General features: G+C 48.0%; 3 protein-coding genes across 4 annotated transcripts; 2 read left to right on the top strand and 1 right to left on the bottom strand.

Moving 5' to 3' along the window:
- The first annotated feature begins 32,733 nt into the window (after positions 1-32,733).
- On the top strand, positions 32,734-47,969 carry LOC133343780 (zinc finger and BTB domain-containing protein 7A-like). Of its 2 annotated transcripts, XM_061553604.1 has the most exons (4): positions 32,734-32,807; positions 40,924-41,191; positions 43,208-44,119; positions 46,609-47,969. In XM_061553604.1, exons 2-4 carry the CDS (start codon positions 40,950-40,952, stop codon positions 46,700-46,702), a joined length of 1,248 nt encoding a protein of 415 aa, XP_061409588.1. In that variant the 5' UTR covers positions 32,734-32,807; positions 40,924-40,949; the 3' UTR covers positions 46,703-47,969. The 2 variants fall into 2 exon arrangements, with proteins under 2 accessions (XP_061409588.1, XP_061409587.1); XM_061553603.1 differs by lacking the exon at positions 32,734-32,807 and having other exon boundaries at positions 40,918-41,191.
- A 25,968-nt stretch (positions 47,970-73,937) lies between these two features.
- LOC133343779 (mothers against decapentaplegic homolog 3-like) lies at positions 73,938-102,478 on the top strand. Its single transcript, XM_061553602.1, has 8 exons — positions 73,938-75,163; positions 91,034-91,227; positions 91,996-92,118; positions 94,332-94,406; positions 94,726-94,782; positions 94,926-95,141; positions 96,117-96,399; positions 98,327-102,478. The coding sequence occupies exons 1-8, from the start codon at positions 74,955-74,957 to the stop codon at positions 98,448-98,450; spliced, it is 1,281 nt and encodes a 426-aa protein (XP_061409586.1). The 5' UTR covers positions 73,938-74,954; the 3' UTR covers positions 98,451-102,478.
- A 742-nt stretch (positions 102,479-103,220) lies between these two features.
- Positions 103,221-111,019, bottom strand: LOC133343778 (mucin-5AC-like). The gene is made up of 4 exons (XM_061553601.1): positions 110,621-111,019; positions 109,763-110,071; positions 105,999-106,358; positions 103,221-104,367 (listed from the first exon to the last, which is right to left on the bottom strand). Exons 2-4 carry the CDS (start codon positions 110,069-110,071, stop codon positions 103,375-103,377), a joined length of 1,662 nt encoding a protein of 553 aa, XP_061409585.1. The 5' UTR covers positions 110,621-111,019; the 3' UTR covers positions 103,221-103,374.
- Positions 111,020-117,187: the final 6,168 nt, after the last annotated feature.

Raw genomic sequence — 117,187 nt, 5'->3', positions numbered from 1 at the left:
CCACCCCCTACCCCCCTACCCCCCACCCCTACCCCCCCACCCCTACCCCCCCTACCCCCACCCCCCACCCCCTACCCCCCCTGGTGTGTGATTGACAGCTCGGGGCAGACGCCTCAAGTCGCAATAAATTGTAATGGCGGCGCAGAACGCGGTGGCTTTGATGTCTCCCCCACCCCCCCGCCCCGACACTTTACGGTTTGCGTCAAATCTTGATTTGAAGCTTTCGTGAATGCAGGAATCCATACTCGCTGGTTCTTTCGGTAAAGTCACGTAGATATAAATAAAAATAATAATAAAAAAGAAGAAGAACACGACGTTTTGGTCGCCACACAAGCACCAGCAGATAGATCACTCTTCCTCACCTGGTGACGGACGCTTGTGTTGCAACCGAAACGTCGTGTTCTTTTATTATTATTATTATGTTCTACCTACGTGACTTTAGCGAAAGAACCAGAGGGGTTTGCGTCAAGACGAGGCACGCGGGCGGCTCTGCCGAAATTCAGGTGTGGCGTTGTTGCAGACTATTTTTCTTGTTACTTGTTTTTTATACATATAAATCAAGGCGAGATGAGAAGCCGTCTCGTTTAACCGTCCATATGCGAGGCGCAGCACTGCAACTGTGTATGTATTTGGATTGTCAACCAACAACATGTGCACCTATTCATCTTCTTGGTTCTTTAGGTAAAGTCACGTAGAAGGGAAATAATAAAATAAATGAACATTTATTTATTATATTAAATATTATTATATTATATAATTTTATTATGTTGTATTTTTTATTATTTTATTATTTCCCTTCTACGTGATTTAACCGAAAGAACCAAGAAGATGAATCCCTGCAGTCACGAAAGCTTTAAATCGAAATGTGCACCTATTGTTCTCTTTTAGCCCCGCCCCCCCAACACCCCCCCAACACCCCCCAACACGTGCCATTCATTGGCTGCCACATTCAGATAAGCCCCTCCCCCCTCCTCCCCCCTAACTTGTATTTAAGAGCTTGTCTCTTGGAATGTTGCCTCACTTGATACAGTAAATTTAGCTGTGACGGTCCCACCTGATGACGGAGACTTGTGTTGCCTCCGAAACGTCGTGATTTATAATTTTATTTCTATTATTATTTCTTTTCTTTTCTTTTTATTATTTATTTTTTACCTACGTGACTTTACCGAAAAAACCTAAGAGTATGTGTATGCCACTTTGGTGATGTGCTTGTTCAATGGTTACGCTGCAATGATCCGAGGCATATATTATTACCCTTTGGCAAAAAATAAAACGGGCTCGAAATGAAATGTCAAGAATCGGATTTGAAATGTTTAGAAATGTATGAATCTTATTTATTGAAAATATATTTGCAAGGCATTTGTCAAGCCACTGCTGGATGGCCTCCCCCATTGTGCGTCAGTCATGGAGTTGTTTTCACCATACTTCACCACGCTGGTTCAGGAGAGATTCAGGTCTCTCGCCATTGATTTAATCCATGACTGAGAATCCAACTCATTTCGGCGACAAGGTGCCACCCAACCTTTCAAGGGGCTCACAGATGCAAACGTGTGATTCGAATACGTCACTCGCGATGCCTGCATAACATCGAATTGTATACTGCAGTTACTCGATGCGACACAATGCTCCACCGAGTAAGAATCATTATAATTTGTCCGGTTTGCCTGATACCGTCGATGCCCCTTGGCAATGCCGTCCAGAGCGTCAGGATGATGTTGCGATGTATGATGTGAGATAGGATGTCGAATAATGTTTTTTTTATTTAAAAAAACCGTCACCGATATGTTTATGGAATCACGACTGCAAGTCGTGGCAATTCATCGAATATTTAGGGGGCAGTGGGGGCGGCAAGGGGGGAGGGGGATGCGAATCGTTACTGGCCTCAACTTGTTCACACGCATTGTAGTTGAACTTGAACCTGACCGAGGCTGATTACGTGCTTCCTATGGGGACCTGATTTGCCAGTAAAAATATGATAATTGGTTCTTTACCCTTCTATCTGGCAACAAAACTGACACCTTTTTGCAAGGAGTCATGTTTGCATAGACCGCAATACCTGCAGTCATAATACAAACAAAATAACATAACTCTGATAATGTGCACTGTCCTTGAAGTTGATTGTTGCCAGATAGAAGGGTAAAGAACCAATTATCATACGTGCTTCCTATTAACGCTTCAGTTGACGGGGTGGGTATGGGGGGGGGGGGTAGAGAGGACGTCTCCTTCACAGCCGCCGAGTTGAAGGCGTGAGCCGGGTTGCCACGCCACCACAGGTGTCCCGCTTGGCCACAAAGAGGAGAAACCCCGTTCTGCCACAGCAAGCCCATGTTGAAAGTGCACCACGGGCGCGCACTGTGTGTGCGGGACCCACAAACACACGGGGTAACCCGAGATGCTTTAAGTTGAGGGAGCAAAAGAGCATCGGAGCTTTGTAACCCTGAACGGGCTGTATAATACCGCTTCAATTCAGAGAGGGCTTTGTGAAACGAGCCAGCCTCTATGTTTCATCACAGGCCTTTATGTATTTATGTGTGTGTACGTACTGAGTGTATGTGTGAGTGTGTATGCACTCATGGTGACACTCCACCCTCTCAACTCCCTACGAGTGATGGGGCAGTTGCGGAGAGAGTTGAGGAATTCCCATACCTGAGCAGTGTGCTTATAGCCAGCGCCGGTTTGGCAGCAGAGGTCTTACTCCGAATAAGTCGAGCGGCGTTATTGTTTTCATCGTCAGCGTAACGCTGTGGAAGCGACCTGGCCTATCGCTCCATGTCTCGTCGACCACAGTTATGCTCCCTCTTCTGTATATGCTTGCGAAACGTGGACCCCTCTGAAATAACATCTGCGTAGGTTTTAAAAAGGACGCTACTGGGCTGTCGGAGGCAGTTTGCCCTCCGGCAACAGGGCAGAGGAGCGATGCTCACAAGCATAAATAGCAAGTTAGCCCATGAACGGTTCCGATTATCATTCGCCACCGATGTTAGCCCTGGCCAAGAAGCCAACTCATGTCATAGGGAGTTCATAACACGGTGCGCTAACCATTGTCCCACCAGTCCCCTCCACACACACCCCCGCCCCCTCACCATATACCATATAAACACAGCCATGCTGTGTATAATGCAGTCTACACAACACGACACAACAACATTATTAAAAAGCTTTTGGCATAAAAACAAAGCGTTTGGAGTAATCAGATACACATGGCAAGTGTGCGCACGCGCGCGCGCGTGTGTGTGTGTGTGTACCGGGGGTGCCGCTGTGTCCGGCGTGCGAGGACGCTGTAACATCAGAGCCGTTCGTGCTGCACGCACGCCAACGAACGGGGGGCTCGTTTGGACACGCAGCACCCATTCGTGTTCAAACTGCAACTGCATTTCCACGCAGTGAAACGTGCAATTATCAGCTGTCAGTTTGATGTGCAGTAATGATATAATTTTACTCTATTTGTTTACCCGGGGACAGTCACGCTGAGTTTCGATGCTTTCGGGACACAGGTGGCAGTCACTGTGGTTTCGTGGGTGTGTGGTTACCCCCAGCATGTTTAGATATGGCTAAGATACCCCCCTCCCCCCCACACGCCATGGGCCCCCTCCACCCGCCCCCCACAAATATTCTCGTAAATTTTTTTTGGCATTTTTTAAGTCTACGAGATTATTTTTTCAGACCAACAAGGCGACAATTGTCGATTATGCTGATGGCGGACAATAGGGTCATGGGTGATGGAGCCATGGATAAGAGGAGATATCTACGTCTCTACTGGCTACCAACTCGGTACTGAACCCTGCTGCTTGCGCACGCTGCTGCTGCTGCTGCGTATTTAAGAGGCTCCATCGTCAGTACAACGAGAATATTTACGTCCCCTTGCTGAAAGGGAAAAAAACAAGGACTCAAAAATTCCTGGACATTTTTGTCCACAAAACCAAACATTATCGGGGTGTCTGGAGTAGAGTTTTCGCCAGTCCTGGTTTTCCCCAAGACGCCCTCTTTTTGAAGGTAGCTTTTCTTGGAAGTCTTCCCGGCACATTAGAAGTCCAATTTCTCTTTGTCAGCTTGCATAATAACAATAATAATACGTGACTCATGTCGACGAATTTGCATGTAGTTTCCCCTTGTATTTGGTATTGTGAGATATTCTTCTTGTACCTCAGAGGTGGCAGCCAACCCGAGTCTGGACAACCACAGTGGCCGTGCCCTTGGTTTCAACTCAAGTGGAGCTGCGCATTGAGCCCACATTCAGCTGCAAACATATTTGGATTGTGCGCGGCGCTAACGCTGGGTTTCTGTCTCGCACGCCTTAGCTTCTGTCTGGTCGCGGGCGACTTGCAGGCGTCGTAATTACCGGGTCCAAAGCATTTCCTCCTCGCCTGATTTTCTCGGGAAAGTGCTGAAACCGTTCACATCAAGCCAAATCAGAACCTTCGCCTTCCCCCAGCCTTCTTTCAACCTCTCCCCCCCCCCCCCCGCCACCACCGCCGCCACCACCACCACCGCCCCCACCACCTTCCCACCGCACTTCTCCCACTCGGTATCCTTCTCTGTTCTCTGCATGAAAAAAAACGCACGCGTGGCTTCTTGTTGCCAGAAAGGCCCCCCCGGGCAAAAGCGAGGAGCGTGCATGCGGAGACCTGCGCCAAGACAGCGCACCGCAGTCGTTGCGAGCGAGAGAGAGAGAGGCCCTGGGGCCGGAACGTTAATGGCCATAATTACGGGAGGTATGACGTTCCTGCCGTCAACAAAAGTCACCAGGGCCCATCATCACACGGGCTCCCCTTGCGTTTCCTGCGAAAGATCCGACCGAGCATCGTAGCGAAAAGCAAATAAATAAATAAGCCAAGCAGAGAATGAGTGATTAAATAAATAAACAACGCATCAAGACCTTCCTCAGAATTACAGTATTTTAACAGCAGTGGCCGTTTCTCTCTCTCACTCTCTCTCTCTCACAAAACTTGTACACACAGACATTTGCAACTATTAAATCAAGTGGTTTCTGCCTGGGGTGCTAACTTGATACGGAGCCTTTTAAAGGAAGAACTCTTTGAAAAGTATGCATGTTGAGGCCGTTTCGGGTGAATTATATGTTACAGATAAAAGTGTGGCTATCAGCATCTGGTAAAACAACAGCTGTAATCAAAGTCAAGATACATAAAATGGAAACAGCACAAGCTGGGTTTCTTGCCCATAAAAAAAAACTACAAGCTTTGAACAAGCAACTTGAAATGGATCTAAAGGTCTCATTCGCCCGTGATAAATCCTCGCAACTCCACTTCTGAAAAGCAAGAAAAAAAGCAATAAACATCTTCCCCATGTCCACCTATGAGGATTGTCATCCAATATTCATGTCTGCTGTCAGTATAGATAGTCTAAATTAGTGTTTTTTTAAATCCTTTATATTAAGTTCGCTTGCTTGCTTGCTTGCGTGCTTGCGTGCTTGCGTGCTTGCTTGCTTGCTTGCGACCGTGCAAATCTTCCGGTCGTTTTTTAACCCACTTCCCGTGATCCAATCGAGCTGACATTTTGCACACAGACTCGTTGTGCGAGACAATTAATGTTCGTGAAAAAATTTCCAAATTTTTACACTGTTTAGGGAAAACAAATTAAATATTTAATTACCAATTGCTTAATACTGGCAGACAATCATCTGACCCATAGGTGGCAGCCATCTCAAGCCAGAGGACGAGAGGACTCTAGCCGCCACGCATATAAAGGATTTATAGGTGAAAAACTTTGTTTTTACGGGTTATACTTATTTCCCCTTTATATCTGCCTGACTGGCTGTGTGTGCGTTTTATGTAGGCAATGGTGGTTAGCGCGCTGCCACCTGAGTTTGACTCCCGGCCATTGTCACTGACCAGCATGGGAAAGTGTGGTCAACCAACCCGCACGACCAGCACACCATGTGGTGGCCTTCATCCAGCTGGGGATTAACAAAGTGATTTCGTTTTGTTTTTGTAAATGAAACTCAGCTCAGTCAAATTTCGATTTAACGCTTTCGTGATTGCAGGGATTCGAATTCTTGGTTCTTTCGGTAAAGTCCCGTAGAAGGGAAATAATAAAATAATAAAAATAAAACATAACAAAATAAATTCTCACGACGTAGGAATGGCTGCTTGCAGTTGTGGCCGAAACGTCGTGAGAATTGTATTTTATTATGTTTTATTTGTATTACTTTTATTATTTCCCTTCTACATGACTTTACCGAAAGAACCAAGAATATCATCTCAGTCACTCACTGCCAGTCAGTCGCTCCATTAACACTCTTCCATTGCTACTTGTTCACGCGCACTGTTGCTGTTCCTATGAATGAACTCGTTGCTTCCTCCACGCGTGTTGAGGACTCGGTCTGCGAGACCGTTGGGTCTCATCCACAGTGCAAGACACTCGCTCGGACTCCTCCGCTCTAGAATTCCCTCCCGTTGTGCTCTTGCGTCAAGTTCCCATAAACCAGGTTCCAATGCAAGACGCGTATTGACTTGTATTCATCACACTTTCACGAGCTGCTGTATATTGCTGGCCCACTTGGCACCGACGTTGGTTTCGTTGGGGCCTGTGCTCGGCGAACCGTGATGAAAACTAAAAAAAAACTGACAGAGGAGTTGAGTTATCTTCAGAGAAATGTCAGTTCGCATCAACACGACAGATCATCCTCCTCCACATGATCATCCCTCCACTAAGACGCAGCCCTTATCCCAGTGCCCCACAACAGCTGACACGCGCCAACAGCACAAACATCCTGTTCATTGCGCAATTTGTACTGACATATCGGTCGCATACTACAGGTTATAGAAATTATATTTTTGGGAGAAATATCTTTGCTTATCAAAACACAAACACAACCCCCCTCCTCCAGATATATCAAGCGGGCAAAGGAAGGGACAGTAGAATTCATCTTAAACACGCAGACTTTCGCGACCAATATCATCCATATTACAGATTTTTTTGTGGTTACATCGCGTAAATATATAAATGTGTCGTTAAACGAAGCCAACACAACCTGGTGTGCTGCACTAGTGACGAATTGGCATGTTCTGTTTACGTGACAAACCTCGCTAATTGGCTGTGTCGGGTGGTGGCGGGTTTAACGACACATTTATATATATTACGCGATCTGACCCCAAAAAAAATCCTGTATTGTGGAGAATTCATCTTGGCCGCGGTTTTGGGCACTTCCTCGCAAAGCAGGTCTAAATCTGTAATTGAAGATTGTGCGCTTTCGTTTTGTTGTAACAACGGAGAACGCGCACGCTTCAATCGCCTTGCTTTGGCCACACCTGTAGAGGGAGATGTGAAAACCCCGTCGTGGAATAGCCCGCACACTCCCCCCTCCCCACACCCGCAAAGGTACTTGCTCATATGTCCAGATGTCACGGTGTCATCGTTATCATCATAATCATAACATTACTTTCGTACACTTGTATTTGTGTCATTCTTATCGCGCAAGGCTATTGACAACGGCGCAATGTTTGCTGACGGATATTTTCTGCTAACGGGAGGTGTTGTTGCTATGCCGGTTTTATCCAGCCATGTGATTCGTCTTGTGCGGTAATTGATCACATTTGGCGAATTGAGACTGTGATGCTGCCATACATTAACATCTGTGTTTCTTCATATGTGTAATTATATTTATTTATTGCATTGGCTATCCGCGCCGTTCTTAGAGCACACGACTGTCGTCAACGCTTTGTTTCACAAACGGCTTCACTATGCCAGAATGAGGCGATGCTCCTCTTGTTTTGCCCAATTCGGTAATTTGCATATAATCTTTCTAATTAAACAAATGTTGACAATGACGCTGGCATAGACACGGCCTACTCTATTGTTTTAAATAACGTTTTTTTTTTCATAACGTCTGGATCTTTAACGTCTGTTGTCAATCACACGGCGCGTATTTTTGGCTAATACACCGACAGTATTAACCAGGGCAGTCTCTGGGATCGAACCGCGAACCTCTGAAAACAAGCGCACTATTACGCTCGGTCACGTCGCCATGTGAATGCAGAACGCCCCCCCACCCCCCCCCCCCCCCCACCCTGCTCTCTGTGAACAGGGATCGGCGCTGCGTGTATGTCCGCCTGCCATGTGTGACTTCAGACGGCCGCCTTTGCAACCCGCACAGAGCGGCGGATACCGTCCCGCGGACTTGCGGTCACCGTGATGAAAACGCACGCATCACGGAAGACATAACGACACTCTTTAGACTCATTGGCAGTTGGCAGGGGTGATGTTCATGTTGTTTGTTAGATAACAGTCGATTTGCAATACATTCTTATTCTGTGCACACAGTCTGGATCCGGAGAACAGAGGGCTCTCTGTGAGTCGCTCCCCTTAAATTCATTAGGTTACTGATACGACGGAAGATTTGGGCTCAGTCGGAGCAGCGGTGTTTGGCTCCTTGCCAGAGTCACAGCGGGGGGGGGAGCGGGGGGCTTGCAGCCAAGTGGTTTTAGCAATCGCGCCTGGGAGAAGCGACGCGCGTCCTCAGCACCACCTGTGCCTCTGGAGAAACCAGTTTTTGGGGTGCAAATCCACCGACCGGCGAGCTGACGCCAAACAGCCCCAAACTTGTCGCTTGGCGCCCTCCGAAAGAGGCTGCTCTGAAACATTCGGTGAAGTGCCCCTTTATTCTGTGGCCATGTGCCGGGGCTAGTCTGTGTTTATCTGCAGGAGTTCCACTATATATCTCTCTCTGGCCTCTCTATGTATGTGCGATGAAGAAGGGTCATTGCCCGAAACGTCGCCTATTATATATCATTTTTTTCCCTTTGAAGGTGACAGTGTTATTGACGAATGTGTCGAGTTGCTGTTTTGTGTGCTTGTGCTCCAGTGCCGATGCAGGATCACCACGTGATTTTCTCGTGCATCTCTCTGTGGATAAGCGTGCATAATACAGGATAAATGTCGGGCTTCCGCGAGGCACCTTCTGGGTGACTCCTATCTGTGAATGAATTAATATCATTGGATTGACTTGGTCACTTTCGCATGACTCATGAAGGATAACAATGAATGTTACACTTCCGGTAGGCAATTTATGAAATTACTCATTTCAGGTAAAATGCGGACATGTAATTTATTTGGCAACACTCGGAATTGACTCCTCTCGTCCGTGAAATCGCTGCGAACAAACGGGAAACACCGACGACGACTGGAGTTTACATCCACCCTCCAGCGTCACCCAAGAGGGTCCCGCCTGGCGAAGCCCCAAGTGAGCTCCCTTCCTCTCACAAGTCTCAAACCGCAACGGACACTGGGTCTGTGGTGGCGAGATGTTAACTCCCTCGCCTGGTATACAGGAGCGCGTGGGTTCGATCCCGACCCTGACGCCTGTACGTTTGGAAATTGCATGTTCTTTCTCTCCCCGTGGTCGTGTGATTTTTCTCCAGGGCCTCCAGGTTTTCGGCCCACATTTAGAAATATGCGTTTAGAGTATTTGGCTGATAAGCCACTTTGTTGGACTATCATTTGTGGCCAGGTCGCTTCTGAAAAGGAGCTATATATCTCAGTGGGGCTTACCTGGTAAAACATTTAATACAAATTGTTTATCGTAATAGATGAATAGTTTAGTCTTCCTCCTCCTCCTGTAGCCGTGAGATTATGTACCGCAGAGGACCCGATGGGTAGGGTCAGATTATGGCCAGACACAAAGTCATTCCATTTGTACTTTAGCGTTCTGAGAAGAGCCTTGGTCACAGAGGAGTCCAGTCGTGCCCTGAATGATCCCTTGAGCTTCCACGTCTCAGACAGGAACCACAAGAACCCTTGACCACACGGAGCTTTGTCCTTCCGCTAAGATAACGGCAGTGCCAATCACTGTGATCGATTGGGATGTGGATTATAGGAGTGGCGTGTAATGAGACTGGAGCTGCCCTGTGGGGTAATGTATTTGCTTAACCGCAGGCAGTCTGGGATCAAAATTATGAAATAGAGGCAACGCAAGAGCAGGTTGGCGTGCTTTTAGAAAGCTGAATTTGATCATGAAAAGCAATATACACCGAGTTGCCTCAAATGAAAACAATTTATGCAGTGCATATTTCTGGCTATGAAAAATAAATCAGAAATGAGGACGCGGACAAAGAAAATGGAACCTGAAGCTGAAAAGTGTGCAAAGAAGCACGGATCAGAACACAAATGCCAATCAGGGACATCGTGACCGATATAGGGTGATGGCCGATGAATGACACTGGTGCAGGAATGGCCACCAAAGGAAGGAACACATTCGAGAAGATTACCACCCCACGCACTTCAAGAGATGGCGGCGTCACGGGGAGGCTTTCATCCATCAGTGCACAGATAATGGCTGATGATGATGATAATGGTCTTTGTGGATGAAGGGAATTTTTGGACAGAGGAGTTTGCGTAAACCCCCTCTGCACCAGCAATATTTTATATCCACAAACAAGACCCCTCACATCAGCAAATAGACGTAAATGGAGCTGTGGTGTACAGGACTACAATTTGATGAAACATAATTGCAGTTTCCATACGCGTGCATACAAAAATAACAGAATATTCTGCAATTGACAAAATGTGGTCTCGATGGAACCAGACCGACCCTGGCAATGTTACAGAACGATGGGACTGGCTGGTTTCACCGTAGACCATCGGCGATTACAGATGTTTGCGAGAGAATCCACAGAGTTAACAACTTCAAAGATTACAACAAAGATGATTGGACCGACCCAGCATTGAACTTTTTTGGGAAGTTTTAGGTCATGGAATTGATCGCTTTCTAGTAAAGTAAAAAAAATAAGGTAAAGGTTCAGCCCTGCAATGTATTGGTCATGCCAGCCGACAGAAAGGTTTTAGAGAGTCCCCGCAGAGTGTGGAGGGTATTTTGGTCGAAGATTCCACACTGGTCAGTCGTCCTGGAAGAGGAACATTTAAGAAACGCGCACGATCGGCTTCCAACTGCCGCGCGATGGAAGTCAAATCGAACGCGCGACCTCCGGATTGCAAGTCCAGGGTGCTGACCACGACACCACTGCGGCAGCGCGCCCCCCCTCTCTCCCCGCCCGTGGTGGATCGAGGAGCGTTGACGCGAGCGCAGTGGCAACAGGCGTGGGGAGCGGGGAGAATGTGGACGTGTCGAGGCGACGCCTGCCACGGCTATAAGGCGGTCGTCGCTCGACTGCGAGGCATAGCTGCGTAATTGGCGGGGGCCACAGACAGACCGGCTTTTGAAACCTTACAACTTCTGCCGTGGTCCCTGTTGCCCCAGACATAATTAAGGCGCCCCGTTGTGTGTTTTTTTTTACTCTTTCTTTTCCACGGTAAGTTTCAAACAACAAAGAGAAACGCGTGCAAGAAGCGCTCGGCCCTCTGCGCTCTATGTAGAAAGAAGCCACCAAATAAAACTGCATTGTGGTCCTTTCATAGTCTCCGGTTACCGTCGCAATAAATGCGAGCCAAAGTGACCGACTGAGAGAGGCAGCAGTGAGACGGAGACAATCTTCTTCCCCCCGGCTTTCGTCTTCATCAAGACTCGTCGGTCGAGCGCATAGTCACCAAAGCTCACTGCAGTATGTTGCCAATTTTTTCGACGGGGTTTTTTTTTTCCGTCTACAGACGTGATTCTTCACCCGCAACGCCACGAGTTCTTGAACCAAACGTGGCACATAATTCGTCGTCACCTCGACGCTCTGCACCTCCCCCACACCCCCCCACGGCCGCCGAGTAGAGGGCGCTCGGGAACTGTGGCCGCTTAACTGACCTCATTCGCTGGCGTTCCTGGAATTGTATTTGCCGGGGGGGAAAACTGAGAGCCATTCGATCAAAGCTGCAAACCGGCGGCGCTGCCAACCAGCCGGGGCGATTCGCGCGACGTTGCTCCGCAAAAATGTTCACGTCGAGTCGCGCAGCTTCTCGGCAAGAGTTTGAGAGAGCGCTGGAGTTTTAAGAACCAATTGGCAGCGGCGGCAGATGCCGAAACTTTGGCAGAATCTAAGATCCTCGTGCATTTACCGTGAAGTTACGGTTTCAACGAGAGGCATCTTCAACGCTTCAATTGGTTCACAATTTGTCTGCTTTTCTAAAATGTCTTAGCTTTATTTAAGTTTGCGAACTTGTTATTTATTTATCGGGCTCTTGTTAGCTAGGTATGGAACTTAGGGAAAGAAAAAAAATATATATACCCCACCAACTCCGGGAATCTGAAACACATGTGGAAATGTGGCGGTGTGCTACCCCCACCACAAACCGCACCCTCTGTATCCCCCCCCACGCACTCACTTCCCCCCACCTCCTCCCCCACTCTCACCGTACACCTCCCCACGCAATCCCCCCCTCACTGCACCTCCTCCACTCTCACCGTACACCCACTACCAGCCCAGAACCTTCATCTCCTCCCACCCCGACTCCCCACCTTCTACTTCTACCCCCAGTATCCCCCACCTCCCTACCTTCTCCACCTCGTTCACCCCTTCCCCCCCCCCCCCCTCCATGGAGATAAAGCTAAAGCTGTGTGAGCAACTCACGGCAAGTTTCACCTAGGGCACGCACGGCACTGGTCCCACTTTCGAGTGTCGGAATGCTGTCCGGCGGAAACTCATTAGTGTAATTGCGCTCCTCCGCGATGGGGGCGGCTGATCGCCGAGTCCCTTTTGAAAATAAATTCTTACGAAAATGGGGTCAGCGTCACGACGTGAGACGCCGCACTCGCCTTGACCCCCCCGAGGAGAGAACGAGCGAAATTAATAAGCGAGCGTTCTGGGAGGTCATCAGGCTGATAGGATAAAATAATAATAATACCGAAAGACCCATAGAATAAGATAATAGTAACAATAAAACACACGCATCAGGGTGAGGCCTGGTGAGAACTTGGATGGGAGACTGTGAATAACGGGTTGTTGTCGGTGTGGGCCACAAGCTGGCGATGAGAGGGCAGAACAACAATTGAATTCTTGAATCTATCTGTGTGGTGATTTCAGTGTTGTCTCCCTCCAAATGCATGGTGGATTTTCTCCGGGTACGAAGGTTTCGTGATGCAAAACCACTGATTAATGGAATCGGCCAAACAAGCAGATGCAATCCATAATAGAGGTTTTTTGGGTTAGATCGCGTAAATATATGAACGTGTCGTTAAATCCGCCACCAACCGACACAGCCAACTAGTAAGGGTTGTCACACGTAAACTTAACATGCCAATTCGTGCTGTACTAGTGCTATACGTACTTCTTAAAGAGCCATTGGCATATCACTAGTTGACTACAAGATGTAATTCGTGTACTAACAGGTGTGTCGTCCTCCCTTGTTTGTTAACTGCATCGGCTATGAATGAGCAACGCATCAGTTAATTCCCGACTGAGAACCTCTGCGCAATGAACAGGGACATCGAGAAAATAACATGGCGAAGAGTAAAGACCAAGAAAGAATTGGAGAGCCGGGATCGACGGTGATATTCGAAGGTAATTGGATTATTCATGGGGTGACCGGGTGGCTCAGCTTGACTGAAGAGCGCTAATTGTGGTGAAGCTGTGTTTACGCGAAGTGCCACTGGTACGCAGCAGGGCTTGATCTCTCACTCGATATTTATAGGAACTCTGCTGTAGCCTGCATGGCTTGGGGGTAGGGATTATTGGCGCAAGGCACGACTGCCACAAGAGTTTCAGGTACGCCTATCCAACACAACCCTATGTTATTGTACCTTAGGTTTATATAATCCTATAACCAGGTTAATGGGAATATAGAGTACAAATCGGGAAGTGGCGTTAACAAAAGCAATTGACCGGAACAGCGTTCCGGATTGTATCCAGTGGATGAGATTGAGCACACGAAGCGCCGATGTCCAAGGCAAGGTACAACATCGCGCATGAGTCACACTGGAGTAATTATGTAACAAATGTAACGCAACTTTCTGTAATGTTCGAGCGTGCGTAAAAAGCGCACGTGAAATGTTTTCCCTGGACCCGCTCACAACTCGAGCAGGGATTCGAAGCCAACTTTCAGAATGTCCTGAAAAACACGGTTGTGTGTTTTGTTTTGCCCGCAGTTTTGTATGACAAATCTTCCAAATATACGACGGCAATTGAGCAAAGCAAGATGCATGACCGAAGACGACACATCGGCACTTGTTTTGCAATTGTCACGTGTATTTGTATTTACTCACGAGCCTATAGCCCGTCCAAGGACGGGCGTATTGCAGTAAATCTGAAACTTGCAAGCGAAAAGCAGAGCGCGACGTGATATCCATTGCATCAATGCGTGTGCAGTTTGTAAGGCCGCGGTGACACAGACTTATTTCATTTTAAGGTTATAATCCCTTGTTCATCATGACGTCCTTTTTACTTCTATGTCTCAATACCGTTACGGAGATCACGTGACGTGAGGGTTCTGCCTTTGTAGTGAGGGTTGTGAGTTGACGCCGATGAGGGGGGAGGAGGCGCCTCGCCCCCCACCCCCATGTAGAGTGACGTCACCCGCTCATGATTATTAATGAAGGAGGGGGGGGGTCCATTTGCAAAACGTCACCTAATCATGATTATCAATGAGGGGGGGGGGGGGTTGCTCCATGTGGAGTGACGTAAAACGCTCATGATTATTAATGAGGGGGAGGGGCATGTGGAGGACGTCACCTGTTCATGATTATTAATGAGAGGGGGCTGGTCGAGGTGGAGTGACGTCACCCTCGTTACACACAGACACTCTTGGCTCATTGTAGTAGTTAATATTTAACGCATATCACGGCTGCTCACCCCGAGCTATCAATGCCCTGATAGTGGCATTGTCTTTGTGCTGTTCGCCTTTTGGCGTCCTCTGGTCTGACACTGGCGAGACGAGGCCGTGAAGACGGCTGTCTCTGGTGTCGACAAATCAGTTTCAAAGACAATGCATACTGTATATTATCAGAACATGTGTGCATGTTCACCCCAAGTGCGTGTGATTAATGCAGGCTTGATTCCTTGCCTTGTATAAAGGTGTCAGTTTTTGTACGAGTTGAAAGGGTAAAAACCTACTACTATATTTTGCCACTGGTAAAGGAGATGTCTCAGTGTAAATGCTTACCCCGAGCTCTCAATACTCTGATAGTGCGCTGTGTTTGAGTTGTACGCCTTTTGGCGTCATCTGGTCCAACACCAATTGAGACTAGGCTCTAAGAAAAGCTGTCTCGGGTGTGGACCAATCAACTTCAAGGACAGTGCATATCATTATCAGAGTTGTTTCTTTTTGTTTGCATTTTGACTGCTTGTGTTGTGGTTATTGCAGACATGATGCCTTGTATAAAGGTGTCATTTTTTGTAGCAGTTGAAAGGGTAAAAACCTACTACTATTCCTTGCAAAAGGTTGATATTTGTTGTTTGAACATCTTAACACTAGTCTTATTGCCAGAAAGGGTAAAACTTATTCTTATTTTTTTAATGTATTTAACGCATATATATGGTCATGTTTGTATGTGATCAAATCGTAAAGAATGTACCCGATCCTTTCAGATCTCGAAAGCTAAGCAGAATTTGGCCTGGATTAGTGCTTGGATTGGAGATTAGTGCTTGGATGTGGGCAGCAGAGTGCAGCTAAATCCACTGTTGTACTGTACTCTGCTGTGTTTATGCTTCTCACCTTCACAAATACGCACTGGCCAGCGTGGTGAAGTATGGTAAAACAAAACCTCCATGATCTGCACGATGTGGGGAGGGAGCTTCCAGTGGAACATGCTGGCTCCCCCCAGAACAGCACGCGCCGGCACGTCGAGCGAAACGTCAGACATCACGCTGAACAACAACAACCCCATAGCACATCAGAGAGCTTGCTGGACAGCACAACCCCGCAAACGCCTCGTATTCTTCCCAAGCGCTCTCACGATCAGCCAAATGCTTGTTGACCCACGTTGACCCAACCCCCAGAACCTTCGCATTTATTTGCGAGCTCCAGACACCGACCTCACCACCAACGGACCGGAGGCACCTTTCCTTCGTAAGGACTTGGGGGGAGGGGGGGGGGCATTTCAGGCCATCGTCAATCAAGGCTCCCGATAGCTCCGCACGTAGGCGAACGTAGAGTCTTAATCACGGCCAGGGCGTGCGGGCTGAGGCAGGGCGAGAAAGCAGGTTGTCCTCGGCTGCCACGGGCGATGTCGGCTTCAACTCAGCGGTGCTTCTCCCCAGACTGACGGCTGCCAGCCGCCATCACCACATCTAAACATCCGCAGCACGATGCCTGCGGGTGTCTATGCCAACTTTTCGCGTGTGTTTTTCCTTACAGCACTTACGTGTTTTCGAGGAACAATTATGAGATGACTCGATGTTTTGTGGCCGCCCTGGCTCCTGACAGCCTCTTGGCTCAGCGTCAGTGCCCGTAAGCTCGCGGTCGCGCATCATAAACTGCCGGGCCATGAACATCTCCACCGCTGGATGAAAGACTCCACCAAGCCATCTCCATCATTCACGGTCAGGCAACAATCCATCCATCTCCTGCACACGAGTCAATCTCATTTGTTCCATCTCTGCGGTGGACGTCCTCTTGGGCGTGTGCACTCGGCTGTTAGCTGGCGACCACCAACTTTCCATCGCCCGACGTGCCCTGCCCCGGTACGCGTCGTACTATGTTTTAGCGGGTCATACAACGTCGTCTCTGACTTGCAATTTGCTCTCGGCTCCACGGGCTCAATTTTTCTGTTTAATTCCTAATAACGTGGGGCCTCTCCGCGCCTCTCTTTTGAGAACAAATGAGGGTCTCGACGTTGCAGCCCACTGGCTGGGTGGTGGGTGGCCGAGATGTTGACGTCTTCCTTTTCCTCTCGGTGACAGTTAAAAACAAACCAGTTCATTATATATATATTTCTATCGCCCTGTTGCTTTACGGATAAGTTCACTGAAGCAACGGCAGTTGTAGACATATAATAAAGAGTTCATTTAATGTGCGTAACTTTTAATGTCAAGAGCTTCCTTCCCGATGAGAAAACATTGAAAGTTGCTCAACGCCAGATGCAGAAAATGAAATGACCTTTTAAAAACGGTGTCCCGACTGCCACATTAGGGCCAGGAATGGGCTCATGATATAATAAAAATAGATTTGAATCACTTAATAGCAGCAACGACATGTTTTTTCACAATTACATTTAGAGGTTTCTGTAATTAAAGTCGTCCGCTTCTACACCATGGCCAAATGTGAGCCGTAGAAATTTACTTTCTAAAAATTAAATGAACATAAAAATCGCGGTGAAAGAAATATGTGAATTAAAAAGGCACCAAAACTGGGGGGCTTTCTGAATGAACCAATTGTTTGTGCGGGTTGCCGTTTGTACAGCTCGCGGAACAGCAAGAAGAGAAGCCGTGTTCTAGAAACGAATTCACAGGCTAACAATTTACAGCCGCCCTGGTGAAACCCACACTGTGCCTCCCGGCGTGTTAACTTTCACAGGAAGCGATTTCAGCTCTCATGTTACCCGGCCGCTCCTTCTCCTAAACTCTCCTCCAAATCGTGCCCTTTCTGGGCAGACGGGAAGTGCCAGCAATCACACACAGTATTGTGGGAGGAAGTTGTTATAAATTCACTCCGATCAAAGGTATTTCCCCTTGTGGAGTAAGAGCCAGTACCCCCCCGCCCGCTTGCTAGCACCCAAAACAACTCTCGTCTCTCTCCCCAGCCAGAGCTTTCTGCTCAGGAAACAGCAGAGCAGCAATCTGCAAGAGCAGAGTCCAGAGCAGCACAGGACCTATAGTTTATTGATACAGCAAATCTGGCTGTGACGGTCCCACCTGATGACGGAGACTTGTGTTGCCTCCGAAACGTCGTGATTTTTATTATTTTATTTTTATTAATTTTAATTTAATTTTTACCTACGTGACTTTACGGGAAAAACTAAGAGTATGAATCCTTGCAGTCACGAAAGCTTCAAATCTAGAATGTATTTATTTACCCGCATTCAACACACAGGACGGCGATGCGCTACAGACTGACACTGATGATTCAGCGGTGTGCTCTGGCAGTTGGGGCAGTGCCGGATTATCCCAGTAGCACAAGTAGCTACATATGTATGTAGCTACATATGTACATATGTATATATGTAGCTACATATGTACATATGTATGTAGCTACGGGCCCCGCACTTTCAAGGCCGCCGCGCTAAACGCTTTCAAGCTATCAATTCCGGTTCAATGATTCTGCACTTGCTCTGTTACTATACTACTATACTGCCTTCAATTTTTATGAACGACTGGGTGTTTAAGGTTAGCGATTGGTTGTATTATCTGGCTGTATAGCAAATGAAGAACTATAAGGACTTTACTATGCGAGTCAAAAAATGTGTGTTTTAATATTACGTGTGTTTTTTATTTAGGGACCCTTTATAACATAATATGCTACAGGCCCCGCACTAGCGTAATCCGGCACTGAGTTGGGGGCGATGTTTTGCGTTTAATGAAGAGCCCTGAACTGTTAACGAATGCCAGCGATGCGCCCCGTCTGTCCCTGTGTCAATTATTTGCTTGCAAAATAACGCGCTCAGCTGTAAAAAGATTGGCGGCGCTCGCTGTCTATCGCATGACCGGTTGTCTGGTGAAATTGGCATCGTGGGAGGACGGGCATGTTCCAATCTTCTCGGCATAAAACCTCACCCACCCACCCACCTACGCCCCGCCCGCCCTCAGCCTCCGCTCCGCATATCGGGATGGCAGTTTCTCTTTAAGCCGCTGTTAAGTTTTATAAACGAGCCATCATCCAAACCACATGGTTCCATTCCCATGGCAATGGTGAACGGTACGATGCATATAAAGCAGGGCTCTCGGGCAGAGGTCGCAACCGGGTACCCGATACCCGTACCCTACCCGATACCCGGCTACCCGTACCTGGCCGGGTACGGGTACCCGTTTGCGACCCTAGTGCGGCCGGGTACGGGTAGGCCGTGAGTCACTGGTGAGTAACTGTTTGTCACTAATTTCCCAACGTCTTGTCTCTTATCACAATTCAAGTTCCTAGAATCAACCCACCCGCGCCTGCAACATGGCTTCATCCCAGAGGTCGCAATCAGGTACCCGATACCCTTCCCCTCCCCGTACCCGGCCGGGTACGGGTAGGGTACGGGTACCCGTTTGCGACCCTGGTGCGGCCGGGTACGGGTACGGGTAAGGAATCAAACCCCGTTTGCGACCTCTGCTCTCGGGCACGGAGCGATCTTCTATGTGGCAATGACGAAGCCTGTCTTAGGATCGAACATATTTGGCCCAAAGAGACCGTTTCGATTTTTTTTTAAATAACTCCTTTCCCTTTATGTGGCACTGCATTAACAAAGCAAACAGCTTCGTTATATTTTGTGTACATCGGTGCAGACCTGCACTGGCGAAGGCTGCTTGGCTTCTCAAAACAGAAAAAAACCATGATCACACGGGGGGGGGGTGGGGGGGGGCCGTACACCTCCTCCCCCTGAGCATGGCGCTGCCTCACTTCTTCGCTAATTCCTCTTCGGGCGTAATGCAATGAGACACTAATAGCTCACTCGGATCATTCCTGCAGCTCGGGTGGACGGGTCGAGGGTCAGAAGTTTTCACTCAAATGGTGGCTTTATTTTGGCTGGGCCTTTGAGTTTTTGAGCCACGGTTTACAATTGCTGTCAAAACAGCCCACGCCTTGAAGCATGCCATGTCACAGCCTGCTCGCTCGCTCGCTTGCTCACTCGCTCGCTTGCTCGCATTACACACCGTCTCTCGCTAACATATGTTATAGCTGCTCCATATGGCCATGGGTCACTTATAGCCGTAACATTTCTGAAGTGAAAAAACTGGCGGTTTACTGTGTTTAATCCGTCCTAAGTCAAGTGGTTTTTGGTGTGGCACAGAAGGGCATGCATCTGAAGCGCTCTCTGAAACACGGAAGATGATGTGATTGTCCCGCACTGAAATTATGTGATTGCCTCGCCGAATCAAGTCAAGCCATTGATGATACCGCGAAGTGGGTCCCACATGCACACAACCTTGTAAACTGGGGGGGGGGGGGGGGGGGAGGACTATAATGTCTGAAGAAAATAAAAACAATATGGAAAAATATACTTTAGGTCGTAAAAATGTACAGCGAAAAAAAACCTCAAACTGGACGTATTGATTAGCCCGGAAATTAAGTGTGTTATCATTTAGGTTGTGTATAAAATAAATAAATTTAGCTGCCAGAAGTATTGCTCCTCTACAGCTCTGCCACGTGGGATTATAAAACATTATTAGGATTCAGGTGACATGGACTCGTAGAGCCATGCTAAGGCATTCCTCGTAAAAACGTTTACTGATAAATGTGGGTCGTTGCCGTTGACAATAGGCTCGACAGAACAGCATCTGTGAAGCAATATTAAAATAACATTCACAAATGACATTTCCAGTTAACGTAATTTCTGTATAATAAGTTTGTATAAACAGCATACATGCCTACCACCATTTGCAATGCATAGTCTATGCATACACAATGTATATTTAAATTATCCTTCTGCTTCTTGATGGTTTGAAAGTTTATTTTATATGCCTTAGAAGGTGCCCTTCAGTGTTATTGTACCAATTTTTTTCCACCAGACATGACGAGTGTGGACGTGTCTGCAGAGAACAACGACGAAACATAATAAACACAAATAATGTGTTTTTCCTCCTTTGATCTTAGGGTGGGAATATTCCCGTAACGGTTATGAAAATGTCGGAACTTTTTTTTCTACAGAAGTCGATGGGGAAGTCCTGGAGATTTGGCCAAGATTTGTGGAGTGGGAAGGGGCCGTTTTGCTCAGAGGTCACAGTGCAGAGCTGGCACCAATGAGATCCTGGGTTCGAATCCAGGTTTCAGCCACTGGCTGTGAATAAACTGGGTTTTGAAGTGTCGTGAGATGAGTAAAGAAAAGAAAAGCTGGACAAATCATTTAATTTGGAATTGCAGTCCGAATTTGTTGACGTTGCCAAGACAAGAATAAATAAACAACACTTCACGATATCCCCCTTTGTAAATTAACCCATTGTTATGTCAAATAATAGTCAATAATATGGGTCCCGACCCAGCTAATCGGTGGCTCGGTAGGACGCTGAACACCATGGAGATGTATATAGGTGCACATTCATAGAACGGCCGACTCGGCCAGTCAAGGGCTGTGGGAAGTGTGTTTCGTTTGGCTGTGGCAGCCAATGTTTTGGCGAACGTTCGGACACATCAAAGGTGAATGAATACCGGCCCCACTGTGCTCCGCACTGGGCCCCCTCCAATTAGACAGGATGAAGTCATAATGCGAATACTGCCCGCCAAATAGTCTGTGTGCGGTGCGGAGAGGACGGAAGAGGAGATGAAGGAAAGAGCCCTGAAAACAAAAAGAGTGGCCAGATATTGTAAGTACGGGATGCAGCCACGGTGTAATGGTTAGGACACTGCAATTGGAATTCAAAGGTCGCCGCCGGCTTTTCTACGATCTCCCGGCACAGCAGTTGAGGCAACGGGAAAGTCCCACCCCCCCGCCTCTGTGGTGGGGTAAAGTGTGGGTACTCTACAACTAATCGGTGTCATGGTGGCGATCGGGGGTTCGATCCCGACCGAGACGCCTGACTATTTTAGTTTGCATGTACTCCCCCTGGTTGTGTCCATTTTCCTCCGGGTCCTCTGGTTTTTCCCTCCAGATCTAGAATCATGTACATAAAGTATTTGGTTGATATACATTTCCACATGATAAGCCATTTCGTTGAGCTTTCATTTGTGGCCAGGTGGCTTCTGAAAAAGAGCTATACAGGCTCAGTGAGCCTTACCTGGTAAAATAAAAGATAGCGTAAACATAGCAATCTTCCAAGGTGTCTGGCTGACATGGAAGAGTTTGACAAACACCTTGTACAGGGTATGTGGAGAGCTCCCTCTAAATGACTGCTCATCTGTCAGCAGTGGCGTGAGCAAGTAATTGCACGGCTGCACCTTTAATAAACAATTGCAGCCATGCCATATGCTGAGAAGGAGCATCGAAACGTATTTCCAATGACTAGCTGGGAATAGGTCTGCATGTTCTGCAAAATAGCATCGTGAGTTCATTATATCTGGCATAACAATTCACACTGGACCAGTTGGAAAAGACAACTTCCATTATATATATTTAAAAAAAACGTTTAATGGTTAGCCTTTTGTCAACTAACTTTAGCTACAATTAAACTAAAACTAAATTATTATTTTATTTTGCCAGGTAAGGCTCACTGAGCTATATAGCTCTTTTTCAGAAGCGACCTGGCCACAAATGATCGCCCAATAAAGTGGCTTACGTGGAAATTTATAGAAGCCAAATACTCTAAACGCATGTTTTTTTAATGAAGAGAGAAAACCCGAAGGTCCCGGAGAAAAATCTACCACGGGGAGAGAGACACGCAAACTCCCAAATATACAGCAGGCGTCAGGGTCGGAGATCGAACCAACGACCTCCTGTATACCAGGCGAGGTAGTTAACATCTCACCACCACGGTGGGAGTGTGCAAGCTTATGCTGCCCGCGTTCCTACTCCTACCTGCGCCGTGGCCAACCCCACATCTAATCTTTATGACGGCTATACATCGCTTGTAAACCGCGTAGGGCTGGAAATTTCACCGATGCAACAAGGAGGGGGGGGGGGGGGCTTTACAACACAGGGAAAGGAAAAAAACCGAGAGCTTGCATTAACCCCTTGCTCAAATATTAGCACCTACAATTTATCGGCGTTGTGTTTTCAGACAATAAACTAAAACTGCAATTACACAAACAGAACAAAGTTAAAAAGTAACAGCTGTTTTATCTTTTTATCCGTTATCCCGCAGCAGCATTAAGCCTGATACAGATAACAAAAACAATATATGGATTTTAATGCCTCCCCAACCACCTTTTTTTACAACTGACTTTGCGCCTTTCCCACTGATTTCACGGGAGCGAGTGACGGAGATTATCTGGGTAACCCGGCAATTATACAGCTGCAGCCCAGCGCATTATGGCCACAATAAAAATTTGTAGCGGGGGCAAATAAATACACAAAGTAGCACAAAAATAATTAAATAAACACAACAAACCCCCCCCCCCCCGTCACTCGCTCACCACCAATGGCTCAATTGCTTCTCTCCTATCCCTGATACTACCACCGCTCTCCCCGTAAACTTCACTCGTCGATTCCTCGACCCATATCAGAATATTTATTTTGCTATGAGCTATGGAGTGCTTTTTTTCCCACAGATATGTGCAGTATGGGCGGGTCAGCACGTTGAGGACTTTGTCAACCGAAACTGCACGGTTCGTCTAGTCCACACTGTCCAACCTCCACACCGCAGGACAAAACACTTCTCTTCATCTCATCATTTACCCTTGCGACGCTCCACTTTGCAATTTCTGCCAACCGCCTCTTTTCCCAAAGTTCCAATAACCTTGTTGTTCAATTCAGTAGGCGGATGAACCCTGGCCAATTACAATTGTGACGGTGCTGTTTGTTGCTGACCGCCTGACGTTTTGGGGGGGGGGGGGTGGGTGGGAGGTCTGTGCTCAGCAACTGTGCCAAAAAAAAACCGATAAATCAATCCCCTCGGTTGCATGCTCTTTTATTGTGCGAAACCTGGAGACACTCCTGCCAGGAACCGTGAGTGGTTTTTGGCAGACCGGTGGAATATTTAATGCGAGATGCACAATAATGCCTGGCCACTCAGGGTTGATAATGGCCAGTTTTTACAGCCAAGCGATTGAATGCGTCTGCTCGAGAGAAGAGAGAGGGGAGATGGGGGGGGGGGGCTGGGTGTTCGTGGTGGTGCTGCTGGTGGTGGTGGAAAAAAATAGTTCACGATGTGCAGACAGACGTCTGTGCCAGCGTTAACGATCCGCGGCATTTTTACAACAACCCCCAAATACAAACAAGGGGCCCCTTTCGCTCATTTCCTTTGCTTGACCGTTTGGCACGTTGACGTCAGACTATAGTGGAATATTAATAGCCTAAACATCCTTTGTGTAGCAGGGAGGGTGATGGGGGTGAGGGGTGTTGGGAGAGAGACAGGCAGACAGAAAATGTAAGCGACGTGAACCTTTCATGAGAGGGCTGCTGTTGACATTTCATTCTGCTCATTACGCCCATGGACGAAGGATAGTAGAACGATGCACGCTCTCACACACGCACACACACAAGCACGACTGACGTGTCCATGGACAAAAGCGGCGTATCAGTTGCATCGGGCAGTCTGGCTTTGCGTGCGAGACAATCGTGGTTGTTGTTGTTGTTGTTCCAAAAACTGTAATGATGAAACATTTGTAATGCTGCAGCAGCAGCAACAGTAGCCTGAGAGCTGAGACAGGAATAGAAACGCTTCGACTCCTGTTCGTAATGCGGCTGAAGATGCCTTGACAATGTCCATGGTGAGGCTGCCATCTAGTGGCTGTAAACTTCGTGCTTTTCAGCGCTCATCAAGTTCACGGGGATTTGAGGATGGCAGGGGAACACGGGGATAACCCAAACAAACATCGCACCCAGTGCCGGATTAAGCTAGTGCGGGGACTGTAGCACATGTTGTAAAGGAGCCCTAAATAAATAAAAACACGTAAATATTAAAACACATACATTTTTAACTTGCATAGTAAAGTAATTGTATTTTTTTATTTGCTATTCAGCCAGGTAATACGACAAATCGCTCACCTTAAACACCCAGTCGTTCATAAAAGTTAAAGGCGGTATAGTACTATAGCAATAGAGCAAGTGCAGAATCACTGAACCGGAATCGATAGCTTGAAAGCATTTAGCGCGGGGCCCTTGAAAGTGCGGGGCCCGTAGCTACATCCGTAGCTACCAGAGGTCGCAAACGGGTTTTGATTCCTTACCCGTACCCGGCCGCACCAGGGTCGCAAACGGGTACCCGTACCCGGCCGGGTACGGGTAGCCGGGTATCGGGTAGGGTACGGGTATCGGGTACCCGGTTGCGACCTCTGGTAGCTGCTACTCTTGCTATCGGGATCATCCGGCACTGAGCGCACGCCCTAGCTTTGTCATTCCCCTGCGAAGACACTGACGGTGTAACCATCAACGGCATGACACACATCGACAGGCCGATGCGCACGTCTCCTTCATGAATGGGAAATTAGAAAACAAGCCACAGTCGTATGATTGTAGCCATGCAACTCAAAGCGTGCGCCATATACGATGGCAGACGCAGCCGTCGTCTGCGCTCCTTCAACGCAAGAATAGTAAAACAAGAAGAACTCCAGAAGCCACCGCGTGGATAACGACCTCGCCTGGTACGCAGGAGCTTGTGGGTTCGATCCCAAACCCCTGACGCCTGTTGTGTATTTCGAGTGTGCGCGTCTCTCTCCCCGTGGTCGCGTGGATTTATTTTTATTTTTTTACGGGTCCTCCGATCTTTCCCTCCACATTTAGAAGCAACACGCGTTTAGAGTATTTTTTGTTCTGCTATAAATGTAACACGTGATAAGCCACCTGAAAAATATCGCTGTGGGCCTTACCTGGTTAAACAAAATTAAAAAAAAAGATTTAGCTCGTGAACACAGTGCCGTATTTTAAGAATAGAATTGCGATAACGGGCTTATGACTGTGTGTTTCATCTTCAAGGCGAATGTCAACATTAGGCTGGCATATCTGGAGTGAAGCCTGCGCCCTTCCACGCGTCTTTGTCCTGTAACAGGGAATAACTGGTAAGAACCTCCTGGTTACACCAGCCCACAGGGGATTATTGTGTCCGTCCGTCGTGCAGGGAGGGGCTGGGTGGGGAGGGTGGGGCTGGGTGGGGAGGGGCTGGTCACCCCGTGGTGCCCTTATAAAACTCAACGTTTAACCTACTCACGCCGGCTTGTGCCCGCCCTCACAGTCGGGCATATTTGCGGAATACACCACGCCGCCGTTGACCCTGGCCATTGACCGAGCAACCCAACGTTCCTACCAGCTCCCTCCGCAGGAATGTGTTGAATGCGCGACAGAATGAACGATAAATTATGTCAATGTACAGGGAAGCCCAAATTAACATAATCTATCATTCATTCCGTCGCACGTTCATGATAGCCTGTTAAAGCGCACTTTTCAGCGTGTGCTCAATATTCTCTGTTAAAATGTATATGTGTTGCTGATCCGTGTCTTAGGAGCCGTCCATAAATGACGTCACGCGATTTTGGACGATTTTTGACCCCCCCCCCTCTTCACACGGCGTCCCCCTCAATTATGACGTCACAAAGCTCTGCCCCCCCCAAAACCATATATCCATTTTGAAAATAAAACATGCTTCAAATCGCTTTAAACTATTGTCATTGTAGTGCGTATTTAATGTGGCGCTGCAATCTGATGTTGTTGTAGGAGTGTTGTTAAAACAATGAGTGTTGTTATAACAATTCTATATTTATTTAAAGTTGCGCATTTTGATGTGACGTCACATTTCTCAAACCCCCCCCCCCTCGTCACACGTCACAAATGTCTGACCCCCCCCCCCCCTAGGTGCGTGACGTCATTTATGGACGGCCCCTTACGTAGAGAGAGAGAGTAATTGAACCTGCGTCAGAGAAAGAGAGAATTGGGTAGGGACATAGTCGTTCGAAGCTGGGGGGGGGGGGGGGGTGTGGGTTGATGGTCACGATTCGTGACATTGGGGCAGCAGCCCAAGATGTGGAGACGCCAGCGAGCAACGTCCATCGCGGAGATGGAGCTGCTGGGAGAAGCATTGTCGCACAGGTGCCCGTGATGAACGGCGACACGTGGGCGAGGTGGATTAAACATGGCCCAGGATGAGCATAAGCACGGCCCTCTGCAGCGGAGAAAACGGTTCAGTGATGAACTCAAAGGTGAAAGTTTTACGAGAAGCACCGAGACACCGTGGGCTATGCGGTCGTTGAGAAGGGGAGGCCTGATCGTGTGTCACGGTGAAGAAGGTTTAAGCCTTTGGACGTATTTACTGGTGTGCGTGCACTTTTGTAAGCGTTAATGAAAAATGTCGAATCGGCAGGTGCAGTGCCGGATTGTCCCAGGAGCAAGAGTAGCTACATATGTAGTAGCTACACATGTGTAGCTACTACATATGTGTAGCTACATATGTAGTAGCTACTACGGACCCCGCACTTTCAAGGGCCCCGCGCTAAATGCTTTCAAGTTCTCAATTCCGGTTCAGTGATTCTGCACTTGCTTTATTACTATAGTACTATACCGCCTTCAACTATCATGAACGCCTGGGTGTTTAAGGTTAGCGATTTGTCGCTTTATCTGGCTGTATAGCGAATGAAAAAAATACAAAAACTTTACTATGCAAGTTAAAAATTTATGTTTTAATATTTGTGTGCTTTTTTATGTATTTTAGGGCCCCTTTATCACATATGCTACAGGCCCCGCACTAGCTTCGCTGTGCGTGTTGAGTGTGTGTGTGTGAGACGTGGATTGAACGCGGGGCCCCATTACATTGCTTGAGCCAGGGGGTAGGGGGGGGCATGCCAAAAACCACGCCGTGCCACGCCACCGCTGCGTGACTCTTTTGCTACTTGGGATTGTTGTCTTTGTTTTTCTCGCTTGCCCCCAGAGTGAGTCATTTCGTCCTCTATTGCTCAGCACAAGTTGTTTATCGGTGGCCGCAAGGTCCCGAGATAAACAGGGCTCCAACAACGTTGGGTTCCCTCTAGCGGACGAAACGGGGTGGTGGGTTTGGGGGGGGGTGGTGGTGAGAGACCAGAATGTCAAGTGGGGTAGGTGGACAGCTCCGGTTATCCGGCACGGGGCGGTTGGACACGATGGTGGTGGTGAGTTTTCCAGTTCTCCTTTTTGTTTAAATAAGTGCGGTTTAGTCAAATTTATTTGACCACCAGCAGCAGCAGCAGCAGCAAAAATCCGGATCTTACTAACGAAAACTATTTTACCAGGTAAAAGCCCACTGAGCTATATGGCTCTTATTCAGAAGCCACAAATGATAGTTAAACGAAGCGGCTTATCATCATGTGGACATTTATAGCAGCCAATATTACACTACTCTAAACGCATGATGCTGATTCTAAATGTGGACCCGGAGAAGATAAAAATCCACGCGACCACGTGGAGAACATGCACACTTCCAAATATACAGCAGCAGGTCTCTGGGTCGGGATCGGAATCGAACCTCCCACTACCTCCTGTATACCTGGCGAGGGTAGTTTAACATCTCTCCGCCGTGGCACATACGAGGTGATCTCCATGGTGGCCCTCCAGTCGGGCGTGTTTCACTCCTTGGGCTGCCACTCCGTTCTTAGTCTCAATCCCAACGCGGCCACAATTACATTCCAGCGACTGTGTGTTGCTTTAACAAGCCTCCTTACATTTCTGCACGGGCAATGCAGGCAGAGAGAGTAGCCCCAGTAAACGTCAAACGTTCGATCAACGCTGCGTCGCGGTGAGTGTTTTTGGCCACACGTGGTGGAACAATGTTGGTTCAAGCGTTCCTTGTTGACTGGGACGATGTCTCTCCTCTAACTTGGGTTGTTGACATTTCGTCTACGCGATCGAGTACAGTGCAATTAAGTAGTTCAGCAAATGTCTATGGAAGATACATATTTACAGTCATTACAAAGCCACGTGTAGTATTGTACTCGTCAACGTAGTGAAAAAGTTTTGTATTATGTCGAAAAAAAAGCATTTTGCACGGAAATTAATAGATTAAACAAATCTAGATTAACCTATGCGTCACGTGTTGCATCCAGTAAGTTATAATCGGGACAAAGTACAAACACGCAAATCACAGCACGCGACGCTAATAGCAGAGAAACAATTCCGTTTTTTGAAATACATTAAGGTAGTCAAGTTATGTTTGAACAGAAACACAACTTTCGTTCAAGTAAGTTATAGCTCCTTATTGATGGTAACTGGTCCGCCTTTTCCACTGGCCACATCCAAGCCGAGCCAAGCACTGGGGCTCACAATCTCCCACTGGCTTTTCGTTGTGCTGAGTCGGAACGAACCCGTGGCACGCTGGCCTCTGGAGATTGCGCCACGGTGGCTAGGAGATGCTAACTAGCTCGTCTGGTATACAGGAGGTCGTGGGTTCCATCTCGACCCTGACGACGCCTGCTGTATATTTGGAGTTTGCGCGTCTCTCTCCCCGTGGTCGCGCGGATTTCTTTTCTCCTGGTCCTCCAATCTTTACATCCACATTTAGAAGCGACATGCGTTTTAGAGTATTTCGCTGCTATAAATGTACACGTGATAAGCCACTTTGTTGAGCTATCATTTGTGATATCCAGGTCGCTTCTGAAAAGAGAGCTATATAGCTGAGTGGGGGCCTTACTTAGTTAAATAAAACAAGTTTTAGGGAAAAAATGTTTTGCAGAATCTCGATCAGCTCAGGGCCAAGCGAGGCCAGGGGCAGGGCTAATGACATGTTCATTGCATATGACAAGGAGTCAGGACTGTGAGGAGACAGCGTCACCAAGTCCTCTACGGGCATCTCGACTCGATCATTGCGGCAAGCAGGATGGCTCGGCTTCTGCAGTGGAAATAAAAATTAACCCGTAAAAACAAAGTTTTTCACTATAAATCCTTTATATGCGTGGCGGCTAGAGTCCTCTCGTCCTCTGGCTTGAGATGGCTGCCACCTATGGGTCAGATGATTGTCTGCCAGCATTAAGCAATTGGTAATTAAATATTTAAAAAAAAATTCCTAAAAAGTGTAAAATTTTGGGAAAAAAAATTCACGAAAATTAATTGTCACGCACAACGAGTCTGTGTGGAAAATGTCAGCTCGATTGGATCACGGGAAGTGGGTTAAAAAACGACCGAAAGATTTGCACGGTCTTAAGCAAGCAAGCAAGCACGCAAGCACGCAAGCAAGCAAGCGAACTTAATATAAAGGATTTAAAAACAGCCTGGCGCCTCCTGAACCGCGGCCAGGCGAGCTCGGCAACGGCCCCGGTGCATCTTTGATTGTGCCAGTGGAAAAAAAGATGTGAAATTGACGGGTAAAGCACGCTGACATTTGTTCGCACTCATTTACACACAAAGTGCTCGTGACAAATCAACCACAATACCTTGCTGATCTCGTCAAGGAGCATAAACCATCACTTGAACTCCGGTCATCCTCGCAGTGGCATTTGGTTGCTGGCCAAAGACGGTCACTGCATCGTGTGCTTTCTGATACACTTCTGTGGCCGTCTGGAATGCTCGTCCTTCCAATATTAGGAAGCCACTGAAGCTATTCACTTCTTAGTCTAGATTGAACATTCATTTCTCTAGAACTGCTTTTTGTGTTTGGTTTATTGTCCTTCCCCTGCACATCCAATCAGTACTGTTGGCAATGTACGGTGCAAAAGAAGTTCAACACACATACATTTGCTTTTGTAGATAAACGTGCCTTGCTTTCACTTACATCAAACAGCCTGCACCTGGGTGTCGACAACTCCATGGCAATGAAGAAGCTTCAACATATATGTACATAAAGAACAAAAATGTGCGGACAAATACACACTTGGGTGTTTGCACCACACCAGAGTTCTAAGTGCATATTTCAGAACTTTCGGGAAAACATTTGGCCGGGGTTTTAAAGGCTCCTCACACGCCAGGTTGTGGACAAAGGAGATCGGTGAAGGGTGGCGGCCTTGTGTGAGAGCAGTCACAAAGCCACTGCTGGCCACACCTGGTGTAAAGAGTTAAATAAATAAGGCACGTGAATACCTGTGGTGGATCACTCCACTGGCTTTAAATGGAGCCTGGGACAAGCCCTCGTGGCTTACCTAGCAGCATCCATGGAATGTTGACAGGACTCGCAGCCCTTTAATTAGCCAGCGGTCTAACAAAAAAATCAGCGGCCGTGCCAAACATATTTGGCGGCGTGGGCCACGGTGGGGGCGTGGGTGTTAGGAGAGGGGCGACTGCCGTAAAGTTGCATCTTCGTGTAACAGCAATGCATCAAATAGCATGCTGGCCACGTGTTGTTTTCTGAGCTCGTTGAGAAGCATATATCTGCCCTTCCCTATTTCTGGCAGATCCATGCGCGGCCGGATTAATTCAGGGGCTTTACAGGCTGCAACCTGAGGCCTCAGATATTGAGGTGCCTCAAAAAAATATGTAGGGTGTCATAATTAGAGCCATAGCATCACTTTGTGTATCACTAGCAGCTATGTGTCAAATTGAAATGCTTCATTTTAACTTTGATAGCTTTCCAATTCGCATATCAGATTTAAAAACCATGAACTGAATTAACTGCTGTAAATAACAGTGGAGTGCTTGGCATCGGGCACGAGTGATGGTAAAACAGTACAGGCAAGGAATTGAATATATATGAAGAGGGCCCTCCCCCAAACTATAAGATCCCTGGGCCACCATCAAACATAATCCATCCCGAGGTGCATCAAGAGGTGCAAGGCTGCACAATACAAACTTGATTTTGTGTTTCTATGAATATTTGTGTTCTGTGACTGTAACGGGGTCACGTCGAGCTCTTTAGACGATGCACACTGGTCAAGGAGTAGTCGGCATTTAAAGTTTCAAAACTGTCCCCCCCCACCTCTCCTCGCAATTCAATAAATGTTTGTTCATGATTTTGGATCACGTTTTGATTCAAGGACAAATTATGTGCTTCGTTTGTACTATATTGGTTTTTATTTGTTTCATTTTCTTCTCTGTCATCCTGTCCTGTTCTGTTAGCCAAATGTCATATTCGTTTAATCATTCTCATATGATTGGCCTAACTGTAAATGATGAGTTATCACACATACGATTCGATGCATGAATCGTGAGTGTAATAATTTATTTAAATTGGAGAATCGCTGAAATTGTTACATGCCTAGTAACGGCAAAATCACGTACGACTTATGTAAGTAAGCCTACATAACCAGTGGGTTTCCTGTGCTGATATGAGTGTTCGCCAGATCTCATCTCTACAGTGCTGGCCGTCCTGAGTCAGTGTTGGCAATTCCACATTTGCATGGCATGGGTCAGCATCTCTACATGACAAACTACCACCGTTGGTGCTCCTGTGCAAGCGCTACTCTCTGTCACGAAAACGCCGCGCTGTCTTTCTACGACAATTCAGAGCGGATTCCTTCATCTCGTGGGACGATGCTGATGGCACAATTGGGACACAATTAGGGAAAAGGGATACGAAATTAAATTTTAAAAAAGTTTTTAAGTGTAAACCGAATGAGAAACGTGGATAGCTTGAGCGACGGCCACCCCACGCTGCAGCAGAGGAGAATGAGCAACGGGGGCAGGAAAACATTAATACCACGGCTTTTTATCTGCGACCCTTCCAGCACTTCCATAACATTATCAGCAGACTCCTTACCATTCCGAAAATGTATATGGTCGGTTACGAATATATTTGCAATCAATTTAACCATGAACTAAATATAATACAACTTTTCCGATCATTTTTAAATATATATTATTGACACGTACACAACTGCGTTTTACTCTGTGGTAACTTTGACATTTGATGTCTTCATGCCCTATTTAAAATGTGTTATTTCCCATTAAAAAAAGGAATGCATGGCCTATTGCAGAACCGCAGACCCTCCGTTTGCACAACGACCATACGGCATAAAGCGCGAGATCGCGTGCATAGCGTTATCTGATGTCGAGTGCATATTCTTGCGCTAAGGAAAGAATCTTTTGCAAAGACCTCTTGAAAAGGCCGCACGGTTCATGCTTACAATTTAAAGCATAGCCACAACTTTATCAACAATCAAAGATATGGGGATGATGTTTTGTACCCCCCCACGCCTATGACTTGATTTTAAGTTGTTTTTGTACTTTCCCATTTTTTCCCCCAGGTCGCCATTGAGAAAGAGACTGCATTCTCAACGGGTTCATCTGCTTTTCAAATAAAGAACAATTTACAAATTGCAGGTGGAACATTGGCGTGCAGCGGTTTTGGCGCAGCGGTTTTGGCGCAGCGTGATATGAAGCCCGGCAACCCGAGTTCGACACCTGGCCACGCTAACATCGTTTGGTGAGTGGCATCTGAATGGGTCTTGGGCTTGAACCCCTTCAAACAACCTGATGACTGACACAGCGTGGGAAGGCCTTCGTCCAGCAGTGGATTATTAACAAAAGGCCCTCGTAAATTGTTACGCATCCGGTAATTATTACAAATAATATCCGACAAAGCAACCGCCGCTATTGTTTTTGTCGTCAGCGTTAAACGAAAACCCGATTGGCCAAAAGCATAAAAATTTGCTTTCGTTAATTTAAAATGGTGGGTCGAGAAACCACACGCGCATTGATGCACGGTGCGTTTACAATGAACCGCCAACAATGTGCGTTATATTCCAATCGAGCTTGAGCGGGAGTGTATTTATTTTAAGACGGCATCAAACCAGGTGTCTGCGCCACACCGACCCGTCACGCATGTTGTCGATGACGTACTTTTTTCCAATCGGGGTAAGAAAGTGGTAGTCTGCTCAGCTTGAATTTTCCGATTGTACCAGGGTAGGACCCGCAGAGAAGCGGAGAGAGGGTGTTTGAGACTTTCCAATTACTCCGTTTAGGTCTATTTCGAATGGGTCCTTCAAAGTACCACGGTAGGACCCGCAAGGAAGCAGAGAGAGGGTGTTTTAGACTTTCCAATTACTCCGTTTAGGTCTATTTGGAATGGGTCCTTCAAAATGTGCATCATAGCTTTGACCTGTTGATACAAACTTGCAACTCTGCATGCTGCCCCAACACGTACTGCACGGGGAGGCGTGGTGTAAGTAACATATGAACATGATCGTAATGGACACGACACGGTTTTGAGTGCGTGCACAAATAGCAAAACGTTGCCTAAAAATGATGGACAACTGTGACGGAGTGACTGATGGAAATTCTAACGTTATTCTCCCGGGGCTATATAGTTGACATTTGGTCAACAATATAGTCTTTAATTACAACTAGATAAAATCCAAAAAACTGGTTTTCCTTAGCCTGTAATAATAGTTCTGCATTGCTGCTCAAAGTCTCATGGTAAACAAGTAGAAACTATACTTTCCCCATCATCGGCAAACCGATAAAATTGCCTCTCGTGGAACGTGACGCTACAGTCAATGGAAACTGGGCAAAGCTTGCTACCAATTATCGTGTGTGAGATGCCATTTAATCAGACAAAACTGTTTATCAGTAAGAACACCACGCTTCAGAGTAGAGTTGTTAAAGGAGCTGGTGCAACGTGTAATGGATGACGTGTTGTCTTTAATCCAGAGCCTCTATTGAACTCGGACGCCTTCCCCCAGACTCCAGAACTCTCTCCCCACGAGATATCGGGATCTCTGAATCTGCGAACGTTTGGTTAATTATTTTTTCCATTTTCTTAGCTGTTAGTGATGTGTCTTATGATGAAAAGACGCTTCATAAATAAAATTAGAATTATTATCTTCTTTCTCAGCTGAAATTTCGATTTAAAGCTTTCGTGACTGCAGGGATTCATCTTCTTGGTTCTTTCGGTAAAGTCACGTAGAAGGGAAATAATGAACTAATAAAAATAAACATAATAAACGTCGTGAGAATTATTTTATTATGTTTTATTTTTATTAGTTTATTATTTCCATTCTACGTGACTTTACCGAAAGAACCAAGAAGACTTTCTCAGCTTCTCGTGTATATCTACGTGATGGGAGGTTATGCTACAATGTCTGCTCCTCGTAACGTCCACTGTCCAGTCGGCTGCATTTCCCTGGTCCATTCGATGGAGAAGTTTCTGGGCAGCTGCGGAAATTGTGCTCACTCCCTTGGTGGCAAATGAACTGACCACGAAGCTACCCGGCTGTGTGCACTGTATAAAAGGCATGCGAAAATATTACTATGCGTCACATTTATTTCATTTCTTTATTTTGTTACACTTTGATCTCTTGCGGAATCATCGTAAATCGTTAACCTGTGTCGTAACTATGTCTGGAGATACCGATGCGACGTGATGCGAAGCAAAACTTAGTTTTATGACACCCTGTAAAAAAATATATCGAAGATTGAATTCAATGTGGCTTCCAACTCAAACGAGTTGCTCATCTCCTCCTTGCAGTCCTTCACAAGTGGTGTAAATTACACAGTCCTATGCCAGAGAAAATTCTATCCGTAGAGCTGCCAGAGTAAGAATGATATTATACGATGATTAAAATCGATAATAGGCCGGGGGGGGGGGGGGGCACATTGTCGACACACTTTGCTATTCACCACGCCGCTTGAGTTTGATTCACAAGCCTCTGCTGACATCAGTGGAGACTGGTATTTGAAACCGGTCCTGGCCACCTCCTTCACCAACCCGCACTGAGCGGTGTGGTGAAGTATGGTCAAATGAACACAATGTTTGATATGCAACGTGTCACAGTTCACGGTTCGAATCCAGCGGTCGCCCTGATTAATACTGCGGGTGTATTAACCATAAAAACACATGCTGTCTGCTTCGCAAGAATAGGCTTTGTGCTCTGGTGTCATTGGCAAAATTTGCTAAATTTAAGGAAATTACACCACAATTTTTTCACTACATTTTAAATATACATAGCAAACATTCCCCCATGCTGTAAAACTTGGTAGAACCCTCCTCAATGAGGGTCATGAGACTCAGTGAGGCTTTCCTGTGTTAACAAGCATAACAGTAAAAATAATAGTGGTAACGTAAATGCTATATTTTAGATTTTTCTTGTAACTATAATACAGGATATGTATTCTCTACTCTCAGGCAGTTGACCATTATAATTGCGATGCGTCACATAATTTGTGGGAAATAACAGTTTTTATGTAATTCTAGTCATATGAAAATTATTCTATTTTCAGAGCAGAGGCAATTCCTCTTCTAAGCAACGGAGTCCAGCACGTGTATGACACAAACACATCTTTACACACACGCACACGTATGTATGTATCTTGAACTTTTGCACCGTACGTAGCTAACCATGCTAATTGGAGGTGTGTGGAGTGACACCAAACTAAACATGAAAAGCAGCTCTAAAGAAATGAATTTTCAATCTAGATTTAAAAGTGCATATAGCGCCATGATTAGATATGGCAAGAGGACAAAAACACGTCACATCTTGTGGCTCCACCAAACTGCGCAACAAATGGCACATGTCTCAAATTTCTTTTCGTTAGCCATAAAAACTTAAGTACTGAATAAAGAATAAAAATCGCGAGGTACAAAAATATCAATCCAAAACATGTACCCCACACCCTGTAATTTCTGTAAGACAAAAAAAATATTCTGATATTGTGTTGGCAGAGGTGCACGAGCGATACACCGGCACAAATAATCAAAACCCAACACATTTATCAGCAACACTGTCCTAAAGAGTTAAATATATTATTCAATGGGTCGTCTTCATTGCAGAGAGATCTTCAGAGCATTGCCTGAAATGTAACCTACTATATATTACTTTTAGGACAGTGTTATTAATGAATGTGTTAAGTTTTCATCATTGGTGTAAGAGTTTTGTTAAAAGTCCATGTATGCTCAGCAGCTTTGCATAAACTTAGAGCACGCGCACTGAAGATTTTATTTTCAAATGTGGCAAAATAATTGGCGAAGCTTGAGTTTCTGTTTGCACTTTGACAAACCCACTATTAGATTTTTCACTTCAAACTAATTTCAAACTTTTGCATCGCTTTCTGCCCTTATCACCCTAGCACAAACGTGTTTGCAAGTTGTGCATTGCTTTGTTTTCAAACATAACGCCCATTTCTAACGGCCTGTGCATTTGCACGAACGCATTGCAATTGACGAATGCTAAATTAATAATTTCCGGTGCAGGACAAAACCGCACGATACAGTACATTTCCCCTTGACAACGTGGGGTCTCTGCTTAGTCAGAATACGGAGTGATACTTCCTGCCGCCACCACCGCCACACAGAAAGGCCACTCTCCGCCAAATAATGGCCGAGCTCCAGGCCGGGGCCACAGAGTGTGCCGCGCTGAGTGCTCGGCAGCAGCAACCGAGATTTGACGACGCGTGGTCTCCGATCCCCAAAAAATTAAAAAGAAAGAGTGATTTCTTTGGGATAAGTGAGAGGTTGTGTGTGAGAATTTTGGAATGGGTTTCGCCCATTCAGCCGGCAGCATGCTGATTCACAGTAAAGGCTGAGTCACATCTGTGCAGATGACACATCGAATTCCGACAAATAACACTGGCCATGTCAAAATATGATCACCCCCCACCCCACCATTAGACCACTCACCACGCTGGGAAATTTGTCACTAGAACTCATGAATGCATCAGAATTGAACCTACTGTAGTTTGAATTGTTGAAATGTATTTAATATAATGCAGGGCTTACCCATTCTGTAGTCTGATATGGTACCAAAATATTAATGTCAAATCATCAATTGGGGTTATTTAATGGTAAGAATTCTCTGAATTATTTCCTTTAAACGTTGTTGTTTTGTTATTATTACCATGGACATTAACATCGGTTTACTTTTCTTAGAATGACCTTGTTGCCACCCCGTGGCGTATTGTGGTCAGCATGGCCCTGGTGGGAGGAATGAAAAGGGGCCTCCAGTCCAGTTCCCCCCCCCCCCCCGCTACATATCCCATCGCCTTGGACTGCCTCCTGCAGGTGGGCCCTGGCGCAGTTGCACCGCCTGCACGCTCGACAGCTACACCCATTGTTGCCGACAGCTCTACAAGTGTGGACGTTTCACATATCTGTCGCAGTGCATTGCCACAGTGCGAATTGCCCGCAGATCTCTGTGGTTCACTACGCACTCTCCTTATCGACCCGGCGTTTGTGTGTGTGTCCCATTGCTCTTTTCCATCCGGCGACTTGCAGAATTCATCGTTACCATTCTGCTGCTGGCACCTTATCCCATCATCGCTCTCCAAGAGTTTCCATCACTGAACACGCCGGGGGGGGGGGGGGGGAGATTTGGTCTGTTTTGGGTTTTGTTTCTGCCCTTATATGGATCGGATGGCGTGAATGGGAGTGTGGAAAACATTGAGTCTTTTTTTTCTTGGCCGTTTGGTGAGGTGGCAAGGCTCGATGAGATAGCAGCATTCGCATGTTTTTTTTCGCCTTAATTTTTTATTTCCAGCAAACCCCCCCTCGGCACCCCCTTTGTGGTGCCGTTTCGTGCCTCGGCAAGCAGTTTCCAGTCACCAGCCTCGGCCCCCGCTTTCCCGACAGACGCGAATAGGACCCCGTGACGTTGGACTGATCGCTGGCGAGGTCCAGCTTCTTGCTCGTCTCTTCGTTTATTTCACGATCCTCGCATCCTCAGACAAGAGCCCCCCCCCCCCTCCTCCGCCTCTCATATTTGTCTCGTTGTTTATTTATTTTTTCATCATATAAATATAAGTTTCACTTTGAATTCAGACATTTGAATTCAGACATTTGGGGTTTACGATCGACTCCCACTGGAGCGAAAGAAGGGATCTTGGTGGCCATCTTAAGGTACATTTGTAAGTGTGTGTATATATATGTGTGTATATATGTGTGTATGTGTGGGGAGCAGTAGTGTAGTGGTTGGCGCACTGCGCTACGAACCCGGCGACCCGAGTTTGATTCCCGCTCACGGCCAACACCAGTGACGATTATCAGAATTCGGTTCTGGGCCTCCCCCTAGGTCGACTGAGCCTCAAATTAGTTCCTGGTATGGTGTGTAAACATCGCCACTAGGGAGACAAAGGCGGTCGGACGTGGTGCTGGCCACCCACCCCCTCGTGTGCCGTGCCGGCCTTCATAGGTGCTCGCTAACAGCACTTGCCCCTACAGTCTGTTAAGGCTATACGGGGGATCTTTGTGTATGTGCACGCGTGGCCTTGTAAGTTATGTATTTCCTGGTAAACGCTTACTTAATAACTTCAAATTCACTTTTGGTGCAGTATTGACAACGCTACAGTGCTGTTCAATGTGTATGGCATTATAGGGCCTTCGATAATAATTTCTTGAAATATTGTAATTCACATTTTATTCTTATTATCGCATAGATTTTAGCACAGTTTACCTACTAAAACCCTTTAACCATGTCTACAGTAGTTTTAATCACTGGTCATAGCTGATTGAATATGAAACAGAACTATACCCTTTTTAGCATATATTTTGCGGTATCACAAAGCAGCAGCAGTTATATTTATTACTATTATAAACATATATGTAACATTGCCTCTTTAAAATGTTGTTCTTTCGTCCACTTATTGCGAGGTACTTATATAATATACAAAATCGATTTGTCGCTATTTTTCTTTTCTTGTTACAAACTTTGTTCAAATGAGCAATCACAAACATTTACTTAAAACCGCCCATTTGGCTGATCAATTATTTTACTTTAACTTGCCTGCGAATTTGACGCAATTAATGTTACCGTATTATCTAAAGATAATTATTAAATTAACAAAAAATTACCACTTTCCCCAAGCCTAAACGGGCATTGGCGAGTCCTCATTTCCATCGGCAGGTCCTAATCCAGCTGTGGGTAACTCCACATCCCTGTGGTGTGAATCAGCCTCTCCATAAGAACAACAAAATGACAACTTCCCATCAAATATTGTTCACCTTAACGGTATATATTTTATTGGCCCCAAAAGCGATGATGGGCTGTGTCTACCGCGGCGAAGAATTATAGCTCACAATATCGCACGCGAGCGCTCTGCCTTTCTACCAACTGCACTCTATGCCGCTCAATAATAACCAACTAATTCAACGAATTCTCACCAGCCCCCACTGCCCAGTGCGGTGAAATATGGTCAAACAAGGCTCAAGGTGGACGTAAAAGTAACTTAACAAAAGGCATGTAAAATATTCGATGATTTTAAGAGTTAATTGAATACAATGTTAATCAATGCCAATGCATTATAGGCAATAGCATTTTACCATGGTTGTATTGTTCACAGTGAAAGGTAGTTTTCTATTTGTGTGCTTAAGGCCATGATACACTTGGGCACGTTTAGAACAACTGGTCAGCAACAGTCACCACATTATTGCCGAAACTAGTTTTCCATTGGCTCAACTGCACTCTGTCTCTCTACACCACTGCTCTGTCAGGTTTGCAACAGTTGCTCAAACTTAAAGTGTTTCCCGCGACCGTTACAGCAACGATTGCCCAAAAATTGCGCCTCAGTCATGGCCAGGGCTGGATTAACAGAGGGACTGCACAGCCCAGGCCTCGGATTTTGAGGCGCTGCAAGCAATGTTAAGGGGCTTTGTAAAGGTTGATACACAATCCTGCAGCGCTACAATAATTATATTTGTTAATCTGGGAAGGAAAGCCAAAGCATCACTGTACACATTAACACCAGTTATGTACAGAAATAGAATTTTGTACGTAGATTTAGTTTTACAATTGTATATCACATTACAAATATAAAAAGACCTGAAATAAGCAAGGAAAATAGCAATGGAGTGTTTGGCATTGGGCATGAGTGGTCGCCAAAGGGCAAACAAGGAACTTAAAATACAAATAGGGAACGCAACACTACAACAGCCTCGTACTCAAACCCATTCTCTGTTAATACACGTAAAAATAAACATGTTGTTGGTTCTTTCGGTAAAGTCACGTAGAAGGGAAATAATAAAATAATACAAATAAAACTATTAAATTCTCACGACGTTTCAATTGCAACGCAAGCAATCATCATCAGCTGTAAAAAAAATGTAATTGTTTTTTATTATTTCCCTTCTACGTGACTTTACCGAAAGAACCAAGAATATGAATCCCTGCAGTCACGAAAGCTTTAAATCGAAATATAAACATGTTTTGTGTCATCAGCCTATTGGCTTTCCAGCCCGATATTATCAAGCAGCCTTTTTTTAAACGTGCAAATTATGGACTGGTTTTGACCTTCTGGGTCTCATCAGCAGAGTGAGACGTGCTAAACAAATGCTGCCATAGTCGCCCACCAAACTTAATCGAGCCCTGAAAATGAGATTTCCCACTGAAATAAGCATTGCTCTTCTCCTGTTCACAGCCCTTGGAGCCAATGGCGGAAATTCCATTTTCACGTGGTTGGGGCGAGTCTCTAATACAGTCACTGTTGGCTTCCCCACAAAATAGTTCTCGTTTTATCGACCGTGCACGGATGCTGAGCTGAGTCAATCCTATTGTGAAACACTTGCTGTACCGCGAGTCGTTCATTCGGTGTTTGTGTGTGTTGGGGAGGACTAGGCCCGACTTGCTGAGCCGGCACCGCAATGATGGCTTGCGGCGCGAGCCGAGGCCACGGAATGGGAGGAGGAGGAGGAGGAGGAGAAGGAGGGTGGCAGGGCATGGGGCTGATGGCGGTGCCGTTCCCCGAGCACGCACGCGACGTGCTGGCCTCACTAGACGAGCTCCGCCGGGCCGCCCGGCTCTGCGACACGCAGGTGAACGTATCGGGGCAGCTCTTCCCAGCTCACCGTGCCGTCCTGGCCGCGAGCAGTGGCTACTTCCGCAAGTAAGCGAGCGAGGGAGCGAGCGAGCGCCTGAGCCGCCTCCGACGCGTCGGCACGAACCCGGCGCGAACAGAAGAGGACTTTTGGATATTAGGGCAAAAGTAGTGGCCGGGTGGCTTAAGGCTCGCGGCTAAGGTTGCTGCGTCTGATATAGAAACACTGGGATGGTATGTGGGGAGATAAGTATCTTGCCATCCCCGTAATGGGGAGAACTACAAGTAAAAGCATTGTCTTGAGCAGTGTATTATTACGCAACTGTCAAAAACCAGATGTAAGTAAATTGTTCGGCGATGTGTTGGCAGTGGTGTACAACCATATATGACTAAACACTAATAAAAACAGAACACTTTCGTTCATAACACTGGCTTTAAAAGAAAAATATAATAGGTGTCGTTTCGAATGACCCTTCTTAGCATATACAATTTTCTATTTTATATCTTTTTTTATTTTAACACCACAGAGTTTTTGACGAATGTGTTTGTCTTTTTTTACCAAAAAAAACTGGATTATTTTAATGTCCCAGGAAGAGTTACAGATTTCTCAGTACACTTATCTCAAAAAGAGGACAACGGCCAAGGAAAACCTAGTCAGAGCATTCAGCTGGTATGAATTAATATTGGTTCCTCTGCATATTTTTACCACTGGGAACAAATACTTGATGAATATGTATTCCTCCAAGGGGAACGGATATTCGTTCCTTCCTCCACATGAGGGTTAAGCTTTTGGTCGGGTCTTCCTTCGTAAAATACCAACTTCCCAAGAAAAATAAATAAATAAAACCACATTGGTTAGAATGATGTTAAGTAAAATTATACCAAAAGCAAAATGAGCAACTATTTCAGGGGGAACTATGGAATGTGATCTTATTTTTTTTACTGTACGGATAGAGACTTATATTCAAAGAAGCTCACTTTGTTCCAAAAAATGAAGGAGGTACAAATATTTTGAAGGGGAACCAATATTTCTGAGTTTTGGTCCCTGGCAAGAAAGAATATTGGAATATTCCAACAAACATTTCTGGAGGAATTAATATTTCTCGGGAATATTTATTCTCCGACACAGTCGCTGCAAATAGCCTGCGTTTTAATCCAGGATTCAGCTGACTGATTAAACAAGGTTCTTCTGAAGCATTGTGAGATGATGGTCCCAGCCGTGTCACCAATGACAATAAAAAGACGATCACATTTAACACAGGTATCCCTCGATTTACGAATGGTCAATTTACGAAATTTCGCGTGAACGCAATTCACAAATTATGGCCACTCATCGATTAACAAAATCGAATTTCCACGTTTGCGAAATTTCACTACGGCACGCACCATGAGATCAAACAAGAAGCACCCAGGAGGCTGCATCATCCGTCCGCGACAGCGTCACGGTATCCCTGCAGCCAAACAGAAACACTTCCACAATACCTTTCCGGCCATTCTAACACGAAAATCTTTTGGTGAGTTCCCTGAAAACGTGAATTATTTTGGTTTAAAAAATCATTATTATTGGAATGACTATTATAAACACACCCCTAATTTAGCGCATTAAATTCATGTTTTTTGAAGAACGCATCCCTTTCATAAATCGAGGGATGCCTGTATTTCCTTTTCAATTCATTTGACTAAATTACAGCCCTGGGAATTAAAATGTCAGTTTGACTCGAATGTGATGATCAATTCTCTGCAGCAAGATGTGTGAAAATGTGCAGCACCCCTAATTGTGTGGTTAAAATAGGTAATTTGAAGGGATTTCACACGTAGTTCTGTCAAGCCTCCTTCCGTAGGCTGTTCTCTAATGTAGAAGGTCGCACTGCTGTGCGAAAGTTCCAAAGGCACTTGGTTGAATTACATAACACCAAGAGCACAACCTGAATAAAACTGAGGGAAACCACCGCCAACCGCCTATCCACCAACCTCCCAAACGGCAAAAATCAAATGTGCTAACGCTTTGCTTAGCCATGAGCATCACGCACGACGAGAGCATCGCTGCGCTTGCCGACTGTGGTCGCGTGTGTTCGTGGTGGCCAGGCTCTTTGAGAACGAGGATCGTCACGGGGTGGTGCGGCTGGATTTCGTGGAGGCCGAGGCTTTCTCGCGCCTGCTCGAGTTTGCGTACACGGCCACGCTGACGGTCGATCCCGCGCGCATAACGAGCCTCCTCGAGGCGACGCACCTCCTGGAGTTTGGCCAGGTGGCCAGCGTCTGCTCGGACCTCCTGGGCGCCTCCGCAGAGCTCGGCAATGGCGCGAGCGACGTCGCGGTGCCGAGGCGGGAAGACGACGACGACGGCGAAGTCGCCGACGACGCCTCTCCTGCCGCCAGGCCCAGGGAGGAGTGGCTCACGAGCCACGCGGTAGAACGCGCGGGGGAACGCTCGCTCCGCGACGATCGTCCTCTCGACGCGCGGGCAGCGCCACCGCCGTCGACGGGGCCGCACGCACGGGAATCCGAGGCAACGGTTCAGAAGGACTGCGTCCGCGGGACCATGCTGAGCCAGCAAAGGACAAAGAAATCGAGAGGGAAAACAAAACTCGCGGCAGGCGGCGCCGACGCATCGATGGACGGTGGCGTTCGTGACAACGGCGAGGATTTGGCCTTAGACCTGAGCTCACGGCCAGAGGACAAGAAGAGGCAGGCACGCAAGCCGAAACCGGCGCTCATCCCGTCATCGCAGGATCTCCTGAGTCCGGCGATTCTGCGTCAGAAGAGTGGGGATGTGATGGATGACGCTGCTGGGGCGATCCTGGAAACCGGACTGCAGATGAGCTGGGGGTATGGGCCCGAGGGGTCCTACGATGCTCCGAGGGCCCCCAAAGTGTGTCAACCGTGCCCCATCTGTAACAAGATGATCAGGGGTGCTGGGAAGTTGCCGCGTCACATTCGCACCCATACGGGAGAGCGTCCCTACCCGTGCCATCTCTGCGGAGTGCGCTTCACCAGGTGAATGATTTATTTTAACGATATAGTACACTCCCACAGCGGTGCATCTCCGATTAGGATGATGGTTAGCTCTGTTAGATTTGAAGCTTTCGTGACTGCAAAGATTCATACTCTTAGGTTTTTTCGATAAAGTCACGTAGGTAAAAATAAATAATAAAAATAATAGAAATAATAATAGAAAAAAAATATTAGATTTATTATTTTATTTCTATTATTTGTATTTCTATTATTATTTCTTTTATTTTTATTATTTATTTTTACCTATGTGACTTTACCGAAAAAACCTATAAGTATAGCTCTGTAATGGTGCGAAAGAAGTCAGTATGCATACGTGGGTACATGCCTGTCAGTTGATGGGCAGGACGTGTGTGGTTGGTTCAAATGAAGGTACTCCCACATATTCAAAATGTTTTGGCCAGCGTGGAAGAGTAGGCCAAATACCCCTAGAGGAGTTGTTTGGAGCTCTCCCTAGTGGAGGTCCTTACGCCAGCAGTGAGGTGAGTAAGAAATTGCACGGCTGCACTTTTACCGCCCTTCGCAAAGCATTGTCTTCAGTCTGTAGGTTCGCACCACGTACACGTACGACCTTTTAGTCGATCCACTGCTGGATGAGAACCTCCCAAGGTCATGCAAGGTTGCGGGGGATTATCGGGTCCGTACTTCACCGCGCTGGTCAGTGCGGCTTGGTGAAGGCGTGGAGCGTGATCTACGTGCGCTTCCTTCTCTTGCCCTTGCTCGTAGGCCCGCAGCAGCCTACAGCAACCCTCGCTGTCTAAGGTGGTCGCGTGTTAAAGCACTATCCAAGCTCAACCCCCCCCCCCCCCCGCCTAGATTCTGGGATATGACGATATCGGGCGCATTCTGAGTAATTTGGTTCAAGGTACGCACATACGGATGGTTTGGAATAAAAAAAAAACTTGAAAAAATGCCGCTTTAAAACTAAATTAAAATATGTGGTTAATAGTTTGGGATATTCATTGTTTTGCAATGGTAGTAAAGTATGTCATGACTGAAATTATATATATGTAAATATGCTGTCTAGTAAATGTAGAAAAACTGACGTTTGTTTTCATTGTAAATATTCCTACATTATGCATGCACTGCATGCATGTATGTCTACATTCTTCCATTGTGCATATTTCGATATTTAAGAAAAGCAACAGAAGAACTGTACTCGTTAGCGCTGTTAGCATCACAGGACCGGGAGAAGTGAGAGTGAACATGGGGAGGCCTTCATGCAGCCTAGTGGGTTGACCATGCCCGATGATGATGATCATGATTATGTTTTTAATACACGTATGCAATGTATTTCTTTTAGCATAACAGACGCTTTTAGCACGACTTTTTTGCTTCTTAAATGACAACTGTATTTACATTCACGGTACATTTGGAAACATATTTCTCATTCATTTACTTCATTATTCGTTCATTTGGCTCTTTTTAAACACACTTCACAATTCCCAGCCGGTGCAAGAAGATCCTTTGTGCATCATATTTATTCTCATCATCATATTTGATGTACTTTGTTTATTTGAGCATTAACGCAACTGATCACAGCATCGCAATCACCCATGGTCAATCCACTGCTGTATTAAGGCCTCCCCAATCTGCCAAAAGCTTTGACGACCCAGCGATGCAACAATCCAGCTAGCCCGCCTGCACGCGAACTGACGTCATCGCTGCATCCCGTCGGTGGACCTCCTCTCTCGAACTTGTTCCATTCCCTGGGCTGCTACCACTCCGCTATTATTCTTGACCATCGTCCCTTCTAGCGACGTCTCTGTGCTCCCGCCTGTAGTCCCAACGTTAGTAGGCGTAGCGAGGAATTTTCACACTTAAATTCTAACTTAACAATCTTTGAAATACGTATTCCACCAGGCTATGCGTTAATTGTGTGTTGACCGACTCTCTGTGTTGCATTACATTACATTTCGATATTTTGCTAGGTTATTTAATTTAATGTGTCTATCTCCCGTTCTCCTAATTTTCAAGCTTGCGTACTTTACCACCCGTCTTCCTACCCATTGACATGCTATTTTTTTCTCTAACCCCCTCCCTCTCTCCGCCCCCGCCCCCTCTCTCTATTTAAGGCCTCGTCACAGAGATGTTCTCTCTCTCTGTGCCTATGTGTTGCTCTCTCTCTATGTATCTTGGTGATATCTGTCTGCTTTTATATCTGTCTATAGTTTTCTGGTTAGATTTTTGTTGCTATTTCATTTATACCTGATGATGATTGCTTATGTTGCAATCGAAACGTCGTATGCTATTATTTAATTTATTATTTTATCTTTATACGTGACTTTACCGAAATAATCAAAGAGTAGGCGTAGCGAGCTCAACTTTCTCCCTTTCCCCTGCCCCGAGAGCACCGCGCCTCGGGGAATTTCTGTGCCCCCTTCCATTTGTATCGCTCGCGCTCTTGTCACGCAAGACTCTGGTGAACCGTCGAGTAACGTGGACTCGTGCCTTGTTGTTTCTGCGTTTGCCAGGCAAGACAAACTCAAGCTGCACCTGCAGAAACACGAGCGGCTCGGCAGCTGTCGCGCCGGCCGCGTGAAGCCCACGCACTACGGAACTCTGTAGTCATCGTCGGCGCCGCTTCTTGGTCTTTTGTTAAAGTCACCACCGCTTTCGGTGGTTGGGTAGAAGAGGAGCCGTTTATTTACGGTCAACCGAGCGGCAGCAATGCGAATGCACTGCTGCAGATGCAATGCGACCGTGAAATGTGGGGTTTGCGACCTCTACCGCTACCTGGTGTCAAGTATTACAAATCAAACGCTGTTATAATGACCACGGCTATGAAAATGTTTGTTTCTGTATCATATGTAGATGTGATATACAGTCGTTGACTTTTGATTGCATTAATGGATTGCCTGTTTGAATATTTTTTCAAGCTCTGTACCAAAGCAGTATTTATATGTATCAGAATGCAATTATCCTGTGGAACACATAACGCATTTCTTCGTGATGCTTTTAAGGGAGTGAATAATTTATGATAGCTCTGGCTGTGAACACTGTATTTGCCTATATTGTTCTTACAAGTATTTCACTGAGCAACACAGGAATGATAACAATGACCAATAATAATACACAGCCTCACTGACTCTCAAGGCTATTTTTCAGTAGGGTCCTGCAATGCATTGGGATGTTTGGCAACGTCTACTCATGATTGTCTGGAATTATTATGTTTATAATTTAACATTGCTGGAGGGGGGGGGGGCAAATGGGCGCCACGGTGACGAGATGTTAACTACCTCGCCTGGTATGCAGGAGGTTGTGGGTTTGATCCCGACTCTGACGCCTGCTGCTGTATATTTGGAGTTTGCATGTTCTGCCCGGGGCGGTGTGGATTTTTCTCGGGGTGCCCCGGTTTTTCCCTCCACATTTAGAAACATGTGCTTCAAGTATTTGGTTGATATACATTTCCACGCGATAAGCCACTTCGTTGAGCTATCATTTGTGGCCAGGTTGCTTCTGAGTGGACCTTACCTGGTAAAATAAAATAGCAATTGTTAAAATAGTTTAAACTTAAAGTCCAGTGGAATGGCGGCTCAGTGGTCCACGCACTAAGCTGTCACTATGAATGGTGACCTCAGTTTGAGTCCTGATCTTGGCCAACATCGGTGGCGAGCTATAATGGAACGAGCTGTCTCTGTCTTCACCCCTTCTCCAACCCCACACTCGCCAGCGTTGTACATCAATGACTGTCAAGGCATTGGGGGAGCCCCTCGTCCAGCAGTGGATTGATAAATGGCTGTAAATTATATTTGTGTATATATCTAGAAAAAATAAAGTTTGTGTTCTGTTACATTCGGTAGACCTCCTTGTGCTGTCGTCAAACTCCTGTGTTACTCTCACAGAATTATCTTAAATACTTTGACAACCCCGATCGTGCAATTAATCTGTAAATCTTCGCATACGAAGCTTTTCATAGTATTCTACAGAGACTGTAACGTCGTGTTAAACAAATGCATATGAAAGGGTGACCACCGCGCGTGTCTTCTCTGGATTAAGGCACTTTCTTCTTGCCCACACCACAAACAAGCACTCCAGAAGGATCTGTCTGCTCCTCTTCTCCTCCACCAATCACCTCTCTTCATTAGCTGCCCCAAAGCGTCTTTCAACTCGTCATCCCATTTCCCCGTCTTCTTCCCAATGGAACCTCTCGGGCCATCCCACGTCCCGCTTCCCAGCAACTGCCTTACTCTACCCCGATAGTACTGGTAGGAACCTCCTGGTTACAGCAGCCCACAGGGGATTATTGTGTCCGTCCATCGTGCATCAAAAATGGGAGGGGTCGGGCTGGGTGGAGAGGGGAGGGTGGGGAGGGGAGGGGCTGGCTGGGGAGGGTGGGGCTGGGTGGGAGGAGTGGGGCTGGGTGGAGAGGGGAGAGTGGGGACGGGCTGGGTGGGGAGGGGAGGGGCTGGCTGGGGAGGGTGGGGCTGGGTGGGAGGGGTGGGGCTGGGTGGGGAGGGGCTGGCCACCCCGTGGTGCCCTTATAAAACTCAACGTTTAACCTACTCACGCCGGCTTTTGCCCGCCCTCACAGTCGGGCATATTTGCGGAATACACCACGCCGCCGTTGACCGAGCAACCCAACGTTCCTACCAGCTCCCTCCGCAGGAATTCGTTTTTTTTATTAGAAGCATCCTCCTTTGACCCTTACACATGTATCATGTTCGCACTGCATTTACAGTCACTGCGAATGACTGATGATTGGGGCATAATCGTAAGGAACGATAAAGGTTTGATATTGGTGATACAATGATACTCAAGTCCTTTGACTATGATGTAAATGTAAATACAGGATAACTTTTATCCTTGACCCTATTTCCCGCTACTCCTATTATCTCCAGGAGCTATAAGGTCAGTGCCCAATTTTTCCTATTTGTAATTATCCACATTTTTTTCCAATGGCTAAATGGAGTAAATTCGCAGATAATAGGATGCACAACTTTCGTCCCCCACATCACTGGATAAGAGGAGCGCTATTTTTAAATCTTTTATATTAAGTTCACTTGCGTGCTTGCTTGCGCGCTTACGACCGTGCAAATCTTTCGGTCGTTTTTTAACCCACTTCCCGTGATCCAATCGAGCTGACATTTTGCACACAGACTCGTTGTGCGTGACAATTTATTTTCGTGAAAATTTTTTTCCTACATTTTACACTTTTTAGGAAAAAATAAATTATATTTAATTACCAATTGCTTAATGGTGGCAGGCAATCATCTGACCCATAGGTGGCAGCCATCTCAAGCCAGAGGACGAGAGGACTCTAGCCGCCACGCATATAAAGGATTTATAGTGAAAAACTTTGTTTTTACGGGTTAATTTTTAAGTCCTGTATATCGAAATCATCTGCGATGTATATGTAAAGGAGAGCCGACACAAAGTTTCAGGGGTTTCCTCTTTTACTCCTTCAGTCCACACTCGTCCCCAGCCTTCTCAATCTCGTTCTCGCCAAGATCTCTTTTCTTCCCGCCCGTTCTCTCTCTCTCTCTTATATCTTATTTTTGGGTTTTTTCGGTAAAGTCACGTAGGTGCACCAACCTTACCATAATAATAAAAAAAACTCCTATCTAGGGGCCTGCCCTGGCTCCTCCCCCCTCAACCAGTATATATACGGGGTCGGATCTCTTGGAATTTCTCATTTACTTGATACAGCTGTCGTGGCTGTGACGGTTCCACCTGAAGACGGAGGCTTGTGTTGCCTCCGAAACGTCGTGATTTTTATTTTATTTTTACTTTTATTAAATTTAATTTTTACCTACGTGACTTTACCGAAAAAACCCAAAAATATGAATCCTTGCAGTCACGAAAGCTTCAAATCTAGAACTCTTTTATCTTCTCACTTTCTCCTCCCCCTTCCCCTGTCACCGTCTCACTCCCCCTCCTTTCGGTGGGAATCCGTCCCCTGACATCCCTTAGGTATATATATCAGCTCAAGACTCTCCTGTTAGTCGCGTGACATCTGCGTGGCCACACCCGCACCAAATCTGCCCCCTCTGCCCGCCCCCTGTGAAAACAGACGCTGCTCCATGCAGCTTCAGTTTCTGTTTGCTTCTTTCATTCCTCTCGACCCCCCTCTCGTATAATCATCCTCTCATCCCCGACGTGTACCTCATATCCTCGGCTCTGTGCCCTTCGCCGTGGTGTGCCACCAGTGAACAGTTTTATTACAATAAATTGAAATGGGGTGGAAGATTCCTACAGTTGAGATAGGGGAGAAGAGAGTGAGAGTTTAAAATAAATAAACAATGACTCCGAGGTTATTCACGCTCTCCGTCAGCGTAATGTCAGAGTTTGTGTGGTACACCATCGTTACTGGGTGTGGACTATTTGTTTTCCCCGAAGAGGATGATTTCATTTTTGGAAACGATTCGCTTGGAGACCGACAGAATGAATCCAAGATGAGAACCACGTGTCGACGAGGCAGGAGGCGGGGAGGAGACGTACAAGAACGCCGTCCCGTCGTCGAGCGAGCGCGTTCGGTGTAATATTGCGTAGAAGTATTGCAATCGTGAAGTAGTATTGCATATCGCTAGAGGGGGTATTTACAAATGTTGGGAGCAGACCTGAATTTTTGGTTTGTTTTTGCCCACGCCACTGATGACGGCACGCTGCCCCGACTAGAGGAAGCTGCAGAGAGCAGCAACTTGACCAGGGTCATTTGGCCTACTCTTCCACGTTGGCCGCACGTGTTTGGACGACCCTGCCTGCCGATCGACTTAACAGCGGTGAACCAAGTGTTACAGTGAGTGCACTTGCGGACAGATAGACAAGGAGCGGAATGTCAGGAACGTGGACCGCTGTTAAGGGGCCGTCCATAAATGACGTCACGCACCTAGGGGCAGGGGGGGTCAGACATTTGTGACGATGTGTGACGAGGGGGGGGGGGTGAGAAATGTGACGTCACATCAAAATGCGCAACTTTAAATAAATATAGACAACACGTTCTACTTAATTAAATAGACTTTTTAATAAATGTTTTCTCCTACAACATCAGAGTGCAGCGCCACATTAAATACGCACTACAATGACAATAGTTTAAAGTGATTTGAAGCATGTTTTATTTTCGAAATGGAAATATGGTTTTGGGGGGGGGGGGGGCAGAGCTTTGTGACGTCATATTTAAGGGGGGGGGGTCTGACTTTTTGTGACGCCGTGTGACGAGGAGGGGGGGTCAAAAATCTTCCAAAAATGCGTGACGTCATTTATGGACGGCCCCTATCGCAATTAAAGATAAATCTACTGTCTACAACGTGCTGAATGCAAAAGTGAGTGATGACAAACCTCACATTTTGGAGACAGGCCAAGTTAATTTCCGTCTGGTGCAATGTCAAATGCATGCAACGTGTTCATAGAAAGCAGAATATTTCAACAGAGGTCCGTGCGATAAAGACCAGTGTGTGTGTGTGTGTAAGGCTATAAATATGCTTTGGCGTTAGATGTGAGATATGTAAAATACGGCTCGCGAGCAAGCTGCGTGAACTGTATTGAGCACTTTGTGGCTAAAGCCACAAGCAGAGGGCGCTATCTTGTGACTTACTGCTGCGTTGCGTTGGGCCTTCCAAATGTTGTCTCGTTAGATAATCTTCCCTTGGGCTTGACTCATTAGCCACAGTCACGTAGGCAGGCCTGGCGGTGGTGGGGGGAGATGGGAGAACAACTACCAGAGCCACAAATGCACAAGATGTTGTTTGTTGTACATTTGCATAAAATGTGAGTAAACATAGCGTCGATCCAGTATTGGTAATATCCTGAAATTCCGACTTAAAGCTTTCGTGACTGCAGGGATTCATCTTCTTGGTTCTTTCGGTAAAGTCACGTAGAAGGGAGATAATAAAATAATAAAAATAAAACATAATAACATACAATGTCTTTCCGACAGACCTGTTCTTCACCGGAGGACGGCTGCTTGCGTTGTGGCCAAAACGTCGTGAGAATTGTATTTTATTATGTTTTATGTTTATTATTTTATTATCTCCCTTCTACGTGACTTTACCGAAAGAACCAAGAAGATGAATCCTGAAATTCGTTGTAAAATGTGAAATTTTACTGATAAAAAAAAACAGATTTATTTAAAATCACGGTTGATGACAACAGGCACCCAAAGGCCCAAAGAAACGCGAAGCGGACAGCAACAAACAGCACTAACTGTCGGTGCAATAGATACGAGTCGGTGCGTTTCTTGAATTAAGATAGGTTATTATTAGACTAAACTTGAGGAAGGGCGATGCGGAGAGAATTACAAAGTGGAGCAGTGCGAGGGAGTGACAGGGAATCGTTTGACCTGCAGTGCGGTGGGTGAACAAAATGTTTACGAGCTTTTAATGCAAGCGAAGTGTGATGCTTTCCCGGCTACACAAGTGTAAATACAAACAAAAGTGAGCAAATATCAAATTTGCGTGATAAAGAGTGAATACTACACTGATGAGTACACGCTAAACACGATACATGGCGGAATGCATAGCTGCTTAACACACAACTTACTGGGCTCAGTACAGTGTTACTGGTAGGAACCTCCTGGTTACACCAGCCCAAAGGGGAATATTGTGTCCGTCGTGCAGGGAGGGGCTGGGTGGGGAGAGAGGGGCTGGGTGGGGAGGGGCTGGGTGGGGAGGGTGAGGAGGGGCTGGGTGGGGAGGGTGGGGAGGGGCTGGGTGGGGAGGGTGGGGAGGGGCTGGGTGGGGAGGGGCTGGGTGGGGGGTGGGAGGTGTGGGGCTGGGTGGGGAGGGTGGGGCTGGGTCGGGGGTGGGAGGGGTGGGGCTGGGTGGGGAGGGGCTGGTCACCCCGTGGTGCCCTTATAAAACTCAACGTTTAACCTACTCACGCCGGCTTGTGCCCGCCCTCACAGTCGGGCATATTTGCGGAATACACCACGCCGCCGTTGACCCTGGCCATTGACCCTGGCCATTGACTGAGCAACCCAACGTTCCTACCAGCTCCCTCCGCAAGAATGTGTTATAAATGCAAATGTCTGTCAAACATCGTTCCTGATTATGACACTGACATGTGAATGGGAGGTAACGCAACGAGTTGATGATTGTCCGCGTTTCTGACCCATAAATTAGAATCATCAGCAGCAGCAGCCAAATGGAGTGGAGAAATCGGCTGGTGTGCGGATGCAATTGGGAGGCCTTCATCCAGTGGTGGATAGAGCATGGCTGATGTGGGTGATGATAAACACATCTGTATAACACGTAGGCTCTCGCGACCAATATGATCCATAGTAGAGGGTTTTTTGGGTTAGATCGCGTAAATATATAAATGTGTCGTTAAACCCGCCACCACCTGACAGCCAATTAGTAAGGTTTTCACGTAAATAAAACATGGTAATTCGTTACTCGTACAGCACACCGGTGTGTTGGAGAGTAAATCCACAACATTTGCAATTCGAGTACGACGTTTCGCCAGTAATTAATACCAACATCATCAGGCGACAGCCAGATTTAAACATATCTCACGTTCGCTTTATTTCCCCCCTATCCCTTCTGAGAATCTCATTCGCGGAACAAGTAACGATTTCAATAATTCCCTTCTTTTTGAGTTATCTTTTGACTCAATACTTTCGTGACTGCATGAATTCAAATTATTTGGCTCTTTCGGTAAAGTCACGTAGATAGAAACATAAAATGAAATCTAAAATAAAAATAATAAAAACAAAAAACCCACTAATGTAGACTGTAGCCTGGTTCTTAATCGGAGTGAGTGTACTGGCAATCTCTAATGTGGACTGTAGCCTGGTTATTAAGTTTGGTGAGCGTACTGGCAGTCTATAATGTAGATTGTAGCCTGGTTTTTAACCTTGGTGAGTGTACTGGTAGTCTATAATGTAGACTGTTGCCTGGTTTTTAAGCTGGTGAGCGTATTGACAATCTATAATGTAGACCGTAGCAATGGTTACCAAACTGAGTGAGCGCACTGACAGTCTATAATGTAGACTGTAGCAATAGTTATTAACCTGAGTGAGCGCACTGGCAGTCGATAATGTTGACTTATTCTGGTTCTTTCAGTAATAACACTGCTGACGGTGGAGGTTGACAAGAACACACAAATCAAGTCATGACCCAAAGTGGTTGATGACATTTTTACCGAAAGAACAAAATAATATGAATTCTTGAGTTATCGTCCAATGAACGGGACTTGTCATCCTCCCAGTCTCCATCTCTCTCATTATAATACTGTGGTGGAGGTTTAGAGGGGGTGGTGGGGGTTGAGAGGGGGTGGTGGGGGGTGAGAGGGGGTGGTGGGGGTGAATGGGGTGGTGGGGGTGAGTGGGGGTGGTAGGGTTGAGAGGGGGTGGTGGGGGTTGAGCGGGGGTGGTGGGGTTGAGGGGGGTGGTGGGGGTTTGAGCGGGGTGGTGGGGGTTGAGAGGGGGTGGTGGGGGTTAGAAAGGGGTGGTGGGGGTTGAGAGGGGTGGTGGGGGTTGAGGGGGGGGTGGGGGGGGGTGAGGGGGTGGTGGTGGTTGAGAGGGGGTGGTGGGGGTTGAGCGGGGGTTGGTGGGGGTGAGAGGGGGTGGTGGGGGTGAGTGGGGGTGGTGGGGGTTGAGAGGGGTGGGTGGTGGGGAGTGAGTGGGGGTGGTGGTGGTTGAGAGGGGGTGGTGGGGGGGTTGAGGGGGGTGGTGGGGGTTGAGAGGGGGTGGTGGGGGTTGGGGGGGGTGGGGGTGAGTGGGGGGTGGTGGGGGTGAGAGGGGGTGGTGGGGTTAGTGGGGGTGGTGGGGGGTGAGTGGGGGTGGTGGGGGTTGAGAGGGGGTGGTGAGAGTGAGAGGGGGTGGTGGGGTGAGTGGGGGGGTGGGGGTTGAGGGGGTGGTGGGGGTGAGTGGGGGTGGTGGGGGTTGAGAGGGGGTGGTGGGGGTTGAGAGGGGGTGGTGGGGGTGAGTGGGGGGTGGTGGGGGTGAGTGGGGGTGGTGGGGGTTGAGGGGGGGTGGTGGGGGTTGAGAGGGGGTGGGGGGGTGAGAGGGGGTGGTGGGGGTTGAGAGGGGGGTGGTGGTGGGGGTTGAGGGGGGTGGTGGGGGTTGGAGAGGGGTGGTGGGGGTGAGTGGGTGGTGGTGGGGGGTGAGTGGGGGTGGTGGGGGTGAGGGGGGTGGTGGGGGTTGGTGGGGGTTGAGAGGGGGTGGTGGGGGTTGAGAGGGGGTGGTGGGGGTGAGTGGGGGTGGTGGGGGGTGAGTGGGGGTGGTGGGGGTGAGTGGGGGTGGTGGGGGTGGTGGGGGTTGAGAGGGGGTGGTGGGGGTTGAGAGGGGGGTGGTGGGGGTTGAGGGGGGTGGTGGGGGTGAGGGGGTGGTGGGGGTTGGGAGGGGGTGGTGGGGGTTAAGAGGGGGTGGTGGGGGGTGACGATGGGGGTGGTGGGGGGTTGAGAGGGGGTAGGTGGGGGTGAGCTGGGGTGGTGGGGGTGAGAGGGTGGTGGGTGGTTGAGGGGACAGGGGTGGGGTGTGGTGGGGGTTGAGAGGGGGTAGGTGGGGGTTTGAGAGGGGAGTGGTGGGGGTTGAGAGGGGGTGGTGGGGGTTGAGAGGGGGGTGGTGGGGGTGACGAGGGGGTGGTGGTTAGGTTGAGAGGGGGTGGTAGGGGCTGGTGAGCGGGGTGGTGGGGGTGAGAGGGGGTGGCTGGGCGGGTTGACGAGGGGTGGGTGGGGGTTGAGAGGGGGTGGTAGGGGTGGTGAGCGGGTGGTGGTTGGGGCGTGAGATGGGGTGGTGGGGTTAATGGGGTGGTGGGGTTTTGAGAGGGGGGTGGGGTGGTGGGGTTGAGAGGGGGTGGTGGGGGTTTTGAGAGGGGTGGTGGGGGGTTGAGAGGGGGTTAGGTGGGGTTGAGCGGGGGTGGTAGGGGTGAAGTGGGGGTGGTGGGGGATAGAGGGGTGGTGGGTTTAGAGGGGGTGGTGGGGGTTTTGAGCGGGGTGGTGGGGTTGGAGAGGGGTTGGGGGGGGGGGGTAGTGGGGGTTGAGCGGGGGTGGTGGGGGGTGAGTGGGGTGGTGGGGTTGAGAGGGGGTGGTGGGGGTTGAGAGGGGGGGGTGGGGGTTGAGAGGGGGTGGTGGGGGTTGAGAGGGGGTGGTGGAGGTGGTGGGGGTGGTGGGGGTTGAGAGGGGGTGGTGGGGGTTGAGAGGGGGTGGTAGGGGTTGAGAGGGGGTGGTGGGGGTTGAGAGGGGGTGGTAGGGGTTGTGAGAGGGGGTGGTGGGGGTGAGAGGGGGTGGTGGGGGTTGAGAGGGGGTGGTGGGGGTTTGAGAGGGGGTGGTGGGGGTTGAGAGGGGGTGGTAGGGGTGGTGGGGGTGGTGGGGGTTGAGAGGGGGTGGTGGGGGTTGAGAGGGGGGTGGTGGGGGTTGAGAGGGGGTGGTAGGGGTGGTGGGGGTGGTGGGGGTTGAGAGGTGGGTGGGGGGGGTTGAGAGGGGGTAGGTAGTGGGGTTGAGCGGGGGTGGTGGGGGGGTGAGTGGGGTGGTGGGGGTTGAGAGGGGGTGGTGGGGGTTGAGAGGGGGGGGTGGGGGTTGAGAGGGGGTGGTGGGGGTTGAGAGGGGGTGGTGGAGGTGGTGGGGGTGGTGGGGGTTGAGAGGGGGTGGTGGGGGGTTGAGAGGGGGTAGTGGGGGGTTGAGCGGGGGTGGTGGGGGGTGAGTGGGGGTGGTGGGGGTTTAGAGGGGGTGGTGGGGGTTTAGAGGGGGGTGGTGGGGGTTGAGAGGGGGTGGTGGGGGTTGAGAGGGGTGGTGGGGGTTGAGAGGGGGTGGTGGGGGTTGAAAGGGGGTGGTGGGGGTTGAGAGGGGGTGGTAGGGGTTGAGCGGGGGTGGTGGGGGGTGAGTGGGGTGGTGGGGGGTGAGTGGGGTGGTGGGGGTTGAGAGGGGGTGGTGGGGGGTGGTGGGGGTTGAGAGGGGGTGGTGGGGGTTGAGAGGGGTGGTGGGGGGTTGAGAGGGGGTAGTGGGGGTTGAGCGGGGGTGGTGGGGGGTGAGTGGGGGTGGTGGGGGATAGAGGGGGTGGTGGGGGTTTAGAGGGGGTGGTGGGGGTTGAGAGGGGGTGGTGGGGGTTGAGAGGGGGTGGTGGGGGTTGAGAGGGGGTGGTAGGGGTGGTGGGGGTTGAGAGGGGGTGGTAGGGGTTGAGCCGGGGTGGTGGGGGGTGAGTGGGGTGGTGGGGGGTAAGCGGGGGTGGTGGGGGTTTAGAGGGGGTGGTGGGGGTGGTGGGGGTTGAGCGGGGGTGGTGGGGGTGAGGGGGTGGTGGGGGTGAGTGGGGTGGTGGCGGTGAGTGGAGGTGGTGGGGGTAAGCGGGGGGTGGTGGGGGTGAGTGGGGTGGTGGGGTGAGGGGGGTGGGTGGTGGTGGGGGTTGAGAGGGGGTGGTGGGGGTGAGAGGGAGTGGTGGAGGTTGAGAGGGGTGGTGGGGGTTGAGAGGGGGTGGTGGGGGTGAGTGGGGTGGTGGGGGTTGAGAGGGAGTGGTGGGGGTTGAGAGGGGGTGGTGGGGTTGAGAGGGGGTGGTGGGGGTTGAGAGGGAGTGGTGGGGTTGAGAGGGGGTGGTGGGGGTTGAGAGGGGGTGGTGGGGGTGAGAGGGGGTGGTGGGGGTTGAGATGGAGTGGTGGGGGTTGAGAGGGGGTGGTGGGGGTTGAGAGGGGGTGGTGGGGGTTGAGAGGGAGTGGTGGGGGTTGAGAGGGGGTGGTGGGGGTTGAGAGGGGGAGGTGGGGGTTGAGAGGGAGTGGTGGGGGTTGAGAGGGGGTGGTGGGGGTTGAGAGGGGGTGGTGGGGGTTTTAGCGGGGGTGGTGGGGGTTGAGAGGGGGTGGTGGGGGTTGAGAGGGGGTGGTAGGGTGGTGGTGGGGGTGGTGGGGGTTGAGAGGGGGTGGTGGGGGGTTGAGAGGGGGTGGTGGGGGTTGAGAGGGGGTGGTAGGGGTGGTGGGGGTGGTGGGGGTTGAGTGGGGGTGGTGGGGGTGAGGGGGTGGTGGGGTTGAGAGGGGTGGTGGGGGTTGAGAGGGGGTGGTGGGGGTTTGAGAGGGGGTGGTGGGGTTGAGAGGGGGTGGTGGGGGTGAGAGGGGGTGGTAGGGGTGGTGGGGGTGGTGGGGGTTGAGAGGGGGTGGTGGGGGGTTGAGAGGGGGTGGTGGGGGTTGAGAGGGGGTGGTAGGGGTGGTGGGGGTGGTGGGGGTTGAGAGGGGGTGGTGGGGGTTTAGAGGGGGTGGTGGGGGTTGAGAGGGGGTGGTGGGGGTTGAGAGGGGGTGGTGGGGGTTGAGAGGGGGTGGTGGGGGTTGAGAGGGGGTGGTGGGGATGAGAGGGGGGTGGTAGGGGTGGTGGGGGTGGTGGGGGTTGAGAGGGGGTGGTGGGGGGTTGAGAGGGGGTAGTGGGGGTTGAGCGGGGGTGGTGGGGGGTGAGTGGGGTGGTGGGGGTTGAGAGGGGGTGGTGGGGGTTGAGAGGGGGGGGTGGGGGTTGAGAGGGGGTGGTGGGGGTTGAGAGGGGGTGGTGGAGGTGGTGGAGGGTGGTGGGGGTTGAGAGGGGGTGGTGGGGGTTGAGAGGGGGTGGTAGGGGTTGAGAGGGGGTGGTGGGGGTTGAGAGGGGGTGGTAGGGTTGAGAGGGGGTGGTGGGGGTTGAGAGGGGGTGGTAGGGGTTGAGAGGGGGTGGTGGGGGTTGAGAGGGGGTGGTAGGGGTTGAGAGGGGGTGGTGGGGGTTGAGAGGGGGTGGTAGGGGTTGAGAGGGGGTGGTGGGGGTTGAGAGGGGGTGGTGGGGTTTGAGAGGGGGTGGTGGGGGTTGAGAGGGGGTGGTAGGGGTGGTGGGGGTGGTGGGGGTTGAGAGGGGGTGGTGGGGGTTGAGAGGGGGTGGTGGGGGTTGAGAGGGGGTGGTAGGGGTGGTGGAGGTGGTGGGGGTTGAGAGGGGGTGGTGGGGGGTTGAGAGGGGGTAGTGGGGGTTGAGCGGGGGTGGTGGGGGGTGAGTGGGGTGGTGGGGGTTGAGAGGGGGTGGTGGGGGTTGAGAGGGGGGGGTGGGGGTTGAGAGGGGGTGGTGGGGGTTGAGAGGGGGTGGTGGAGGTGGTGGGGGTGGTGGGGGTTGAGAGGGGGTGGTGGGGGGTTGAGAGGGGGTAGTGGGGGTTGAGCGGGGGTGGTGGGGGGTGAGTGGGGGTGGTGGGGGTTTAGAGGGGGTGGTGGGGTTTAGAGGGGGTGGTGGGGGTTGAGAGGGGGTGGTGGGGGTTGAGAGGGGGTGGTGGGGGTTGAGAGGGGGTGGTGGGGGTTGAAAGGGGGTGGTGGGGGTTGAGAGGGGGTGGTAGGGGTTGAGCGGGGGTGGTGGGGGGTGAGTGGGGTGGTGGGGGGTGAGTGGGGTGGTGGGGGTTGAGAGGGGGTGGTGGGGGTGGTGGGGGTTGAGAGGGGGTGGTGGGGGTTGAGAGGGGGTGGTGGGGGGTTGAGAGGGGGTAGTGGGGGTTGAGCGGGGGTGGTGGGGGGTGAGTGGGGGTGGTGGGGGATAGAGGGGGTGGTGGGGGTTTAGAGGGGGTGGTGGGGGTTGAGAGGGGGTGGTGGGGGTTGAGAGGGGGTGGTGGGGGTTGAGAGGGGGTGGTAGGGGTGGTGGGGGTTGAGAGGGGGTGGTAGGGGTTGAGCCGGGGTGGTGGGGGGTGAGTGGGGTGGTGGGGGGTAAGCGGGGGTGGTGGTGGTTTAGAGGGGGTGGTGGGGGTGGTGGGGGTTGAGCGGGGGTGGTGGGGGTGAGGGGGTGGTGGGGGTGAGTGGGGTGGTGGCGGTGAGTGGAGGTGGTGGGGGTAAGCGGGGGTGGTGGGGGTGAGGGGGGGTGGGTGGTGGTGGGGGTTGAGAGGGGGTGGTGGGGGTTGAGAGGGAGTGGTGGAGGTTGAGAGGGGGTGGTGGGGGTTGAGAGGGGGTGGTGGGGGTGAGTGGGGTGGTGGGGGTGAGAGGGAGTGGTGGGGGTTGAGAGGGGGTGGTGGGGGTTGAGAGGGGGTGGTGGGGGTTGAGAGGGAGTGGTGGGGGTTGAGAGGGGGTGGTGGGGTTGAGAGGGGGTGGTGGGGGTTGAGAGGGGGTGGTGGGGGTTGAGAGGGAGTGGTGGGGGTTGAGAGGGGGTGGTGGGGGTTGAGAGGGGGTGGTGGGGGTTGAGAGGGGGAGGTGGGGGTTGAGAGGGAGTGGTGGGGGTTGAGAGGGGGTGGTGGGGGTTGAGAGGGGGTGGTGGGGGTTTAGCGGGGGTGGTGGGGGTGGTGGGGGTTGAGCGGGGGTGGTGGAGGTTGAGAGAGAGTGGTGGTGTCAATGAGCTTGTGCATATTCAGGACGCACCTCCCACCACCCCCCCAAAAAAAGCATTTGGAGGGAAGGGACAAATGGCTCATTGTGTGAGTTCGGTAATCCCAGAAGAGTGGACAAGCCACACCGCGCAGCACTCGATTGCTTGGCAGCCAGCCCCGGCTCTTGCCGGTGACATATCCTTACCTCCTGTGCCTGCTCGTTCGCACAGTGGGTCAATCGCGGCGCCACCGATTGAGCAACAATGACCCTCGCTCGGTGCAAAATGGGAGCGTAAGAATGTGGCCGTGGCTTTTTGTTGTTGTTGTTGTAGCGCAAAAAACCGACGTGGATTAACAAAAAAACAACTCTTACGGACTGGATCACGGTGAACACACAGCCAAGGGTCCCAAATCCATGCTGGCATCAGCGGGGCGCGGCATGGGTGGGCCGTCAGATCGCTGCAGAATGTCACCACACATGCCTGTCCCGCACCTCCGATTATGACGGCTAGCTACGTACGGTGTGAAAGAAGTCCGACATGCCTGCATGTGCATGTGTGTACAGAGTACTTAGTGTTGGTCACCCATCTCCTCGTGTGGCGGTGCCGAACATAATGGATGCTCGCGAACAGCACTTGCAGTGCTGCGGTCAAATGCTGTCAGGTGTTTTATGACTTCCTTTTGTGCAACATTCACTGCCATGAATACAGTGCTACAGTGAAATGCAGTTGAAGTAGAAATCTCCCAAAGTCCTTAATTTCATTTAATAAGTTAAGAAAAATGTATGTATGTGCTACATTTCCTAATAAAATGTACACTCACACAATGTTAATTTACATCTTTAATATTACAGCTTCCATCCTAGGACGGGCGAACAAGCTAGTATGGGGAATATTTGTCATGCAAATGCCAACGATTCCCCATGTGCAGATTGTTAGGGCAAGGGCCGTTCACGAGCACCAGTTGAGTCCTGAATGGCGCACAAAGCGGTGGTGGTGACAAGCACCACGACCCTTTGATCTCCCCCAGTGCCACTGTGTACAGGTAAAGCTCCTTTGAAGACGCGACCTGGCCACAAATGATAGCCCAAAGAAGTGGCTTATGTGGAAATGTATAGCAGCCAAGAATTCTAAACGCACGTTCATTCTACATGTGGAGGGAAAACCCGGGGGACCCGGAGAAAACTCCACGCGACCACGTGGACAGAGATACGCAAACTCCAAATAGATAGCATGCGTTCGGGTCGGGATCGTGCCCACGACCTCCTGCATACCAGGCCATCGTGTCGAGATGTAGCAAGCTGCAGCTGCAGATAACAAAAAATAGAACAGATTCACTAAATATCATTGCATTTTTTTAGTGTTTTATAGTCACCATCTGATAAAAGGAAAACTGATTCTGTAATCTCACGATACACGCATAGCGTGTAAGGGGCCGTCCATAAATGACGTCACGCAATTTTGGACGATTTTTGACCCCCCTCCCCCTTCGTCACACGGCGTCACAAAAAGTCAGACCCCCCTTAAACATGATGTCACAAAGCTCTGCCCCAACCAAAGAAAATTAAACATGCTTCAAATCGCTTTCAACTATTGTCATTGTAGTGCGTATTTAATGTGGCGCTGTGCTCTGATGTTGTAGGAGAAAACATTGATCAAAAAGTCTATTTAATTAAGTAAAACGTGCTGTCTATATTTATTTAAAGTTGCGCATTTTGATGTGACGTCACATTTCTCACCTTCCCCCCTCGTCACACATCGTCACAAATGTCTGACCCCCTCCCCCCCCAGGTGCGTGACGTCATTTATGGACGGCCCCTAAGGATGCGCGTTTATTTTATCGGTACGCGCTCGGATGACGGGGTCCGCATAACAACTGCGGCCACTAGAGGCCGCTACATTCACCAGCACCGCAACTGTTTTTCTTCTGATTCTTACATCGAACCCCCACCAATGCGATATTAATGGAAGTGCGCGTGTTAATGGAGAGAGCTTTGGTACTATATATAGCTAGCTAGCCACTGCGCTGTGAGCCCGGCTAGCCGATCGTTGTTCGATTCCAGGCCACAGTCAGCATCAGTGGCGCGTAATGTCTGAACCGGTCCCGGAGACCTTTCATCAACTCGGCACTGATCGGCGTGGATAAGTTTGGGCAAACAAGCCCCAAAATCAATACGACGTGCGCAATACGTTATTCAGCAGTAGGTTGACAAACGAAAATCATAATATTCATAAAATAATACATTCCGTTATATCGATTTTAGACGCTTGTAAATAGCACCATCTATCTGTGGTCGGCTGTATGGATCAGGTTACGTGTACGCATGCTGAACTTCTTTTGCAACGTTCATAGGGGCCGTCCATAAATGACGTCACGCACCTACGAGGGGGGGGGGGTGAGAAATGTGACGTCACGTCAAAATGCGCAACTTTAAAAAAATATAGGCAACACGTTTTACTTAATTAAATAGAGTTTTAATGTTTTATCCTACAACATTAGAGTGCAGCGCCACATTAAGTACGCATTACAATGACAATAGTTTAAAGCGATTTGAAGCATGTTTTATTTTTGTGGGGGGGGGGGGGGCAGAGCTTTGTGACGTCATATTTGAGGGGGGGGGGTCTGACTTTTTGTGACGCCGTGTGACGGAGGGGGGGGGGAGGGGTCAAAAATCGTCCAAAATCGCGTGACGTCATTTATGGTGGACGTCCCCATAGCCAACCTTGCTAATCGGAGGTGCGAGGGAAGAACAACAAACTAAACACAAAAAGCATTTCCAAATAAATTAGTATTTCAACGTGGAGTTAAAAGTGCATAGCTCCAGTGGCTTCGTAATATCGGAAGGAATGGCGTTTCCAGCCGACAGCAGAAGCGCGTCTGAAAGCGCTCGATGCAGTGACCGTCAATTCAGCCATGAAGTACCCGCCAATGTTAACACACACACACTCTCAATTACAACATGGTCCGTAAGAGGGCTGAACGATTAATCGATTTCCAATTGAAATCGCAATTTGAAACAATGCGATTAGCAAATCGCAAAGGCTGCGATTTGAAAAGTCCTATTACTTTCTCATTGGAATTTTAATTTTGTATTATTATATCGTTATTTATTTAACGTAACAATTGTTCTATGTTTGATTGTTCTATTTCAATTATAACATTTAAATAAATACATGTTGGAAGCAATTAATATGTTTTAAGTTCTCATCCTTGCATTAGAAAAAATCGAGCAGTTCATATTTAGTTTAATATCTATTACAGTGAATATTGAACTGAACCTTGACTTAAAGAAATTTAATCGCAAATCAAATCTCAATATCTGTCAGAAAAATCGCAATTAGATATTTTCCCCAAATCGTTCAGCCCTAGTCCGTAGTTTGTCATTTTAAAGCCGTGCGAGTTAAACGAATGGAACGTGTTCCCCGAGAGGACGTCGTTCTATCGAGGAGATGGAGCGATGAGATCAACTCGTGTGCTGGTGCTCGTTGGAATCTTAATGGGCAGGATTGCGAGAGACGACAGCGGCTTGGGGAAGTCTTCATCCATGGACTGACGATGGCTGATGCAGCTGCTGACGATGATAACTTAAAAGAGACATTGGGTTGAGATTTGTTTTTCTTTCTCAACGAACACTGCCCTCCACTGCACTCCACCCTGCAATTCTTGAGAATGTGGAGGGATTGGTGACATTCCATTAAATCATGTTTACATGCAGTGATGTATATATATGTGTATGCATCGTGTGTAATTTGCAAGGAAGTATTGAGTAATTATTACTGTGATTATGAAAAATAAGAATAGGTTTTACCCTTTCTGGCAATAAAACAGGCGTTAAGATGTCCAAATACTGTAGATACCTTTGCAAGGAATCAAGTCTGCATTAGCCACACACGTACTTGTGGTGAACATGCAAACAAAACATGTTCTGATTATAACACGTGGCATTGTCTTTGAAACTGATTGGCCTACACCAGAGACAGCCTTCTTTATGGCCTAGTCTCACTAGTGTCAGACCAGAGAACGCCATGTTTGTTTTCGTGTTATTTATTTCAAATTACAGTCCTGAATGTGGGTAGTGATGGCGTAACAGACCGCACAATGGCCTTTTCTTGCGATTTATGATTTACATCCACGCGTGCACGTTTAAATGTGTCCATAACTACCTTTATTACAATTAGAACCCCTTTGTCAGTCAACCGCTGAAGAAGTTGCCCTCTCCACGCGGTGTCGGACACGAGGGGCATGATGATAAAATAAGAATAGATTTTTTACCCTTTATGGCAATAAAAACAAGTGTTAAGGCATCAAGTCTGCAATAAGCACACGTGTAGCAACGCATGAAGACAAACACGCTCTGCAAATGTATGCATTGTCTTTGCAACTGATTGGTGTAGAGATTGACCTAGAGCAGAGACAGTCTTCTCTATGGCCTTGTCTCACCGGTGTTGGACCAGAGAACGCCAAACGGATACTGGCAAAAACGTCCCATGGATGCATGGGGAGGACTCGCTCCACCACACTAATCAGTCGCTTGGTTGAAGACACTAAATAATTGGCTCATTTCAATTGGCTAAGTACCCTTTCAGATATTACGTACTCCCCACTCAGGGCCACTGGGTTCACAATGTACACACGTTTATCCACTTGCTTCATGATTGTTACTGAGAAATAATTTTACAAAAAGTATGTTTTCTAGATTTTGTATTGTTAGAGGGGGTTATTACGTGGGGGTTATTTCTTTATTTAACGTGTAGACCACGGGGAGCGCCGATCACATTTGCATGTGTTTAGCTGATCAAAGATCTTTTGAACATGGCAATTTGGCAACTTCATTCACGAATGAGCCAGCTTTAACGCGGCTTACAATGCCTCATGTAGGGGGCCCTGAAAGAACACAGAATAAGCGTATGGCACTCATGAAATGACCTTAATCCTACATGCATAATTAAATTATTTATCCAGGAAATCCTCACCGCTTCTGAAGACTTATTTGCAGGAGGGTCCTGCATTGGGACATTTGAAAATAAATAGAATGAATGATTCGCATGTGAGTTCAAAATCGAAGGTGCCAGGAGAAACCCCACGTCTACGATGGCTACCAGTCAAAGATTCACACGTGAAATGGCTGTTGAGGGGATATTCTTCACAATGTGATAAAAGCACCGGAGTTGGTGGAGATGCCAGCTGTAAACATTTCACTACAGAGTGAGAGCTGTGAATAACGACCAGGCCGTGTGCTCTGTAGTGCAGCTGTTAAGGTCAGCATGACACAAGAGGACCACATTTGGTACTGACTTGGTTTATTGTTTTTTATTGCAAAATGGGAACAACTTTTTTTTACGGTAGAATGAACCCTTTATAATTCATTGAGATAAACATGTTTACACATCCCTCATATTCTGTTTAATAAATGCATTTAGGACAGAGTAAATAGGTTTAAGACAATAATTAATAACACTTGACAATTTCCATCCAAGCACCGAAAATTTGTAAAAACAATGCATTACTCACAGCGCACATAGCCACAAGTATACATCATTTAAACGAGAAACAATCGATTTATCAAACGGAAAGTGCTCAACTTTAATAATAAAACTGAAATTGTAATTTGATAGTTTGAACGAAGGCTCATACTCCTTCATGGAAACCCGAACAAACATCCAATTCAGTTCTTAAGAAATAATTTAATGTGGACTATCATTCTGCACCGAACAGTCAACGTGAATTGTACTACTGTGTATAAAGTTCCAGTTATTGCATTATGGTGGCAATGAGTGTGTGAAACATTGCAGTTGTCATTGATCCTGAGCTCTCGTTCTCTTTCCACGTTTCTCACCTCTGCATGACCTCCTATCAATCAACCAATCTTTATTTTATGTTACAATATCGCCCTCAAAAAAGTAGGCATCAGTGCACGCTACAATGGAACGGAAACTGAACAGGGGCATACACATCTCATACATCCGTCATTACTTTACCCCAACTGCTGCTGCTGCTGCTGCTTAGACTGACTCGCAGCCTTCATCAAATTCCGACTCAACTATTGCAACTCTCTCCACTCCAGTGTTCCCAAATTCCTCATCTCCAAACTCAATATGATCCAAAATACTGCTGCCAGACTTCTCACCCGCACCCATATATGAGACCGCATCACCCAAGTATTGGACTTTTAGTCACTTCACTGGCTTCCAATACAATCCCGGATCAATTTCAAAATGACACTCACCATCATCAGGATCCTCCATGGACTTTCTCTTGTCTCTACCTCTCCCCTTTCATCTCACTCTACTCCCCTCAATTACAACCAAGGCTTTCTGTGGAAGCCCTCAGTCAAACTTTTCTCATGCTCCTCTCCTGCCCACATGGTCTGGAAGTCCCTTTCCACAGGCATCAATTACGTGAACTCCCTGCCCCCTGCTCAAGTCCATGTAGGCGGTGACATTCAGATTTATAATCGCTGCTATTCAAACAGTCATACGCAAGTAGATTTAGATACGAGGTTTGTGTACACATTAAAATCGCATTGTAATTGTATTGCAATGTGATTGCGCATCAGAGATGTCCACAGAGGGGTCTGTTTCATCTCTCCTCTCGGCAGAGGCGGTGATATATGCTGCGTGGCTTACAACACGTATCCGCTTTAGTCACTTCACATCTCGGCTGATGTTGAGCTAAGCTTGGGAAAGTTTACGATGCGCATAGTTCATGTTTGTTCAAGGAACGTACCTTCGTCAACAACAATGCATGAAGCAAAACACATCAGAGAGCTATGAAACAGAATCACCCACCCAACTGTAAACGATAGAGGATGCTTATCTGTCAGTGTATAAAGTAAATGATTAGCATACGGAACAGACAGGCACAGAGCCCAGTGTCTGGTTAATGGCAGACGGTGGACGTGTGTGCATTTCGGTGTCTGTGCGTGAGCAGAGTGGTAGTGGAGTGGTAAGTGCTATGAACCCGCTGCCCTGAGTTACATTTCTAGCCACGGCTAGCATAAGTGGCGAAAATGTGAACCAGTCCTGGGCCTCTCCGACGTTGATCTGCCGAGACAATTCCAACAATGAGCTCTGTACATAGACAATGGACCATGTGTTTATTGTTGGAATGTACCATGCATCGAACATTTGAATAAATAAAAGTTAAACAAAAAGATAGTCACTGTACTCGCATGGTGTAAGGTGTAAACATCACTACTAGGGAGACAAAGGCGGGTGGGCATAGTGCTGCCTGTATGGGGTGCATCTTTGTAAAGGCTTCCTAACAGGACTTGCTCCAACAGCCTATGCATACTATTCGGGATCTCTTTCTTTAGTGTGTGAGAGATATTGACTGAGAGGGGTTTATCTAATACTTACAGGTGTCTGAAAATAATTGGAGCCTGCCTCTTGTGCAACAAACCGTCACCTGGGTTTAGTGTTTTGGCCGTGGATAACATCAGTGGCAAATGGTATCTTAAGCCTGTCCTTGGCGTTCCCAAAAGATGACATCAGAAACTCTTGGCCAAAGCAATTGAATGGCTCAATCACTGAAAACGGAATCACTAATAGTTTATCTTCATTGGCCATACAAAAAAATACATCCGTGCAACAACAACAAACACCTAAAATAGGATGATTTTAGTTCGCACTGTTATGGGTTTAAAACACTTTGATATTTCAACGGGGGGGCGGGGGGGGTATGCCAGATACGACTATGGGACCCCCTCCTTTCTCCCGAATCATTTTTACTGCAATGTCTAGGGATGTTCTCATTCGTATACAATAATATGTAGGCTATAAATATATATAATTTTAGATCCACCGGTGTATTGAGTTCAGAGGAAGACAGTCTCAGTGACAGTATTAATACAGAATATTTAAAGGTACAATACCCACAATTAAGTTATCATGCGTTTTGCTTTCATGTGCACATCAGTTAGCAAAAAATCATAGTGTTCAGTAATAAACATCAGCATTGCTCCTATATTTTACGCTTTGCATTTTTCTGAAATATTTTTTTTCACTTGTAAAAAAATATTTTGGCATTTATGTTTAATTATTGTAATATTAAAAAATAAATACATTTTATTCACATTTTTGTACTTGTTTATCCGCCGATTCGGGCCCCCCTTGTGGCCGACTGGGCCCCTATGCGTCGCATAACGCTGCCACATACCCCATAGTTGTGCCCCTGATAATCTATTGGTAATCCTTGGACGGTTTATTCCAGCTACCTCCCTGACTCGCGGGCAAGGGCGATTCGTACAATCCACAGTAATGCGTGAGCGTGGCCAGTGGGAGGCGTTAGATTGATCGGTCTGAGCGTGAGATCAGATTTAGCAGTTGGGCAATCGATGAGTAAGTAGGCTTCTATTCTATTACGCACAATGGCAGCAATACGTGCAGGAGCTCAATGGCAATGTCGACGTCTGCAAGCCACGACGATACAATGTTTTTTTTAATTTCAAGCACTCTACTGACATTACTGCCGGGGTCAATCGTCTATAGGATTTTCCGGATGATAAGACGCACTAGTTCCCCCCCCCCCCCCTGTTCAGTATTTTAAAACAAGAGTTGTGGGGGGTGCGTCTTAAAACGCGGTAAGTGTGTGATATCAGATTCGTAATTTGTATGTGTGTATGTGATATCAGATTGGTAATTTTATTTTTTATTCGTACCGCGCACACGTTTAGGGGCGCGTCTTACTTTCCCGATCATTATCATCCGGATAAAGCAGCTACAGGTTCTTGGAATGAGACCAATTACATTCGTGCGCTCTCAACTTTGATTTTAAAATAGTATTTTGTCCTTATCATTCAGCACATTGCAAACTCATGCGTCACGTCCCAAGGGCACACATGGCCGAATTTCTAAGTGCTTATCTATAAAATAATGGATATCAATAGTTTGGGATTGTGTCTCTCTCCTTCATCGGGATGGAGTGATGGGGTGGTGGTGCGGGTGGGTGTAATCACCTCGGTGGCTATTTACAAAAAACACCAAATCTCCCGTGCGTGAGAGCGTGAGAGCCCCTCCCTCCCTTTCTCCGCACCGAATGCGTGAGACGAGAGAGGTCTTGCATAGACGACAGTAAGAGTGCGGATACGCACAGGCAACCGACACGCAGCGCTTTTGTGACGGCAGGGTTAGGGGTTGTCGGCTCCTTGCGGAAAGCCATAATCCACCAGTGAATTCGCCATGGTTGATGATGATTATTTGCAACCCCCTGCCAAACGGACTATCTTGTGGCCATCTGCCGACAAATGGCATATAACTGCAGTACAGAGGGAACACAGCCCATCGTGTCTATATTTACGACTTTAAGTGGTGTTGCTTTTACGTTTCCCGTGTCAGGCGAGTTCGCGTGCAGCATGTGTCGTCAATGTTGCGTGTGTGTGTGGGATATGTGGGAAGCGGCGCTATGAATCCGGCGTCCCGAGTTCGATCCTCGCTCACGGCCAAACACCAGTGGCGATTACCTGAGCCAGTCCTGGGCCTCCCCTAAGTCGGCTCAGCCTCAAATGAGTACCCGGTGCGGTGTGTCAATATCGCCACTCGGGAGACAAAGGCGGCCACGCGCGGTGCTAGCCACCTCTCTCGTTTGCCATTCCAGCCTTCATAGGTGTTCGATAACAGCCCTAACTCGCCTTAGCAGTCTGTTAAAGGCTACACGGGGGATCTTTGTACGTGAATGTGGTGATGTAGTGATTATCTCACTGCGCTGGGAACCCATCCTTCTGAGTTTAATTCCCGGTTGTGGCTAACTAAAATCATTGACGTCGTATCAGAAGTGGTCTCGGACTTCCCCGTAGATCGCCTCAACCTTAAAAGTCTACTTATCGTGGTGAAAACAACATCAGCATTGGTGTTGCGGTGTAGGGGGCATGGTGTTAGTCACGCCATGCCTCCGGTGCCGGTTAACGTAACTTGATTACAACTATATGGGCGATCTTTGTGTGGGTACGCGTGGGTGGGTGTGAGTGTGTCAGTGAGTCACATGCATAAACACGCGTGCGTGTTTACACTGGCGTTAATAGCTGCTCGCTAACAGCACACAGCCCGGCTACGAGGTGGAACTTTATGCGTGAGTTGGGCGTAACGCAGGTAAAGATGAGCCTGGGTCCCAATAAACATGCAACCTTGGCCCGACGTTCGTTGACGTTGGGCCAACTGCATGGCCAAATGTTGGTTGACCTTGATCCAAAGTTGGTCTAAGGGGCCGTCCATAAATGACGTCACGCACCTAGGGGTAGGGGGGGTCAGACATTTGTGACGATGTGTGACGAGGGAGGGGGGGGGGGTTTGAGAAATGTGACGTCACATCAAAATGCGCAACTTTAAATAAATATAGACAACACGTTCTACTTAATTAAATATACTTTTTTTTATAAATGTTTTCTCCTACAACATCAGAGTGCAGCGCCACATTAAATACGCACTACAATGGCAATAGTTGAAAGCGATTTGAAGCATGTTTTATTTTGGGGGGGGGGGGCAGAGCTTTGTGACGTCATATTTGAGGGGGGGTCTGACTTTTTGTGACGCCGTGTGACGAGGGGGGGGGGTCAAAAATCGTCCAAAACCCCAAAATCGCGTGACGTCATTTATGGACGGCCCCTAACATTGCTTGTTTACTGGGATGAGTGACCACCAACCATGAGCATACAACAGATGTAATGGACGTTTCGGGCATAAGAGGGCAGTGCATCACAATTCACTGTTCTGCACGCTACATCCCACTCCATTTCACAAGCGTGGCCACTGACGTATGATAACAAACAAACCAAATATCCCTCACGGCCACGAAAGGCTTGGGGAAGCCCTTAATATCAGAATCCGAATATTTATTCCTACTGCGGGAATCCATTGGGACGGGTTAGAAAGTTAACAACAAACAATTAAAAAACATGGTACAGCGATCGAGGATAATCACGATAACACAGGAGTGGATTGGCAAATAGGGCTGTGCCAATTGTTTCACTGAAGATGGTCAACTCAATTAAAGACCACTTGGGTAAGTAGTGCTGACGGGGTCAATTGCCTGCCCGCCCGTGTGCCCCCTTGGCATGAGCCATCACTCGAGTTCTTGCGAGGAACGCCGCGATATGGCGATACGGCGATATATATCTTACTATATAAGTTCCACGATAATCGTGCAACTCCTTTCGTTAACATAGTTCTATCGTGATAATCTTCGCTCACTACATACATTTTTTTTTATTTTATATCCAAATTGTGTATTTGTTTATGCACTAACAAACACATTGGCTTTGTAAATGAACTTTAAAGTACGTCTTCATTCATCCTGGGAGTAGAGCAAAGCACAACTACATCCAGAAATACGCACACCTCCGATATAAACACACTTCTGATACCAAACACGCTTCCTATACGATCTGAAACACTTCTGATATAAGCACAGTGTGTGTGTGTATGGGGGTGCATGCGTGGGTGGTGAGCGCGCACTGCGCTACGAAACCGGTGACCCGAGTTCGACTCCTGCTCATGGCCAACATCGATGACAAATATCTAAGCCGGTCCCTACCCACCCTCGACCCCACGCCGAGGTCGACTCAGCCTTAAATTAGTACCGAGTGCCATGCAAAAACATCAGCAATGGGGAAACAAAAGCGGCCGGAGGTGGTCTGATCAACCACCCCTCCTCGTGTGCCGTGCCGCCCTTAATAGGTGCTCGCTAACACATAACTCTCCGACAGTCTGTTGAAGCTATAGGGGGGGGGGGTGGGATGTTTGTTTGTGTCACAAAGGTGGCATGGTGCTGCAGGCTACTCGGACCTTAATAGGTGCTCGCTAACACTTGGCCCCAACAGAGCCTCTTTAGGTGGGTGGGGGGACACCAGTGACGATTATTTGAACCGGTCCTGGGCCTCCCCTAGGTCGGCTCAGCCTCAAATGAGTACCTGGTGCGATGTGTAAACATCGCCATTTGGGGAGACAAAGGCGGCCGGGCGTGGTGTTGGCCACCCACCCTCTCGTGTGCCGTGCCGGCCTTCATAAGTGCTCGCTAACAGCACTTGCCCCTACAGTCTGTTAAGGCTACACGGGGGATCTTTGTCTTTGGACGCGCGTTTTGGGTGAGCGTAGCGGTCAGCTGCGAACCCGGCGAACCCGAGTTCGATCCCCCTCCCCCAACCCCCTAAAATCGAACTCGGCCTCAAACGAGTGCATGTTGTGTGTGGACATCGCTGCTCGCTCAAAGAGCACTTTCCCCATCAGCCCGCCAGAGGCTACACGGGAGACCTTTGCCGCTTGGACGCGCTCTCCGAGTGTTGATGTGCCGCGTGTTATGTGGTGTTGTGTCTGCGCCCACGCACACTCTCACACACAGACTCACATTCACTCACTCACACACTCACACACACTCACACACACACTGACTCACACACACTGACACACTCTCACTCACACACTGACTCACACACACTCACACACTCTCACTCACACACTCTCACTCACACACTCTCACTCACACACTCACACACACTCACACACTCACACACTCACACACTCACACACTCACACACACTCACACACTCACACACTCACACACACTCACACACACTCACTCACACACTCACACACTGACACACTCACACACACACTCACACACTCACACACACACTGACTCACACACACTCACACACTCTCACGCACACACACTCACTCACACTCACACACTCACACACACACTCTCACTCACACACTCACTCTTACACACACTCACTCACACACACACTCACTCACACACTCACACACTCACTCTCACACTCACTCACACACTCACTCACACACTCACACACACACTCACTCTCACACTCACTCACACACTCACTCACACACTCACTCACACTACTCACACACACTCACACACTCACACACACTCACACACTCACACTCACTCACACACACTCACTCACACACTCTCACACACACACTCTCTCACACACTCACACACTCTCACACACAGACTCACATTCACTCACTCACACACTCACACACACTCACTCTCACACTCACTCACTCACACACACACTCACACACACTCACACACTCAAACACACTCACACACTCACTCTCACACACTCACTCACACTCACTCACACTCACACACAGACTCACATTCACTCACACACTCACTCACTCACACTAATCACACACGCTCACACACTCACTCTCACACACTCACACACTCACTCACACACTCACTCACACTCACTCACACTCACTCACACTCACACACAATCACACACACTCTCTCACACAATCACACACACTCTCACACACAATCACACACACTCTCTCACACAATCACACACACTCTCACACACACTCACTCTCACTCTCCTCTCTCCCCTCCTCCTCCTGCTTCCCTGCTGGAGCCCTGGGGCAGGGGGGGGTGCAGGGGGGGGTGACAGGGGGGGGTGCAGGGGGGGTGACAGGGGGGGGTGCAGGGGAGGGGTGACAGGGGGGGGGACAGGGGGGTGCAGGGGGGGGGACAGGGGGGGGGACAGGGGGGGGTGCAGGGGGGGGGTGCAGGGGGGGGACAGGGGGGTGACAGGGGGGGGTGCAGGGGAGGGGGGACGGGGGGGGACGGGGGGGACAGGGGGGGGGCAGGCGGGGCTGGTCGGCACGAGCCTCGCGGTCGTCATCGCAACGCGGCGCTCAGTGCGAGCGGCCGCAGGCGCAGAGCAGCCGCACAGCGAGCGAGGCAGCGAGCAGCGCTCGACACGCAAACTCATCCGTCTCCTCCGTCTCCTCCTTCTTTAGTCGGCTATCCTGCGCTCGGATATCCTGCGTACCTATTGCTGCTGCTGCTGATGATCCTATAGAGACTATAGTATAGACGCAGGCAGTACAGCTGGCGTGTGTGTGCCTATTGGTGCTGATCCTATAGACAGGCAGTACAGCTCTCACGTGTGTGCCTATTGCTGCTGCTGATGATGGTCCTATAGAGTCTTTAGTATCGACGCAGGCAGTAGAGCTGGCGTGTGTGTACCTATTGGTGTTGATGATGATCCTATAGAGTCTATAGTATAGACGCAGGCAGTACAGCTAGAGTGTGTATGCATATTGCTGCTGCTGATCCTATAGACACAGGCAGTACAGCTAGAGTGTGTGCCTATTGCTGCTGATCCTATAGACACAGGCAGTACAGCTAGAGTGTGTGCCTATTGCTGCTGATCCTATAGAGACAGGAGGCAGGACAAGCTCTGCACAGTCCCAGGTCAATCGCAGAGTGCAGCCCGGACAGTCTTCTTCCACTGCTCGTCTGAACACGCACCACCTCTTGAGAAAGGGGCTTTATCTCTCTCCATCACACAGACAGGACAGGCAGACTCCTGGATAGGCAATACAGGCAGAGAAGACGAGGCAAAACAAGAATAATAATTATAATAAGAAGGGCAAGAAAAAGGGGACGGGCAGGGGGGTGGTGGGGGAAGTCCTTTCCCAGTTTTGTTTTAGTCTTTTTTTATTTCTCTTACGAGTAGTCCCAGAGAGTTGCGCGTGTGGATAAGGAAGAGGAGAAGCAGCAGCAGCAGAGAGAGAATCAGAGGGAGGGGAAACAGTGTGGGTAGACACCGAGCAAGCCCAGAGAACAGGACCCACAAAAAAAACCCATACAACACACACACAGAGAGAGAGAAGAGAGAGAGCAAAGGCAGGCAGGCAAGGCAAGGCAGCAATGTCGTCCATTTTGCCATTCACGCCACCCATCGTGAAGCGTCTCCTGAGCTGGAAGAAGGGCGAAGTGCAGAGCAGCCAGGAGGAGAAATGGTGCGAGAAGGCCGTGAAGAGCTTGGTGAAGAGGCTCAAGAAGACCGGGCAGCTGGACGAGTTGGAGAAAGCCATCACGTCGCAGACGAGCGCGACCAAATGCATCACCATCCCCAGGTATTTGACGTCGTCGTGGAGTTTAATTGGGGTTGTGTACGGGCAAGTTTTTGTTTCCACGGGTGGTTTTAGTAGCTCGCCACGAATTCGTGTTTTATATGTGGGTTTTTGTTTGTTTGTTGCAAGTCGATCTGGTTTGAAATAACAGTACCAGCATTCTAGCGGTGGGGTGGTTGTGGAGGTGGGGAGTGTTGGTGGACATGACAGATTACCATGTTGGAAAGTTCGTCCACATGTCCAGGAACTGCTGCTGCTGCTGCTGTGCCTTATTTGCCTTTTGATCCGTCTTGTTACGAGGCTTCTCTGCTATTTCTGTGACTCAAACTCTGCCTTGCCGAAAGAGAGAGACTGTTAAGTTTCAAATGGCATGCTGCTACGAAACGGGACCTCGGTAAACTCTCTGCTTCCACCTAACCAATTGCTGCATTATCTTTGTACCAATTAATGCGTGGGTCTCCTTCAGTGCCCGGCTGGACTCATTCCTTCTGTATCAAGATGGTAACGTCGTTTGCTGTTGTTGGTGTTGTTGTTGTTGAGAGATTGTTGTATACTGCATTGTTCTCGTTGGCCACCCTCCCTATAACGGTCCGAGTGTGTTTTTTGCACATCCTTCAGCCCATTGTTCAACTCGCACAAAGGCAAACGCAAAGATTATATTTATAATCCCCCTTATAGCCTCTCACAGACTGTTGGGGCGAGCGCCGTTCGCGAGCACTTTTCAAGGCCCGCACGGCACAAGATGGGATGGGGTGACCAGCACGACGTCCGCTCGGCCGCCTTTGTCTTCCCATTGCTTTTGCTCACACACACGTCCGGTACAGTACTCTTATGAGGCCGAGCCGACCTAGGGGAGGCCCGGGACCGGTTCAGATATTCGTCACTGTGTTATTGGTCGTGAGCGGAAATTGAACTTGCACCAAATCACTCCACTACCGTTGCCCACGTAGTAAAAGACTCCCACGTTTGCCGTGTAGCCTTTAACAGACTGTCGGGGTAAAGCTTGGGTAGCCAACACCACGCCCGAGCCGCCTTTGTCTCCCCCCAAGACGCGATGTTTACCCACCGCACCAGATGCTCATTTGAGGCTAAGTCAACCTTGGGGGAGGCCCAGGACCGGGAGTCGAACTCGGGTCGCAGGGTTCGTGGTGCAGTGGCTGCACGGCCACCCACATTATAATCACGCACGCACCAAGCTCACACGTGCGCGCAGTGTGACTGAGCAGGCGTCGTGCGCTGCTGCTTGTGATGATGGTGATGCGAGTACAGTGATGTAGTGTAAAGTTCGTGCGGGGATGTTGCTGATGGAGGCGGGATAATGAATTGGGGCTGGGAAACACATGGCATGCAGATGCCAGATGCATGTCTGGCTGGCGTCTCAGCTGCCAGCAATACAACTGTTTGCATCCAGTAAACAAATCCACACAACGTGTAATACATATTGGGGTGGCGGCTCTTGTGCTGAGCGCATTGCATTACGAAGAGTTAATTTATGGGTCCCGGCTAACATCAGTGGCAGTGATGAGTGGTGGATATCTGAACTGGTTCCGGCCACCCATCCCCTTTTCCTACATGTACCACCTTCACCGATCCGCATTGACCACGTTAAACTAGTGGGGTGAATTTGTATTTTTTACCTACGTGACTTTACCGAAAAAACCTAAGAATATGAATCCTTGCAGTCACAAAAGCTTCAAATCTAGAATATAAAAGGGTGAAGTATAGTCAAAGAAACCCACTCTTCTCGCCCCCCCCCACGACCAACGCAGCTTGGGGAGGGAGGCCTTTATCCAGCACGTGGATTGATTGACTAAAGGTTGTAAAATATAATAAACATACACGCATGCTGAAACGCATGCCGTGTCTGTCATGGGGATCGTTTGGTCTTAAGTCGTCTGCTCAGAAATGAAAGTGGGGGAGTGGAGGGCAGGATACCGGCCCAGACAATATATCACTCGCCACTGATGTTAGCCGTGGCCGGGAATAGAACTCAGGTCGCCTGGGATCACAGGGCAACCCACTGCACGCATTCTCCCTCCCCCCCCCCACTTTAACAACACATGCATTTACAACAGTAAATGGTCTCTATTCTAGTAGCATATGCACACATACACATAAACACACACACAAAGACTCGCAACATTCAAGTGGACTGCCTTCCAAACATGTATAATAGGCTGACGTTTCAAACGACAGCCCTACTTGAGAGCAGAGAGCAAGAAGGGTCATTGGTCCAAACATCAGCCTATTCTATATTTATGTTGCGTTGTAGGGCATTCTTGATGACACGTGGAAAGTTTCTGTTTGCACACCACTCCACTTTTAAATTTTCAATTCCACGGTAATGTGTTACAGAATTGGGACAGCATAGGGTCCTGATAATCACATCCATTAACACGGGCATCATCTCGGCTTTTAATAGTTTCTTAACAAAACGCATAACATCGCTGTGTCGAAAATGTCCCCATTGTTATTACAATTCCGTTTAACATGTAAATTCCGCAAAGCGCAGAATTGCCCGCATGCCAAATCTACAGAGTAGTGTGAGTGTGGTACATACAGGACCACTTTCACTGCCTATTGGGTTGAATACTGTAGCTGGTCGCCACCTACTGTATGCTGCTTAAACAAATCTCTGTGCAGCGTTTCACAGCGTTAAGTTAAGCGCCGGCATTCTTGAACTTGACACGACACTTTTACGTCGAACAGTTCAAATCCAACACCGCACTAAGCACAATACCAGACAAGAGTCCGTTTGATTTAAGAGATTCGCAGGGGTAATTAGCACTTGGTAGTGGCAAGTGAGATGGATGAGACTTATTGGGTTGAGATGATCTCAAAAATATTGCCTTCCTAAAGTGCAGTAAATACGACCATCAGCATCATCATTCGCCATTGTCCATCCACTGCTGGATGAAAGCCTCTTGATGGCTTTTGCCATCCCTCACATTCCTGCGATGGCACAATCCCATCTCACTCCTCCACACATGAACTAATCTCATCACTCCGATCTCGACAGTGGTAGTACTTTCGAGTGCAACCCATTGTTAGTCATTGTCCACTGCTGGATGAAGGCTGCCCCGTGCTATCGCCATTCTTCATGGTTGTGTGTTGCCACAATCCATCTCGCTCCTTCACGTGGACTAATCCCACCGCTCCATCTCCCTCTCCTCTCGGACACGTTCCATACTATGGCTGTGCAAATACAGTTACAGCACTAGCAGTCATTTCTGACTCATGAATGCCCTTACTTACAAATTGTTTGGAGGCCTAGTGCTAAGAGGGTGGGATTGAACCGGTGTCACAAGTTTTAGCGCATTGCCCTAACCACTGCAGAACCATTGGCACTTGCCAATGGTAAGATGTCTTGCTCACAGCACTGCTTGCATAGACGCCCCCACTTGAGGTAGCTTTATATAACCTCCCTAGGGATTTTGGCCTCCCTTTGTGTAGGCTGGCCATACGTCTTAGATTAGGTGTCAGTATCTTACACTTTACCCCACCACTCTCGGTCTGCCCATAGGCTAACTTGACTGACCTGTCGGCCGACAAAGCAGCAGCACCCTTTGCAATGCGACAATGATCTATAATGATTATTGACCGACATTTTGCTACACGTTAGACGCATAATGTGAAGAGAGAGACCTGCGATAAACCCATCACAGTGTTTCTCTATGGAGTAATAGCATATATATAGTTCCATCAGCAGCCTTACGTGTAAACATAAAATTTCCACGAGCTCGAAAAAGTCACAACAATTTGGAATGTAGCCATGCAACTGCCCAGGGATTGGCTCACAATAATGCACTGGCATCCGTGCGATGTGTTGTGCTGCTGCCAGAGTTTGAGGGCTCCCACACGTACGTAATGACAAACTCCGAGGAGGAGGTGGAGGACATGGGCGAATGGGCACCGACTGTCTGCAGCAGGAACGGTTTAATTGTTTATACAGAGCGCCTCTCGACTCACACCTAAACCACTTTGAAGTGCATTTGTCAAGAGATGTTTTCGTGCCCCGGCTCCGTTCCTCCCTCCGGGAGAGTGGAGAGCCGTCCCCCCAGAGGGGAAGAGACGAAAACAAATGATTACACGAAGTAAACACTTGTGAGCCACCGAGAGAGAACATTGGGGGGAGGCTCCACCCTGTTGCCGGTTGCCTCGCTCGGACAGCAGACCAGAGGACCGTACTTTAGCCAGAAAATGACAGCTGCTGCATTGCCAAGTGAAGGAGCGCTGCTTGCAAGCGAGATGCTGATTTTTATCTTGGGCAGATGATTTGCTCGCGATTGCTCAACAGACCTTTAAGTGCTGTGGAGGAGGCATTTCAAGTTCCTCCTCCCCGCCTTTCGCTCAGTCGGTTTGTTGTGTCGCACGGCTATTTATAGCGGGTGTCTGGGCAGACTTTCGGCTAGCTGGACCTCGGCCAGACTGGTGGGGTCATATCATCGGGGGGGAGAGGGGGGGGGGAGTTGGGAACGTCCGAGTGACTGGCGGTGGTGGAACGCTGAACGTCGATGGGAGGTGTTCTACTGCTACCACTTACTGTAAGTGCCAAACTTGTCAGGCTCCATCCAGGAGTGCCCAGAGCGAGTGGCTCACAAATCAGCCCTTGGCTCATGCGTGGTGTGTTATGGCATGGGGGATTCTGGGTGAATTATCGGGGGTTTTTTTACGGTAAAATAAGAGCAAATAATGTTGTCTCTATGGTAAGCGGAATGGCGCTTTCCAATTAATTGTGTGTAAGAAAACATTTTTACAGGGCTGTATATGTCATTACTTTATAACTGTGCATGTGTGCACTTACTGCAAGCCCGATAAATGACGTCTACAGTTAATGAAAACTTAATACATCAAATTCGGCATATGCGTGTATGTACTTGAATGGTCCAAAAACCCAAAATGTAATGTACTCTTTGTTTCTTTTGGTTTAAAAAGAAACGGATGTCGTGTTACCAGGTCATTTTTCAGGTGTGGACTGTAGCATTTTCATCTGCACAATGCCTGTTATTCAACTAACAGCGCTAATGGGTTTTGTTCAATGGTAAAGTGATATAGAATTCAACTTGTTAATGTTTAAGGACTTTAATTAAAGCCAGCTGGATACTTCGCGCGGAGCACGCGTGGTGTGCCATGTGGGGTTTATACTTGCGGTGTTTGTTCCTTGGCTACTTAATTCCACACACTGCTCATTAGAATAATTCACAGAATGGAGCCGGTGAGATATCATTGCCGGCTCTCGCGAGCATCGGCTATCCCTTTTAATGCTGCCTTTTGTCATTTATACGTTGCACAGTATTTTACGGTCCCCCTTGTCAGCTGCTGAATAGACGGCCACCGCCGCCACCATCACGACGATGGGGCCAACAGAGAGGGGAGGGCTTGGTTCCAGCCATCCTGTTATCAACGTCGCAGCTGCTGTGCACGTGGCCTCAAAATGTTCACTTTTCGCAAAAAAATATATAAAATCTTAAGCCCAGGAGGAGAAAGATGTGCTCGCAGAGAGATCCACGAGTTTACAGTCACCGCCACGATCGTCTCTGCGGTGTGCCGTGCCCATCTCTACGTTGGGTTTTAAGCCCAGCGTCCCCGTCTGTTTGCACATGGTCAAAGGTCCCGAGACACCCTTTGTTGGTGGTGTTTGGGGTCTTTTAAGCTGCTGCTGCTGCATGACTGCAGTGATACCTAACTTACTGGGTTTATACATCACCTCACTGCATGTTAAATATTAGTTGTGTAAACTATTCACCCCCCCGCCACTCACACACACACGTTTCGATTAACTGTCACAATTCAAGATCATGATGTTTTTTTTATTCCAGACTCAATTATACATTTAATATTCTGGTGAATGTCGTGGCCTCTAGCGGCTGTGTGAGTAACGTGAGCCTAAGTGGCGGTGACATAACCACGGCACTTGTGCCAAGCTAGGTGCATCTTGAGGCCACGTGGAGTGTCGGAGGCTCGCTGGCAGGAGGTCACGGGACGGACCCAGATGTTGTGAATTGACTGAGATGACTGGCAGATGCGCCCATCTATCCTGCTGACCATCGTATGAACCTAAGAACATTATACCATAGACCAGTGGTTATTAATATTTACTGCAGCCTTGCACCCATTTGGTTCTCAATCGTTAAAACATGTACAGTGTTAATAAACACAGAGGTTTGATGAAACAAAGTAGTTGTACTTTCGTGCACGTGCTTAATTTGTTTCGATGATATATATTCTAAAACAATTTGGCCATGTCTCGCACCCCCAGAAAGGGCATCTCGCACCCCAGGTAAAAAATCACTGCCATATACAAATTGAAAGAGAAAAAAAACGTAGATTCGCGTGTTTTCGGCGCGACATTTTAAAAAAATCAATGGCAATTGATGGAATTAAGTAATGGAATACCGCTACTAAACACCGCATGTGAACGTGGCTAAGAGGGATCCCTCCTGATCCGTGCACAGTAAACCAGAATGCGGAGGCCATCTGCGTTGTTCGGAGCAAGGGGGAGGTAGTGGAAGATAACGACGCTTTCAGGTGGCCGGGGAAGTGTGCCCGGCTTTTCCACGCCATCGCGAATGACTTAATGCTGTCACGGGCCAAGTCACGTGGCCCAACCAGATTAGTCAAACGTACATTTAAATGCAGTCATATTAATTAAAAATGGGATCATTTAAACACTTAACATCGAGAATATGTTCTTGTCATCTCCTTTAAATAGAGGGGGGGGGGGGGCGGTGGAGACACTTGGGTGGTAACGCAGATTTGACACGGATGATGTTGAGCGAATACGCCGAATAAAGTAGTGGAAATATTTCAGACGTGCAATTTTTTTGTCAATTAAATAAATTTATATTTCAATAGGTTTTTTTTTGCACAACAGAGCACCAAGACAGCTGTTGTGATGTTCTCTAGAGTTTAGGCTGACCATATCCTCGATGCAGACAGTACAGTATACTGCTATTACCACTCGTGTTTATGCAAATCCGTTTGCTGTTACTGAGAAGTGCAAAGAAGGAGAGTTGGCATTCATTGCTTCGAATTACATTGAGAGATGGAGAGAGGGACACGTGGATTCGAGAAGAAAAGTTGGTTGTTTTGGGCAGGACAGGATCCTTGGAAGGGATGATGATGATGGCTGGTGGTCGAGAATACTGTGCTCAAGGAGTGGCAGCCAAGGTTTCAGAACACAGAAACCGAGGAGATGGAGCGATGAAATCAGGTCATGCGTGCAGGTTTTAGAGTAGTGACATCGCGGGATTCACGAGAGGTCCAGGTGGATTGTGGAAGCCGTTATCCAGCAGTGACGATGATGCTGAATGCATTGGCAACATTTTCTACAATAATATTTATTTTTATGTAAATTTGTTTTTAACGTACACGTATAAATATTGTGTATTCTGTTGACATTTATATGCTAGAAATTTCATACTGCAGTTCTACATTTTTTAAATATTGTAATAATAATATATATGCGCGCATCTAATTTTCCAGTCCAATTGCTAAATGAGGGTGTCCCCACACCATGAAGGTCGGGGGTGCAATTTGACCATACTTCACCACTCCGCTTGGTGCGGGTTGGTGAAGATGGGGAGCATAAATGTAGGGGGCACAGTACTGTACAACAATGCATGTTTCTGCACTTCCCTCTGCTGAAAATGTCGCTCTGCAGCCTATAACGCCTGCTTTATGTTCAATAGAGTGGTCACCCATCCAAGCACTATCCAGGCTCAAGCCTGGCAAAATTGTATTCATTGGGGATTTGGTCATAGGCATTGTAATAACATTAATTATGCAGAAAAAATGACGGTACGTTATCATTCAACTGTTGGATGATGGCCTCCCATTGCCTCTTGGTCACGATGATTGTTATTTGACTTTGGTTATTGGGTTGTTTGACCATACTTCACCATGCTGCTCAATGCAAGTTGGATATGTTGGGGGGGGGGGGGGGGGGCGAGGAGTTGTGGTGGTGCAGCACCGGTTCAGATATCACTCCCTACTTGAATCCAGCTCAGGTCGCGCGAACAGCTGCGCCACCACTCTCCATCCGTATATTACAATGCAGCGTCAATTACGAATGCATTGAGTGTTTTGTTTACGATGTAACGCTGCGCTTTAATCAAGCAATTTTGTTCATTCACTCGTACCCCTCTATTTAGACCCTCGGGTAAAAGCCATTAACACAACTCCCCTTTGCAAGGGAAGACCTGCGGGGAAAAAATACATAAATCATTGCAACATACCTGTTACTCATCCATATGGTTAACCCAAATCACGCACACAATGTATGCGGCAATGCAGTGGTTTAGCACACCGCACTATTGAGCCCGCAACTTGAATTCGATTGCTAGGCTACAGAATAACATCCATGGCAAGTGATATCTGAACCATTCTACCCCACATTGCCCCTTCACCAACCAGGCACTGACCGGCACGGTGAAATATGGTGAACAAGCCCCCGGGCGACCAACACAGTGCGGGCAAGCCCTCACCCAGCACTGCGTTGACAACGAGCCGTAACTTTACAGTATTATTTTTCATTGTACTGTAAACATGGGCCGGTGTTATTGAACGTGCCGTGGTATAACACTGTGGAATGTTGAAGAACTAGTCCGAAGCTGTGGTCGCGCATACGCCGAGCGGGCACATACAGCAGCGGCTCGGGCGACACATTCAAGCACACAGACCTCCCAACAGAACCGATGCCCGAAATGCATCTGACATATTTGGCCCACTGTGATGTTGACCATGGGTTCTGCTCTGCTTGAGGCTGGCGTGGAGAGAAAGGGCCCATTGTAGGTGGAGACAGACTCCACAAATAGACAGGAAGGCGCAAAGTGAGTCCACTTTCGACTCTTAGGGCATGGTGCCGCCGGATAAAGGAATTTGTGTGTTGGTAAATACAGCAAGCGTTTTCGTTTACAGGAAAAAGTTTCTCAACATTGAGAAAGGGGGGTGAGGATGGACATTCGGTATTTTGACGCAGTTTTAGGCGACGATTAATTCACACAGGATGTGTCGTTGAAATAATTTTAAATGAAATAAAAACCTCTTCTTACATGCAGCATTACAGTTTGCAATTTGCACGTGCTCATACATACAGTCCTCCACGTTCACACTCTTCATGTGTAATGGTGTCACGATCATCAAAAAATGTGTGGGCCTTCATTGCGCCAACCACCGTCCACGTTCCACCGCCTTGTAGAAGGGGGGCCCCTTGCGTGGTGAGGCTGGTGTCATGACAGATCTGCTGGAATCATACTCTTAGGTTTTTTCGGTAAAGTCACGTAGGTAAAAATAATAGAAATAATAGAAATAAATAAAAAAGCATGTGATTCATTCATTTAAATTTGTATTTATTATTTTTTTCTATTATTATTTATATTATTTATATTATTTATTTTTACCTACGTTACTTTACCGAAAAAACCTAAGAGTATGAATCCTTGCAGTCACGAAAGCTTCAAATCTAGATCTGCTGGAACACAAGAGTCCCTTGGATGGTACTGTGATGGCAACGGTAATCGCATGCTGCATTTGAAATGCATTTTTCCTCCGTATCAATTGTTGTTGCCATGTCATGCATGCTTTTAATAATGCGCATGCAGGGTACAAACCGGTTTCCATTTTAAAAAGTCCGACGGCTGTACCGCTTCCCAGGTTTTGAACACTTAAAGCACAAGTGGTCAGCACCAAGGAGCCTGCCAAGGAAAGCACAATATTTCGTGAAAACTTGTATTGGCAGTGGTGCACGAGCACACATTGTGCGATACAAAACTCAACACGTTTGTCGGCGACACTGCCCTGAAGAATGGAAGAAGGACCATTGCTCGGATCCCATGATATGTTTATATTTCATCTTCAGCAAAGGTTATATTGACGAACGTATTGACTTTTTGGAAATCCCTCCAGAGACAAGTTTTCTCCACAACTGTCGGAAGCAAGCAGTACCACCCCCCGACTGCCGTACTTCGAGCCATCGTCCGCGGCCATCCTAAAAACGGATCCCTTTTGTCCATAAGCGCGTGGGAAGGATCTTCCGTCACGCAATATAAAAAAACAAAGTAGGTCCAGTAAAAGAAGTGTAGATGAGGAGGGGGGGGGCTTTTGGCAGTGGTTGGGGGAGGGCCCTGGGCCTTTGCCTGTGGGCTTAGAGTCATTTCCTCTCGGCTGACTCAGACGTGCTGGGGAGGCTGGGGGGGGCGGCGGGCAGGGGGTACGGGATGCGTGGGAGGGTCGGTGTGTGTGTGTGTGTGGCGGACGGAGGGGAAGCTCACAGCACACACATGTTTGCTGATGGTGCACGTTTCTTTCTCTGACTTGCAGAGCCCTACTAGCTGCAGTCCCGTCCCCTCCCCCCAGGTTTCACATGCTGATGGTTTTAGCAGGGCCGGCGAAAGGAAATAAAATCAACGTGGAGTGCTCGTTAGGTTATAGCCGTGACATGGTATACGGTTACAGAGAGAGAGAGAGAAGTTAGCAAGCCTGCCGAGATTAGTGCACGGCTAAACAATGCCACGTTTGTGCGAAGTGTCGATGGTCTGCAGCCCACACTCCTCCTGTACGTTATGTGCACGTGGCTGTTTCTGCAGATATGGGTCTGCGGGTCGTGGAAAGCTTTCAGGGCGGTGGAATAGGTGTGTGGAGCAAGTGAGGTCGTGCAGGAAGATGTGCGTGGAACGATAAAGAGTGGTCGTGGGGGGTGGGGGGTGGAGTTGGGGTTTTTTTGCTACTTAAAATTGACGATTCAACCGACCACAAATTAAGGTGTTGACCATACGTTACACGTGTTGCAACTTGCGATCGATAACGTGTTTTTCGACATGGCAAAGTATAATTCCAGTCCCGGTGGTGCAGGCAGTTACGTTCTACAAAATAGCCGCAAAATACGGTTTTTAACAGCGGGGGGGAACAAAAAAACAAGCCCCTTTGTGAGCTCACAAACTGTAAAGCATGACAATCGACAATTCTCATTGCAGTTGTGTCAATTCAGTTTAAAGGAAAATTGCCAGTATTTAGAGGCATCAAAATTAATACTCCGGTGCCACGGTTGTTTACAGCGCCGAGGACCCATGAAATGTCACACCGGTATCGTTTGGACCTGATCCAGATGTCTGTTGCCGCTGTCAGTCTGTACGTGGAACTTTTTGGTTTGGCACACAGACATAATTAGAGGTAGCGGCATTTGTTTTTTGCGCACTGCCCCCCCAGCCATCTCACGGCGAGTTCCAACCTGCCGCTCCGATCGAATCGATGCACGCGAGCTACGGCATCTCTCTCTCTCTCTCTGTGTTTTGTTTGGGGACTTTTATAAAATTGTGATCTCAAAGGCGCTTTTGTACCAGTCGGCCTGCCAGCTGCACTTGGCTTTCGACCAGCGGCGGTTTAGTCGAGATAAAGTGATAAGGCAAGGAACGTCGTCGTTGCAGAGGTTGGGGTGGTTTAAACATCTTGACTTTTGAGAAACGGCTCTCTCGCATTCGCCCCAGACTGCTAATTCTCTTCGTTCGCTCCTCGCTTTACACGTTCGCGCAGTGGAGCAGTCACTCACTGGGCAGTCGTGGCGGGATGGCCCACTCACGCACAGCAATTCCATGAATTGTCACGATTCAGGGCCACGATTCGATGCACACCTTGATATTTGCTTTGTTAATATGCACCAAAATACTGCACTGCGTTCGCTTTGACCATCTCGTTTGCATTGTTTCTCATTTCATCTCGGTCTAATTGGCTACATTGCCCTAAAACAACATTCGCATCGCATTTAAAACACGTTTTAAACGAGATGCGTGATTTAGTGTGTCTATCGTGAGCCTTAAAGAATCGATCGATGTAATTGATCCTTAATAATCCACTCACAACGCTGCACGTGGTGGGGAGGGGGGGGGTATTCAACCATGTTTCACCCCACTGGTCAGTGTGGTTTGGCGACCGTGGGAAGCATGGCTATTGTCGTATCGTGCAGTTAGTACGACGGTGGATATTACCGCACTGCACTCTGCTGACAACGCCTGCTTTACTCCCGGTGGTAGCTCATCCCGGCAATGTCCACGCTTCTTCAACATCCCTGCTTAGCTCCTGAGAACTGTCGCGACCGGGTGCATTCCGGGCGATTTTTGTAATCCGCTAAGAATAGACGTCAATCAATAATTGTGTGCATCCTTGCACCCCCTACAGGGGACAACAACAACAGCCTTAACTCTGAAATGGCCTTGAAGAGTTAACGGAAGTGTTGCAGTGCGGGGTTGTGTAATGTTTATGCGTAACGTTGCAAACGCTCGCACGCAAAAGCAGTGCACCCCTTTGCACGTCACCGGGGACGTCGGTGCAACTTGGGAACGTCGGTGCAACATGCTGGGGCTGTGAGACTTTGGAAAACGTATGTGTGTGCTCCTACGCACGTCCGCAATCCAGTCCGAATAACTCATACACTTCAAGTCACACACGTGTTTCAGTACATATAAAGTTCGTGCATACGAGAGGCAGGACAAATGCTTCTAAGATTATATGAAAGGCAGTATGTGTCATTTTATGGACCCCCAGAGGGATGATGGGCAGAGTCAACCCTCAACCCTTGGTCAATCACGTGAGGACCACTTGGTGGCGAGGTCAACAGTGGTTATTCTAGAGAATGACTCACTCCCGCCATAGGAATGTGGAAATTCCACCGCTTTTTCAGGGATGTCAACAGGAGACGAGCGCCGCCTCAATGCTCACTTGAGCAGGGTATCACTTGATCACTTTTTTTGTTTCAATCCTCACATCAGCATTAATCCCTTCATAATGCACAATAATATTTGGGTTTATGCAGCGTCGAAATTTGACCGTGTCTCTGAAGCCGCACTACACAAGTACAACGAGGAATTGGCCAAACATCCCAATGCAGGACCCTCATGAAAGAAGACTCCCAAAACGTAGCGAGGTGTTTCTGGATAATTAGTAAATAAACAATCACTCGAGCTAGATTCCTTGCCATGGCTAGCACCAAGTGAACCGATCCAGGCCTCCCTTCTCATCAACCCACACTGACCATTACGATAAAGTATGGTCTAATAACTCACTTTGACCGAAAAGGCATGGGGAGGCCTTGATCCCAACTACTGCTACTACAATTTGTTATTTTCTTGGTTCTTTCGGTAAAGTCACGTAGAAGGGAAGTAATAAAATAATAAAAATAAAACATAATAAAACAATTCTCACGACGTTTCGGCCACAACGCAAGCAGCCGTCCTCAGGCGAAGAATGAAGCACCACCAAGCTTGTTCATTCTTCGCCTGAGGACGGCTGCTTGCGTTGTGGCCGAAACGTCGTGAGAATTGTTTTATTATGTTTTATTTTTATTATTTTATTACTTCCCTTCTACGTGACTTTACCGAAAGAACCAAGAAGATGAACCCCTGCAGTCACGAAAGCTTTAAATCGAAATTTGTTATTTATTTAAAGCTTTCGTGACTGCAGGGATTAATATTATTGGTTCTTTCATCAGGTGATGATGATTGCTTGTGTTGCAGTCGAAACGTCGTGAGAATGTTTTATTGTTTTATATTTATATTATTTTATTTCCCTTCTACGTGACTTTACTGAAAGAACCAAGAATACTGCTACTACAATTTGTTATTTTAGCAGATAAGGGCCCACTGAGCTAGATAACTCTTTTTCAGAGGCGACCTGTTCACTAATGATAGCTCAACAAAGTGTCTTATCGCGTGGAAATTTATAGCAGCCAAATACTCTAAACGCGTGTTTCATCCAGCAGTGGATTGACAAAAGAGCTGTACGTTTCAATGTTATAGAGACATATTGTATTGAAAGAATCTGCGATGGGAGAGTCTGCGTAGACTCTTTTGTTCTGGTTTTCATTGCTTTGGGACCCACCCCGGCACTGTTAGCATGAATGCACCTGCAAGTGCGGCAGTGATGTTTATGATGCATTGCGCTCTGTATGGGGACTGCCGGCTTTATTGTGCCAATTATCCCATTACCTTGCTTTGTCGTGGTAATTATGGCTCAAAAAGAGCATTGTGGGCTCAGTTCCACACTGTTACGAAACTCAAACGATAGAACCAATGTGATAATAATGATAATAATTCCACCTATTTGTCTGGAATAAAGTCATTGTGCATTTAGACTTTTTATCAGGAGGGTTATCCGTTTTCACGATTCGCCAATTCCATTAGTGAATGTTTGGCGTGTTGGGGAAAATTCGTGCATGCAAGAGGGTAACACTAAATAATAGAACATATAATTGGCTGACGTTTCAGGCAGTGACCCTTCAATGAAAATAGAGAGAGACAGAGCAAGGAGATTGACTTCATAGGTGGAGAATGCACATTACACTGTGGTACCATACACAACTTGGGAACTTGAGGAAAGTTGGGAAATTAAAAGTTTGCTTTGAAATATGAAATTTTTTCTCAATACCCGAGTGTTATCAAAGTTACACGTTTTCTATTCAGTGTTTACTCATGGGGAAAACTGTTCACGTCGGTGGAAAACTTTTAATTTGTCAGCTTTTCCCAGCCTTGCATTGTAAAAAGCGATCTCCAACTGAAAGTCAATTCCATGTCTCCGCCATGAAGAAGGGCCATTACCCGAAACGTCAGCCTGTTGGATATTATTATTTTATAACGTAGCGTTAATGGCGAACGCGGCGAGGTTTATTTTTTTCAATAAGCAGCCTCAGAATCTCGTAAATAATGCACTGCAGCTCAGGCAATCGCACAGAGTTGTAAACCCAATGTTGTGTTTTTTTATTTTAATAAAAAAAAACCATGGGCAGTGTGTGCTGTACTTGGCACAAAGCTGCACCTGTGTGTACCGCTGCTGCATTAGAGCGGAGTGCTGTGTAATTTGGCAGCATTTCACTGTGAAGCTTTTCCGTGCCAAGAGACACATTCAAATAAAAGTTTGTGCCAGCGGAAGAGTAACTTGCCTATAGGATGCTGGTTCAGGTGACATTGCAAACATTTAAGTGGGTTCGCATAAGGTGTACGATGTATGTGTAATGGTTAAAGTAAAGTAAAATTTAAATCAACTATATTACACTTGTTTCGTTGATTTTATTTGCAAGTACACAATAGTGGAGATGATGATGTATAATCCATGAGCACATTGATTTGTTGTATTGCTTGTAATTAATTCCATGTGGTTTTTTTTTAGGCACAGTGTATTTTTTATTTGTAGTTGAATTTGTTTCCACTGGATTATTTATACAAATCATCGCCGTATGTGAAAGCCACCTATTTAAATCTGCGGAAAATATTGTGCACCGTGAAATTTTGAGTATTGAACAGGTTTAGGTGGAATATTTTATGAGTTTCACTTTGGTTTTCCATAAAGTGCGCCCTTGCATCATGACTATATTTTAGAGTGGCAATTAAAACGTGGGATATACGAAGGCCGCTGCAGTCCTTAAAACCTTGATGATTATAGATGGCCTTTTTTCCATGAAAGACTATAGGGTAATTTGGTCACAGGCACATTTGCATGTTCACCAGGTCCATACTTGATTGTGAAAGCACATGATCGGGGCTACTTCCTATAATAACAATAATAATGGTTTACAGACTTTTATCAACCCACCGATTGAATGTGGGCCTCCCCATGCCATGGCTCATGACCATACATCACCATTCTGGCAGGTTGAGGACTGCGTGGAACCTAGATACGAGAGCACATAAGTACTCTTCACTACAAGCGTGGACTTGGTTGCACTGTCCTGTGCTACCCACCACGTAGCACACCGCCACTACCACGTATAGCAAACCTGGCACGTGTGCCGATCACCCATCCACGCACTGTCCAGCTCAACCCTGCTCAGCTTCCCGTGTGATTTGGCCATAGGCTTCCTGTAATGCACGCTCCTCTTGTTGCGCGCAGGTCCCTGGATGGGCGTCTGCAGGTGTCACACCGGAAAGGCCTCCCGCATGTCATCTACTGCCGGCTGTGGCGTTGGCCAGACCTGCACAGCCACCACGAGCTACGCGCCATCGACTGCTGTGAATTCGCCTTCAACCTCAAGAAGATGGAGGTGTGCGTCAACCCCTACCACTACGAGCAGGTGGAGACGCCCGGTGAGTGGCTTAGGTCACCTCTCTCCGATTCCTTCCTTCTCTTCCTTAGCTGTTGACATCCCACTGCTGGGCAATGGCTACCCAACATTGTCATCCACCCTTCGCAAGCTCTCGCCATCACCATGCAGTGCGCACTTCCAAATATCATCATCTACCCCACCATGTCACTTGTACTCTACCATTTGTATTCCCTCTGTTCTTATCCATTCTGTTGTTAATTTTGTCCTTCGGGCATCTAATGTCCCCTTGCTAGATATCCTACCCAGTTGCTTTCATTACATCTGTTATTTCAGTTTTAAATTCCACCTCATTGACCACTCATGCAGGAATGAACACCAAATTGTGCTCCACCACACGAAACCTGCCGAGCGACGTACTCTCACGCACCCATTTATACTGCTGGGCGGATAGAGACTGGGGAGGTATATATGAAACATACTCTCATTAATCTTGATTTGAAGTTTTCGTGACTGCAGGGATCCATACTCTTTGGTTCTTTCGGTAAAGTTACGTAGGTATAAGATAAATTAAATCACGACGTTTTGGGCGCAATTGTTTCTTGTTGTGATTGTCCCACCTGATGACGGACGCTTGTGTTGTGCCTGAAACGTCGTGATTTATTATATTTTATACCTCTGTGACCTTACTCCCATTGTTCCAATCGCCCTGGTTAGTACACAAAGTCCAGTGTGCTGACAATCATGCCGTGGCAGCATCCCAACAGTGAACCGTAAATCACTTGGCTCTGTGCCGGTCCCCGACTCGCAGTGCTGCCGCCCGTGCTGGTCCCTCGCCACACGGAGATCCCGGAGCTGCCGCCGCTGGACGACTACACTTCCGTTCCTGAGAACACCAACTTCCCCACTGGCCTGCCCAGCACCTACATTCCGGGTGAGGCCAGCTGGGTCATGCTGCTGCTGCTGCTGCTAAACCCGACCGCATGCCCAAATTTCAGCGTCGTCCTTTTTACTGACGCACGTGCGATCGCTCTTTGCTCAGCTGAGTCGATGTTCTTGAGCTCCTAGGCCAGGAGCAGGGGAATCGTTTCCTTACTTTTGTCCCTGCAAAGGGGGTCTTGCAGAGTGGAGTTTGACCGATGGCTTTGACAGAAGTCATTGGTTTCTGGAAAGGAAAGCTCATGAAGGGGAATAGAGTCAGGAGGGGAGAGGTAAGCAGCGACACGAGTCCATGTGTGGGATCTCGAAGATGGTGACGGCGACATTGTAGTTGATTTTGGATTTGATTGTGAGCTCCTGGAGGGATCGAGGGATCTGGGGAATGGGGTGATGTGGTCTCGTTTACGAGTGTGGGCGATAAGTCACACAGAGCTTAGAGATGACTTGAGGAAGTTGTAAAGACGAGAGTCGTGGTAGTCAATGTGAGAGGCAGTGAAGGTGTGGATGAGGATTTCTAGAGAAGGTACAGGTGGAGGAAGGAGGTCATTGTGCAGAGTTGAGACGAGGGTGAAGGACGAGAGCTCTGGATCGTGCTGTTGACTTTGCATCTAATGCTACAGAGTGTCAAAGTGCTTGCCACAAATGAATCACAGTACCTTGCTGATCTCGTCAAGGAGCATACACCATCACGCGAACTCCGGTCATCCTCGCAGCAGCGGCTTTTGGCTTAGCCATCGAACAAAGAGAGTCACTGCATCGCGCGCTTTCAGATGCGCTTCTGCGGCCATCTGGAACGCTCTTCCTTCCGCTATTAGGAAACCACTGGAGCTATGCATTTTAAAATCTAGATTGAAAGCTCATTTCTTGAGAACTTATTTTTGTGTTCAGTTTGTTGTCCTTCCCCCGCACCTCCGATTAGCGCGGTTAGCTAAGTACGATGCGAAAGAAGTTTGACAGAAAAAAAATACAAGTGTTTCTATAAAAGTATAGGCAAAGGTGCAGCCCTGAAATTTTTTGCAAGTGCCGCTGCTGGAAAGTGGGCCTCAACTAGACGGAGCTTTATAGAGCTCCCCTAGAGTGTATTTTGCCCTACTCTTCGACACAGACGTCTTGGAAGAGATGGCAGTACCCACACTTTACCGCACCATACCGACCTCCAAATCGATAAAAGTTAATTGTTTTGATATAATACATGCTTGAACTTTTATGTGGAAAATAGGGTTGAGCTTGTGGGAAATGTGTACTTATTTCAGGGCATAAAACTAATGTTTGCCTGTTATTTTTTTTTACGCTCGCATTTCACTACCCAAAATGTAAATGGGCACCACATGGCATTTACGTTCGCTCCTCATCGCCGTGACCTCCCTGCTTAATAGATCCACAGGCGGTTTGCAAAGCCCTCGCCGGGGTGTGTAAACTTCCTCCCGGATGGATATTTATAAATAAAGGGAAGGTGCAGTGGCCACAGATAATTTAATTCATTGTCGCCACACACCACTGCTGGGAAAGATACTGGCAATGTGTTTTTATTTTATTTTACTGTGCGTTGTCGTTCGGCATGACATCACACGTTTCGCTGCACGTGCTGGGAGCTTCTTCCAAGAACTGAACGGAGCCGTGGGCTAACTCTCATTACCGCGGGACAAAGTGAGATGCTCAATTTGGTTCCGATAAAGCCCCTCAACACGTGTATGTATGTTGAATACGTAGCTCACCGTGCTAATCGAACGTGCAGCGAAACGTCCAGGCAACCCCAAAAACACATTAGAGGGCTATACAAAATACCTACACTGTTTTACAATATTTAAGTAAGTTGTACAGCTGTCTTGGGACGCTGGTGAGGATATGAGGAAATCATCAGAGCTGTTCTTCTTTTAAGGAAACTCACGTGCCGTGTCCGTTGGCCGATAGTTAAAGCATCCACGGCACGTGGCACATGAGCAGATCACCCGTGTCTTGCAGGCTCAGGGTCGAAGCCAAATTAACCATAATCATTAACCAGAGTGGTGATGGTGGCTTGGTGAGAATTTCGACCAGCCAGTGGGTTGACCATGGCTGGTGATGATGATGATCTATCATTACCTTGCGATCTAAAATTGGACATTTAAAAAAAGCCAGTATGCAGGCCAACACACGTGCTCATGTATGAATGTGTTTACGGTGCCATCGCTAATGTGCCTGCCGTCTTGCTTCCCGTCTCCCCTGCAGAGACCCCTCCACCGGGTTATCTCAGTGAAGATGGGGAAAGCAGTGATATGCAAATGCCCCGCAGCATGGACTCAAGTAAGTCGATTAACTTCACTGCCTGCCTTTACACTGACACATTGTTATTGGAAATTGGATAGGTTTTTTGATAAGATCAAAATAGTTTGTTTCGCATCTGGAGAAATGTTATTGCATTTGCTCGGTTTCACAGTTAACATCACGTTTAAAATTGCTTATTTATTTATAATGTATGTGTGATGCACTGGCCTTTACATGGGTGCGACTGTGCTTGCATTTGTAAAGCAGCGTTCTTGGCAAAGAACATTTAAAGAGGTACGCCCTTTAAAATAGGATCGCTTTTGTTTCCCTATAAAACCCAACGCGTTCTTTTCTACAGGCCCGTCATCAGAGCAGATGTCTCCCGCTCCCATGCCTCCGTCGAGCAGCACTACAGGTAAGCAGAACTCCACTGACGATTCCCAACCACGTTTTCATTCCGTTCTTTCGTTCACCGCCCCCGCCACGCGTCGGCCCTTCGCGTCATCGCACGGTGCACGAGTCCTGCAGTCACACGGGGCGCTACGTTTCGCTCTGCAGGGGACCTGCAGCCGGTGATGTACTGCGAGCCGGCGTTCTGGTGCTCCATCGGCTACTACGAGCTGAACCAGCGTGTCGGCGAGACCTTCCACGCGTCGCAGCCCTCACTCACAGTGGACGGCTTCACCGACCCCTCCAATTCGGAGCGCTTCTGCCTCGGCCTCCTCTCCAACGTCAACCGTAACCAAGTGGTGGAGATGACTCGTCGGCACATCGGTTAGTTAAAGTAGCACAGCGCCAGGGGGCGGGGAGGGGCCGGAGTTTCGGAGATTGATGGGGTTGGCGGAGGCTCTTGTGCAATTCAGTAGTCAAGCATGTTGCTGGAAATCGAGTTTAAAGGCACACCCTAGGATACGATATTCCACGGCGTCACACTTCACTGTTTTGCTTGTGCAGTACCAGCACTGTTGGCTTAGGGGTGCAACAATTCACCTACCCAGTGATTTGATAATTTGTCAAAATTCAAATTAAATTACCGATTCTCTTTAACTTCGCGGTAAATGCAGCGGTCATTAGTGTAAACTTACAGTGGATTTTGAGCCCTTTGCAAATTTGCTACTGACAAGGCCTCCCCACGCTATGTCTGTCCTGGGGATTGTTTGACCGTGCTGCATCATGCTAGTTAGTGTGGGTTGGTCAAGCATTGTGGTCCAGAACCGTAGTTATTAATGTTCACCCACTAAACGCATTTAAAGGTCCTATCTGGCCCTCAGTATTGAAAATATTCCTCACCCTTGCTTTAAGAAAATTCGTCATATACGTGCCCAATTAGTCCTTCTTTAACCTTTTTCCATTGGCACAGCTGAGCCGAGCCAGTGTATGCCTCTCACGATACGGGTTCGTTTTCCACTGCCAATTTGCCGTGCCAAGCAACGATCAAACTATCATACGCTCGACCCACAAGCACATGTGAATATGGTTCGGGGCCAAGCAGGGCCAGGGGAGGGGCTAATGGCATGCCGATTACGTGTGACGCCAGTCAGGACAAAGCATCACTGTGTCATCTGCACGTGTCTCGGCTCATTCATTTCACGTGACGTCTGCAACACGCTGACATCACAGTTCCAGTTTTGCAGTGGGGAAAAAAAACTAAAAAATTCTAGCTCAGTCTAAACCATACACGAGCTGACCCGCGAAGGCCCCGGCACGGCTCGGTTGTGCAGTGGAAAATAAGTTACCTGTGTCCCGCAGGGCGCGGCGTGCGGCTCTACTACATTGGTGGGGAGGTGTTTGCCGAGTGCCTCAGTGAAAGCGCCATCTTCGTGCAGAGCCCCAACTGTAACCAGCGCTACGGGTGGCACCCGGCCACCGTGTGCAAGATCCCGCCGGGCTGCAACCTCAAGATCTTCAACAACCAGGAGTTCGCCGCGCTCCTCGCTCAGTCGGTGCACCAGGGCTTCGAGGCCGTGTACCAGCTGACGCGCATGTGCACCATCCGCATGAGCTTCGTCAAAGGCTGGGGTGCCGAGTACAGGTGAGGGCAGCAGCAACAGCGGTCATGTTGATGAGGCGCAGTTGCGTCTCAATATGTACCTTATACCAAGACGCTGCAAATAAACGGTGGGAATATTGTCCGACATAGAGAGAGAGGCAGTCACAGGCAATACGCGGATATATGTGGCTCTGTGTGAGCCTGCGGGTTTATGTGCAAGTCAATGAAACATTATTTGGATTCATATAATGTCTATATAGTGCCTCGATGTGACTGCACCTCAGTACGCTGTAAGTAACAGGAGGCATATTTTTGTAGAGAGAGGCACTCGTACGTCTCTGTCATTGTATGGGTTTCTTTGTGGGTATAAGGGGTTCTATATAAGAATGTGCACCGATATATCAGTATATGGGATGCCATATGAGGCTATGGGCTTCTGCGTGAGCCAACACAATGCAAAGTGGATTCATATGGGATCTAAATGTGACCCGCATTTCAAGACGTTGCACAGAAAGAGTGACATTTTATTTTATGGAGAGAGAGGCAGTCAGTTTAGGCAGAGGGCAAAAAGAAAGGTCATGAATGTGGACTTGAATAGGGGTAGGAATTCGGTAGCACAGACGGCTGGGGGGAAGGGTGGGTACTCCAGCAGACCTCGGGGGCAGCAGCCGTCGAGCTAAGATAGTCACCGCATCACGCGCATTCATATGCGCTTCTGCGGCCGTCTGGAACGCTCTTCCTTCCAATATTAGGATGCCACCGGAGCTATGCACTTTTAAATGTAGATTGAAATCTCATTTCTTCAGAACTGCTTTTTGTGTTTAGTTTGTTGTCCTTTCCCCGCACCTCCGATTAGCATAGTTGGCTACGTACGATGCGAAAAAAGTTCAACACACAGCCATGCATACAGCAGTGACATCATTATACTATACGCACCCTTAGCGAGGAGGTCGAATGATAGCATGGGTTGGTGCGCCCGGTGCCGCGCGGAATTTAAATGCTGGCTGCGTATTCAGACAGCACTGGCTCAGATTATTCCATCCGTCTATAGATCCCGCACGTGATATTCCCAGTGGTGTCCAGCACCAGAAGAAACGTGTATTTATGGATCGTTGCCAAGTGGTTAAAATAAGTTGGACCAAAAAAAAAGTTCGTGTAATTTAACCTCAGTTCCCTGCTGGTTTCTCCTAACTTCAAAACGTGTCTGGACGACAGTGCGGGGGAGTTGGCCCTGGTGAACCAGATCTGGACTTTGGGGCTGGTTGCCAGTGTGGCAAAGTTCCAATGCAGGCCCAGTAAATATGTTTAAACAATGGTGCAAGTTTCTTAAATCCCTCCCGCCTGTGTCTACCCAGCTGTATAAATGAGTAAACCGCATTTAGTCGATTGGCAGGTTGTATGATGTCGGCTAAAGTATGGGTACTCCTACGATTTTCTAAGTCATCTGACTAGCCTAGAAGAGTAGGCCAAAAATACCCCCTCACGGAATCCCTTCCTGCAGCAGTTGCATGAGCAGGGAATTACAGGGCTGCACCTTTACCTTGTACTTATGTGTGAAATACTTGGCACTGGAATGGTTTAGAGTTAAGAGGAACTGCATTTGCAAGACCAAAAAGAGTGCAAAATTTGACCTTTTACCCTGTAACGCAATCAACGTTGGCTTTGGCTGGTGCAAGCGAGCCAAGGCTGCAGCGCAGCTCATTCGCACAGCTACTGCAGGGGATAAACGTAAACAATCAGTCTGAATTACTCACTTAACAATGAAATGAGGGTTTTCCACGTGTTTGAAGTGTCCCTGTCAGTTTTATGCGAAAAGTAAATGTACAGGCAATAAACATGTCGCAGACCATTGATGCACGTGCAATGCTGCATGCTTGTTTATTATTATGGTGATTATTAATTCATGTATTTGTTCTTGTTGCCTTTACACCCCTTTGTCCCTCACCCCCCACTGCTTGTTTTGAATCAGGCGTCAGACGATCACGAGCACACCGTGCTGGATTGAGCTGCACCTCAATGGGCCTCTGCAGTGGCTGGACCGCGTGCTCACGCAGATGGGCTCTCCCACCGTGCGCTGCTCCAGCATTTCATGAACGCCGGCGGTTGCGGCGGCTCCGGTCAACGCTCGCTTTCCCCGCGCATCGTTCGGTACCTTTTAGATCCTCGTCTTAAATGATCACGGTTAACCACTTTTTCGAAAAACACACACGCACGCGCGCAGAGCAGTAGCACTATTCTCGCAGACGCTGAAGCGGAGATTCTCTATCCGTGGCTGAACGTCTCTCCCTTGAGCTCTGGTGCTTGCGTGCCAAGTGTTTTTTGTGCCCATCCGCAGTTTCTTCGGTTTGCAAGCACGTTCAACGGATGTTGCTTTTCTTAAATTTCTCTTTCTCTATAGCACTTTGCCAACTGGTGTACATTTCCAGCTCGCCACTGACACATGCAGCTTGCATTATTTTGATGAGACATCGTCATCATCTCCAAATTAAGGCCCCTCCTCACTCCCCCGCCATCACCAATTTTCCAATGCTTATTTTTCTGAATTAAAATTGGAATCTAAAGTATATATTTTTTCCTTCAGATTATAAGCTCTTTTAATAAAGCGTTCTATGCGTGGCGTTATGGAAAATCTCATTAGGCCCCATTTAATTAAATGAGCCCCCAGAAAAAGAAAAAAATAATGACACCAATAGTGAGTAATTCACTGATGCAGGGCACATGTGGATTTCATCACTGCCAAATCATTTACCAAAACCAAAGCACTTATATATATTTCTACTCTTCAACTTTTTCAGCATATTGTTCACATTGTATCACAAATACCCAGGCACAATTATATTCAATTATGTCGTCTCCAATTTCCCACAGCGCTAAAGCAGGACTTCTGTAAAGCCAACGTGCCGTGCCGTATTCAACTGTACCAGCGTGGCCTTAGTTATTACAGTAAAGGATTGCCGTCCCTTGGATAACCTTTGCAACATGTACGGCAGTTGCCAACCACAATCTTGCCGGAGTATTGTGAGCGTTTCAACATTTTTGCAGCGCGCAAATTATGCCGATCTGTCGTTGTGTGAGGCATTGTGAGCAGGGGAATATGCTAATAATGCAATAATTACCTGTGCTTTTAAAATGCCATTCCTCGCTATATTCATTAGTCAACTGAATATGGCTTGCGATGACAAACTGGGCTGCATTTTTTTGGGGATGGGTAAGGATGGGGTGGGGGGGGGGAATATTTCAGATTCTTTCATGCATAAAGTAGGTCACTCCCTTCATATTTGGAAATCCAGGGTTAAAAATCCTGCCCAGATTCCAGGCGCGTTGAAAAGAGCCACGAGTTTGAGACATCGGGTAAAAAAAAAAATACGATACAAACACAACAAAGCATTCAGCGTCTCTCAGTGCGGCAAGACGTGCTGCCCCGGCGCGGGTGACTCTGGGAGCATCTCAAGCAAGCCATACACGGCCCAGGCCCGTTCATTTCCCGCACAAAGGGAACCTATCCAATGGCTGCAATTTCTGTTGACGCCACGGCTCTGCGGGCTGAGAGAGAGGGAGAGAGAGAGGGAGAGAACCCTGGAATGGCAGCACTGCGAGCTCGAGATCGCCGGACAAGGAGTGTGGGGTGGGGTGGGGGCACGGAAGTGGAGCCCCGGGACGACAAGGGGGCGGCCGCGACGCGCATGAGGGCTGTCTCTATTTGCGCAGACGTCTCGCCATGTCCGCACTTGCTGGCCAAAAACGGCCACAAGAAAATGTGTGCACCCCGCATCGGTTCGGGGGGGGGGGGGGGGCATGCCAGGGCACATCCACCGCCAGACAGCAAGCTAAGGCGCCCGGCAGCTCAAGCGATAATTGTCTGTGAGGCGAGGCGGGCTCGCGATCGCTGAACACGTCTTGGGCCGGCTGGCGGCATGTCGCTAATGCGGAAAAAGTGAATCTAATGAGGTTTTACGGTTTTTTTTTTCCCCAAGAAAATGTTGGTCTATCACTTACCAGGGCTGTTTTGCTTTTAATCAAGCCAATAAGTAGAGTAGTGTATGTCGTAGCACTTGCTCTTAATCTGCCTTTGCGTTGTAATAGCCAGCAGCAATGTGAAATTGGTATTTTGAGTGCATATTTTGCAGTTAAGCACAATTTCAAATTCATCGCAATCCGACGTTCGACTCTCGCCCTTAGTGTAGCGTTTCTGCTTTTGTTTGTAAAATGCACCTTTTTATTTTCTAACAGATGTATACGTTGTTCTTTTAATAGACTGTTATGAATAGTATTTTTCTTTTAATTTCCAAATACTTTTCATCTGCTTATATAATTGTGCAATGTGTGTGTGTCGTAAGGATATATAATTCAGCATGTGCAGTGCCACGTACCTGTTTAGTTGTCCGATCTCTGCCTATGGTGTCGATAGTCATCTCATTTTTATTAGTCTTAAGTTTCAACTTGTTTTGCATTAATGTTTCACTCCCTGAAAACCTTAAGCCTTTTGAAAAGATATGTATAAGATATATAGTTTAGCTTAAATGCATTCAAGAAGATCCAGTTATCGGCTTAAATGAGAACGTAAAACTTATAGCCTGCGTGCTGATTTTCTGTGGAATCATGGCCAACTCGTGTTGGCAAAGCCAGTAACGTGTTCAATGCTGTTGAATGTTTTATGCTGAATGTTTTTTGTTTGTGCTCCCCCCCCCCCATGCTTTTTACAGTCTAACAATGAAAGTACTTATCCTATGAGTCAAATATTTTCTTAAAACGTTGATAGGGAGATGATTTTGCTTAGTTTGCAGGGTGTTTTTCCTTTCCACTTCATTCTCGTTGGTGACGTGTTACACTTTATATCAAGGCACACACATTGTGAGTGGAGGGAGCCAGAGCCAAACAGTGCAGAAGGAACGGCATCTTCAGGTGTTTCGTGGGAACTTTTTCAAGTGGCGATGACACAAGACCATGACAAGTTGGGGGCACTGGGTTGCCCGATGTGTCAGTGCTACGGTATGGAAATAAGTACCTCGTACATTCATTTGATAGGAAAATGACAACACAAATCCCATTGATGAAACAGGAAAAAACTGTTGATTTCTTGATCGCATGAACATTGAGATGGTGTTCATCTTCTGTTTACTGCCCTGAGCCAGTGGTGTACATTCCACATTCACGTGGCGGGGGCAAGTATATCCAATAGTACAATCATTGGTGACTTCCCCACTAAGTGGTACTATTTTATCGACCCCGGAGGAATGATGGGCTGAGTCAAACCACGCTCCAACCATGTTTTAAATTCGCATCCTTACCGATTGCGATCTTCTCACTCTACCGCCGAGCCACAAACCATGAAACGCAATCGCAAAACAAGCGCGGTCTAATTCCTCTGACGCCCCGTCACATGCCGAACATGCGCAGTGCGCCCCTAATATTTCGGAAGGCAATAGGAAGGGATTCTTGAGCACTATTTCCTGCCCTTTGCAAGGGAAGCGTTTGGTGAAGGTCAACGAGTGTTTCGTGAGCCCTTGTTTGTTCAGCCGGCGCCTGCCAAGCGCCCGTGGCACCTGCGAGCCTTTTAGTGGCAGGCGAACAGAGTACCTAGAGGGCCTGGGTGGACGGAGGGACGGAAAATGCGACATCTCGACGCGCCGGCAGCAATGTGGAGGTGGTGGGGGGGAGGAGAACGATGTCCAAGTAATATCATTTTTTTGTTCCAGGTGGTGCCATATTTTTTTCGTTGTTGCTGTAAACGAATTCGCTTGGAGTTTAAAAAAAAAAACCCCGATCATTTGAAAAACTGAAAAAGCGAACTGTAAAAAATAATAATACTGAGCCGATTGTGTTTGTTTTCAAACGTGGTCACGTACGATATATTTTCGTAAATACTGTACCTATTTCCCCACTGCCCTTACTACGGGCCGTCTCATCATCCCGGCCGCTGGCGATGTGGCGCAGGACCTCTCGTGACACACGCGCGCGACTCCTCGTCCCCTTGTGTTGCATGATGGTCGGTTGCATTACGCAGAACATTTGCAGTGAATAAACATTTTGCTTGGAATTGCTGTATAATGCAAGACGCCCCCCCCCCCCGTGTGTACATATGAATACTGTATCACATGTATTTTATAATAAACCAGCTTATTAAAAAAGAATTGCTCCGTGCCCTACTTCTATATAATTTTGCTGGAGCCGTTACTTATCTGAGTTCTAGTGTATAAGAAGTTAGTGCTGTTGAGCTAATCTGCACCTTGGCTGCTGTTGAAGGAAGTTCATTCTGAACTGTGGCGTGCTGTGTTGTTTTTTTATTTTATATCGTTAACAAGGGATACAAAGATGGGAACACATCCTCAAAATAACCAACGACGCCTGATTCTTCGTGAGCCCCATCTGGTCTAAAGAGCAGGAAAAAAGGCAGGAGAGAGTACGAGGAAGAATGATTGTAGACGACAAGGAAACAAAAAAAGGGAGGATGAGTTCAATTCCCAACGACTGAATTCGTTTCTGAACTAATCCCACATTTAAAAAACACATAGCACGCCGCAGTTTAGAGTGAACTTACTTCGCCAGCAGCCAAGGTGCAGATTTGCTCAGCTCAAAAAGAGAGACCGTCACGCAATTGAACTCTTGGGTGAGAGGCCTCGTGTGCGGTGCAGTGAGGCGCACGAGTTGACGTGCGGCGAGGCATTTCATCTCCTGCCTGTGTACCACTACAGCCTGCCTGTGCACCGGTACACCACTACAGCCTGCCTGTGAACCACTGCCTGTCTTCATACCACTGCTTGCCTCTGTGCCATGACAAGGGCTCTTGTTGCGAGTAAGCCGTCGAGATACGGAAACTGTGAAGTTCATGAGGATTGTGAGAAGAGAGCCAGAGGTCGAGCGTCGAAGGTGTGTTCGTTTTTATTGCGTTTCATGCTTTTACTCGATAACATACATTGTCAAACCGTCGTTATTCAAAACATCGATTCTAGAAACAGCAATAGAGTCTCCAACCTATATGTTTTGTTGTAGTTTCCTATTTACGCAATTGCAGGGCCGTTATCTGTGAGAGTCACCGTCTTTGAAAATGTATTTCTCGAGAAAGCCAAATATGTTGTCCGCAAAAGTTTGTTGTCTCTGCGTCTCTGCACTGTCACGGCCGAGACTGTGTGGTGGTCTCTGTGCACGGACATTGCCAAACGTGACCAGGGGCTTCAGGTGTTGTCCTGGTTGGTGTGCATCGCCGCTTCTCAGAGGAGGTGGTTGCCAAGTATTGTTTTGTGCCGAGTGTACATCTTCTCCGTTCACCCTGACTCTCAGAGTATCTTTCCTTCCGAAGATCAGAAGTCGCTTATATAAGTAGTCAATTGATCTGTTGGTAGATTTGTCAGTAGGTGTGACAGCGGATCTGCTAAGAGATCTGGTGAAAGGTTCGGCAGTGGTACTAGCGGTATGTATGGTGGTAGGACTAGCAGGAGAACTGGCAGTATCTTTCCTTTCGAATATCAGAATACGCTTAAATGAATATTTACTTGATCTGGTAGATTTGTCAGTCGGTATGGTTGTAGGTCTAACAGCAGATCTGGGGAAATATGTGGTCAAAGGTATGGCAGTAGTACTGGCAGTCAGTCCAGTTGCAGAAGTGGAACTAGGTAAGGTTGTAAGTCTGCCTACAGATCTGGTGGTAGATTTGGCTGTGGGTATGGTGGTAGGACCAGCAGCAGAACTGGCAGTAGGTCTGGATGTTTGTTCAGCAGTAGGTTTGATTGTATGTCCGGCAGTAAGTCTGATTGTATGTTCAGTAGTAGGTCTGATTGTATGTCTGGTTGTATGTCCGGCAGTAGTTCTGTTTGTATGTCCGGCAGTAGTTCTGGTTGTATGTCCGGTAGTAGTTATGTTTGTATGTCCGGAAGTAGGTCTGGCGGTAGAGCTGATGGTCGGTCTGGTTGTAGGTATGAATGTACTGCTGATTGCAGGAATCATGGGTTCCAGGTCTGTGGCTGGCTCCACCGAGCACACCGGCTGGTCGATGTCTGACCTGCAGACGTCATCCTAGAAACCGGCGTGGGGGAAGACACAGAGGGGGGAAGTGCCAGTTTAATCAAACATTAGGCATGTTACAATTAATTAACACCCAAACACTCACAATGTGTCTTGTGTCTGACGGCTCGAAACTATGATTCATCGTCAACCATTATCTATCCACTGCTGGATGCTCTCTCAATATCACCGCAATCCCTCATGGTCCTGTGATACTACAATCCATCTCCCTTTTAGACTTGAGCTGATTTCAACGCTCCATCTCCACCATCGTCATCCTCTGGGGCATGTTCTCTCCTTTGGCAGCCATTCAATTACCAGTCTTGTCCGTTGGCGATCATCCACTGTAGCAATGTATCCTGGAGACGCCCACTTACTGTCATTTATAATATAAATGATGTGTCTATTTGCATATGACCTCTGATCCACGTGCTTCTCTTTCTGTCTCTCGCTGTGATTCCAAGCATGCGTCTCTCCATTTCTCATTGTCCACATTCTGATTAATATGCCATAGTAGAGAGTATGTACTCATTGAGAACATGAAATGTAAAAAATTAACCCGTAAAAACAAAGTTTTTCACTATAAATCCTTTATATGCGTGGCATCGGTTTTATTTTATTATTCATTTCTGTTTTTCTTGAGTAAGAGTTTCATTTTTATCACATTGGTATTTTAAATTAAATATAAGAAAAGTCGTATATAACGACATTGGTCTTTGAAACGGGCGGCTAGAGTCCTCTCGTCCTCTGGCTTGAGATGGCTGCCACCTATGGGTTAGATGATTGCCTGCCACCATTAAGCAATTGGTAATTACATATAATTTTTTTTTCCTAAAAAGTGTAAAATTTTGGAAAAAAATTCTCACGAAAATAAATTGTCACGCACAACGAGTCTGTGTGCAAAATGTCAGCTCGATTGGATCACGGGAAGTGGGTAAAAAACGACCGAAAGATTTGCACGGTCGTAAGCACGCAAGCAAGCAAGCAAATGAACTTAATATAAAGGATTTAAAAAGGGCTCATGAAGTCACAATGCCATAATGACACACTTAGCATAACGTTAAAGTATTTTTTTAAACTACGTGAATCTTCAAACCTCTTGGACACCTCGTGACATACATGTCAGGTGTGTAGCTACAAGATAGCAGCTGTTTACATTGACTCAGTCGGAATAGTGGTTGAATGCTTTTAGACGAAAACATTGAGCAGTCGCTCTGCTATTGCCATTCAGTATGCTTCGTCGTCACTTTTGCACAGTTTCTATAATCCTCTTCACAGAAGTTATGTATGTACTTATATGTCGATCTTCTTTCTGTATGTAGCCAACAGTGCTAATCGGAGGTGAATGAGCTAATCGCAGGTGTTGGTCCTTATCTGCTGTACCACCATGAGCTCTCTTTGGGTCTTGCTTTGGAACGCTATCCCGTGGATTGTTTTCCCGATTTTGTATAACTTTGTTGCAATGGAAGAAACGTGTTAGTTGTTACCTTCCGTACTCTCATTTGTGTTCTCCACTCCTGGCTACTTTGCATTACGGATCTATTAAGCCTGCAGTCAGCGTCTGCCACTAAAACACAATCCGAGATTGAACTTTAACATGATCATACGTGAATAAATAAAACCAATAGTAAGATCCTACTCACCTGGGACGGCCCGACCAAGTCAGACATCACCTTTGCTTCACGGGCACACCTGTACAGCGCCCGCTCGCACTCGTCGAGCGCCCGTTCGCACGTCACGCCGTTCGCCCGCTCCGCCGCCAGCGTGCGTTTTTCCCTGGACACCTCCACCGCCGCCGCCGCCGCCGGCACCACGGCCTCCGGCGCCTCTGCCGTGGTGGCATCTGGTGCCACCACGGCCTCCGAGCGCAGCGCGGGCTTGCTCGACGGCGTGGGCTTCCATTTGCAGGAGGGACGCCCCTTCAGTCTGGCCTGGAGCGTCCGCAGGTCACTCCCCGACTGGCAGTGGTTGAGGACGGCGGCGCGGGCGCAACAGTGGGCCACCTTCAGCCACGGTGATGAACGGAGGGACAAAAGGATGGGTGGACAGACGGACAGTCAGATGCCACGGATTTTGAAGCGAGTGAGAATTCCAGTGAGACTAAAGTAATTGAAACAAGGCTCTACACCAGGGGTGGCCAACCTGTAACAGACCAAGAGCCAGACAGTACCCTTAAGTTCTGCAAATAGCCAAGTGTACATATAAGTGCATATATAGTGACAGCTTTCAGCACAGGAGAAATTAATTATTCTTTGCCACCGTGATAGTGTGTTCTACGTCATGCCCTTTCGATAGAGCTGCATGTGGTGGATTAAAGAGAATCACGTGGCTCGGGAGACTCCAGATGGCCACTGCTGCTCTACAATGATACATGTTGTTTTCGTATATTGCTATGTCATTCCTCGAATCGAAAAAGACATCCACTTCCCTTGTTGGTCACGTGGATTATTTTAACATACTTCACCGTGCTGATCAGTGGAGGTTGCTACAAAGGAGCCCAGATTAGGTTCAATTATTTATCACAACTGATGTTAACCATGGCCAGGAAAATAATTATGGTCACTGGGTTTATATTGCAATCTGCTGACCACGGCACCACTGCTCCGCCCCAAACTATAAGAATTCATACTTAAAACTACTCAAGATTTTTAAAAGCATAATACAATTAAATGAATAGACAAATGTACAGACGGGCAAATAAACGTACAGATGACATATGGAAAGACAGTAAATGTGATAAGTGTAAAATGTAATGACTTGTTGTCAGAGTTCATGGTGATTCACGCTCTAGGTTTACGCGGATCACCGCCACAGCGTGTGTTGGTATGTGCGACGCGTAGATCTGTAATTATCGAAGCTCCCCTGTCAAATTTTTTGATGATTTGTCACAATCTGGGATCAATATTTCATGAACAAAAACTTTTAACGTCTCATTTGTATTTCACAATGTGTTTGTCTTGTTTGTACAGTTGTCTTTTCTCCGTGAATATTTGTGATGTTAAAAACATGATGAAATAGATTGTAAATAATCCATGATTACACACATGATTTGATGCATTTGCTGCGAGTGTAAGAATACATTATAACTGAAGTATCATAAAATGGCCACTGATGTCCACAACAGTAAGGTTAATCATGTTGATTAATACTTAAAGATCAAATAAATCATCATCAACTGACATGTTCTATCTATTGCTGGATGAAGGCCTCCCCCAAGCTGTCACCATCTCAGGCTACACTACCGTGAAGGCCAGATATATCACCATTCTAGATTTGAAGCTTTCGTGACTGCAAAGATTCATACTCTTAGGTTTTTTCGGTAAAGTCACCTCACTTGATACAGCAATCGTGCTGTATCAAGTGACGGTTCCACCTGAAGACGGAAGCTTGTGTTGCCTCCGAAACGTCGTGATTTTTTATTTTACTTTTATTAATTTTAATTTTATTTTTTTCCTACGTGACTTTACCGAAAATACCTAAGAGTATATATCACCATACTTCACCGCGATGGTTTGTGTCGATTGGTGAAGCCACGGTTCTTGGTGACTTGTGCCGAATTGCACGGTGAATTGTGCAAAATTGTGCCAAAGTTAACTTGCATTCATCTGAAACTCTTCCATTCTGTGACAAAGTTCACATAGTTTGTGTCAAAGATATTGTCTAGAGGTCAAACAATTCATTAACCCCCCCCCCACCCCCGCATTTGTTTTTACATTGTGGTTGTGGCCAACAAAATGGCCACTAGTGGCCGCAGGGTTCAATAAATCATGAATTTAACGATAATAATGATTGTCAATCCATTAATCTATGCATCATTACAGTCTAGTTAAATCTCCTAGTTACTGGGCATCATTAATAATGCTCTCTCGGTGACTGGGAATACATAGCAATCATTTCACACTGCTGTATAAAAGTCTCTCCATACCATGTCGGTCATGGGTGGTGAGTGGGGGTAGTTGTTTGACCATACTTCACTACTCTGGTCAATGTGCAATGGTGACTTGCGGAGCCCAGAGTCGATGGAAATATCCATTACTCATGATGTTGTTTCCTTGAATTAAACTCAGTTGACCGGACTGACAGTGCTGCACTGTACAGCCGCTCTCCCCCGGTATGTTTGTTGAACTTCTTTCGCACCGTACGTAGCCAAACGTACTAATCGGAGGTGCGGGTGAAGGTAATGGGCATTCAATTGCTTCCTCTGGCCAACAAGGCTCAATTACGTGACAATGTACTGATATGAACATATTTCATTCATGGCATTGCCTTGAACCAAATCACGCTTGGATGAGGACAAAGTAAAGAATCATGAGGACAAAATAAGTTTGAGATGGATGATGTGGCTGGTTTCCGAAAACGTTCCCTTACACGGCGTTCAGGCAGACCTGTTCCAGCTGAAATGAAGCCCTCATTATTACCCTCCACGAAGGCAAAGATCCCCCATATAGCACTAACAAACCTTTGGCACGAGTTGCTGTTAGCGAGCACCTATGAATGCCGGCACGGCACACGAGGGTGTGGGTGGCCTGCACCACGCCCGGCCGCCTTTGTCTCCCTAGCAGCGATGTCCACACATCACACCAGTACTCATTTGCGGATGAGTCGGCCTTGGAGAGGCCCAGGAGTGAGTTTAAACAATCGCGGTGGCGAGATGATATCTCCCTCGGCTGCTATGCAGGAGGAAGTAGGTTCGATCCCGACCCTGATGCTGCATGCGTATTTGGAGTTTGCGTGTTGTCTCCGAGGTCGCATAGGGTTTTTTTCAGGGTCCTCCCGTTTTTCCCTCCACGTTTAGAAACATTCGTTTCGTTGAGCTATATCATTTGTGGCCAGGTCGCTTCTGAAAAAGAGCTATATAGCTCGGTCGGCCTTACCCGGTAATTCAAAAATAAAAAAGATGATAAAATAAATCGTTCTTGGTGGTGGCCCGTGAACAAGAATCGATTCCGGCCCCTCCCCCACCACCAACAACAAACTAAAGTGGCTTTGTCTTTAGTTTGTTGTCCTTCCCCCGCACCTCCGATTATCACGGTTGGCTACGTACGGATGCGAAAGAAGTTCAACTACAAGAAGTTCAACATAACACGGAGTTCAATTTCGATTTAAAGCTTCTTTCGTGACTGCAGTGATTCATCTTCTTGGTTCTTTCGGTAAAGTCACGTAGAAGGGAAAAAATAAAATAATAAAAATAAAACATAATAAAATAATAAAAATAAAACATAAAATAATTATCACGACGTTTCGGCCACAACGCAAGCAGCCGTCCTCAGGTGAAGACCAGGTCTGTCGGGGAGACAGCTGTCTACGTGACTTTACCGAAAGAACCAAGAAAATGAACACGGAGTTCGTTAGTGACCCCCACCCACCCAACTCAACTCCCACGCGTCCCACCGACTCCCCCCGTCACCGTGCAGCACGAGTCGAGTCCATCCCCCCGGTGCTCTGCGTGGCGGAATCTCGCGTGGCAGGAGCAGCCGTACCCCGGGAAAAGTTTCCCGGGGCCGTCCGCCTGCTTGCAGCGCAGCATCGAGAGGTCGACCGGGTCGCCAGGGGTCTTCTGGCCCCGCGCCGCGGCCGCGGTCAGGGGCAGCAGTAGCAGCAGCAGCGACAGGACGGAGAGCAGCAGCAGCAGCAGCGCCGTGGACAGCGCCAGGCGCATTGAGTTACCGTCGTGGGCGGCCTCGTCGAGGCAGTAACGCCAGCGACTGGTTCCCATCTGGAGAGAAGGATGAGGAGGGCGAAAGTGACCGAACGAGCAGGTGCAAGTCCATCGGGGTTCTTTCACCTTTTTATTCCAAAATGTGTTTTCTTACCCCCCCCCCTTCCCCATCAGCCAAGGGGACTCAACGGTGAAGCGAGCGGACCCCGCAATTGGAAGGTTGGGAGTTTAGTTCCCACTTGGAGGGTTGACTCTGTTAATAGCACATTTTAGAATGTGTCATTTTATATATATATTTTTTATATGTACTGTATATACATAAAATACTAGAGACACGCACCAGACCATTTTGACTTGTTAGCACGATAAAAAAAAAATAACGTAATACAGTAATAGTAAACATACAGCGTGACAATCTTCCAAATAAACAAAGTCCATGGTTCTAATATGTATAGCGTTTACAAGCAATTAATTTCTTGCAACGAAAGTCGAATGGAATTTCCGTGATGCTTTCATTGCGGCTTCGGTGCCCTCCTCGGATCGGTGCTGTCATTTTAGTTGACCGATTTTTGCAGTTTCATGTAAAGAAAAGTGAAAGTTGCACACCTCAAAGAAGAGACCCTCTCGACCGCAGTCCCCGAGAGCCAGCGAGAGGTGCGGCCGTCATCTCTCTCTCTGTCTGTGTCTCTCCCTGGGAAGTGCCGGGCGAAGTTGTCGAGGTCGCCTTCAAGGCCCCCAGAGCAAAAGCGGCCTCGGAGGCGAACGTTAACGGCGCCGTCAGTTGGGCACGAGGTTGGTTGGTGGTGGTGGTTGGTGGTGGTGGTTGGTGATGGTGGTGGTGGTTGGTGGTTGTTGGTGGTGGTTGGTGATGGTGGTTGGTGGTGATTGGTGGTGGTTGTTGGTGGTGGTTGGTGGTGGTGGTTGTTGGTGGTGGTTGGTGACTGTGGTGGTTGGTGGTGGTTGGTGGTGGTGCTTGGTGGTGGTGGTGCCCATCTGCTACCGATTTTCCGAGCGCTGCAACCGTCACGTGACGCCTCACGGCAGCGGGCACGCGGACAGCACCGGGGGGGAGGGGGGGCTACAAATAAAATAGTTAAATAACCACACCGCGCGAGGGTGCGTTGGGGAGGGTGGGTGCCCAAATTAATGATCAGAACAAATAATTGCCGCAAAAGCGATGGATCTTGGCTGCTTTTAGCGACGGCGATAGTACTGCAGATTTAATGTAATGTATGAGTTTCTTTCGCACCGTACGTCCCCAACCGTGCTAATCGGAGGTGCGGGGGAAGGACAACAGACGAAACACAGCAACAAGCAGTTGTACAAGAAATGAGTTTTCCACTCAAGATGTGCAAATAGCTCCAGCGACTTCATAATATCGAAAGCGAGAGCGTTCCAGACGGCCGCAGAAGCGCATCTCAACAGCCGCGTCGCCTTCGGGGAGTGCATAACTTGAGCAACAACAATGATTTTCCATCATAGAGGTTTTTTGGGATAGATCACGTAAATATATAAATGTGTCGTTAAACGCGCCACCACCCGACACAGCCAACTAGTAAGGGTTGTCACGTAAACAGAACGTGGATATCTTCTAGGTTCTTTCGGTAAAATCACGTAGAAGGGAAATAATAAAATAATTTAAATAAAATACAATTCTCACGACGTCTCGGCCACAACGCAAGCAGCCGTCCTCAGGTGAAGAACAGGTCTGTTGGAAAGACAGCGTCTGAAGGTGGAACGTGGACAATTCGTCACTAGCACAGCACACCGGTGTGTTGGAGAGCCAAGCCACAATATTTACAATCTGACATCGATTTTAACAAAAGCAAACTCTTGGCTGGTATTTAAGTGACACAATCGTATGCGATCATTACACAACCAATAACATCACAGTCGTTCAGACAAAAACAAACAGGCGAGCTTTGGCAAGCGATGTCATTCGAAAGAACGACGTCAATAATAATTGACGGAATGGAAGTCACGAGTTGGAACGCACGAGACGGGCAGACAGGGGAGATGGAGCGATGACATCAGACTGCGTCTCAGAAAAGGATCAGTTCTAACTGGACGCGGCTGATGTGAAGACATCAGCACGAAGATAACTCACTCAGCGGTGGAATTGTAATGAACGAGATGTAATGTCAGCGAGATGGTAGCTCCTGTGCGCAGATATTTAACGGCGGGATACATCGGTCAGAGGACACAGGCAAAATAGAGTCACCAGAAGGGATGGAAACCGACGGACGAGGCTAACGACAGAGTTGCAGCCAACGGGGTAAACTTGCCCTCGAGAATAGAGACGAAGCTACTAAATCAGCTCATGCGCGGGAGTGGAATGGATTGTGGCATCATGGGCCCGTGAGTGACGGGTTGCAATGTTGGGAAGCCTTCACCAAGAAGTGTATAGATCACTGCTGATAACGCATTTCACGAAGCCCCGAGGAACCATTTACTGTACCATTCTACGGTGGCGAGAGGATTTTTCCATTTGTTTTAAACCCACCGAAGGAAAACATTACAATGCACGAAAGCAAGCTGTATGGAAAGTGTTAGCTCACAATCCCAGATGAAAGTGTGCCGAGACGGCGATGGGGTGGGGGAACATTTGCCTGCTTTGTACTCTAAGCTGGTGGCACTTTCGTGCTTAACGCAGATTATCGGCGCTCAACATTGCACCTGCCCAGAACGCAGGCCACTTCAAATGGCTCGGAGGTGACTTGAATAATAGAGGGGCTGTCCATAAATGACGTCACGCACCTAGGTGGGGGGGGGGGGGGGTCAGACATTTGTGACGAGGGGAGGGGGGTGAGAAATGTGACGTCGCATCAAAATGCGCAACTTTAAATCAATATAGAGAACACATTCTACTTAATTAAATAGACTTTTAATAAATGTTTTCTCCTACAACATCAGAGTGCAGCGCCACATTAAATACGCACTGCCATGACTATAATTGAAAGCGATTTGAAGCATGTTTTATGTTGGGGGGGGGGGGGCAGAGCTTAGTGACGTCATATTTGAGGGGGGGTCTGACTTTTTTTGACGCCGTGTGACGAGGGGGGGGGGTAAAAAACCGTCCAAAATCGTGTGACGTCATTTATGGACGGCCCCAAAGAGCTGCGGTGCGCGCGCGTGTGATGCATCTCAGATGAATTTGTACGCGGCGGCCAATAAGTAAATAAAAGCTGACAGCCGATTTGCCCAGCGGTAACGTCTGGACGAGAGGGTGCGGCAAGAACTCTGAGCAGCAGCGGCAGGATTTCGAGTGAGTGGTTGAGCAAGCGAGCGGAGGGAGGGGAGCGCACTGTCGGAAGTGAGTCAGGCAGCCTTGGCCATGTTTGGGCAAAAGGAAAGTAAAGGGGGGGGGGGGGTGTGATGCGTATTGTTTGTTTGGCCTCTACCTGCTCTGTCTACACACGCACACACAAAAACCTCGACCCCCCCCCCCCCGGGGCCAAATCTGTAAAAATGACAAGAGTCGGAATGAGTCACGCGCACACACAACATGACAATCTGTCGCAAAGTCGGCACAAAATCCCCGCCGCTACGCTGGCGCATATTTTGTTGTTGTTTCTTCTAGCCGGAACAAAGTTCGTGCCACAGGTGTGGCAATCGCCGGTAAGGTGAAAGAGACGCCGGGTTCAGTGCAGTCAAACTCGTGACCGAGCCCACCTACTGCCACTCACCTGTAATGTTGGCGCAGCCCTTTACGTGCAGTGCCGGATTATATTTTTAAAAACACACGTAAATCTTTAAACACAATTTTTTTTACTCGCACAATAAAGTAATTGTATTTTTTTTCATTTGCTATGCAGCCAGATAATACGACAAATCGTTAACCTTAAACACCCAGTCGTTCATAAAAGTTGAAGGCAGTATAGTACTATAGTAACAGAGCAAGTGCAGAATCACTGAACCGCAATTGATAGCTTGAAAGCATTTAGCGCGGGGCCCTTGAAAGTGTGGGGCCCGTAGCTACATGTGTAGCTACTTTTTCTACTTGGATAATCCGGCACTGCTCACGTGCAAACATTACAGGTATAGCGAGTGTGTTAAATAAAAAAAATTAAACCACATACTGTTAGCCGGAGCTGAAATCAATTCGGCTTCCACGTGTGTTGTCCAGTCACACGTGTTCGCCAGGCACGTTAATCACCATCTCTTACGACAACAACGCCGTGAGGCGCGTGAGGAAGACATAAAAACACAGCATTTCACACGGACACACCACCAGCAAAAAAATCAAAACCTTCAGCCAGCGCTCATTTAACGAGCATGCCACGACTGATGAGACCCGTAGAGTTGAAACCGGGTTTGGTTGATTAAACCAATGTCGCCGGATAATGTGGAACTGGAAAGCCAACAGGCCAATGAGAGTATCACGATCGGCTACGTACGGTGCGAAAGAAGTTCAACACACACACAGAACAGAGATAGTGTTCAACTTATGATGCACGTGGTGATCACCCGAGCTAAGGACGATCCTGAGATCGGACGAGACCAGGAGCATTTACAATTGAGTTGGGCTCCGTGTTGGTGAGCAGACGGGGAGTACAAACAATTCCAGTGCTGTCCTCGACTTGAGTTTCTTGTCCTTCACCGCACATCCGATCAGCACGGTTGGCTACGTACGGTGTGAAAGAAGTTCCACCGTACATACTTAAAGTGTGCAGTATGATTCTAGATTTGAAGCTTTCGTGACTGCAAGGATTTATACTCTTAGCTTTTTCGGTAAAGTCACGTAGGTAAAAAATGAAATTAAAATTTATAAAAATAATTAAAAAATCACGACGTTTCGGAGGCAACACAAGTCTCCGTCATCAGGTGGGACCGTCACAGTCAGATTTGTTGTATTGATACAGCAAATCTGGCTGTGACGCTGTATTGATACAGCAAATCTGGCTGTGACGGTCCCACCTGATGACGGAGACTTGTGTTGCCTCCGAAACGTCGTGATTTTTTATTATTTTATTATTTATAAATTTTTATTTCATTTTTTACCTACGTGACTTTACCGAAAAAACTAAGAGTATGTGCAGTATGATGTTCCAACCCGCGCTAGGGAACGTGGCGAAGCATGGTCCAACAACCCCCGCGATCTGAAACGTCGTGCGGAGGCCCTCATCCAGCAGTGGATCGACAGACGGCTGTTTCGTGTGCAGGAAAGGATATCGTATTGTGCTACGACTGCGAACCGAGAGCAACAGCAAAAACCCCAACAGCGACAATCATGATGAAAACTTCCGTTTTGGTAGAGTATTATCTTGTTACATACAATGGCTAAACAGTTTCGGCTGAGTCTATCTATGACAGCGTCTCTTCATCGACCACATGAAGTAATCATCTGGTACGAGAAGGCCGAGATGCATGGGGACCGCAATGTTCACCGCAAAACACCTCCCACTGCGCTACAGCGGTGGTGGTGGCTGTGGCTATAGTGGTAGTGGTGGTGGCAGTGGCTATAGTGGTGGTGGTGGTGGCTATAGTGGTAGTGGTGGTGGCAGTGGCTATAGTAGTGGTGGTGGTGGCTATAGTGGTAGTGGTGGCAGTGGCTATAGTGGTAGTGGTGGTGGCAGTGGCTATAGTGGTGGTGGTGGTGGCTGTGGCTATAGTGGTAGTGGTGGTGGCAGTGGCTATAGTGGTGGTGGCAGTGGCTATAGTGGTAGTGGTGGTGGCTGTGGCTATAGTGGTAGTGGTGGTGGCTATAGTGGTGGTGGTGGCTATAGTAGTGGTGGTGGTGGCTATAGTGGTGGTAGCGATGGCTATAGTGGTGGTGGTGGTGGCTGTGGATATCGTGGTGGTGGTGGCTATAGTGGTGGTGGTGGCTATAGTGGTGGTGGTGGCTATAGTGGTGGCGGTGGCTATAGTGGTGGTGGTGGCTATAGTAGTGGTGGTGGTGGCTATAGTGGTGGTAGCGATGGCTATAGTGGTGGTGGTGGTGGCTGTGGATATCGTGGTGGTGGTGGCTATAGTGGTGGTGGTGGCTATAGTGGTGGCGGTGGCTATAGTGGTGGTGGTGGCTATAGTGGTGGCGGTGGCTATAGTGGTGGTGGTGGCTATAGTGGTGGCGGTGGCTATAGTGGTGGTGGTGGCTATAGTGGTGGTGGTGGCTATAGTGGTGGTGGTGGCTATAGTGGTGGCGGTGGCTATAGTGGTGGTGGTGGCTATAGTAGTGGTGGTGGTGGCTATAGTGGTGGTGGTGGCTATAGTGGTGGTGGTGGTGGCTGTGGCTATAGTGGTGGTGGTGGCTATAGTGGTGGTGGTGGTGGCTATAGTGGTGGTGGTGGTGGCTATAGTGGTGGTGGTGGCTGTAGTGGTGGTGGTGGCTATAGTGGTGGTGGTGGCTATAGTGGTGGTGTGTGCTATAGTGGTGTGGGTGGCTATAGTGGTGGTGGTGGCGTAGTGGTAGGTGGTGGCTATAGTGGTGGTGGTGGCTAGAGTGGTGGTGGTGGCTATAGTGGTGGTGGTGGCTGTAGTGGTGGTGGTGGCTATAGTGGTTGGTGGTGGCTATAGTGGGTGGTGGTGGCTATAGTGGTGGTGGTGGCTGGGCTATAGTGTTGGGTGGTGGCTACTAGTGGTGGTGGTGGCTATAGTGGTGGTGGTGGCTATAGTGGTGGGTGGTGGTGGCTATAGTGGTGGTGGTGGTGGCAGTGGCTATAGTGGTGGTGGTGGCTATAGTGGTGGTGGTGGCTATAGTGGTGGTGGTGGTGGCTATAGTGGTGGTGTGGTGGCGTGGCATAGTGGTGGGGTGGTGGCTATAGTGGTGGTGGCAGTGGCTATAGTGGTGGTGGTGGCTATAGTGGGTGTGGGTGGTGGCTATAGTGTGGTGGTGGTGGCTATAGTGGTGGTGGTGGTGGTGCTCTAGTGTGGTGGTGGTGGCTATAGTGGGTGGTGGTGGCTATAGTGTGGCTATAGTGGTGGTGGTGGTGGCTATAGTGGTGGTGGTGGTGGCTATAGTGGTGGTGGTGGTGGCTATAGTGGTGGTGGTGGTGGCTATAGTGGTGGTGGTGGCTATAGTGGTGGTGGTGGCTATAGTGGTGGTGGTGGCTATAGTGGTGGTGGTGGTGGCTATAGTGGTGGTGGTGGTGGCTATAGTGGTGGTGGTGGCTATAGTGGTGGTGGTGGCTGTAGTAGTGGTGGTGGTGGCTATAGTGGTGGTGGTGGCTATAGTGG

The sequence above is a fragment of the Lethenteron reissneri genome, chromosome 18, assembly GCF_015708825.2.
Source record: "Lethenteron reissneri isolate LAM-NWPU_2019-01 chromosome 18, ASM1570882v1, whole genome shotgun sequence".
NCBI classification, from domain to species: Eukaryota; Metazoa; Chordata; class Hyperoartia; order Petromyzontiformes; family Petromyzontidae; genus Lethenteron; species Lethenteron reissneri.
The sequence above is the reverse complement of the archived record's forward strand: the minus strand, read 5'-3'. Positions and strand labels throughout refer to the sequence as shown.

What these genes read in the sequence shown, in the direction of transcription:
- LOC133343778 (XM_061553601.1), bottom strand. Translation starts at nt 110,071, where the DNA reads ATGGGAACCAGTCGCTGGCGTTACTGCCTCGACGAGGCCGCCCACGAC. An exon ending in GACTCGACTCGTGCTGCACG is followed by an intron (nt 106,359 to 109,762) that starts GTGACGGGGGGA and finishes CCGTGGCTGAAG; the next exon opens with GTGGCCCACTGTTGCGCCCG. An exon ending in ACTTGGTCGGGCCGTCCCAG is followed by an intron (nt 104,368 to 105,998) that starts GTGAGTAGGATC and finishes GCCGGTTTCTAG; the next exon opens with GATGACGTCTGCAGGTCAGA.
- LOC133343780 (XM_061553604.1), top strand. Translation starts at nt 40,950, where the DNA reads ATGATGGCTTGCGGCGCGAGCCGAGGCCACGGAATGGGAGGAGGAGGA. An exon ending in AGCAGTGGCTACTTCCGCAA is followed by an intron (nt 41,192 to 43,207) that starts GTAAGCGAGCGA and finishes CGTGGTGGCCAG; the next exon opens with GCTCTTTGAGAACGAGGATC. An exon ending in TGCGGAGTGCGCTTCACCAG is followed by an intron (nt 44,120 to 46,608) that starts GTGAATGATTTA and finishes TGCGTTTGCCAG; the next exon opens with GCAAGACAAACTCAAGCTGC.
- LOC133343779 (XM_061553602.1), top strand. Translation starts at nt 74,955, where the DNA reads ATGTCGTCCATTTTGCCATTCACGCCACCCATCGTGAAGCGTCTCCTG. An exon ending in CGAGCAGGTGGAGACGCCCG is followed by an intron (nt 91,228 to 91,995) that starts GTGAGTGGCTTA and finishes CCCGACTCGCAG; the next exon opens with TGCTGCCGCCCGTGCTGGTC. An exon ending in GATGACTCGTCGGCACATCG is followed by an intron (nt 95,142 to 96,116) that starts GTTAGTTAAAGT and finishes TGTGTCCCGCAG; the next exon opens with GGCGCGGCGTGCGGCTCTAC.